The following is a 115,775-nucleotide window of genomic DNA, read 5'->3' as shown; positions in this document are numbered from 1 at the left end:
ATGTCCGTACTACAAATGGGATTTGAGCGTGAACTCGAGACATACTTAGCTAGAGCAAAAAAAATTATAAAGAAAACTTCTAAATCTACCTAAATAAATTAAAAAAAACTACCCACAGTCAGCGAAAATCGAATTTGAGACCAAAAGGTCTTAACGCATCAACATTAGCCATTGAACTAAGGGGTCATGGGCTATAACTCATCTCTTGACACGAGGCGTCATCAGGCTAATTCAGATTGATGGATTTGAACCTAAACCCAATAAAAATGACCCAACAACGTTGGGTTGGGAAAAGACCATTACTATACTATCTGGTTCAAAGGCCGAAACTCACCTAAATGGGTTTGGTCCATTGGGCCAACTAGCATTACAGATAAATAACAAACTTGCAATAGGTAGAGACCAATAATATTTTTCTTTAAAAAAAAACAGAGAGAGAACAAAAGAACCCAAAAAGATTCAACGGTTCCAAGTATCCAATCTACTCGATGGATCAGATGGTTAAAAAGGTTTTGAACATGAACTGGAAAAGACCATTCTAAGTTCCGGGTTCAGTAGATATGAACCCAGAACAGGATTCGATCACGTTTGGAACCAAGAACTTATCAATGCAGATACAGAGTTTTCTTCCAATCGCCTTCATAAATAATCATCAACCGAACATGATTATCACAAAAAGTTATATAGGATATCCCGAGTGCGGAATCAACTTCTAGTTATTCTAGTATATTCTGACGAATGGTTCCCACTGAGAACCATATATATTGAGTGCATCCAATATAATTTGTCCGTCACCTAGGTACACACATCAACCGTTACTCAGGGCATCATCTCCAAAGGTACAGATGATATGTTGCTCGGGGGCAACATCTCCTTCCACGTATTCAATCAATGTGTACCTTAACACACCAGTAACATTATAAATGGTAGCATGTGCATTATTTACCCCGCCACTAGAAATATAAACCAGCATGTTCTCCTGCTAAGTGAGTTTGGTTGACACATAATTCAGCACCTCTAGGTGTAAATTATAATGGTAACCTCTAGAATATAAGCTTTCAACATTAGCATCTGAGGTCACACTAATATAGAACATGTAACAGAAACAATCGTTTCATTTCCAAACTTTGCCTTTAACAGGAATAGCCGGATAAATACCCTACCTAAAATAACAATCTTTATTTACACAACATTAAAAAGTCAAGAAACGCACTTCAAATATCAAAAGTCAGAAACAGGTGAAAAAGGCATCATATCCATATCATAGCACGAACAATTACACATCAGATAGAGAGGGTGAGCGAGTATGTGTGTTCATCAAAACAACATTGGTTCATACATTATAGTAATTCAAATCTCGAATTAGTGCACTAAAAACCTCCATTACACACTGACTTGCATTCTGGAAATTAAACCCAAGCTAGCTCCTACATAGAATGCATCTATTACTCATTCATAACAGGTTTGTTTTCATTTGCTTTTGGCTTCTGTTCCCTTGGCTTCTGCTCTTCAGTTTTCCTGGGTTTACATTCACAAGTATTCAGTAAGATACAGGAAAAACAAGAAAAGTACCAATCTTCTACAACTGAAAATTTCAGAACGAGGAGTTTCAGCAGACGATATATTCGTACAAGAAGTTGAATATTGTCAAAAGAAACACCTCAATGACAAGCAAATGCCACAATGCATGGATAACAGACTAAAGTTGTATCCTGCCAAGTAAATAAAAAATAATGCAATCACAAAATCTCCATGAAAACTAACAGAGGATAAAAAGCTCCCAATCTTGTGAGCACACAAAATACCATATTTGGATTATTTTTTTGAAATAGTTTTCCCATCCATGGAAACAAAACAAAAAATTATCAATCTCATCTCATGTTTACCACTCCATCATCATCTTCATCCCTCTCAATCGAATTCTCATCACATCTAACATGTCACATTATCTCACTACATTCTCCATTTTTTTTTATGAGAAGCTCAAGTTTTTTCATTGCTGTTCAATAAAATCACTTTTTACAAAAGGGATCAGATATATTGGACTAGAATCTCAGCAATCAACACCCTCCCTATTCAACAATCCAAAAAGAAACAATTAATCATTCTAAAAGACCAAGTCTAGATGAAAATTAGAGACATAAATCTATAGTAACAAACATATTCATTAAAAAAAAGTTCATTAACGGAGCAATTTTCACTGAAAGAGTTTTCCTCAAAAGTTCAACAAATCACCAGAACAAAACGAAACCACTAAGAATCGTTTCAAGGTATTATATATATAACTCTTGACACCGGCGATCAAAAAAAATTCAAAATACCTCTTGTCGGAAGAGCCACCCTTCTGGCTGAGGAACGAACGGAAAAGAGGAGAAGTGACGTCGTAAATCATTTTACCCAGTCGCTTGCACGGCGGAGCTAACAATACGAACCCTAATTGGCACCAGATTAAATAAATTGCTAATTCTTTTGGTCCACCTGCCTTCTAAATAAATACAATTATACAGGCTTGGGTCAAATAAACCAGTCCCAAAGCCCAATAATAAAATAGGGCTCTTTTTTTTTTTCTTTTTTCTTTTTAATAAAAAAAAGGCTCTTAAAAAAACTAAAAAATAACTACAAATACGCGATAAATCAGGATTCAGGGCCCAACTCGCAAAACCCTCCAATGAGCTATAAATAGGCGATATGTCAGATCTCTCATTTACAAGAGGTTTCGTTTTATATGTTTTTTTTTTTTTTTCATGTGACGGTCTCACGAATTTTTATTAGTGAGATTGGTCAATATTTATAATAAAAAAATAATATTTTAAGATAAAAAATAATATTTTTTATTGATGACCCAAAAAAGAAACTTGTTTAACAAAATTGACCCGTAAAACCGTCTCATATAAGTTTTTATCTTTTATTTATTATCTTTTAACTTTGGATGTCATCGACTTGAACTTCTTAGGATTTTCGTTCGAACACTTTCCGAGTATCTAACGTTTTGTTTATGACAGATGTGGCGATAGACCTTCTCATTCTTTGTATCAATATTATTTGTCTTTAATATTTCAATTTTATTTATCTATACCGTTATGAGGATTTTTTTAAAAAAAATTCGTGTGACAGTGCACGGGACGTGAACTTCTTGACCTTTGAACACAACACTACCAAAATGGGCACAAATTCTTCTCACGCCACTTTTCAATGTTCAAATTTTGAAAGGGTCGGGGATCCGTAGTCAACCCAATAAAATTCAAAGTCAATCCATCAAAAGAAAATCAATACAAGTGTGAAATTTAGGGAGATTCATTTAAAACATAGGTGATTTCTACTTGTTTTTCGATGTGGTAGATGATCGCAACGTGTGTCTAGATTTTATCATTTTAAAAAAATCATGTTTTTAATATATTTCCATTATTCAGCTAACTAAAAAAAATTAAATATATGTTGTACTAATTATATCGGATTTAAAAATACTAGAGAGCATGGAACGAAGTGTTCTCAAGAGACGTTTGAATTATTTTAACAAAAATTCTTATGATAAATTCGGTCTCATGGATTAATTTTTTCGTGAAACATATTTATATTCTATTCGATCTATGAGAAAATGTGGGCTCGTCTGTGTCGTTTTGGAGAATTACTCTGGTATTTTTTTTAAAATGAGAAATATTATTTAGGTGGGAAAAAAAAAAAAAATGGACCCACAAAATAATTGGTTAGCGTGGCGATTAAATGGCGGTCGGCCTATCCAACCCCTTGTCGAATCATTGTATCGTCGGTATGGCTTCGTCTCTCTGCTGCCAACCTACCCCATCATAATGACATTATTATTATTATTATTATTAATTTGTTAATTTCTTTTTTTTTTAAAACGAGATTATTTATATTATAATATATGTAAAAAAATTCGGACATGTACATAATACGTGCACACGAGATTAATAATTAGTACTCGTTATTATTTTAGGATGGTTTGATAGAAAATAGGATGTTAAATAACTTGTTTTCATGAAAAAAATTAAACACGAATTAAACTATATTTTATAACACGAATTTAAAATATATATATATATATATATATATATATATATATATATATATATATATATAACGCTCTAGATATGTTTACACATATATACAAGCTGCATATCTGTTAGAGCCGTCAAATTGGGTTAGGTCCGTCGGGTCGGTCCGCCCCGCAACATAATTTAAGTGGGTTGGGTTAGGTTGGGTTGAAAAAATTGGATCCAGGTGGGCTAGGCCCATGACCCGCACAGGTTGGCCCACCGCGGGTCTGGGTTGGCCCGCGGGCTTGGAGAATTATTATTTTATTTTTATTTGTATTGTGATATATGTATTTTTTTAATAAAAGTTGTGAATTTGTTTTTTGTATTAATTACTTTATATAAAATTAAACATATGAAATCAATAATTTAAATTTTTATTAATATGTTTCTATTAATATTTATTTATGAAATAAAATTTATAATTAATTATAATGATTTTTATTAATTTTTTGTAGTGAGCCAACCCGCGGGTCGGCCCGCCTAACCCGCAACCTACCTTGGGTTGGGTTGGGTTGAGTTGAGGATTTTCAGCCCGCCGGGATGGTGGGCAGGCCAGCCATCGACCCGCCAAAAGATGGGTTTTTGGTGGGTTGGCCCGGCCCACCATAGATTGACCCGGCCCATAATGGGTTGATCTGTCTGAAAGCTTTAACATCGGCTATCGGTATTCGCTAATATATCGCTATGAATCTGTAAACTGATAATTTGAATTAATATTCTTTTTTATCTATAAATATGAAGTTATAGGATGTGCTATAAATGGTACTGTTCCTATCAGAAGCAATTGGTGAAAAATCGATGGAGTAGATTTTATATATCTGGTAAACACACAATTCATGTCTAGCTAGCGTAAAAAATTATCTCCCATATATAAACATATATATATAAGCATCCAAGAAAAAACTATTATATTGGAGGAGCAATTTTTTCCCGTTTTGTCGAAAGAGCAATTAAAACGTGATGTGCTTAAATGAATGTTCAATCTAAAAAGATGTAAGTTGTACTGCTACGACTAAATATAATTTCTAAGATACCGAAGAACATTTTATTTTAAGTAAACAAACATTCTTAACGAAAATATTAAGGATGTGGTCTTGTATTGTGATGTTTCATTAATTAAGTATGTAGGCCATTATTCTGCCGACTCGATCGGTTAAAACACTAGGAGGTGTCATGAAATTAAGCGATACTTAGTAAATAAATAAAAATTATTCAAAAAATAATGCTTTTATCCGATCGATAATATTTTGATGCTTTATTTTACACAGAAGTTTGCAATTGTTTCTGTTTTAAAGATTTATTTTTTAGTTGCATGCAATATATGAGTGAAGGAGTGATACATTTGTTTTAAGTTTTAACATCCTCTCGGTTAGTAGTGTAGTCTGATATAAATATTTACGACATGATTGCTTGTAAAACAGGCGAGAATGGTCGGAAAGTAGGCAAAGCACTAAAATATTGACACATATTTCTATCAAATTTCTATTTCGTTTGCACTGATTTGGTTATATTCCTTTTTTTTCGTAGGTACTTTAAATTTTAAAATTTCCGATTAAAAATAATCACTATTTATATATGTGCTGAGATAGAAAGATATTAAGTTCTCTTTAACTTAATTATTTTGATATTGTTATTTCGAAAAAGGGTTTACTAGGGGTGAGAACACCAGGTGCCCCTTGGATCAATAGGGTTCATATGAAAACATGTGAGACCCACATGATATCATGTGGGCCCTCCCTTGATCCAAGGGCTTAGCTCCACAGGTGTGCAGCACAGTTGGTGGAGCATAGTCTCACCCGTTTATTAGAACAAATATAATTAGTCAACTATCCAGTCATTTGTGTAAAAATATAGAGGAATTTTCTTAAGTTTATCCATTATATATATATATATATATATGTTAGCCCAATTCCATATAATTGCCTCAGTTGCACGTTTTCCTTTTTAAGAAAAAGAAAACAAATGGGATTTACGAATTGTCTATTTGTTAAAGATGATTTTGGAACATTTAGGTAGTGAAATCTTGATTGCTAGATTAGTAGATTACTCCTTCCGGGTGCATGAGACTTGGGTGTTGTTTGGATGGTAAATTTTATCAATATACGTGTTTCACGAGATAAATTTAGAATTAAATATATATATGTTTATTAATATCTAATACATATTAAAGATATTTGAGCAAATCAGATTTTGAATTTTTTGTCATGCGCACTTGGGCAATCTGAAAAGCGGATATCATACATAACTAAGTTGACCCCAGCATAAGCCATGAAAGTAGATTGGTGTGACGGCGTTCTGAGAGACTTTAAAGAATCTGGCCATGCCCTTAGCAATACCCATACTCGAGTTCTTTGCTTGTCTTAGGAGAAGTGGACGGCGCCCCCGATCTCTGCTGTGATTGGACGTTGATGCGGCATATAACGAGAATACTAGCAGCTTCGCCATTGGTGGAGTAGTTCGAAACCATGAAGGACAACCAGTTCTCGCTTTTGGCAGGAAGATCGAGAGGTCGCAGTCTATAGTATATGCATGAGCTAGCTGCAATTGAGGGAGGATTATATGTGCTCGAGAACATAATCTACAAATTCATTTTTTCACTTCGGATTCTCTACTTGTTGTGAAGCATGCAGTCACGATGCCAGAAGAAAATTTTAGCTACTCTGTAGCACTAGCTAATGTTATTAGAAATTTATTGTCGCAAGATAGTGCCACTTCTCTACGTCATGTTTCCAGGTCGGCAAATAGTGTTGCTCACTCGCTTGTTTCTTTTGCTAATTCTTCCCCCACTCTTTTTGTTTGAGAGCACAGGAGTTTTTCTTTTTGGTTGATTGATCTTGTAATTAAAAACTTGTTTACTTGCTGATTTTAATAATACGATATCTTTCATTCAAATATACTAGTCGCATTTGTACACGCGTTGCATGTGTGATTAAAATATAAATATTATTTATTGTATATATATATTGTATTTTTGTTTAAAATCAATTTAAATTTAAAAATAAAATCAAGACACACAAATAAAGAAAATTATGGACAAATGAAGTTTAAAATATAAATAGAGATAGAGATTGAGATAGAGATTTTGTTCTTTTTTAAGGGTATTTTAAATATTTCGTCTTGAGCTTTACCAAATTAATTTTAATTCGGTTAGTAAGTGGTGCTCTTCTTTAATAAGATAATAAGATATATATAAAAAAAAGTTATTTGATTGAAAATATTGGTAGATAATTTTTTCAAACCAAAATAGAAGGAATATAAAATCAGGAACTAAAGATATATATAAATAACAAATAAACATAAATATATAAAGGCATCAAACATAACTATAGAAGAATTTAGCTAACTTTAATTAATCCTTTTATATATATAAATATAAAAGGCATAAATGTGTGAACTAACCGTAATTATTTAATTTTCTGACTTAAATTAACTAATACAAAGCATAAATATATAAGAGTATTAATTACACATAAATATATAGTAGGGCTAAGGGCTCATAGTTGAATTTAATTAATTCATATAAGGCAATATATGTGTAAACTGATTGTATCTACTAACTTTAATTGATCAATATTTATGCTTATTTATGTTGGAAATGGGTTTTGAGCATCACTCGTACGATAAAATTAGAAATTAACTTGAAAACTAGAATCTTTAATAAAAAATTTTGGTATATTAATTTTCTTGGCACAATTGATGTGTTTTGGGTGAGATGAGACTTGTCCCCACATGGAAAGAATTACACGTTCTATTCATACGTACATATTGTTATGTATATTGATTAATTAAATAAAATTCAAGTCAAATCAAATGTAAGGGAGATGCAACGCAACGACCGATCCCGAGCGCCCACGACGCAAAGGAGTCATTGATGGTGTACTTTGCACTTCGCACATCCACATCCTCATGTTTTTTAAGTTGTTCAAAAATAGTGAAAGATGACGTAGCGGGTGGTGACGTGTCATGGAGTCAACGTGAGCGTGGATGTGACGTATGATTGGATGTCACTAATACACATGACATGGAGGCGGTTTTTCTTTATGCTACTCGAAAATGGTGAAAGATGGCATGGCGGGTGGTGACATGTCATGGAGTCCACATGAGTGTAGATGTGGCATATGATTGGATGCCAATAGGAGGCATGAAAAATGTGAATGGAGATTAAATGGAAAAGAGCTTGTCCCACATTGGAAGTAGTCCAATATGTTCTCTTCCTTATTAGTTTCAACTTTGGTTTATGGGATTGGGTCCTTAGGGTACCAGATGTTTTATAAAGAGGCAAGACGCTAGTCGATGAATAAACACGCGCGCGCGGCTTGACGCGGTGAGGTGAGGTCTTATGACTTTATTATTTTTTTTGGACAAAATTTAATTAAAATAATATTTATTGTTATTTATTAATTTTATTTTGCACCTCGATTGGTTCATTGCATCTGCTCGACCGGTTCAATGTGCGCCTTTTCGACTGGATGAGTCGCGTCTGTTCGACTCGTTGAGTTGTGTCTCTTGGTCGCAATCATTAGTCGCCTATATACTTTTCCTTGTCTGCAGTCGAATTAATTCTTTTTTATGCCATATTACGCTCCTGATTTCCTCACTATCAAAGTTTTGCCATATTTTTGTTCGCTGCTTTCAAGAGATTGTTGTGCTGATATCTCTTGTGTTGACGTTGTATCTTAAAGACGATTATTGCTGCCGTTAAATCACTTTAAATAGGGCAATTTCGTCTTGCGATTGTGAGTAAAGTATTTCGGATTCTGGAAACAGTAACAGGAGTAAGTCGAGGCGAGAGTATCTCACATGGAGGCAGTTGAAGAAGATGAATCTGGACCGTTACATCGGTGGTTGAGATCTGGTGTATCAAATATTACATCCAAGAGATGTGGTCATCCAAAAGAAATGTGATCTGGATCGTTGATCTGGAGATGGACACACAAGATTTAATCCTACAATAGGATGTCATCCAGTGGCATTAATGAACCAGACAAGTTCAAATCTAATGGATCAGATTGAATCTCATCTAATGGACATGTACACTTATATGCGAAAAGACCTCTTCAACCTTTGAATATCTATATATAGACACATATGTGTGAATGTAATAAGTTAACTCAGTTTGGAATTTCAAAAATACATTGATTTTCGTTCACTAATCATTTTACCGCATACATATTTTGTTTATCATTCCAGAAAGTTCAAAAAACATCATCAACGTTCGACGGATTTTGTAATTTGGTATGCTCCTACCACAAAACGCAAATCGTTGTATCTTGAAAGATGATTGTTGAGTTACAATAGTACCGTGTGTAGGAAAAATTCGTCTTAAGGAGATAGAGTCCAACTCTAGCCTCAACTTAAAAACATTTCGTTCGTGTCCTGTCTCATTACATGTTACAACATCTGTCAAGACATAAACTATACAATTTCATTTTGCACGATTACTCCGAACCCAACAATTTATTTATTAATTGAAGTTCACAAATTAACTACAGTTAGAAAAATGAAGTTGATTAAAATTACTTAACTCCTTGCACAAAATTTGAGAATTATGCATTATATCATCGAATAGGCATCCATACAAAAATCGAAGTACGAATGTTCGCACCTGAAAGAAGTGTATTAAAAATTGCTTTGCTATTAAGGGAGTGTTTGCAATAGATTGTGCTTTTTGTAGAAGTGATTAATTTATAGATTATAAAAAAGTTAAAGAAAAATCAAAAATTGGTAATGCTTGGAAACAAATGCGAAAATCTAAAAATCAAAGTTGGACAGTGTTTAATAAATAAGTGATTAGAGTGATTTTAACAATGACCTTCTTATTAGAATCATTTTTGGAGAATCATAATCACCACATGACTAGATTTTGAATTTCAATTAAGTTAATCATAAGCTAACACATAATCTAGGTTTAAGAAACACACAAAAATGATTTTTTAAAGTCAAAAGCTAACAATCACTTTTTTAAGTGATTGCAAACACTCCCTAAAATGGTATAACAAATTATTTATGGATTAAAACACGCAATATAATTAATGGACTAATAAAGAAGAAATAGTAATGAATAAGGGGTTTCATTAGCATACAAGTTGATTGATTAATTGAGGACTAACAAAGAAAAAAATGATTCCAGGGAACAAAATGCAGGAGGTCCTCGATGAAAAAACTTCAAAGCTGAACTCAATAGTTACTCCGAGGAGCTTTATCGAAAATGGAACGTGTTTATGCATAATGAGATCATAACTTGAAAACGAGAGAGTATTTACTATTTATACATATTTCCAGGAGGCTCAAGGGCTATGGACTCTTTATAAATAAAAAAAATCTTAGAAATTTTCAAGCGTTGCGGGTTCGATCCTCGTGTGGAGCATATTCTCTGTTGAAATATTGTGGGGTATGCTCTGGGTTGACCATGTTGCTCCCTCCCTCAGTTCCCTGCCGCTCGTGCACATCTCTCGATTTAACCTCCGTATGAGCCAATGTGTTTCTGATTGATGGGATTCCCTTCGGGATCAACTTTGGATTTTAATAATTAATTTTTTATGATTAAAATTGGGAAGGATAATTAAACTGATCTTGAACCTGAAAATAAATATCCAACTTTAAATGCATTGTTGGATATTAATCTAAACTCTAAAGATCCTCCAAGTTTGTATTAAAAAAAAAAAGAGCAAGGATAGATTGGTGACTTGGTGTGGCATCACGTCACCATTAAGGTTAAAAACAACGTTAATCAGTCTAAACTCTGCAAATGACTTTATAGTATATAGATAATAATTTGAAATACATAGATAATATTATAAAATTTAATTCCAAGGAGTGAGCCAAACACTATAAAGTTTACCATGCATACATATATATATAAATATATTCGAGCCAAATGATGGAAAAAAATATCATTATAATTCAACTAATTGAATTAAATTTGAATCTAAACATTGGGAAAAAAAACTTCCTTTTACATCAGTTTATTCATTTTTATTATCCTTAAAAAAATAACTAATACCTAACACAAAATTTTATTTTAGAAAAAAAAAAAAAAAAAGATCAATAGTCAAAATTTAGTAAATGATTTTTTTCACATGTAATTGATTATTACTTACTGCTAATATATGAGAAGAGAGGGCTAATAAACAAAAGGTGGTAGATGCATGAGTAAAACACCAACTACTCTCCCTATCTCTCTCTCTCTCTATACCTATTCTAACCAGTCACCACCTTTCCTTTGTAATCCAACCACGAAAACCTTGTCGCCTTGGTTTCTACGCTCAATCATCAGAGGATACTTTCAGGTATTGTTACTGCGGAAAACCTCGTCTCCTTTTGATGGGTTATTGTGATATTGGGTCTTTTTTTTGGTGAACAAAATGTTGATAGACTGCTGCCTCTGCATCGGTTGACTTTTAGTTTCTGTGCTAATTGGTTTTTTGCTTTGTGGGCTCTCCCAAAGTTGGCAAATTTGTGTGTTTCGAGAGGGTTGGCATGGGATTTTCGTCATTTTTCCTATCTCGGTCCTTGTTTGTTGGAGAAGTTTTGTACGGGTTTTGTCGGCACCGGTGGTTATTTGTGTTGGGACAGGGATTCCGCCGTTCCGCGGCGGCGGGAACTGGATACCTGTATTCATGATCGGAGTCTATGACTGAAGGGTTGCATGAGGCCCACGTGAGGATTGTAGACCCACCCGAGTATATATGGAGAATCAAATTCCAGTCTTCATATCGGATGAATTAAGATTAACGAAGAAAGACGGAGAGGATATTACAAAGTTTGATTACAAGATAATGGCAATTTTGGGGATCAAGTTCTTAAAACAGAAGAAAGCTGCTATCTTGACTGTGATTGTTACTTTGATTGAGCAAACCTCCAGCTTGACTTTAAAATACGATGCTAAATTTCTGAGGTTATGTGATTTATTAGTTGATGAAGAAAGGAAAGAGGATAATTAATTGAATCTTCTAAATGACGGGGAAACTGAGCGAGAATTTCACATTTTTATGACTTCTGGGAAGATGGTGGATGGTAGAATTGACTTGCGATTCTTAGTAAATACTAATAGATTTGGCATCAATGCAGGTCTTACTTTATTACGATTCTTTTGTATTGGTTATCCTTCTACCAGTTTTAGGTTTGCCTTGAACTTCAAGAATTCTGTACGATTCACAAATGCATAGGAGTTGAACTGTTGGTTTTAGATTATATAAAAATCATAGTTGCGGGAGAACAGGAATTGTGATGTCATCATGCATTTTTGGTCAGATGGAAAATGTGGTCTGAATGACATGGAAAATTATGTCTCTCCGTTTAGTTCAACCTACCTTAAGGGTATTACCCTAATAAGAGCTCTAACCAAGTTAAGGAAGCATAGAACTTTGTTTCTTGTTAACATTTGTTTAAGGAAAATTTGGACCATTATGTACTCAAATCCTCATTTTGTCAACGTTTTGTTTCTTTGTCATTTGTTTAAGGAAAATGTTGGTTTTAAGGAAAGTTTGGACCATCAGCAGTTGATGAGATGAACACTTCTTAATTTAATTGCAATTTGTTGATACTTGTGATTAACTAACTATGTTCTCCATTTTCACTGTCCCCAACAGAATAAGGTCCCATTAGCTAAGTTATTGCCGTGTCTTTTAGGAGGAAACCACACAGGCATGGTCAGCATCCGAAGACGGAGACTATTAGGATTGTCTTCTGGTATTTCATGCTATCTAATCCTCTTAAAATTTTAAAGTACCTATGGGCAGCCTATTCAAAACCTCTTTTACTTACTCGTTTCGTGACTCTCTAGGGAGGAATCCTGTCTTTGCTCCATTTCCCAGAGTTTTTGATCATGGACCTACTCCCGAAACTGGTGTGGAGAGTGCAAGACCAGGCAGTGTTCATCCTTTCCTTTCAATGAATAATGACATGCCAAAAGAAGTAAGAACACAGTTCAACATGCATCTTGCACTTCCATGTATGTGATTCCCAATATCTTCTTTGACATTATTAACACGAGTAGTCCGTTTTTTTTTTTGGTCATATTTGGTTTTTGATTGAATATTGAGTTATCTGGACATTCAAAGATTGGAGCTTTTTCTTTCGTAATTTCTGATTTTGTCTTGCTGCATTTGGCTAATTGTTTAACAATTAGTCTCAGCTGTTGCATAAGTTGTATTAGTTGAGTCAAGTTCGAATAGGTAGGAAGGGTTCAATTATCCATCCACAAATTTATATGCTGTGTGTCATTTCCAAGATGTTGCTGTGCTTTATATTTATAACTTTCACTTATTTGAAATGGAAATTCACTCACCGAGTTACAATTTCTCATTTGTCGCACCAACTAGGAATCTACCTTGGACAATGGGACTGGTTCTTCAAAGTCATCCTCCATTCTACAAGAAGACAACTTCTTTCGGCAATTCCCTGGTTTGTGTTCATTAAGTTGTGGTTTCTGTGTGTTGTCATGCAACAATTTTGACCATTTCTGCTCAAAAGTTTTTCCAAATAATATCATCAAGATTTGATGATAACTATGCGGGAGGTTTATATATGTTAGAATATTCTGATTCTGATTCAATCTTATATTATCAGTGTCAATCTTTTATGCTCACGTTGTCTGACGATCTAATAACCTAGTTTGGTGTCATTTTCATGCGATAATAACCTACAATTCCAGAGGTCAAACGCAGAAAGAGGCACAGGAGAAAGCATGTCGAGAATCAAGAACCATGTATCATGAGAGGTGTTTATTTAAAGAATGCTAAATGGCAAGCTGCTATTAAAGTTGACAAGAAACAAATACACTTGGGAACTGTTGGATCTCAAGAAGAGGCTGCTCGATTGTACGACAGGTATGTGATATCACGATCTACAACCCTCTGGAGCATTCAACAGTAACTAGAGTCCGGTCCCAAACCATAATATAATCTGAACAGTCCACTTAATTCTACTCTCAATAGCAACCATTGGGACCCTAGATGTATATAAGAATGCATCTTCGTGAACTTGAAGGGCTGCATTTATGTGTGGGAGGGAGCCAAACTTTGAACTCTCGGAGGAAGAAAAGCGGGAACTCAAGAAATTCAAGTGGGAAGAATTTTTAGCCATGACTCGTTCTGCAATTTCTCACAAGAGTAAGCCAAGCAGGCCTGTAGAATTTCTCAAATGATTCATCAGTGATACAATCTTGACAAATGGATTCTTTTTTAACTTTCAGAGGTTCAGAGACGAACTGGCCATGGTTCACAGAGAAAACACCAAAACATTGATTCAGAAGGCGAGCAAGAACGCAGTGTTTTTTCCACATCAGAAGATGAAGCATTGGTTCCTTGATTTATTTCTGTTTTTTTTCACTCCACGGCAAAGGTGGTACCTTACTCGCCTCTGGAATAATTAAATTCTTGCATACATATATTTTTGCATGCATCCTGCAGATCGTGTAGAAATTTGCTTGAAAAGGCAAATTGCTATGTTTGGTTTGGCAGCATAATTATTACATTATTGAGTTGTTCTCCATTGTTATATAATGATGATAGGCTATCATTTTTCAATTTCTTTATGTACAATAGTTTGAAGCAATTATTGTATCATATATAAACGAATAAAAGAGGCAAGAGTGGGTTCCAATGTTATGACAGCTGCAATGTCTTCATATTCCATATCCTAACAAAAACAAAAAAGCCCTTTTTAACTCCAAATAAATGAACGAAAATCATATATGAATTTGCATAGCTTAATTTATAATAATTCGAATTTATTATATATATATATATATATATATATATATATATATATATATATTTTAAAAAACGATGGAATATTTTTTTTTTTAAAGTATGACTAAAAAAAAGTAAAAAAATATAGTTTTGGTACACCGACTTCTCGATAAATAGATATATATCAAATTATGGAAATAACTTTCGTGGTCTTACATTTGGTGTTAAAAAAAAAATCCATTTGCTGTAGAATTAGGATAATACTTGTTAATATATTATATATAATGAATTCTGAATATAAGATAAGAAATGTTGTTTTCTCTTAATTTTATTTTATATCATAATTGTTTTAACAAAGTTGAATTCGTCAACTACCATTACTAAATAAAGAAATATGATGATTGTTCCTTTATCCTCGGGAGTTTCCTGCTAACCAACTTTGAGCCTCAAATATGATATTTTCAAAGTGACAATTAATCTATAAATAATGGAAAACCATGACATTTTCACAAAGATACTGTGAAACCCTAGACTCCAAACATAAGATTGATACTCGCCAACTAGCGATTTGGACAAAAACAGAGTGCAATTATAAGTTGAGACCAAAATTCTCTCCGCTGTCCATTAATCAAAGGTCCAAGAATCTGAAGTTAAATATTCTTCGATAAAATTATATCAATGGTATAATACACAGCATGGAAGAATAAAATCTCCAGTGTCTTCCCAAAACAATTCTTCCATATATGCATCATCTACGATGGTTTCCAGAAAGATATTGCACATTTCACTTCGAACCATTAAATCTGCGAATCAATACTGTAGCATGCCATGAAAGGCAACACATCAGTCCAGAGCAACAGTGAACTAAAAATCTCAAGATTTTGACTCAATTCACCAAAGACTTGATATGTTAAAGATTTTTCGCAACAATAAGAACAGTCAAGAATGTAACATAACCCAGTTTCAATGCCCCAATATAGAAGTCATAACAAATTAATCTAACATAGTAAGAGTTTTTGCAACAATAACAGTCAAAGAATGTAACGTAACCCAGTTTCAATGCCCCAATATAGAGGTCATAACAAATTAATCTAACATAGACATTCGCACCCAAAACAATTGTCTGAAGTATCTGTTGAACTTCTACAGCATCAAAATATATAGCTTGTTATTTCTGTAAAATTATATCCAACTCCTTTGAGGTTTGTCGAAAATTTAGAAATCTCTACTTCGTGAATAACAACTATCTCCCACCAGGCCACAAGGAAATTCAGTCCCATCATGACACCAAATGGCATTTGACATCGAATAATCCCTCCATTTATTTATTGGCATTGAGCAAACATTGTGAAGTAGACAATGGATTGCTCAAGGTGTTCGTTTTGCAATCAGCAGGATTTCTGCCATGGCGAAAATAATATGACAAAAATAAACTTCGGGATTTAACGTAACAGCCAGGATGCCAACTAAACTTAAAAATCTAATGATGCCATTTATTGGTTACCCAGGGCAGTGCGTGAATCTATCAGCAAGAGCAAGCCTGAAGGAATATAACTGAACAAGTACAATCACATACTGTGCTAAGTGGACCACCCCCACCCTGTAGCCCCAATGCAACTGAATAACAAGCAAGCACACACACACACACACACACACACACACAGAGAGAGAGAGAGAGAGAGAGAGAGAGAGAGACCTTAAGTACTGTTTGTGGCAGGAAGATATATTCTAATTACGTCTTTCATAGTGATTTTCCTCCTACAGGTAGGGCATTTACCCTGAGCAGCTATGGCAGCTTTGATGCATGCTTTGCAAAAAATGTGACCACACTTGGTGGATGTCTCCTCAACCAATGTGCCCATGCAGACTGGACAACTAAATGTAGGCTCCTTTGGTGGCGGTGGCGTCAATGACACTCTCTGTCCTCTGTTTCTCTGAAGTTCACAACCATAGCTAGTTAACGTAAGATATTGATTTCAACACCCAAACCTCCCGGCTCCCAGGAAGAGGAAACATTAGACAAGAATACCGAAGGAACTTAAAGGAGTCCAACTCAGCAAACAAGAAGTTTAAAATTACATTCATCTTAGCAAGACAAAATAATACCATGCAGAAAGCTAAACCTACAGTGCTTAACAGCAAAGACCTTCCAAACAAACATGATATGGTCCAGAGCAACAGGAACAGTCAGGTCATACATAAAAATACCAAACCGTACAGGCACTGGACACATGCCATGAGGACAAATCAATAGCTGGTCAAAAGCTAATTAGTCCAACATTCATTAGAGTTAATGGAAGTGTGCGATGAATTCAAAAAGAATACACACGACAGATAATCATCACATGAATAACTACAGCTGAGATATGTTAATACGGACAAACAAGAAAAAATAGACCATTAAAATTGGCAGATGCGGGTGCCCTGCATAGAAAAAAAATATGTTACCATGGAATTGGAATTGGAATTGCTACTGCCTTCTAGATTTATGTAGAAATCGCAAATTGTTTGGCTTGTAGGAAACCTTGCGCGCTTGTTGCGAGATGGTCTTTCTTCTGAAACAGTTGTTATGTCATTAGCACACAGTTTCCTCTCATTTGTAAATTGGAGACAGAAGAAGAAACCACAGGATCACTAAAGACAACAGTATAACATCAGAAATGCAAAGCATAAAATGGTGAACTAACTTCAGATACCAAATAATTGACCGAGAATAGACATCCTCCTTGAAGCATAGGGGGCAATATCAAAATTCAAAAAGCAACTAGTTCAGTTTCTGGTTAACATGTCTTGGCTTGCAATTTCTTTCAAACCATTGACATTATTATATTGCTTCAACTAGTCAGAGCAACAAAAAAAGCAAAACAAAGATCCAGCACTAATGTAAAAGCTACCACATGCAGTATTGCCTCAGAAAATCTAGAATGGACAATAACTAGAAAAGCTGGCATTTTCATCTCCAAATAAAGAAAAAGTTAATAAAGTGGCAAAGATAACAAATCTTTACACAGAATTCACAGACGCCACTTCTCCAAACCACGAAGTTATATAAGAGCACACTTGAACCACAAAGCATGGATTAGTTCTAAAGAATGCTTTGAAAAATCAAAAGAAAATCAATTTTTTTCTACTTATTTTGCTTGCACTAAAATTTTATAAAGGTTTCCAAATCTGAAGAATTCGAAAGGTTTTGAGCAACAAAACATCATTGATTTCCTCCACAAGGGATGAGCATGCAGAGGGCATCGGCAGCGAAACAAAGCTGGATTGAACCAGTTACTTAAGCATGAATTGCGTATAATCATTTATGATACGATTTATCAAAATTGACTGAATTCACTATATTACCAAGGCAATCCCTTGTTTTTATTAAAATAAAAAACAGTACAAAAAGGTAAAATAAGAAGTGGGGGAAGAGAATTTGAAAGGGTAATTTTCAACGTTGGCCAGGAAATGCCAAAACGTATGAAAAAATCATCACCGATCTTGAGAATGGTAAAACCACATGTTTATGTTATTAAAAAAATTGTTCGTGAAATGTGATCCTATTTCATATCCACTTCCTCAACGACTATCTTAACTGAATCATAACAGATTGAATTAATGATATGAAGTTCACATTCCAGCCCTAGATTGAAGTTGTTGAGAATAATATAAGCCATTGCCGAATCTATAATTTTATTCTAAATTCGAGGAAACATTCCATTATGTCTATCCTAGTACATAGAAAACATATTCAGGCTTCCCAAAAGAGTTCTCTACGGTATTCTCTTCATCCATGTTTCCCTTTTCCATAATTTATCTCAAATTCTCTACGTTTGCCATGGAAACAAACATTTATGCGATACACGTAGCAGGGATGCCCCAACATCATTCATATGTTTTTTGAGTCCATAATTTTTGAGTCCATAATTAACAGAATCATCATTACGGAATGGGGTATTCGGAAACAACATTATGCTTCATGTCAAAAGAGAATGTTTATTCAGAAATTTGCGACTCAACCTAGCGCCCTTGCAAGATCTCCAAATTGGAACGAGATAGGCCATAAATAAAGATGAAAACACAGAAAGTAAAATTTACCAGATTCAAGATCAACCACAACAGTACGTCCATGATTCCTTCTAGAATTGTTTTTAGCCTGTGTAAAAAACTCACACAATTACTGCATGATTATACTAATGCATGCAAGAAAAAACTCAACTAAAAACTAGAAGAGCGATGAAGACAACAATGACAAAGAAGAAGGATAAGAAATTGTATGTAGTAAAAGATATGCTATACTTCTGCAAAAGCCCTCGGGGAAGATATGATAACATCATCATCATCATATGCATCCAGGTCGATTGCAGCAGTCAGTGGTGTGTTTCCCTGGTCCTGAGAACTTGCTTGATTTGAAGTCCCCTCCTGACCACATGGCATTTGGGGCACAAGATTAAGATCAACATCTAACATTGGCTTCCTCCGTCTACCCCTCGTATACCTCCTGACTCGATCCTGGCTGCTCATGTTATACGTAATCCAAGCACTCGAATCTCCTAAAAGTCATCCACGTCACCAACTTAAATCAAATTATTGAAGTATCCACAGAATGTTGCGATAAGAAAGATTAAAAATGTAATAGATTATAGATAATAATTGATAATTAATGAATCAGAAAATGGTATATATTGCAAAGTAAATCTTATGCCAGCTCGGTTAAAAATATTCAAGCACAAAATATTTCTAACAAAACTTTCAATTTCAAATACAAACATGAAGAAGTCTAGCATAAAAAGGAACTTCCAACTTCTGTATTTTAAAATATGTATCTCATTTGTATGATTTGATCTCGCATTACTTCTCAAGTAAAGGTTGACTCAAGTCGCGAGGAAAGAAAAAGAGAAGAGACTTAATTTCAAAGATGATAAAGCCAAGAGCATCTAGCATCCAAATCCCATTGAATAAATAGAGACCTGTGGATTCCAAGGGCTCATAGGTCCATGCATTTCAAGTCAGATTACAGTATTGAAGGAGACGAAAAGGCCTTCTAAGCATGCATCAAAACTAAATGTGCCTGTGTCACAATGTCTCTTGCGGATTCAATCATTGTTTTCGCACATGATCGAGGTAGACCATGATATACAAAGACAAACAGCAACTTAACAGCTAACAACTCCAAATTATACCCAGCTAAATTCATCAGCCTCATCTCCTTCAGACTTAATGTTTATACACAAGTCGTCACGTTTTCAACTTGACACAACATCATCTTCAAACAATTTCATTATAGTTTCAACTCATACAAATTAAAAGGATGCAACCTTAACCAAATCTAAATTTATCTATTTTAACACACGCACAAATCACAAGTTACACAAAAAATGAGCACTGACACAAAATTTGTCTTGTCTAATCTTTCACCAAAAAAACATTAAAAAATTGTTAAATCGTCGTCAAAAAATTCCATTCTCTTAAAAATAATGGTCGCAGCCAGAGCGAGCCTTTCCTAAAAAACAGGAGCTCTATTTTATCAAACCACAAAGGGATTTATCCGAATTTGCTAAAATTTCGTGTCTAACCCAAAAACCAAAAGGACAACAAAAAAAAGGGCTAATTAAGCCGACATTTTTTTTAAAAAAAAAACCCTAAATTGGGAAACTAATTGGAAAAAAAAAAAATTGGAAATTGACGGGTTCGACAAAAACTCATCTTTGGTACCCATTGCAGACAATTACACCGAAAAAAAAAACACAATCGGTGAAGAAATCACAACTTACAACGATGAACTTAAAAATTCAACATTCATCCGATCAAAAGCACACGTAAAGCGACTCCGAATGAACAACAAAAGGAGAAGAATTTTTTCACTGATTAAATCGAAATGTAGCGAGAATCGGAAATCTAACCTGATTTTACGGAAGTTTTAAATGAGACTGAAGAAAGATGGAACCGATTTGTGCCACAATAACACTTACAGGCTCAACTCAAAGTTCAAACTCACGAACCCCAACCCACCTTATATTACAAGTTTACAACGAACCGCCACCCCCGCTGGCGTCATGGCTGACGGTATCCGCACCAGCACTCGGCCGGGTCCGGTCTAAACTGATATATAAATTTTAGCTATAATATTGTCAATTATCCAGTTAATTTCAACAAATTATTAATAATTAATCTAATTGGTGTCAGCTAACTTGACACTATATATACAAGTGAGACTAGGTCTGTCAATTCGGGCCAGCCTGTCCCACCCTCACCTCGGTCCATCATCAGGCGGTTCGGCCCGAATGGGTCGGGTTTAGCATCAAACCCGCCCCTAGACCCGCTTAAACGGGTCCACAAGCGGGTCTGGAGCATGACTCGAGTTTGGTCAAACCCGCCCGGATCCGTCCCACCAAAGTATATATGTATATATAAATTTAAAATATACATGTATATATATAAATATAAAAATATATATATAATATAGAATTATATTTTTTTGCTAAATAATTAATATATTATCCATAATTTGAATGTATAATATTATTGGATTGAAATGAATTTATTTTATTATGATAGGTTTAGTATAAAAATGTATCATTATAATGTTTTTTGGCTAATAATTATTAATTAATTACAAATTGATAAATTAACTTGTGAGAATATATTTTTTTTGTCTTAATAATTATCAATATATATTTAAAATTAAATTTAATGATTTTTATTAATTTTTAAACTTTTAAATTTTTAAATTTAATAATTTTAAAATTATTTAATTTCTGACGGATCCAATAGGTCTAATCCGAATTGGACCCGCCAGGTTTGCAGAATGGGGCGGGTCCAAAGGTAACCCAAGACCCACCCCGTTGCCATCCCTCCGAATATCCCAGCTCCACTTGCCAAAAATTAAAAAATATGAATTTTTGAAAAAAAAAATCATACTTAAATAATTATAAATGATATACAAATTTAAAAATTCATTAAAAATAAATAAATCATTATAAATAATATAAAATTTTAAAATTAATCAATCAAACATAAATTATAATAAATCGAATAAATCATTTTAGAGCTTATAATCATTTATAAAACATTTCAAATAATATAAATTGTTCAAAATTTATCAATACAATATAAATATTCAAAATATTAATTATAATATAATTTTAAAAAATGTAAAAAAAAATTTTGATGGGTCAGCCCACCCCGACATGTGGTCCGAACGGGCTATAACCCGTTTCGGACAGCCTCTTAACGGGCCGCCAAAATCATGACCCAACTCATCATTTTTTAATGGCGGAGCGGGTTGTTTCGACGGACCGAACTCGAATTGACGGGTCTATGTGAGACCATAAATTTTATGAAACAAATATTTTTTACGATGATAAAATATTATTTTTATTGTAAATAAAGGTACAATCATGAACTATATTATTGTGCTTACCCTCAAAAAAATATTTATATTGGTGTGCTTGATTATTATATATTATAAATAATTTTAAGCAATAAATTCGATAATAACAACAATAAATATATATTATTTCACCCCGCGTTAAACAAAAAACCAACTTGAATTTTGATAAATTCAAATTCAAATAAAAATTTATTCAAGTCGATTTAATTTGCGTGCAACCTAAAATCGATAATTTTGAGATTACTGATTAAATACCAATGCAATTTATTATTAAAATGTTAATGGCTTTTTTGTAAGTTAAGCTTTTCAACACTTGGCATGAGCTCAAACTCGAACAAATACTCTTTCGATGAAAGGCAAACGAGAACTTTGCTTGATCAGGCATTATCTAAGCGAGACTGTAATAAGTATATATGTGTGTATGCGCTCGCGTGTGTCGATAGATGCCATCGACCAAGAACAGAAGCACCATCTGAGTGAAGGTGGCACTCGATAAGTGTAAAGCAAATGATGTTACAATCATGACATAATGATATTAAAAGACTGAATGATGAACAAGTTAAATTAATCTTAAAAAAGCATTTGTTCAAGTACACAACAGACATCTATCTATGAATAACAGAATCGTAGTAGAAAGAAAAATAAAACCACAAATAGATTTGAGAAAGCTCATCACAGAAGGTTTTTTGTCAACCGAATCATGAATGGATTTATTGCACCTGCCTCCAAAACTATCCAGGATGACTCAAATAGCTCATGAAAATACTCAGCTCCAGTCTCCTCGGCAGCACTTCTGAAAGCAATTCCGAACGCATTTCCTTGAACTGCTCCTAGCCGAGGCTTTCCACAGATACCAACGATTAAGACCTTGTGGTCTTGCGTGCAGCAAATACATATCAAAGGTTTCATTCTCGCTCCCTTCTCACGTAAAGCATCCATCAGAAAGTAGCCAAATTTAGTTAAGGATTGAGGGAAACACAGGAGCTTTGTATCTGCAGAGTCCTCGAGCTTCACCCACCGGAATTTACTTCCACTTCTTATCGAACCTTTCTTTGTTATGGCTGTGCTCCCAAGCCTAAGAACCGCCCTTTGCACCTTAATAGCCTGTCGCATTCCTGTTTCAAGCTTGTCAAGATTGCTTAAGGACAAGGAATCATAAGCTACCCCAAATTGCTTGGAACCGGAGGAGCCATCTGCTTCTACTGATGACTCTAAAAGAGCTGTCACCCCATACACAACATCTGCAGCTGATACTTTCGAGCTATACCCATGAAACAGTAAGAAACCTCGGAAATAAAAATCAGTGAGCCCAAACTCTGGTAAATATTGTTCAAACATATCCTTCATTCTGTGTTTTATCTCTACGCTCATGTACTGAAACTGCTGTTTGCACTCATCCCGTGCAAATCCCATCCGAGCTAAAAGAAGCTGCATCTTTTTCAATCCATTGTCACTCCAAGTTTTCAACTTAGTAGCTATGTAGGAAGAGCATAGCATTGAATCAAATAAGTTCCATTCTTGTAATAACATCAGCCTTGGCTCATCCTCATAAGCAATTCTAGAAGAATCAGGCGCAGCAACCTTTGTGCCATCCTTGAGAGTGATTGATGTAACAGCATTCAAATTTCCTGAGCTGTTTATGTGTTGCTCAAGCTCCATCACCCCGGCCTGGTATCTTTCATCTGTTAACCTCTCGTGTACAAATTGGTCAGTCAAAGCCACACAGGCCAACCAAAGCAACTCATTTTTGTTCTTTCGCAGTGAGTGTGAGAGATCGTACATCAAACACCCTGATGGCTTCCCATGGAAAGTTCCCATAAAATAGTACTCTTTCTTCAACTTCCTAAAAAGCTTAACTGGGTCGTCTATGTTTTCTTGTGAAACTCTCCTTTTCTTTCTGTTCCGTGCCCCACCCTCTTCCTCACTGTCACTCTCATTATCATCTTCGCTATCCAAATCATCCTCAACTTCGTCGTCACTATCCAATTCGCTAGCATTAGCCAGAGCCGATACATCAAATTCATAAGCTAAATCAGCTTGTAGCTCATCATCTTTCGTGTAAAGCACCACCACGGAATCATTTTGATCGCTTAAATTGTGCAAATGTATAGGCCTATGACTGTCTACAACAAAAACACGAGCTAACGGTCCAAGTTCTAGAACCCTTCTAAGATCCCTATGGCAACCCCAGTTTATCAACAAAATGGTCATGCGATCATCTGACGAAGAACTCAAATTAGGTCCCGCATAATCGTGAATTTCCTTGAAACTCGAAACTGGGTAACACGCATACCTAATCGAATCCGATTCGAGAACATGACACATGATTTTCAAAGAACACAGTGAATCTACATCTGAAGTCGAGGGGAAAATCAGCAAAGGCGCGGAGGAAGCAGATGCTAATGCTGATTCCTTTAATCTCGTATAAAATGACTCGATGCTTTGCTCCCTCACCATGCTTTTCCCAGCCCAAATCCCACCAAAAATCAAATCTTTTTCCGGGGAAAACAAAAAGGATTTTGTTCAAACACCAAAATTTCGCATCGGCATTGAGTTAACTACTCAGATCCAATCAGAACGGAGAGTAGAAACAAACAACACAGCAATAACTCATGTTTATTTTGCGGAAGACTACGAAGAACATAATAGAGATTGATTCACGGGAAGTACCTGAAAAGCAGATTTAGAATTTAGATGAGGATTCATTCATCCATGGCAGATGCTCTCCAATTGCATAGGCGGGCAAGAGAAAGATTTGAATTGGTTTAAATCTCGTCCACAATTTTCGTCTCAAGTTTCAAATTTGAGAGAATTTTCGGAATTTTGAACGGCCGCCAAATTTTGGCGGTGCTGTGGGGGAAAGACGAAAAACGCCCCTAAAATAATTTCACGTAACTTTCCCATTTTGGCATTTTATTTTATGAATGAATTGATTGTTTTTTGTATTTTTGTTTTGTATTATTGTAAAAAAATAAAAATAAAACATTGCAGAGATTAAAAAATATGAGTTTGTTTTTACTTCTGCTAATAAAAAATCATTTTTATTGAACGTTAATATCAGATATTCTATTTTATTTTATATATAAAATATCAACTTTGAAGCACCCAAAAGTTATATATCCAAACAAGTCTCTACCGCCTCTACACACTGGGGTGGTTTAGGTGGGCTTTATAAAGAAATGATATTTTTAGAGCTTAAATTAGGGATGTATACGAGCCGAGCCGAGCCGAGCCGAGTCGAGTCGAGCCGAACTTTTGAATGTTCAAGCTCGGTTCATTTATAACCGAGCCGAGCCCGAGCTTATTTAACGAATATATTCATGGCTCACGAGCTTATTCGAGTTTTTATCGAGCCTAAACGAGCTTAATATATTTAAACTATAAATTTAAATTTCATTAAATTAATTAAAAACTAAATTATATATTTGAAAAAAATATAATATTATTATTAAAATTTGTAATTTTATTCTAATAAATTAATTTTTATAGATTTTTCAATATTTTTCATAAGTAAAGTGTAAATTTATAAATTAAATATCAATACTATTATTTTTTCGTCTAAGAGATGACTTACAAGCTTGTTAACGAGCCTGTTCACGAGTTAACGAGCTAACGAGCCGAATATTGTAAAGCTCGAGTTTGGTTCGTTTGCCTTAACGAGCCTCATTAAACGAGATCGAACGAGCTTTTAACGAGCCGAACCCCGAACAACTCGCGAACTGTTCGGCTCATTTACATCCCTAGCTTAAATTAGGTTTTTTTTTTTCCTTTTATACTTGAATATAATAATAATAAAATATTAATATGCTAAATTAAAGTTTTAGCTCAATAAATAAAATTTAATGGTTGTTTGGATTTTAATCTGTAATTTACTAATTTATATTTATATATACAAAATATCAGTTAAAGTTCTTCCACAATTTTTTAGAATCAAATCAAATATTCAAAATTGTAGAACATTTTATGTTCTATTAAACAACTTTAGCTGCTTCTTTGTGGTTTAAAATGCTTTCAATCGGCAGAAGTGATACATATATCAATAAAATTCATAATAAGTTGAGATGAACTTTAAATTTTTGAAAACATTTAAAATCAAATTCAAATCAAACTCTCTCCTCCAACGAAATCAAATCTATCAATCTACACGCAACATTAACAATTGATACGTTAAAAATATCAAACGGAGAAACTACCATTGTTCGATGAACAAACATCATTGATAACTGTGAAAAAACATGTACTTGGATTAAGTACTGGTAGAGCTCAAACAAAAATATATTTAAATTTGAATGATCGTGGATGCATCTACAACTCAAGTGACAGTAATGCAAGTTCATAAAGTAAAACCAGACTTGGTGAAGATTCACCATAGTTTGTCAAAGCAAACAAATTGAAAATTGGATGAAAGAATCTACCTACTAACAGTTGATATCTCTCTTTTCAGCTAGAGTAGTACACAAGGGGAGAAGAGCGGAGTACACGTAATCACCAGAGATGACGAAAAAGAAGATGAAGATGAAATCATGAAGATGCGATCTACAAAGACCAAGGGTTTATTGTCCACAAGAAGCACACTAGTTGTAACTGAAATAATACGACCATGTTTGCATCATAATAGCCTTTCCGAGCTAATTTACACCATAGAATACCGTGAACTCTTGCAGCAGAAAACAATGAAATATCTAATTTTACCACCAAGGGCAGCAGCATCTCTGCATTGAAGACAGCTGAATCAGTACTTGGAAACATTCAAGAGCGCCAATAGAATGTCATGTGTTAAATGATGCTGGATAACTAACCTTTGGTTGATTGGATGGTTGACCGCGCGTCGGATAAGAGGAATGTCTAGGTGTGGTCGACACGTTTCCAGGCCCTGCATTCCTTTCCTCCCGAACTTTCTGGAATATGTCCGTAAAATTTTCTGCAGACTGAGGATCATTCTCCCATTCACCAAATCTAGGAACTGCTGCGCCTTTATCAGGCTGCCAATTGCAATGTACACAATGAGAAAGACCCATCAAATAAAATTGTTTGGTAAACATAATTTGGCAGTAGCCAGAGCATAAGAACCACAGGCCTTTCACACAATGAGAGTTCCATCATCTATGTGATGGTAAAGTGAAAGAAGAGAATGGTTCTTGAAAGGTAATAAACTAAAAATAATCTTCATAGTTTCCCGCTTCACTCCAAGTATATACTTATTAGTTCTAGCAATATATATTGAATACAAAACAGCTCACGACAACTTAGCAACTTACACTGTCATCTCCAAGATTAGCTTGTCTCATACGTGATTTTCCAGCGGTGCCTTGACTACCCTCATAATTCTTTCCTTCCCAGCCTTGAGGTCCGCCGACTCTTCCCCCTACTTTTGCCTGCTGATGAAGTGGTGACCGTTCAAAGCTTTGATCGGATCCTGCACTAGGCAGTTGGGACCGAGCTTGCTTCGGTCTATGGGTACCATAATTTGAGTCACCAGCAGCTTTCTGATTCGTATTTTCATACCGAGCAGGAGGATTGCCAGACTGCCTGAAATCTCCGTCCTCCCTGGCTACACCATGTTGGGGCGAAGGCTTAACTGCTCCCTTCACAATAGGCTCCTCAGGTCGAGTTCTCGGTCTTGATGGAGGAACATGAGCATTAGCAGGAGCAAGAGGCGAAGAGTCCGCGTTTTCGAACATCTCAGGATTCTCCTGGGGATCGTTTGGGTTGATCATCTTTCCACCTTTAGTTTTTCTTGCTTTGTCAAAGTAAACGGTGTAAGGAACACTGTCTTCACTTTCCCAGTTGCCGAATTTTGGCACATTGGCACGCTAATTTCACAACAGTAAAAGGGTCATGCCATTATCTTTTACTAACTGCAGAAAATAACTTCTTACACGAATAACTCGAGAGACATGTTTCCAGGCAACAAAGAAAAGAAACCATTGTAGTACATTACTACATTGGCAGAAAAATAGAATACTTATAAAAAAGAAAACACACGTGTGTTGATTTACTAATGCAATTTGGGCAGATATCCCGGTATCCATATATTTTTAAGGATAATATACCATTATGAAATCTATATTTCATGTTTTAAGAGGGATAAACCCGAGAAAAGCACACCCACACATAACGCGAAAGAGGCACAATGAAGTTTTTATTTAACTTATAAACAATGAAACACTAGCTTTTCTAGAACTAAATACTATCCATTATCCCTCAAATTTGACAGAACTGTTGCTCAAGACTTTAAGCCCGAGAAATGTTGCAAATGATGTCCCTTGTTTTAAAGGCTTCGATAATTTTTTTTTTTCAAAGTTATGTTAAAACAGTGGACTAAGTTAAGCCCCAACATCCCGCAAGAACAATCATAGAAGCATAATTATAAATTTTTGACCACCATGCTACTACTTCGGCTAAAAAATTGAATCATAATGATATTAACTTCGCGAAACAAATATCAAGAAAAGCACGGTGTCATGTGGAAGTGGAAGTATGCATTCAAGTCCAGTGGAATGATGTAAAAACCAAGCTAGGTTTAAGTTGATTATTTATCTCAACCAACTAAAATGGATTAAAATTCTTAAAATTTCTCTCAACGTTTGAAGTTTCAACAACCAATTAATCTGTAAACCAATCCTGCCGCAGCAAAATCAACATGAATCAGGATCCTTTCTGCAAATCATTATTCAATTTCACCTCCATTAAATTTTCTGCACTCAGTTTCACTGTTTACATTCTGCACTAGATCTATTGACTACACGACTTTCGTGTTCAAATTACAATTCAATGAAAGCAACCAACCAGGATTTACATGTGCAAAAAAAAAAACATAAACAGAAAGAAGCAGACTGAAAAAACAAGAAACAAAAAACCAATCAAGTGCAACAGAAAGAAAGGACAAGCTGCAGGACCAATCAAGCTACTTTTTTTCCCTAACAAATATTCAATTCAAGTACTTATCATAAGCTAATAATTCAAGATTCAAGCTGATTTCCAAAATCATCGACCAATCAGCATCATAAGACCAGCAACAAGAAGAAAAGATTGAAACTTTACATCCAAAAACACGACCAGAAAGCAACCATGTACAAGAAATGTAGACTTACAGACATCTTTCTTCAGCAAGACTTCTGCGGTAAAACCCAGAAACAACACGAAACAAGTAAGCAAACAGCACAAAGATCAAAACACCAAGCTCCCCGAGAAAATGAAAATGTGAAGCCAAACAAAATCAAAGGGAAAATTGGAGGATGGGGGGAGAGAGAGTGACAGAGAGAGAGAGAGAGAGCAGATGCAAAGATTGAAATTAATGATGATGAGGGAGAAGAGAAAAAGAAAGAGGTGTGTTTTATGATAGAATGATTGACCGGAGCCACCGGTTACAGTTGACTGTTGGAATGCTTTTATTTCTATATGAACCAAGTCTTTCTTTCACTCGTCTAACTTTTGAACTCGTCTGGCTCGTCTATGAACAGTCAAGCAGACACGCCCCCAAACCGAAACCGGTGATGAAGAAGAAGTCTTGATTCAATGTTCCACGTTTTATTAATCAATTCATTCATTTCATCCAATTTAATAATTGGCTATTGATTTAATTTTATAAATAATTGATTTATTTTGTGGAAAAAAAAATTTATCGGGTCATAGATCTAATATCTTATGATTGAGATGTCAACAATATATCATTAATTACGTTCATGTGTAAAGATATGAACTATTTGATACATGATTTGGATATTATAGGATAAGTGGAGAATTTTGTTAACCCTTCAGATTATAGGATGTAATTTTTGAGTGTTTTTTTTCCTAAGGAACAATCCATCCAAATATTATATTTCACTAGTAACATTTTACATCTTTTTTTGTGTCATTTGATCCACTGTGAGGTAATATCTCAAAAGCATGATTGAATAAGTCATTTGACTCATTTCATTGTGTACGAGAGTGTGAGACATCATAATGGTGCATGCAATATAGTACACGACTTGAGATTTGAATATACGTGATTTAGGTGTAAAATAGATTTTGCCTGATTTTTCTTGTTTTTTGTGTGTATTTTGAAATCTTGATTTGAGATGGAACGTATTTCGAAGGTGAGTTCAAAATTGTGTTAAGACGTTTGATAAATCACAAATGTTACTCCTCATTTTTTATTTTTTATTTTGACTGGGTGCTTAAATTAAAGCAATCATGAACTTGAATTTTAAAATGAAAAAATAAAAATAAAGAAAGTGCTGTTAAGACTTTCAAGCGCAGTTGAACTTTCAAATTCAATCAAGTTGGTAGGTTCAACTTGTTCTTTGGCATGGTGAGATAATGTGGGAATTGATTAAAATAATACTTTAAATTTCATAAAATAAAAGCAACAAAATATATTTATTTGATTTTTTTTATGACGTGAAAATCCGTTATTATTATCTATATTGCGTATTTGGCAAATCTTTGGGCTAACATAATAGTTTACAAATCACGCAAATTGGGTAAACTGCATTGGGTTAGCGTTAAAACTTGAACATACGACTAACTATCCAGATAAAATGTTGACAAAGGGAATCAAACTCCTAACCATTTATAACTTACATACTTCATCAACTCGGAAACTCAATAATGAGCTAATTTCTTCGAGTTCTTATGCGCACGCATTAGAGAGACATTTGCTTGACTTAACCTTCTCAAGTTCAATTAATTATATGCTAATTAAATTATACAAAATAATAGTTATTATAATATTAAATTCATAAATTCATGCACACTTGTTTACTTTGTACTAAGCACGTTCAATCTGTTCACACTTCACACCCACACAAATACCTCTGTCATGTAATTCATTCTATCTTGAAGTATTCAAATGTCTCAATAAACCTTATTTAATCGTTTCGCTCATTGGTGGATCAAGACAATTGAGAAAAATAATATTAAACAAATTAAAATGAACTTTAATGTTTTTCCAAAAAGGCAAACACTTGTATGCAACCGTTGCCCGGGTCATATTCGTGTGACGGGTCTCTTATATGGGTTATCCATTAAAAAGTATTACATTTTATGTCAAAAGTATTACTTATTATTATAAATATGGATAGGGTTGACCCGTCTCACGAATGAGACCGTTGCACAGGAGTGTTACTCTTCCAAAAATTGGGTTTTTGTGTGTGTGCGTGTGCGTGTGTGTGTGTGTGATTAAATGTGACCATTGAATAATTTTTCGTTTTAATAATTTTTCGTTTTAATATCTAGAATATGATTAAATAGATCCATTATTTATATATTCCAAATATTGATAGATTTTTGTGAGATGGTTCCATAAATTTTATATCCATGACAAGTCGACCTTCCTTATATTTACAATAAAATATAATATTTTTAATATAAATTTAAATAATAATATATTTCATGAATCGAGTTGTATAAGAAATTCATTTCACGAATTTACTCATCAGACCGTCATATTAGAGTTTGTGCTCAAAAATATTGACTCGAAATAAAATATTTTTGGTTCGATAGATTTTAGGTTTTGTTATTTGTGGTAATTAAATTATTGATTATTAGTTACACTGGCACATTAATCATTAAAATCACTTAATTATATTGATACATATAATCAACTTTTAGTTTGGTTCAATTTCATATGAAACATACTTTTCTAGCCAGCTATTAGAGTAGTTAAAATATTTTAAAAGTCATTCAATTGAATGTCAAACAAAGTGGTACATGAGAGCGATGAAAAATTATTTAAAAAAAGTTATTTTACACGTATTATGAAATTTGTACATCAATTTGTACAATATAAAAAATTCAATACAAAATTTCATTTATCAAAAAAAATTTTTGTTAAATTGAATGCAAAATATCATGATATAATAGCAAAACCTCACGATATATTTATTATAAATATCGATCAATATTTTTCGTACCTCTAACCTTATTCATTTAAAAAATTATAAAGCATAGGCTCGAGCAAATTGCCATATTTTCATTTCGTGGAATTCAATTTGGCGGGCCCCTGATTTTATGTATGTTTATATATTTTTATTGGGGAATTGCAAATTTGGTTCGAGAATTTTGTAAAGTGGTTTTGGTATTATATATTTTCAGATTTCAATTTTTATCTTGCATATTTCAATTTTTTTTAATTTTAGTCAACTTTCATAAAAAAAAATTGTGTGTGTGATTATACACTAGGAATGACAATTTTCTTACGAACTCGATTGAGAATCCGATATCCGACCCGAATTAAGGAGGATATGGAGATATTTTTTGGATTCGATTAAATAAATAGATAATTGGATATGGGGCTTTCAGATTTAGGGAGGGAGGATGATGCAGTAATATCCTATCCATTTTCGATCCGAATAACCGATTAAATATAAATATATATGTATATATTTATTTATGTATATATTATATTAAAGAAATGTTGACTCTAATTTATTTTTGTTCAATTATGATAGTTGGACGGAACATAAAAATTTATTAGCATAAAAATAACGCTATTTTGTAGAATAATGATGTTTAGATAAATTATATTTTTATTTCTTATATTATGTTTAGTTTGCTAATTTTTTTTTACCTTTCGTCTTTTTCTTAAAAATACAATTGTATGTAGTAACGGAATATTTAGGTAGGATATGAGTATTCATCCTCCGATGGTATTAGGTGTGTCAAAACTCAATTCAATCCGTCAATACGACACGAGTCAACCAAAAAAATATCGGATTAGGGTTGGGGTTTTTGGGTTCGATCGGGTCGAATTGAGTTGACCCAAAAGCTAACATGAAAAAATTAATCGGGTTCGGTTTGGGTTCAGGGCAACCCGAGATGACCCGAAGATTTTTATTATTATTATTTTTAGATAAAAGTAAGAAATATTTGCTATATTTTTATATATTGTGTGTTTGAAAAAAATTCATTGTGTATTAATATAATATATTTTCATCATTTAATGTTTATTTTTTATAATTTTTATTTTTTTGTAGTAAGTATACTTAAAATTTCTACAACTAAACTTTCAAATTTAAATTATATATAAGCTTAGATTTTGTTATTGTATGATTAAATTAAATATTACAATTATTTTTTTGTGTTTGATATTTTATTTAATTAATTTGTTAAAAAAATAAAAAAATCGGGTTGGTTTGGGTTGAAAATTTTTAAAAAAATATTTTCGCCGACCCGACACGAACCCATCCGAATTGACACGCCCTAATGGTGTGAGGTTGAAGAAGGAAGTTGAATATCCGATGCAATGGGAATGTGTATGAAGATGAATATAATAAATGGAGATGTGGATAAGATGTATGAAATCCTACCCAAATCCAATCCATTGTTGTCCTTACTATACTCGTCAGCTTCACATCAACACTGTATTGGTGCTACATCAACGTCACATCGAAAAATGACTAAAATTTACAAAAACCAAGATAACATATAAAATCTGAAGTTTGACAATATAAAAGTTCGAAATTGCAAAATGACAAACATGACATATGAAAATTTTTGTTCTCATTTTTTAAGTATTCAAATAGAACAAATCTGTTGAAAAAACTACAAAATATTTTAGAATACAATCCAAAATTTATTTTTTTTAATCGAGAAGAATTATTTTTTAAATTATTACTATATATTTTTTTAAAAAACAGAATTTGTATATAATAAAAAAATTAAAAATTTATTTTATTTTAAATTTATGGGGCAGATTGACTCGAACCAGATCTTCACCAAAGCCGAACCGATTTGCCTACAATATAATGCGATGGGTTCGAGGCGACGGGCAACTGGTGCCCCCGGTAAAATATGGGGGGCATATTTTGCGTAATAATTATAATAATCGATTATTTTTATTTTATAAAAATAATAACAAAATTGCATGTTATGCAGGAGTACTGTGAATTTAGATTCCTTCTTAGCTAGCAAATAGCTGGCTGCCCCATATTTATGTGAAATTAATTATAATTGCCCGTTGACCATTCAACATTGTCAACGTCTGACCGACGACCAAGACCCCAACAATTCCAAATAAATCAGCTTCCTCCTCGGAATCTCGGATCGTTCTTAATTTTTTTTTTCTATATATCGTTTCAAAATAATTTTAATATATTATATATAACTGAGTTCAAAAAAAAAAATATTATATATAATTAATTTTCAAAATCTTAAAATAATTTCAGTTTCTCCAGGGATAAAAAAATAAAAAATGACATCAACTTGCACAAGATTCTAGAATAATATTTGTGTACGCAATCATACCATATGGTTAATTTTAATGACATTTTGGAATACATAGATATATTAGACTGGAGAGTAAGTTTGAAAAATAGTAATACTTGAGGAACACAGTAAATTTCAAATCTTTTGTCCCCATTTTAAGTTAAAATACCTGATATGAGGATTTGAAATTAAATTCACCCAATCAATCGTTCAATTCAAACACAACCTAATATTACATTTGGATTGACGAATTTGAGGTCATGACTTATTTAAATTTTAAACATATTATATATCATAATATCAAGTTATATAATTTTTACGTAAGTAATATTTGCCGTGGATTTCAAATGCATTTGCCTCTATATCAAATTCATTAATCCAACCTTAACCTTATAGATTAATCAATTTTGGTGTGGACCATGTAGCTTTTCTTTTTTGTTATACATAAAACATCTTAGGTTAGGTTCGGATTTGAGGAGTATTTGAAGTTTTCTTCTAAATACATAAAACCTAGTTAGGTTGTGTTTGGATAAGAGAATTTGAAGTTAATAGTTATTTGAAGCAAACATTTGAAATGACTTCATATATTTGTTTTTGAAATTGAAATGACTCCATATTTGGATGAATTTAAAATGCACTCCGATGAATAAAAAAAATAGTTAATTGAGATTTGAACACGATGAAGTAGAATTTGATCTATGTCAAATAAAACCAATAAAATATGTTATATTTTGATTGTACGGGGCATATGCAAAACTACTTCTAAGTGGGTGTTTAACTGAGCTTATAAGCTCCACAAATTTGTTTAGTAAAAACATTTAAAAACAGCTTATAAATTGTCAAAATAAGTTGTTTGGTCGCTTATAAGCTGTTTTTTAAAAAATTAAATGGGATAATACTTTAACAAAAAAATTTTATTTTAATAATTCTTTTATGCAAAACATCCCTCTATATTTTCATTAATTATCGTCTTATCTTCCATAGAATTTATAAATCTAGCAAGTCTCTCTCTACGTCGCGACTTCCTTTCTTAACAAAGTTTTTGTTCTAATTTTTTCTATCTTTTTTTTTAGGATTTTTTTTTAAAAGTGTCTGACGTATTATTGACTGGTATCTAACTAAAGTTTTTATTTGAAATATTAATGATACATTAAATTTTTAATTTATTTTTTCAGTCTTTCTAATTTTATATATAAAATTAGATTTAAATATATATATATATATATATATATATAAGTTTAACATTTCGTTTGTTTATATATCTATCCCTATACACAGTGGCGTACCTACATGGTCCCAAAAAGGTGCGATCGCCCCCCTGAAATTTTAAAAATATTTAGTACTATATACATGATCTCTCTTTTAAATACAAATTTAATTGAGAAACCACCTCCTTGAATTTTTTTTTAAAAATAACTTAGTATTATGTATATAATATATCTATAAAATATTAATTTACTTATTCATTGATTAAGATGATATCTGTTGAATAAGATAAGAATAAATTTATATTTTATCTTAGGCTAAATAGATTTGACATTATGTTTTGTATTGTCATATATATATATATATTTAAAAAGAAAACGAAAAGCCTTTTGGCTTAAATGTGTTAAACAAAAATTGCTTCAGTTTGCTCGATTTTATCTACCTGATTTATCTATAATAGAGTTAACACATCTTAAAACTAATTTGATAACTTTATTTTTGGCATGCGAAATAGCAATTAGTCGTTTAAAGTTGTAGGAATTAGATAGTTTGCTTGTAAAATAATGATTTAATCAAATAAATATCAATTATATCATTTGATATATAAATATAATTTTAAATTTAGCATTATTAATATCCTTTATAAATGTAGAAAGAGTATTTTCAGTAATGAAAATCTTAAAAATCAATTCGTAATAGGTTGGGAGATGATATATTGTAAAATGATTGTTTGATACCACCTATTGATCGATGTGCATTTAAGACAGTTGATAACGAGCTATTATTTAACATTTTCAAATTGTGAAATATCGATATGTGTTAGTAAAAACATATGAAGTTAATATATAGTATTTATTATACGTCGTGTTGTATATATTAATTTTTTAAATTTTTTAAATTCGCCCCTCCTGATTGAAAATCTTGGGTACGCCACTGTCTGTACATAAAAAATCTCTCCCTTAAATACCATCATTTCAATTGTTTAAATTGTCTTTATGTGATATAAATATTATACTTTTATTTTATTTGCTTTTTTTAAATTTTTTTTTATATTTCAAATTTTCTCAACTAAACATTATAGATAAGATAAATTGATAAATAAAAATGTAAAACTACTTCTTTTGTTTATATATCTCTCCCTATATATAAAAAATCTCCCCGTAAATATCATCTTTTTAATTATCGAAATTGTCCTATGTGATATAAATATTACATTTTTTTTATTTGTTTTTTTTTTGAAATTTTGATATTTCAAATTTTCTCAACTAAATATTATAGATAAGATAAATTGATAAATAAATTTTTAATTTATTTTATATTATTTTATAAATGAAAAAAATTTAAATATTATCAAAAAAATAATATTTATATATAACATACAATATTAAATATATTATATGAGATTATGCTAGTATATATAACTATTCTATTACATTAATAACATTATACCCTTTTTTGGTAATTTTGTTAATAAAAAGATCTTAAAATACCAAACACATCAACATTTTTAAGTTATTTAAAATAAATTTATTCAAATATTTTAACAACTTATTTTTAATATAAACTCTTAAAACAACTTATAATTTCTAGTAGCTTATAAGTTGTTTTTAATAAGTTCAGATATCCTCTAAGGTAGTGTTTGCAAACACTACCTAAATGATAAGAACCCATTATAAGTACAATTCCAAATCCCCATATGCCATAGAACAACTACATTATCAAAGTCTAATCCACAATGGACAGAACAAGTTAGGTAGACAACATGCAATTTGCTTCAGTTTTGCCAAAACGAAAGTGACAAACCAATTACCCATTAGCATCACAAATATTCAAACACAAACTCATCTTTCTTTCATTTATATTTTGTGACTCTATGAACGCATCGTTATCGGTTGATAATAATTAATATGCTAATAACACGAGGGTAATATGTTCACACTATGTCAAAGAGTTCTATTTCATTTTGGTACTTTGTGTTTAATATATTTTTTATGGATATCCCATGTTCAAATCAATTGTGAGCAATTATATTTAACATAAGATATATATCTATGTGCTAGTTTGAACTCAAACATGTCACATAAAAGTAGTTATTTAGCCATAATTATTATCCAAAAAATCCAAAATTTCCCAACAATTTTGTCACTATCAAAGATCGAAATATTCAAAACCAAATACTGAGTAAATGAGAAAATTGTTTTTTGATCCTATATATTTGTCACTTTGCGATTTTGGTCATTTATATTTTTTGATTTCATTTTTAGTCTGCTATCTTTATTTATTGCAATTTTAGTTTTTTTTTTCTTTTGATGTGGCGCTGATGTAGTGCTGATGCGAAGTTGACGTGTATAATGACACGTAAGCATTTTCGAATAAAAATGACGAAAATTACCAAAAATTAAAACATACCGGACGAAAACAGAAATATAAAAACATATCAGAGCGAAATCGCAAAATAACAAATATAAAATACCAAAATTACAGTTTTCTACTTCGTAAATTTTCCAAGGAAGTCCACGTGGAAGTGAGGGGAAATTGCCAGGTCCCTGCGACACGGTCTTGACTCTTGAGTCTCTTGACCCTATGAGGGGATGCGGGATACCTTCGTGCTACGTAATTTATTTATTTATTTTTTATTTTCATGTAATGCAAAATATATATATATATATATATATATATATATATATATATAAATAAAATACACACATATGTATATAGAAAACACATACACAGTCATTTTATTGTCAATTGATTATATTAAAATATGTGTAATTTAATGATTATAAAAATAATAGAAGTCATACTGCAATTAAAATTTGTGAGAGTCAAACGATAAATATCAAAACATCAACACACGTTGTGTGCTTGTATATCAAATTTTCAAAATAATTTGATTTGTATTAAAAACAAGGTTAATTTAATAATTATAAAAAATAATTAGGAGTCATACTAAAAATAGGGGTAATTTCAGAATTAATAAATTAATTATGGATCATACTGCAATTACAATTGGTACGAGTCAGATGATAAATATCAAAATGACGACATACGCATTGTGTACTTGTATATGTTTTTTTAAAAATAATTTATATTAAAATAAAATTAATTTCATAATCATAAAAAAAATTAAGGGTCATGCCGCAATTAAAATTATCAAAGATAAATGATAAATATCGAAACAAATAAGAATGAGTGCAAATAAGAAACAACCATACAACATACCATTATTGTCTTTATTCTTCCCATCTTTAAAATATAGTATAGATTACTCTAGAATATAAGGGTGTTTGGATGAGCTCATAAGCTGTTCAAATCGGTTTGATACAAATTTTTTCAAACAATTTTTTTTAAAAAAGTAAGACCACTCTTATTTTTTTATTTAGAAAAGGTATTTTTTTATATTTATTTATTCATATTATCCTTATATATTTTATTAAATACCTACCATGCCCCCTACCTATTATTTTACACAATTTAACAATTTTTTTAAAATTAAAATGTAAAATTTTATTTTTGTAATATATTTTTAAAATTTATGATAAAATTTTAAAACTATTATATACACATATACATAACCATTTACATTACTCTCATAGTATTATATCATTTTTGATAATTTTGACAATAAAAAATTTTATAATACCAAAATCAACATCTTTAAGTTATTAAAAATAAGTTTATCCAAACACTTTAATAAATCATTTTTAAAATAAAATCTGACTACTTATAAGCTCCTAAAATATTAAGCTCTAAAAACTTATAAACTGTTTTTAATAAACTATAGTCAAACACTAAACTCAACAAATTAATATATAAAAATATAAGCAGGCCCAAAATTTCCATTCCAATTTCTAGCCCATTGTGGCCTATTTTACGGGCTTATTCGGTCTCCTGATGGAGAAGACGAGCGAGAAAACGGCCCAAAATTCTTTGTAGTTTGAAGAGTCCGGTAGTCTCAAATTATCCATAAAGAATCCAATCTCGTCGTTCTAAATAAATTCATATAAAATACACACATATGTATACGTAAATGAATTAATTTTGAAAGCAGTAAAATTGTTAGAGAAATTCAGTTAAATTAATAATTTTTCTTTGGACACAAAAAATACACTATTTATCTTATCGAGTAACACTCTTGTTAGCGGTTTCATCCGTGAGACGAGTCAACCCTATTCATATTTATAATATAAGTAATACTTTTAGCATAAAATATAATACTTTATAATGTATAACTCATATAAGACATCCGTATAAAAAAATGACCGTTGAATCCGTCTTATTCGAGTTTTTGTCTTTTGTCTTTTTAACAGAATACTACCACACTAAAATAAAATGCTGTTATATTTGGTGTTCATCTTTGAAGATAATAAAATAAAACGAGCTAATATGTTGGAAGATAGAAAATTTGGGACAAATCATACATGCCACCTTCCAAATTTATTCACCTGTGTCCGAATGGCTGTACTGGTTTGTGTTATATATCTGCCTTGACTTCGACTTCATTCAGGCACATAACAAGTACTCTCTCTCTCTCAACCTTTTTGACTGCTATCACGCGCCCTTTTTCTACTTTTTTTCGTGCTAATCCTCTATCCTCTGTAAAGCATAATCATCCCACTAATCCCAAAACACCTCGCCATTAATTAGGCTTCAGCGAGTAAGAGAGGGTTTAGGGGGGAAAAAGGATGAATGGGATTTGGTTAAACAAGTTCTTGTTTCTTTAGCAGCTAATTTTTACAGATCTGCGGTCTCGACCCCTCACATTCTGCTCAAACCGCAGTTTGAGAAACGGGTTTCTTGATTTCTACCAAAAATCAGGCGGTATTCTCTTGTTAGAAGGGGTTATAGAGCATCAAAGATTCTTTCTTTTCAAAAGCTTCTGCACTTTGTTTTCCAAGATTCAGTCTTTACTAAACTGTAGCTCGAATTTGGTTGTGTGCTTCTTTCTAAAACAAAAGAGCTTCTTGAGAAAATTTAATTTTTTATTGCCTTTTTTATTCATTTCTCGAAGATATCTGAAAATATGAAATGGGATTTATTTTGTGTATGATCTCCGGTTTGAGAAAATCTGAACTTACTTAGTTTCTGAAGAAAAAAGGTGTATTCTTCTCGTAGCAAAATGATTCCCTTGTTCTTTCTGGTTGTATGTTTGGAGGGTTTTGTGGCATTCCTTTTGATGGTGAAGATTGGGCCACTTAGGGAACTGGCGATGAAGGGTTTGGATCAAGTGAAAACTAGAAGGACCACTGTTTTAACCATTGCTGGTACTATATTTGTCATACTCTTATCAAACTTATTTAGCATAATCAAGATTCAGAACAAGGGGGTGAAGCATGGAACAATGACACCAATGGATCAAGTACTTTGGAGGACCAACTTGTTAGAGGCTACTCTTATGGGTATGATCATTATTTTTTTGGTGAAAGATGCCCAATATGGTTACATACTGTGATTCTTGATTTTTGAGTATGTGCAAGCAGATTGTTTTACTTCATTTCCCCTAAAATGTTGTCTATTTGAAGTTAGATATACGGATGCTATGCCCCTTAAATCCAAATGCACGTGCTTCTGATTTCTAGGTATTGATATTGTTTCCTGAAATGTTCTGCTGAATGCTTATTGCTCTATCTTTTCTGGTGCAATTTATAGCAACTTGTGGTTGTGTAATTAGGTGTTCTTTGATGCTTTGATTTCAGTGAATAGCAGATTAATCTTCATACAAAATTTGTTTAATTTGATAGACTTTCTGTTGAAGGATGGATACGAGGAAAACTTTTTATGTTCTTATTCTGTGTATAATAATTGTATGTTCTTTTTATCAGTTGTGTAATGTTAAGTATGTCAAAGCTGTTTTCATATTTTGCATTTCCCGTGCATCATCTATAGGGTAAATTGTATCATGACACCCTTTTCCAAAAGGCTAAAACTCTCTTAGGACAGATCAATGAGCTAAGATCCGTCTCTATTTTTATATTGATAGCTTTAATCTCCTATCAACAATTTTTTTGGTGGTATGTTTCCTTTTTCTAGTCATGTAATTTGCGAATTGCATAACTTGTAGAAGTGACATAACAACCACTGCATAATCATTGTTGACAGAGTTTTGAAATGAACGAAAGAAGAAACATTAGCTGCTGCAGTGCATTGTTCATGCTTATTTCTCTTTGCTCCTTTCTATTGAGCATTTGCGTTCAATAGCTGGATACTCGTAGGAGAACACAATCTGTTTTGTGATTACCCGAAAATTTACTTTGCAGCTGTCGTCGGAACAAACTTGATTTGACATTAATTTTGAGACAGAATGTACCGCCAAGTATATCCTTGGCAGCTGATGGATTCTGCTAGAGATTGTTTCACATCTGTCTCTGTTTTACTAAAATTAGTAACTCAAGTTAATGGAAGAATCCTTTGCGTAAACTCATATAATCCTTCCACATATTGAAGAGGGACACAGTTATTACGCTAGTAGATGATGAAAGGGGTCGAGGAAGGGGTGTGTACCAACACTTCCTCAATTACCATGCTTAATCTCTTCTTAGTAGGATATAGTAGGGATCGAATTTAATGCAAGAAATAGGTCATCTTACTTCGTTTTCACTTGAAGCGTTTCAAAGTTCAGCCATGCCTTTCGGTTACGAGCCTCATATCAATCATCTGGGCTGCATCAACTGCACTACTTTTTCTTTTTCTTCTTTTTTTTAAAAAAAATTTAAACCTTCGTCCCTCGTGTAGAATAGCGATTTACATTCATTGATCTAACTGTATTTTGTTTAATTTCCATGGCTACAACACGAGTTCCTGAGGTCAAGAAGCATTCGTTTATTCTGCGAAGTGAAATATTAGTGCACATATCATTTATTTCTCTCACAGCTCCATTTTTTGAATCCCTCGTAGTAGAATAACGATCGACATCCATTGATCTAACTGTATTTTGTTTGACTTCCATGGCTATGACTCCAGTTCCTGAGGTCGAGAATCATTCCTTTATTCTGCGAAGTGAAATATTAGTGCACATATCTTTTATGTCTCTTACAGTTCCATTTTTTGAAGAAGGCTTAGAACTAGTCTGTAAGACATTTTGGCATATAATTTACTGATTATACCAAGTCTCATAACTTTTATATATATGCAATTTCTAAACTTTAAGTATTTTATTGGATTAGAGATCATATCTATTAGTTGGAACTAGAATTTAACTCTCGTACAGGTATGATCTCCAGAGACACTAGCTTGTCCATTTTCATGTACTTCTCTTTCCCTTCTCATTACCATCCTTTAAATTTGTGTCGTTTCAATTCGGTGCTCATCTCTCAGGGTTTTCTCTCTTCCTCGGATTTTTAATCGACCGCATGCATCATTACATGCGAAAATTGATCAAGCTAAGGGGCACAACGGGAGTTTCAAAACAAGAAGCCGAGAGACTCGAAAAAGAAAAATTACAGCTCAAGGAAAAAGAAGAGAAAGCTGCCGGTGAAGTGAAGCGTCTGCAGAAAGAAGTGTCTAGCTTGACCGAAAATCTGAAGAAGCTTAAGCTGGAGTCTACGGAAAAAGATAAGAAAGTGGAAACGGCAGAAAGTCATGTTACTGCCCTTCAGAAACAAGCTGCTGATTTACTCCTAGAATATGATCGTCTTTTGGAAGATAACCAAAATCTTCAGAATCAAGCTCTTGGCTACCGGAATTGACAAAAATCATAATAATAAGTTGAAATTATATATTTAGATCGACGGGCTTTTTCTGGTTGAAAGAGGGATATCCAATGTGGGCTTCCATTTATTAAATTTGGGCCACCAAAGATATTTTTCATTTGTCTTGGTTTTTTCGGTTGAAAGAGAATGTGGGCTTCCATTTGCCTTCGTTTTTACCAATTTAACAGAGAGACAAGATAGAAGGCAAGATGAATTGAAATATTTATTGTCTAGCACCTCTTATTATTCTTATTTTTTTTATTTTTTATTTTTTGTATTACCTAGTAATTTATACGCTCATCTTCTGGGCCTGATTAGATCAAGAAATGCTTAGACAGTTGCTAAGTCGCCTAAGTTAAGCATGTTACATTTTATTTTAATAAAAATAATGAGTAAATATATTTTTCAGCACCTGCTAGGCATTTAAATTTAAAGTTTGATGCACCGATGTCTCGTATTTGTAGTAATTCGAATCCAGAATAAGTAATTAATTGACGATTAATAGAGTGATCATGTTAAAATTGTGTAAAACTTGATTAATTAAGGAATCTTCAATTGAGATTAAGGAGATGAAAATGGGATCCAAGAAGTCCGAAAATGATCTGGAGGGTTTCAAGTGATCGGGCGGATCGGATGATCCAAACCCTAGGATCGGATCATTCGAACATGTGGAGTTTGAAGGCATTGAAAAAGTTCTGATGATGGGCAAGATCGGACGATCCGATCTAACTTTTATGTATCTAATATTCCTCCATTAATTGCAATATCATCTCATAAATTTTTTTTAATGGTTTTAATTTTTATGAGGAGAAAAATTAGTTAAATTTTTTTAATTTCAACTTTTATATATATGATATGTGTGTGTTGGTGTGTTTTTTATTTATTATTTTAGATTAAAATTTGACTATACTTGAATTGATTTATTTCAACACGAGTGTTTAATTTAATTAACACACACACACACACACACACACACATATATATATATATATATATATATATTAATAACTTTTACAAATTTAATATTTTTTATATTTAAATATGAATTCATGATATAATTATTTACCTCAGTAGCACTTTATGTACACAAGTTAAAATATATAAGATTTTTTTAAAAAAATATATGTTTATTCAATCTAAAAAAATAATAATCAAGTATCGTATTTCAATCTTTTAACAAACTGACTAATATTTAATTAAAATATTTTTGGAATTTTTTTAAAAATATTTGTGGAAAAAATATATTCTACAAAAAATAAAAAAACAAAATATTTGGGTATTTTAATTTTTTTAAAAACTGAATACTTATCTAATATGTACACACTTTGTCAATTTCGACCAAATCATAATAATCGATTTTACATATAATAAAAATATTGATTTACATTTATGTCCTAATTAAAATTTTGTTTTTACTTTTATAACCATATATATTTTTATATGGTTTTGCTTATAGTATAAATAAAAGGAGAAAATTGTTATTTCACGATTATATATATATATATATATATATATATTATACCTATTTAAAAATATGAATAAAATATCAAAGTTTTACAACTGTGAAATATTAACAACTTAACAACTTTTTCCTTTTATTTGCAATATAAATATATATATATAGGTATAGATATAAGTATAGGTATAGATATAGATTAAAAATATACTTATACTCATCAGTTTCTAAAATTATAATAGGATTATGATTAAAAAAACGTAATATGATTTATTTAGTCAAGATATATATATATATATATATATATATATATTCCTAATAATATTATATTAAATCCTATTGAAAAAATCGTAACATGATTTATTTTAGTCAAGATATATTTCTAAAATTAAAGCCAATTGTGTGATTTTTTTTTTAAAATTATAGCGTGAGATTATAACTATGAGCCCGTTTGGATTTTGTAGACATTTTTTAAAATAAGTGCTTTTAAAAGCTATAATTTTTGGATTTTAAAAAGGCTCTAATTTTGACTTAAAAAGTGTTTATTTAAGGACTTTTTTGGTCAACCAAACACCTTGTTAACTGAAAAGCACTTAAAAAAGTGATTTATTGGCCTGGCTTTTGAAACCAAACGGGGCCTATATCTCGGGATCAGAGAATCTAAAATAGGCAAATTTTAACAATCCCATGTATAATAATGAAAATAAAATAAAATAAAATTCACAAATAATCCTCATTAATATTTGTTATTTATGCATTCTTACCTAACGTAAATCCCATACTATTGGAAATAAAATATTACAAGATATTTACATGAAAAAAAGAATATTACATTATATTTAAAATGTATTCATTGACCCAAAATAATTGTTTCATCAACCTCACGCCTATTTAAAGTCAAATCAAATATCTTGCGATACTCAATTACAGAAAGCTATATTATTAGAGAAAAAATGTCGAGGAAAAATATTACTTTGCTCCTTGTTTCAATTTTTCTCACACTACTCCTTGCCTCGAAATGTCATGCACAAGAACGAGCAAGTAGTAAATATCCGAAATATCCGACGGTGATTCCTGAATTTAAATTAATTTTATTATATGATTTCGATAAATTCAGCTTAATATCCGAAAAACATGATTAAAATCCTGTGATTTTTAATTTTTTGCTCATGAACAGAATTTTGTGATTTTAATTATAACTCTTTTTCCTAGTCACACATTATATATTATATTTAATGACAAATTTTTATTGCAGCCATTCATATGGTGCATTGCAAGCCCCACCGCTCGCTACGCTCCATTGCTACAATTTCTACGGTTTGCCTGTTCAATAGTAAATTGCGACCCGATTAAACGGACGGGCACATGCTATAAGCCCAACAACCTGCACGACCATGCAAATTATGTTCTCAATTCCTACTTTATTTCCACAGGCGTATGTTGGCCAAAACTTGGTTTAATAGCTGGGACAGATCCATGTATGTTTTTGCTATTATTATTATTATTATTATTTGAAATCATGTGTGTTTTCGTTATTTTATTCATTATTTATGTATGTAAGTAATAGTAGATTTTAAAATAATTCTAATATTCCACACATTATATTTCACAATTTAAAATATTCTCACGTAACTAAATTTGAATAATTATTGAACTCGTATAACTTTATGTTCACATTCTTGATGGTTTATAATTTGTTCATGTAAGAAATTTTGAATAATTCCTGACTCAAATTACTTTATATTCATATTCTTAATAGTTTAAATTAAATTCTTTTTAAGTATTAAAGATAATCTAATTTTTTTTATGTTGATGTTTTGCAGCTTATGGTACATGTTATTTACAACCGACGAAGCAATAGTGCGTCTGAATGAGATAAATGGTCAAACAACCAAATAAATATTACTATGTTTGTATGTCATTTCAAAGTAATAAATGAAATATTATTACTTTGATTTCAAAATCATACCCACCCAATTCTCCTTTACCTGCTGGCTTCAGACCAATTAAGGTTATAATTTTGGTCAAAGATAAGATGATGTAAAGTAAAGTCGTGGAAGTAAGATGACACTATAAACTTCGTGAAGTTCGTGTTAGACACTAAAAAAAAAAAATCATTGATTTAGTCACGGTTTTGAAAATAAACTTCGTGAAATTTGAGTTAGATCATTGCCATTTTTCTCGTTTTTAAGATGCATTAAAAGTTTTAAAATTTAATTTTGATATTCAAAATTTCTGGAATATTCGTATGGTACTTTAATCAACATACATTAGGTGTTGCATAATTTATACCTTTGTGAAAAATTAATTTACTTGGCGCCAATTATTCTGAAATTAGCGTAAATAGCTTGTTGTAACTATGTAGGAAAAAATAAACTTTAATACTCATTTCTTCAATCTTCGTCCACGACACTAGAGAGAGATAGTAGTCGAATTCTTACACATAATCTTTGAAAGTGAATATTCGAAAATCATATACATATTATGTATTTTCTTATTGAAGAAGTTTGTGTGTTAAAATAATACTATATCAATCAATGTAATAAAACATGATTAAATGATAACAATCTTAATTAACCAACCAGGTATTTAATTGTATAAAAAATGTTAGGCTTGAGAACGATCGAAGTGTTCGGAACTTCCAAAGATTATAATAAATTTAAAGGATTCGGCACTCGGCAACACCACCGCCGCCTAAGCCTCCGAAACCGCCAAAGGGGTTACCGTTAATTTGGTGAAATTAAGTTGCGCAATATGGGTTTACCATGATCCTTCATTTAATTTTTGAGTATATTCATATATTGTACGTGCATGATTTCACAAATTATATCAATAACTAAAACTACATTATTAAAATAAATCTAGTTAATTTGTATTAATGAAAAGATTGTCATGTATACATCATAAAATTTTAGAAACACAAATACTACATTTAATCATCTCTACATCACCCTAGCATGCACACCAAATGTAGAGTTTCCAAAACATTACACACAACAATACGAATAAAATCAAAACACTGAAAATAAGAAAAACTACAGCGCCGGCTCGGTTTCCCATCTCCTGCCCCGCAGCTGCCGGAACTACAACTAGCATTACTGAAGGATAGATGCAAGAACCGTAGCTCGGATCCAAATAGACAATAGTACCTATACCTCCAGAGATGCATGCGGTTTCAGACCCATTTCTTTCAAACATGCTGCTGAGCATGTACAAAGTGTGGCTCAAATACGTGTTTGGCTCGTAACATGCTCCCCCGGGCTGAATCGACGAGCAATCAGCCTATCCCGAGGAGGAGCATCCTCTGTCAAGAGCTTCTTGACATAGTTTGATGTCCCGGCATGATCGAGCCACGCACCACGCTCGGATGGCACGTGAACCTCTAAAAGTAGAGAGAAACAATAAACAAAAAACAACAAATACTCTGATGATGGCCATGCACGGGAAGGGAACACGTACGCTCTGCAAATTGAATGGAGTACTGAGCAAAGCCCCGATCGGCTTGAAGCCTTACGAACTTCTTCGGATAGGAATTAAAAGCAAAGCTTAAATGCTTCGTAAAATCGCACCACCCCCAAAATAATTAAATGCGACTCTTGTGATAAACAAAACAAGATTTCTGTGTATATATTCTTCTCTCTGTCGACCTCCTCGGTCCTATTTAAAAGCCAATTACGAAAACAGATAACACGCGTAATTCATTTCTACTACACTTTATCCTTAAATACTAATCTCAATTTTCTTCAGAAACCTACTTGATAAAAGAAATATTCTTGTCGATAGGTTTAAACACTTTGGGTCGTGTTCTGAGAACAAAAAAAACATGATTTATATTTGTTCAAATTTTCACTTCTAAGTTTGTTATGATATGATTATCCATATATTTTAGGTTTATTATGTATTAATACGATCGACTTTTTTTTAAAATCAACGTACAATTTTATTTTTTTTAAAAAGAAAAATTTATGATTAGCCCATAGCTAGCTAGATGTAAAATCCTGGTTAGGCACCTTTTTTACAGTGCACGGGGAAGTCACTACCAGTTCCTATATATATATATTATATAATATGGGGCAAAAGGGAAGAACATTTTCCAACCTTGTCTTTATTTGGGGAAAAAAACATCACATGCAAAAAGAATGAATAGTAAAGATTGATCGGGACAACCTGCATTAATTTTTGAGTTCATGTTAGTAATTATATTATAGGATAAATCATATCACGATTTTACAAATCATTTTACTCATAAGTTTGCAATACAATTTATTATTATTATTTTATTATAATGTATTAGTATGACTTATTTATTAGCAGAGTTTTATATATAAATTTGTAGGTTACCATTACTAATAACAATAACAATTACTATTTTTATACCCACCGTAAAAAAAAAAGTTACCATTTATCCCCATTATCATTTAGAATTTTATCATTTATAGTAGTTGTACCCAAGGGCCAAGAATATAAAAACATTGATTAAAACAAAAGTGCTTGTTGAGAAAATCTAAATTTTATATGAATTTAATATTCATTTTTCGAATATATCTGAAAATATGAAATGATATTTATTTATGATATCTGGTTTGGAAAATTAAACTAATTTAGTGCTGAAGAAAAATGTGTATTCTAAAAGGTTTTTTTTCCCTTTATTTGTAATAAAATTGAACATGATTATTTTTCACCTTTATTTGTAACATAATTCAACGTGGTTCTTTTTTCACCTTAATTCATCTATAACATAATTGAACTTGGTCCTCATTTTTCAATTTTAGATTTTGGAAACACAAATTGGCATCACCATTGTGGTCCCCATTTTTCAACACTTTTGATATCCTTAACTCACTTTTCCATCTCAAAAGTAAAAAAACCAAGAGATGAAATCAATATTCAATGTGATTCTGATCACTTTTCCACCTCGATACGGCTCTCTGTTTTTTCCATCCTTTTCCATTTCTTTAATTGACGGAAATCAATTCGTTATTGATTTGGACTAATTATTATTATTATTTCCGTGTACACAAAATAATATTTTTTTTGTTTATTTTATCATAAAATTCTTAATTCATGTTATGGATTAAAATCCCATTCTTCAAACATTTTTTTTTTATCTTGACTCCCTACACCTATTTTTCTTTTTCATTTTTTTCACTCTCTAGTGGTCCAAAATTTGAATATAAGTAAGCAATTAGTAACTAATCCTTTGACATTGTTTTACCTATCCAATCAGTCCAGACCATGAAGAACTATTAGTCGCGCAAGATTTCCTGTCGATATACTCTGGATTGAGCAATGCTACGAATGTACAACGAATTTTGTAAAACAAATCTTACAACAAAACACAAAAATTAAATATATTAAAATCTCACATATCTTTCCGTAAGACGGGTCAAACTATTCCATATTTACAATTTATACTTTTACTTTTGACTTGAAAAGTAATACATCATCATGTATGACCTAATTAAGAAATTTTTCTCACAAAATTTATAAATAAAATCGTCTTATATAAGTTTTTGTGTAAAAAATAAATTTCACGGCTAAAATGATTTTAGTACTGGTTCTAAAATTATCATAGGATTATGATTAAAAATCGTAATATGATTTATTTTAGTCAATATATATTCCTAATATTAAAGCCAATTGAAAAAATCGTATGACATCGTTTAGTTTGAGTGATGATATAAGTAATATATAGATAATTAATATAATATAATAAAAAAATAAATAAAATGATAATTAAAATAGTATTGAATTTGATTGATAAATTATAGTTTATTTGATTTGATTGATTAAATTTAATATAAAAATGTTAAATAATTATTTTGTCCTTTTAACAATAAATAAATAAAAATTATATTATTTATAAGGGATAATATAATAATTTAACTTCAATGATTTAATTGATGTACTCATCATATCCCATTATGTTCTGCGAGATTTTAAACTAACAGTCAATACCTCGGTATTAATATAAATAATTAATGATTTGATTGATGAAAAATAAATAGTTAATATATGGATAAATAATATAATGAGAAGAACGTGAGATGAGATATGATTAGTTATACATATATTAGTAATATGGTGAACATAACCGTGCCTAATATGATTATTTTAGTCAAGATTGTTAAGATAATTCGATTTCAATCGTATTCAAGAATATCTCAATTATTTTAGAGACGAATCACGCAAACGAAGATCGAAACAAAATAGAAGCAATCATCAAGAATAAGAACACAGCTTCTTTATAGTGGTTCGGCAATAGATTGCCTACGTCCACTCCCAGAACTCCGAACAAGTTTATTAGAATTAAGCAAGAAGGAATTACAGAGAGTTTTTCCAAAGAAGAAGATACAAGCATTCTCACACCTGGATCGTATATATCCTTTCTTATTTATCCATGTTTACAGATGTTAAGATACAACAAACTAAGTGGGCCTATCTCTCTAATATGCTTGGGCCGGTTCTTGATCCAATTAATAAGAGTCCAATAGCCACTTGGACTTGTTGACTTCTTTCCAGCGTAAACATCAGACCATATCTCATTCCTCTTGTTTATAATTCTTGCATATATCAAGTGATCTATATTTAACAAATCTCCACCTGATCACCTGATCTATGCACCTTGTTCTTCATAGTTCCAGGTCCCTCATGTCCTTCAAGGTGGTTTCCCCACTTTAATTAATGACAAACAATGTTTGAGCTTTTCTCCAGACACTACTTTTGTAAGCATATCAGCTGGGTTGTCCTCGGTTGCCACCTTCTTGACTTGAAGTTTTCCTTGAGACACTATGTCTCTCACAAAATGAAGCCTCACATCTATATGCTTGGTTCTCTCATGGTGAACTGGATTCTTTACCAGTTGGATAGCTCCTTGACTGTCACAGAACACGACTGTGTTCATTGTTTTCCCTTCTAGTTCCTCAACTAATCCTTTAATCCAGATAGCTTCTTTGAAGGTCTCGGTGACAGCAATATATTCGGCTTCCGTTGTAGTGCTACTATAGATTGAAGTGTTGCTTTCCAACTGATTGTGTTTCCATATAGTGTGAATACGTACCCTGTTTGTGATCTCCTCTTGTCTCTATCCCCAGCAAAATCTGAGTCTACGAAGCCCACAATCTGTTCTGGTAAGTTACAACTGTTATCATAGTTCAAACCAGTTCCTTGTGTTCCTTTGAGGTATCTCAACACCCACTTTACAGCCTGCCAATGTTCAACACCTGGATTTGTCATAAATCTACTTACTAAGCTGGACGCATAAGCTATATCAGGTCTAGTGCAGATCATCCCGTACATTATGCTACCAGTAGCACTTGAGTAAGGTGTTTTAGCCATTTCCTTTGCTTCTTGTTCTGTTTTAGGACTTTGATCAGAAGATAATTTGAAATGTGCTCCAATGGGAGTTATCACATGCTTGGCACCTTCCATATTGAATCTTTCCAGAACCTTCCTAACATATGCTTGTTGTGACACATGTAACTGCCCATTTGTTCTGTTTCTGTATATGTCCATGCCAAGGATTCTTGAAGCTTGTCCCATTTCTTTCATTCAAATTCCTTTGCCAACAACCCCTTTAACTTGTTTATTTCATCTATCTTGTTGCTTGCTATAAGCATATCATCCACATAGAGTATCAAGTACAAGATGTTGTCATGTCCTTCTCTTTTGTAGTAGAAACAACTATCATATTTGCTTCTTAGATATCCATTCTTGGTTACAAAGTCATCAAACCTCATATACCATTGTCTTGGTGATTGTTTCAATCCATAAAGTGATTTGGTCAGGAGGCAAACTTTGTTTTCATCTCCACTCTTCACATATCCCTCTGGTTGAGACATGTAAATGGTTTCATCCAGCTGTCCATGTAAGAAGGCTGTCTTCACGTCCATTTGCTCTAATTCAAGATCGTATCTGGTTACCAATGATAGTAAAATTCTTATAGATATTTGCTTAACAACCGGTGAAAAAATTTCATTGAAATCAATCCCTTCTCTTTGTGAATATCCTTTCGCTACAAGACGGGCTTTATACTTCTGTTTATCGACTCCAGAAATCCCTTCCTTTACTTTGTATACCCACTTACATCCAATAATTCTCTGTTTTTCTGGTTTAGGAACAAGGATCCATGTTTTATTCTTATGTAGAGATTTCATTTCTTCATCCATGGCTTGTTTCCATAAATGATTTGTACCACTGCTCATAGCCATCCTGAAGTTCTTTGGTTCATCACCAGATCCTTCAGCTACTGTCAGTGCATAAGAGATAACATCAGCATATCCTAGTCTGTTTGGAGGCTTAATTTCCCTTCTTACCCTATCTCTTGCTAGCTGATATTGACTCAGATCCTCTTCTTCCTCAAATTCTGTTTCCTCTACTGTAGTTTGATCATCACCAGAACTTATTTCATGTTTTAGTTCTGTTATCAAATGAGGTTGTTTAATACTAGATGTTTCTGGGATCTGCTGAACTTGTTCACTTACAACTTTCTGTTCAGAATTGGGTTTTACCATTTCAAGCTCATTGAACACCACATCTCTGCTGCAGATAAGTTTGGATTTGTTCCCATCTTTAAGCCAACATCTATATCCTTTCACTCCATCCGAATACCCCAGAAATGTACATTTCTTAGATCTTGGTTCTAACTTTCCCTCATTGAAATGTACATATGCTGGACATCCAAAGATTTTTAAGTTTGAGTAATCTGCCTTTCTTCCAGACCAAACTTCCTCTGGAGTTTTAAAATCTAAAGGAGTTGAAGGTGATCTATTTATGATGTGCACAGCTGTGGATATAGCCTCCCCCCAGAAATGTTTATCCAGGTTTGCAAAGTTTAACATGCATCTTACTCTTTCTAAGATGGTCCTATTCATTCTCTCCGCAACACCGTTTTGTTGCGGGGTATATCGCACTGTTTTATGCCTGGCTATTCCTTGATCTTTACAATATTCTGTAAAGTCTTTGTCTAAATATTCCAGGCCATTGTCAGTTCTAAGCCTTTTAATTCTTTTATCCGTCTGATTTTCAACCAAGGCTTTCCACTGCTTGAATGTTTTAAATGCCTCACTTTTATGCTTTAACATATATACCCATACCTTCCGTGAATAGTCGTCTATGAATGTTATGAAGTAAGCTGCTCCACCTAGAGTCCTAACCTTTGCTGGTCCCCAAATATCAGAATGAATGTAATCCAAAGTCCCTTTCGTACTGTGTTTACCACTACTGAATTTTACTCGTTTTTGTTTTCCTATCAGACAGTGCTCACAAAATTCCATTGTATGTACATGATCTTTACCAAAGGCACCTTGTTTCTTCAATTCATCAATACCTCGCTGGCTAATATGTCCTAGTCTTAAGTGCCATATTCTAGTCATATCTGAATCTAGTTCTGAAATTAGACTTGAAGTTGGAAGATTAGTGTTGCCTTGCAGAACATATAAGCCATTCCTTTTTAGGCCTTTCATTACCACTAATGATCCAGATTGCACTTTAAGAACTCCAGCTTCTGCCTTATATGTGTATCCTTTATTATCAAGTGTCCCAAGTGAAATCAGATTCCTTTTAAGACCTGGGACATATCTCACTTCAGAAATAACTTTGGTAGTTCCATCATTCAATTTTAGTCTTATTGTACCGATTCCCTTAACATGACACTCTGCATCATTTCCCATGATGACTTTTCCTCCATCATAATCTTTGAAGGTTTCAAACCAATCTCTGTTGGGAGTCATATGATAGGTGCAACCCGAATCTAGAATCCATTCATCCCCACCATGACTTGTTGACACAGCAAGTACCTCAGAACTATCATATCCATCAGTGATCATGGCCTGCTCTAATGACTGATTTTCTTTCTGTTTATCCTTTTTTCTTTTATCAGGACAGTCCCGTTTGAAGTGTCCTTCTTTGTGACAGATAAAACACTTGAATCTTGACCTTGATTTTGATCTACTTCTTCCTCTCCTTTTGTCACTGAAATATTTTTTTTCAGGTCTGCCCCTTGCCATGAGCCCTTGTCCATTGGTTTCTTCTACAATTGTCATCTCTTGGGATTCTTTGGATTTAAGTGCTGTTAGAACTTCATCAAGCGTCAAGGTTTCCTTTGAAAACTTGATTGTATCCACAAAGATTGTATATGATTTCGGCAGAGAGTTCAAGATCAAAATTGCTTTATCTTCGTCCTCAATTTCAATACTGAGGTTCTCGAGACCAATAATAATCTTATTAAACTCATCCAAGTTTTCTTCAATAGATTTCTCTTCTGACATTTTAAACCCAAATAATTTCCCCTTCAGATGAACTCGATTGTACAGAGTGTTAGTCATGTACAATTGTTCCAATTTTAGCCATACGCCAGCAACTGTCGTTTCTTTATCGGTTTCCCTCAAAACCCGATCGCTCAAATGCAAGATTATTGTACTGTACACCTGTTCAAGCATTTCCGACTTCTGTTCAGCGGTTAGCGTTGATGATAACTTCCCTTCTCCTTCAAGAGCTTTAGCCACTTTCATTTGCACCAAAATGGCTCTCATCCTCTTTCTCCAGATTGAAAAATCTGTCTTCCCGTCGAATCTTTCAATCTCTACTTTTGTGATCCCCATTCTTGATTTCGTCGATTCCCAGGATCGAACCAGGCTCTGATACCAGTTTGTTAAGATAATTCGATTTCAATCGTATTCAAGAATATCTCAATTATTTTAGAGACGAATCACGCAAACGAAGATCGAAACAAAATAGAAGCAATCATCAAGAATAAGAACACAGCTTCTTTATAGTGGTTCGGCAATAGATTGCCTACGTCCACTCCCAGAACTCCGAACAAGTTTATTAGAATTAAGCAAGAAGGAATTACAGAGAGTTTTTCCAAAGAAGAAGATACAAGCATTCTCACACCTGGATCGTATATATCCTTTCTTATTTATCCATGTTTACAGATGTAAAGATACAACAAACTAAGTGGGCCTATCTCTCTAATATGCTTGGGCCGGTTCTTGATCCAATTAATAAGAGTCCAATAGCCACTTGGACTTGTTGACTTCTTTCCAGCGTAAACATCAGACCATATCTCATTCCTCTTGTTTATAATTCTTGCATATATCAAGTGATCTATATTTAACAAAGATATATTCCTAATATTAAAGCCTATGGAAAAAATCGTAATATGATTTATTTTAGTCAAGATATATTTCTAAAATTAAAGCCAATTTTGTGATTTTTTTTGAAGTATAGCGTGAGATCATAACTATATCTCGGGATCAGAGAATCTAAAACAGGCAAAATTTAACAATCCCATATATACTAATGAAAATAGAATAAATAAAATTCACAAATAATCCTCATTAATATTTGCTAGGGATGAATTCTTACATAAAGTAAATCCCACACTATTGGAAATATAATATTGCATGATATTACTCGAAAAAAGAATATTACATGATATTTAAAATGTATTAATTAATTGACCCAAAATAATTGTTTCATTAATCTCACGCCTATTTAAGAGTCAAATATCTTGCGGTACTCATGTAATACATTAGATAAGAAAAAATGTCGAGGAAAAATATTACTTTGCTTCTTGTTTCAATTTTTCTCGCACTCGTTGCCTTGAAATGTCACGCACAAAGAGGAGTAAGTAGTAATATTTGACGGTTATTCATGAATTTAAATTAATTTTATTATATGATTTTGTTAAATTCAGCTTATTATCCGAAAAAACATGATTAAAATCCCGTGATTTTATTTTTTATTTTTTTTGCATCATGAACTTAATTTTGTGATTTTAATTATAACTACTTTTCCTAGTCACACATTATATATCATATTTTAATGATAAATATTTATTGCAGCCAAATGCATGGTGCATTACGGACCCCACTGCTCTCTACACTCCCTTGCAAAATTTTTTGCGATTCGCGTGTACGATAGTAAATTGTGACGCGATTAAGCCGAAGGGAATGTGCTATATGCCCAACAACTTGCATGACCATGCAAATTATGTTCTCAATTCCTACTTTAGTTTCACAGGAGAATGTTTGCCCGGACTTGGTAAAGTAGCTCTGACGGATCCATGTATGTTTTCGTTATTGTATTCATTATTTATGTATGTACGTAATAGTAGACTATAAAATAATTCTAATATTCCACACATTATATTTCACAATTTATAATATTCTCATGTAACTAAATTTGAATAATATTCCACACATTTATAATATTCACATTATTGATAGTTTAAATTGAATTCTTTTAAGTATTAAGATAATCTAATTTTTTTCTATGTTGATGTTTTGCAGCTTATGGTACATGTCATTTGAAACCGTCGAAATCATGGCAGTAGTGCGTCTGAATGAGATAAATGGTCAAATTACCAAATAAATATTACTATGTTTGTATGTCGTTTCAAAGTCATAAATGAAATACTCTTTGATTTCAAAATCATTCACACCAATTCTCCTTTACCTGGCTTCATACGAAGGTTATTTTGGCCAAAGAAACGATGTAAAGTAAAGTCGTGTAAGTAATATGTCACAAGAAATTTCATGGAAGTTCGTGTTGGAGCACCGTTTTTCTAGTTTTCAATATACAACAAAAGTTTTAAATTTTAATTTTGAGGTTTGATAGAAACTGGCTCACATGTTTTGCAATGGACGGATGATTTCCCTTGAATCTAGGCTAGTGTTCATTTCCTTTTTCAAATTGAATCACAAAATGGTACTCGTGAATACCATTAGACTCACTTTTTCATCTTAATGGACGGATACGTTACTTCTTCGAAATAGATTGAAAACATACTCCCCTTGTTCTTTCTATTTAATTTGTATGTTTGGAGGGCTTTGTGGCATTCCTTTTGATGGTGAAGATTCGGCCACATAGGGAACTGGCAAATGAGCAAAGATTCTTGGTAGGACCATATTTTCCCATAGTTGATTTCCACGTCCATTTGAAGAATTATAATACTTAAATCTTAATTGACTCAAGAAATCAGAAACAGATAATTGTAGATGAAACAAGATAAAATAAATCTGGTGAGTAGAGACAGCAGCAAAGGATGCTCAATGGGTCACCAAGACAGATAAAACCAGCAAGTATGAAATAAAAAGTAATTTTCTTTTTTCCAACGCTCAAAAAAAAATTTTCTCCTTATTTCTTTGTAACATAATTGAACAATGTTGTCCTCATGTAGTCTGCATTTAGCCATGTTTGACAAGAAGAAAGTCCGAAGAATGCCCACAAACCAAATCCAAAATGATAATAAAATAATTAATTGAAAACCACCCAAATAATAATTAAGATTTGTCAAAAGTGTTGTACAAACAAAGTACATAAAAGTGAAGGATAAACTCAAGACAATATGTTTACCACGCACATTTAGCTGCAAACAAACATGGATACCAAGTATAAGAACAAAAAAAGGGTGAGAAAAAACAAAAATCATTACCAATACCCTCTAAGGAGCGAATATAACCAGAAAAAAATTTAACCCTGAGCTCATTGATCTCGTTAAAAAAAATTAAATGATGAAAAATAAATAATTAAAATTTAAAAACAATATAACATTAATTTATAATCAATAAACACTTGCAAAATGTTTAATGATAACTATAAAATTACAAACTGACATAAAAATATAAACATTTAAGATATACGTTTCACATACGGTGACTTCGAAAAATCTCGATAATTGTAAAAAAAATATAAGTTTTTCACATAATATATAAATTTTCTCCTTATGTAGTTAAACCAATATCTTTACAATGACAAAAAAAAGTATATATATGTTTCAAGTAATAAAACAAAAACCATAAAAAAATTTACACGCGGGTCACTAAAAAAACACCTCATTTATTATAAAATAAGTGAATGAACTTTAAAATGCAAAACTTTCTATTTCTATTTTATAAATGAAACAAGTAATATTTATAAACCATACAAGTAAATTACTCAAAAACACATATTATTTACATTTTTCAATAAAAAAAATGCAAAATTTTCATAGAAAATTATAGAAACCAAACAAAATAATTTAAAAAATTATTAGAAAGTCACTTCATACTTCTTTTTAAGAAACCGACAAGTGCACACATAAATGAATTCAAGCAGTTAAAAAAATATAATTTAAAGATCAATCACTCAAATCCAATTAAAAATTGAAATTTTGGAGGAAACAAGAAGTAACATGAATATAAAAATTACGTGAAGAGATGTGCTTCATTTGCTTTTATTTTCTTTCAGAATATAAGCTGGACTAAATCTAAATAAATACATTTTGGACTGAATAAAAATGTAATCTGGCTATGATCATTTTTGGGCCTAAACCATTACATATATATTACTACTCATATCCAAAAAAATAATTTAAGATCGGGCTATGGCTCCGCCCATGCCTCTAAGGAGCTCCATCCACTTCAAATCCGAGGCCTACTTTTATGTCATTGCTTGACATACAACCAAAATGCAAGGAACCACAACAACATTAGCATATATTCAAGAAACTGGATCAATTTGCATGAAAACAACAAGATACAACAGCCTCATTCTCTTTAGTAATTTAGTATTTAGTATTTACTAACCAACTTTTTGCATTTAATAGACATCAGAAGACTTTGATAAAAAAGAGTCGGATGCATTGATCCCTTTGGCAGCAAAGGAATTCCGAGAGCTATCAAGTTTATAACACAAATAGAAATTAAAATCAGAAACAGAAAGAGATGCAGCAGGCACAAAACCGGAGAAAACGTCGACTTTTACAAAATAAAGGATGAAGTAACTTTAGCAACAAACTCAGAGAACGAAAAATACAAGATGCAATAAATAACGCGGTAAACTTAAATGTAGACATAACCAACAAGATCTTAGAACTGCAAACACAATAATCCAAAATTACCAATAACTTTTTTCCCAGGGCTTTCCACCAAAAATGCCCACCACACAATTGAGGAACAAAAAATCAATTGAAAGACGCATTGAATCAATATTATATATATTTAAAGCGTGAAAAAACACAAAAATTTTGATGACTCAAATGAATACAATAACAGCCTACAACCTTATTTTCAATTTTTCAAAGCAAGAAATGATGCCATATAGAATATATTTCGACTTCTTGATCGAGAGATCATATGACGCATCCAATATATATTATAGCCCAAAACTCAAGGTCTAACTTGACCAAAACTTGTTCCATTGCCGTCAAGTTACCGAATCAAACAAGCACTAGCAGTATGCAACAATGAATAATGACGACTCGAAACAAGTTAAAGAAATGGAAATACCATGATTGTCATGTTTAGAACAATGAAGATAAAAAAAAACATGCACTTGTAACACAAGAAAGTCAAAATCTGCTATGTTAATAAATGAGATCAGGAGGGAAATTAAGCCATTACACTGAACTTAATTCATATAATTCAATTCAATGGACAGGAGGGAAATTAAGCCATTACACTGAACTTAATTCATATAATTCAATTCAATGGACATTATACAAAAAAAAAATAAAATAAAATTAGTAAGAATAGACAAAGGAAATTGTGGTTAACCTTTAATGGAAATTGTTAAATAAAATTAGTGTATGTCATGTACAATATTTTTTTAAAAAAAAGAATATATCTATATATATATTCTAACTAATAAATTAAATCAATTGACCATACACGTTTTCCTGCTCAAATAAAATGAATTAATCGATCTTGTTTAACTGGAAATAGTGAAACAAGTTGATCGCACCACTTGGGCTAATGAGATGCATGGTAAATTTGATCTGATCAAAACAATTAGTAGATGCCACACTTGTGTTCGATATGATGTATACAATTATGCACTTGTGTAATATCATGTGATATATACATACATGACATGGTTAACTTGAGCGAGAATTAATATATTCTCTCTTGAACCAAAATTCAATTTCATAGTCATGTGTCACTGTATATGACTGATCATTTTTAACTTTATCAAAAGTTATTAAATATGATATTAAATTTTAATTGTCTCCCTATAATGTCAAAATTATTTTTGAAATTCTGAAATGGGGGAGAATTATGTACGTCCTGCATATATATATATTACATTTTGAAAATGTCCGTCATCCGCTTCTCATTTCTCGTAACTATGTATATGCTCGCATTATAAGATTATTATTTGAATAATGCTAAATGTATTGGGGGTGTAATAACTGGTCATCCTAATAATTGAAAAGTAGTGTTAATTTGGGCTATTACGTACAATTAAAAGATTTAAATTGTTTAATTAACTGAAGTTATAACTTTTGATAAAATTAAAAACGATCGGTCCTACACATGCAGTGGTTATGAAATTGAATTTTGGTTCAAGAGAATTAATTTTCGCTCAAGTTAACAAAGTCAATTGTCATGTATATATATATATATCAAACGATATTACACAAGTGCGTAACCATCTTATTAATCCAAGTGGTGCGATCAACTTGTTTCACTATTTCTACTTGAACAATACCAATTAATTAATTTTATTTGAGCAGGAAAACGTGTATAGTCAATTAATTTTATTAGTTAGAATCAAAATTATATAATATAATTAAATCGTTTTCTTTAGTTTTTTTTTTTTTTTTTGTTATACACAAGTGAAGATATTCTATGGTCCCAAAATTAACTAATAATTCTGATATCCTAGAAAATTGATATCGTATCTTCAACTTCAACGTTTACAAAAGTCAGTCTTTCGTTTTCTTTTAAACTTTAATGTATGGAACCAACTGAGCATGCCAAGATTACAAAATAATTTATGGTTTTTAACAGTTTTAGATAGAAGAAAGGTTAGCAAATTAGTTGAAAGCCCAAAACTGAACAAAAATAAAATGGAGCAATTAAAAGTGGTCAACCTCCATTAATTTTACTTACCACGTTAAATGCATGTGGATAATATTTCATAAATAAAAAATAATTTAGTTTTAGGTAAATAAAACAAGGTCGTGATCTCTCAATTTGTGGTCTTTTTTTTTTTTTTTTTTTGGTGACAGGGGGATCGCAGCCGATATTTTCGGTACACACCGAGTAAACCTCCGGACTAACGCAATGACCTGCAAACTACGTTAACCGGGTAAACCATATTAAGCAAGCCCTGTATGACAGACTAGTCCAAAAAAGTGTTGCTAGCGGGAATCGAACTTTTGACCTCTGGCCAAAAGTTCATCTACTCCACCAACTTGGACACCAATTTGTGATCAATTTATTTTGTTCATTTATATCTGTAAATGCATGCCCTTTAATTTGTTTCTTAGTTTTTGGGGGCATTCAAAGCTAACTTTATTGCATCTATTTCTACCTTGAGTACGTGTGTCTGTATTATATTTTTGGTACTATTCCATTTTCTCTAAGAGGGTCTAGAATTAAGCTTTGCAATTTCTTCGAAGCGGCCCCACTTCTCTCTCACAGAGGTGATTCTATGTTGAATTTCATCAGAATCATTAAAAAGCTATAAGTTTATCCTCAACATTCACTGTTTGTAATATAAATAGAATAGGGATAACCCCCACAGTGATCTACCAAACCAGTGCGATTAAGTTGTTCCATTGAACCTAGATCTTGGGATCTCCAGTCAACATAGGTTGGGTTTTTCTTCGCACCAATTTATTCCATAGGCTTCAGTCCCATTTTTTTTTGAAGATTTTTCAACTAACTCTCTGTTTAACCCTTTGGTTAACGGATCCGCTATATTATCCTTTGATTTTACATAATCAATAGAGATAACTCCAGTTGAGAGTAGTTGTACGTCTAATGGTATTGTGTCTATGACGTATATGTCTTGACTTTCCATTATACATCTTGCATTGTGCCCTTCCAATCGCAGATTGGCTATCACAATGAATGCAAATAGCCCGTACAGGTTTCACCCATCCTGGAACATCTTCTAAGAATAGACGCAACCATTCAGCCTCTTCAGCACACTTATCAAGTGCTATAAATTCAGATTCCATCATGGATCTGACTATTACAGTTTGTTTAGAAGATTTTCCAAGCAATTGCTGCATCTCCAAAAATGAATACAAATCCACTTGTAGATTTTGAATTTTTCATATAAGATATCCAGTTTGCATAACTGTATACACTAAAAAAAAACACTTATTAACAACACTTAAACAACAACAATTTTATCTAAAAACTGTTGTATTTTACCCTATAACAACAATTTTAATTTAAACTGTTGTCTGTGGGCGTTTTTCTAATTAAAAAGACAACAATTTTTGAAAAAAATGTTGTATTTTGGTGATATATGTTGTCTATGAGCTGGTTTTGAAGAGATACGACAATAGTTTTAACAACATTGCTTTAAAAAATATTGTCTTTTAATCTTTATTGTTTTTTTTTTTAAAAAATTACTATACACACGTTTTGTGAAAGATTTTAAAAAAAATTACTACATACACGTTTTGTGAAAGGAAAGGAAAAGAGGAGAAACACTTTCCCCAACACCCAACTTTCATTCTCGCCTCTCTCAAACCCTAATCTTTGAATGTTAATGTCTCCTCCGTCCGCCACCGGAATTTCGAAGGGTTCGAGGGGTTTTGTTTATGAGCTCAGTAGCTTCGATTTGAACCATAAGTCACCATTTTTTATGCTCATTTATGCCAGAACCGATCCCTATCCAGACTTGCTATTGTGCGCATCTTCACCGGCTATTTTCAGCGTCGATTTCTAGACGATTATCAGCTTTCTAGGTTCGGTTCAAAGCTTAAGTTCGTATTTGAGTCATTACCATTAATTTCTTCTCCTTTCAGCCGCGATTTCAGTTTCTCTGGCTAGCTGCTGCCACTCAAACACAGTGGAATAGGTGCTATTCGCCTTTCACTCTGGTCTAGCTCCGATTCTTGAAGGTTTTAGGCCAGTTACAGATCGGTTCCAGCCTCTGTTCTCGACTATAGTAGGCTGCCTGTAAGTAAGAAAATGGTCACTCAATTAATTTTGAATTTGTCGCTTTTATCTAGCTATATTGATTATTGGATTGTTGTAGGTTCAATCTCTGGACGAGTTCAAGGTATATTTGTTATTGAAATTCCAATTGATTGTTTACGTGCGCATCTTGTTTTTAGCTTGATTCTAAAGATTTTAAATCTCCATTATAGCCTGTTTTGGAGCCCCTAAGCTTGAGATTTATTACAAAGTATGAAATGAATTGTATTGAATTGAACGATGAATCAGTTTCATCTAAAGAGTTTTATACAAGAGCTTTTAATTACTTATTTAACCAACTAACTACTCAACTTATTCTAAGTATGATTATAACTAAAAATATGAATTTGAGTTTTAATAAGATTACAGTAATGATACCGATATTTGTCCTGCTGCCAAATTCCCTATAGTGTAAGTTTTGAGTTCTTTGGGTGTGATCTATTTTTGTATGGAGAACACAAACATTTTAGTTTTGGTTTGGTTCACCAGCTTCTCTGTTCTCCAACATTTTTTTTGTATCCATAAGGACTTGGAAAGTTTTCTGCAACCATTTCAAGTTTCAAATAGTTACCTCTTTGGCTCTTTAATGAACACTAAACGGTTTATTGGGGATGGGAATAACGGAGTTTTGAAGCTGGCTAGGATAAACACCGGCGCTTTAGTTCCAAGTGGGTGGACTTGTACCTGTTCATGTTTCTTTGTTTATTCATGATATTGATGGGATGCCTTAGATTTTCATTTCTTTGTTTATATGTTTATTTATGTATTTTTGTATTTTATCTTGATGCGTGGAAACTGGAAAGGCACTGTAAGTTAAAAATTTCAGTGTATTATACTATCGTTAACGTGTTGCGTACTTGGAACATGGCACATGGCTTTCCTTTGCAGGAACTATTGTCTAGGCACAAGTCAGTAGTTGCTGAATTTCTTGCTAAAAATTATGATTGGGTAAGTGATGTACTCGGTAAACTCCACGTCGTCAATAAGCATACTGAGCAATGTCTTCATTATGTGTTAGATTTTACCTGTGACTACGATAATATAGAACTCATCCTCTTTCTAAAATGGCCATAGAAAATTCTAAATTTTTCTGGTAGAGATCTGTAATTCATTAATTCACATGTGTTACCATCAAGTTACTGTATTCTAGCTCTGCAAATTAATCTATTTTGTTTCCCTTGTGTGCTCAACTTTTTAATCTGCTAGATATGCCTGTCTGTAGTTCTTTGCAGAGTATAATAGTGAGCTGCTCGAGTCTTCCAACTATATCACTAGAAGTCAACCAATCAAGGTATTGCTCAATCATTCTTTACTTTATGTTACATAGTTTTGGATTGCTCTGATATGCACATGTCCTGCTAACATCCCTTCCTTAAAGGACAAAAATAGAACAATAGTCAATTTTGCGGACTCATGATGTTAGCGCGTGTCTTCCTGTTGAACTGTGATCTTTGTGATGTCATTTTCAGCTGCTGGGAGATTTCTTGCTAGATCGTTCAAATTTTGCTGTGATTCTGCGGCTTCAAGCTTTTAAGTAAGTTTTATGTGTTTTCATATTTCATGTAGAAATTTGGTAGCTATGGATTCAACGGCAGAATTATTAATCGAACAAATTGATTTGCTAGTTGTGTAAATATTATTAGAGAACTAATGAATTAGACGTGACTTGCATGAACATTTAAAGCCATTAATTAAGTTTATGCTGAATTGAAGAAAATGAGAACTGAAATGCCTGGGTGTGGATCAATGAATATTTGATTGAGAATAAAACCTGAAGTGGTTTAACACTATGGAAATTATGATTTTAAGATTAATTTCCATTCGAGCTAAATGCCACAATGATTGACAGTATTATAACTAACTTGGTAATCAAGGTTTGAGTTAATTAATTGAGTTTGACTAATGAAGTTGACGTGAATTGGAAAGATTGATTAGTGGAATAAATTAATAAATTTCAATACATTGCTATAGCTAGATTTTAACTGGCTTCGAGTTTTATAGACTTGATTTGTCAAAGAGTAGGATGTCCGCATGAATTTTTATTGATTTGAGTTTTCAGATTTGGTTTGGGATTTTCGAAAATTCCAGCTTGTTTGCCACAATGAATTTTTGTTGATTTGAGTCACTGTCTGTGGCATACTGACAAAAATTTCAGCATTTTCGAATAAAAAAGACTAAAATTGTCAAAAATTGAAACATGCAGGACGCAAATTAAAATATAAAAACATGTAAGACCGAAATCGCAAAGTGACGAAGATAAAAGACCAAAATTATTGTTTTTCCCTCGGTAAATTTTCCAAGGAAGTCCACGTGGAAGTGAGGGGAAATTGCCAAGTCCTTGCGACTCGGTCTTGACTCCGGAGTCTCTTGACCCTATGAGGGGATACGGGATACCTTCGTGCTACCTAATTTATTTTTTTATTTTTTTATTTTCATGGAATGCAATATGTGTTTCTATATACTAGGTAGGGCCACCTCAATGAATTGAGGTGTTTACCCAGATTTACAGTACTATAATATTAAGGAAATCAAAGAAAAATTAATAAAACAAAGATATGTCCATAAAACTTCCAATTTATAAACGTCAGAGATTCATGTATTGTGGCACATTAGTATGTATAATTTCTCTCTTTGTTTCTGAAAATATAAACAAAACCAAATTCCAATAAGCAAAACTTCAACAAAAGCAATATCCATGCAAGAATTTGAAGATTGGCCAGTACATTTTAACACTTACATTACAAGCCAAAATGAAACCAACAGCCAACTGGAGCTGATCCTGCAAGGTCACAGCATTACTTGTACATCATACTCGTGGGATATCGCAAGAGGAATTTCCTTTGAAACAGGCCTGTGTTTAGATCAGAGCTCTAAGTTAACGGTTCTTGTCCCCCAAAGGACTAGACATATGTGTACTTGGTGTATGTCGAACTGGTTTCGCAGTTCCATGCCAAGACATTTATCAACAAGTATCCATTCGACTAAGGAAAACAAATGACCAAGGTAGCCTTGGGTATAATGAAATATCAAAAAAAATTTGGAAGGAATAAATCAATATTGTTTCAGACCATGTTTGATTCACTTTGATTTTTAGGCATGCTGCAGTGCTGCTGTTGTATCTTGATTAGAATGGAGGAAAATATATATAAGAGCAGATAGAATCTTACCATTTGGCTGGAAATCGCGTTCAAAGAACTGCTCACCGGTTTATGGCCAGATTTCGTAGTTCGACCGATCAATGGCAATGAATGAAACGTATGATTCGGTGGGGTGTGGGAAATTGTAAGTTTGATGCAACTGCAAGCACACAAGCCTGAGAACAGAAAAAACATGCTATTTATAAATGCTCAAAGATGAATTATGCAATGAAAAAATAATAGTAGTGAAGGAGGAAAAAAAAAGGAAATATGCTACTTATTCATTATAGTAGAGAAACCTGAGAACAGAAAAACATGCCACTTTTTCATTAAGTAGTGATGGAGAAGAAACAAGAAAATATGTGGTGATTCTTTACCCGATCATGAAAAATATTAAGGGACAAAATTAAATATTACAATACTAAATTGAGTGTTATCGAATGGAAATTGGGCTACTCAAGTTATTGTTCAAGTGTGGCTCAAGCCCGAGCTTTGAGCACGCGTTGTTTACAACTGACAGCTAATTTTGAGACCAAACTGTGTAGTGAACTTCTATTTCCTAACTACTGTTGAGCTTCTGTTTCTAGAGCTCAAGTTTCTTTTTAAATGCATGGAAAAAACTTGAATTTGAATACCCAGATAAATAATAGATTTAGCCAAGAACATAAGACTGATTCAACTCGAACTGTACATGCATTCTAACACCCAACTAATATTAGCAGCAACGATGTAGGTGACCATGACACATGAAAAAATGGGGTACTTTCATGAGATATGGCTGAAAGTTCATTAAGAAAGCTGATTTCTATGGTCAATTTTGTGGAAAACGACAAAAATTTCCCATAAAGAGTTGACAAAACTTTACGCTTGGGCGACCGACTTTGAAAATGCTCCAGAACCAGTATCAACGTTCCGAGCCACAATGGTAGAATTGATTCCAAAAATTTTTGGTTCGTCTTTCAGAAAATAAATTTGTCGTTCGAGAATCAGTCCACCTACAATATCATCTTCTAAGCTTAGTTTCTCAGATTCTCTAGGCTGCTCCAGTTCCTGTATGTGGAACAAGAATGTCATTATATGACAGGTAAAACGTCAAATTTTTTCTCGTAGTTGTGACAGAATATTCTTCATATCAATCAGCATATCTGTACACCAAGCCAGTATATTCTTCATACCCATTAATTTCAACTCGATTATATAGCCATTGAAATTCTGTGAGAAAACAAGTCTAAATATAGTATTTAGTACACAAATATTAGCAAGTTGAAATCAAATAAAACTACAATCCTACCACGCTACCATGAACAATACTTCAATAGATACGCAGGTTATAGGCATTAGTTTACCTGAAGTAAGGTGTTCCATGAAAATAATTCTACTGCCAACCCATGGTATGATCTATCAGAAAATTGAGTATTTAGTTTAGTCGTATGATTCTCAATTTGGGTGCAAGAGGTCTTCAGTTCAAATCTCGGAATGCCTTAGCTCAACGTAGAATGCACAAATTAACTTTCAAATAAGATGATCAGCTTGTATTTTCATAATCTTCAAGATACTATATTTTCAGCTATGGTAGATATTTACATTAATCTGTTGCACACCCAGGCTTATGGTATCTGTTTGATTTTAAATTTACTAATTTCCATAAATTTATAGATTTTTTTGTCTCTCAAGATTCTTTTTATCATTGACCAAGTAATGCACTGCTGTGATGGCACTTGGTCAATGTCAACGGAATCTAATTAGTTATTACCCAAGGGAAAATTTCCAAATATCGTTGATCTTTCATTCTTTGTACTATACATATAGTAGTACTAAAATAAGGAGAGTTAATAACTTGAATTACTTCAACCCAAATAAGAAAATGTCTTGAATATTTGGATTACTATAAAGTTAAAAATTATATTTACTTGTAATTTAGGTTAGAATATTATGACATTAGTAGTTTGTTTCTTATTAATCATATTGGTAATCAATTAAGGAATATTTTTTGGTGACACTTGAGGTTTTTTTTGGGTGATATTCTTTATCTAATCCAGTTAGGTAGCGATCATAATAAATATATATTTCAGAAGTAATAGTTAGAAACAAACATAAATATTTTTAAAATAGTAAGAATTAATTTTAAAAGCTGTACAATGACATAATAAAGGTTTTCTATTACCATAAATTTAACTCCTCAGCTGGTTGTATTGGAGAATCAAATAGAATTATACTATTTGGTATCGTTCTCCCGATGGACAACCCTATAATAATATGTTTTTTATGAGAAAAGTTGCATATATTAAAATATAATAATATCATTCAATTTATGTTCAGTTTCCTTTACATAATAAAGAAAGAAGGAAAAATATTTGACCGTAGAAAGTATTAACTGAAAGTTTTGTTCCTAAAATTACAGGCATGTTATAAACATTTTCGGTCAAATAAGGCATACCTTACTTTGTAGGAATTCTTCCCATAATGTAAATATCAAAAGCCTACACCTGTATCCACATAAAAATTCGATATAATTGGAGAGACTTTGGAGTGTATAACAAAATAGTATGTTCTGCAATAAAATGGCTTACTTTTCATTGACAATCACGAAATCTTGCAAATTTCTTTTAGTTTTTTCAACAAATCATGGTGGGAACACGCATAACAGCACAGAGCAAATCTGGAGGAAAAATAAAGCTCAGGAATAAAATAAACAACAACGGTACATATTTTAATTACAAAGAGATAAGAAGATTTGGAGAAGAGCTTGGCTTATTTATATATTTGTCATATCTGCCAAGTGTGGAAACTATTTAACAGGATCTTAAATATAAAAGTATAATAAATGGAAAGAGAATAAGACAAGGATTTACCTGTATTAATGAGCACTCGCAGCTTTCAGAACGTCGTGATATACAACATTCTTTGTATAGTTAGTACTTTGGATTAATGGTGTTGATGGTCTAATAAGAACTTTTAATTGATCTATACTTTTCGCTCTTGACAATGTAACATAAAGTTGGCCATGTGAGAAAACAGGTTCTTTCAAATAGACACCAACAAAATCTAAAGTTTGTCCTTGTGCTTTGTTAATTGTCATTGCATAACATAACCGTACTGGAAATTGTTTTCTTTTAAATGGAATAGATGAGAAATTATCATGTGGAGATTCTAATGTTATACGAGGAATAAATACAGGTTTTCTTGCATGGACGCCAACTGAAATTTCAGCGTAAATAATATTCGCATTAAAACCTTTGCAAAGTAGCCGTGTACCATTAAAAAGTCCTTCAGTAGGATTAATGTTTCTTAGTAATATGATTGGTGCATTTATTTTCAAAGTTAGTTTATGAGGAGGAAGTCCTTGAGGAGTTAAAGAATGAAACAATTCTTCTTGATCTGGTACAACACAACTACTTGTGTTTTCATCACAACTAAAATATGTGGTCTTTTCGCCAGGAAATCGATTAATTAGGAACATTGTTTATTTCGTGAACAAACTCATTTCTTGTGGTAAGTATGGCTCGATTAACAAATAAAGAGAAATCCAAACTGCAATCGTCAATATTTGGAAATACCATGTCTACTAATGTATTCAAAGATGTTATATCATCTGTAAATGGAATGTTTGCTATAGCAGGTATTTGAATTTCATCTTTTTTATTAGTATCTTCAACTCCATCACCAATTTTCAGCAAGTAAGTGGAGAAATTCTGATCGAGTATTGCTCGCATATTTTGCTTAAGGTTTATTTTATCAAATTGGTTCCATAAAGGTGACATGACAATCGAAGAATCAATAATATCATCTTTAGTACCTTTGAGAATTACTGGTAAAGTTTGACGAAAATCTCCACCAAATACAATAATTTTACCACCAAATATTATGTTCGAATTCATTATATCTCTCAACGTTTCGTCCAATTTTTCAATAATACTACGTTTAGCCATTGTAGCTTCATCCCAAATAATTAATTTTGCGAGCTTAATTAGATGAGCTAATGTGCTTTGTTTACTGATGCTACAAGGTTTGGAATCATGTTTATCTAAAGGAATTTTAAATCTTGAATGAGAAGTACGTCCTCCTGGAAGTAAAGATGCTACCACTCCTGAAGTGGCTGTAGCAAGTGCTATATGACCGGCTGAGCGAATTGTAGCAAGAAATGCTTTATATAAAAATGTTTTGCCAGTACCTCTAGGACAATTGACAAAGAATACATTTGGCAAATTATTGTTGACATGATATAATATTCGATTGTAAGCAAATTTTTGTTCTTCATTTAATTGATTGACGGCCAAAAGATCTTCATCAGGTATAATTATATCCCGTTCAGTTTGTAATTCTTTTGTTAAATTATGATGAGAACTTATAATCACATCATCGTTCACAAAGAAAAATTCCTCCAATCTTTTTCCCATCGAGTAAAGATAATAAGCAAGAATTTTTAAAACTTTATGTTTAATTATACAAGGAATAAGAGTTGTGTCCTGCTCAAAATCTTGCGATAAGAAAGATTCAAACTTCGACCACAATTGTTTTGGATTTTTAGGATTACAGTAAACAAGGACTGTTGCAAATAATTGTCGTAAAGCAGCAGGCATCAGATAAGCAGCGGCTTCTTGGATACACAACTCAGCAGTACTATCATTTTCCATTAATCCTAACATTTGTGCAGCTTCTCTAAATGTAGTAAATGATTTCTCATTGATTGTTCGCAATTCTCTGAAGGAAGTTGGTTTTCTAATGTGCATTAGCAACAATTTGAGATAAAACTTCTCACCGTCTGATGGGTGGTAACTAAAAATTCGACCTATGACTTCATGTTTTTTACGTGGTTCCCATTCTTTTGATTCATTGTGCCAGGTAAAGTGTTCAGGAAATTCGATATATAAGCAATTCATTTTTTTTTGCATATTCATTGTATTTGTTCATGTAGAAAAAATGTGTTAGCATCGTTTTTCTAATTGTAGGGTTGTTAGCAATGTTGCATAGTGATTGATTAGCATGGAAAGTTACTAATTGCTCATTCTCTAAATGAATTGGTAAACATATTACAGATGGATGCACAAAATTGAGATCAAATTTGAAAATTCGCCAAATTGCTTCAAGTGGTGAAATCCATCTTGCACTTTGGAAATTTTTTATTTCATCAAGTATGAAGTCTCCTTTATCTGCAACTAATGTATATAAAATCTTGTCATGTCCTTTATAAATATATTTATATATATTTTTTATAGCTTGAATTGTTGAACATATTTCAACATTAATGTGACAATTAAATTTAGCCAAAAGATATCGATTATAAGGCACAATCCACCGATTATCAAGCTGAAAACCCCTAATGGTAACAACATGATTATTGTTTTGACGCCGATATATTGGATATGAGTTTGTTCCATATTTAGTATTTTCTGAGAATTCTTTAGGGTAATTGAATTTACAGGAACCTTTTTTTATACAAGGACATGTAGGATTAAGTAAACCACAAGGTCCATGCATCATATGTTTAATTACCAACGAAAATAAGTATGGATCAGTATGTGGATTAGGTAATTCTGCACAAACAATTCTATCAAATGCTTCAGGGTGAAACATTTTTGATGCATGGTTTAAAATAAGCAAGAAATGAGAATGTGGTAAACCTCTTTTTTGGAATTCTATTACATAAGTGTAAGCAATAACATGGCCGAAAATGTCATTCTTGAACAATTCATTTTTTAAGACTTGAAGCTTCGCACAAAATATCCTTGCAATTAAATCAGGTCTATTTTGTATTTCATCAGAAGGTAAACACAAAGCTTTCATTTCTGACCAATTTGGATTTGAAGTTATTGTTAAAAAAATATCAGGCTTTCCATAACGTTGAACTAAAGTTATAGCATCCATATACCTTTTACGCATATCTCTAGGTCCTCCGATAAATGATGAAGGTAATATTATGCGTTTTCCAACATCAATACCCATTTGACACCCTTGTGTAATACCATCCATTAAACCTTTGTATACTTCGTTTCGCAACCGATTTTGCATGTCCTTAGTTTTGAAAAAGTCTAATCTCGATGTTTCAATTTTTATGTATATATCTACTATATATTGTTGCAAAAGCCTACCAATATGCAGTAAGAAAGATTTATCATTCTCTCTTATTTGTAGCTTATAACAATAATACTCACGACATGACACCGTTGACCTTTTGTTTTTATTCTTCTCGAAATCTTCAGTGTGTGAGAAGTAATTTTCATTTGCGGGATTTCGGATGTCATAGATAGTTTGACCACCACATGTTGGTGTAGGAATCATTGTTTTTTGTCTTTGATTTAATTTTTCAATTTGTCGATGCCAACCAGGTTCTCCATTTGAAAATATAAGAGGATATTGCATAGGATCATAACAAGCAAAGTAATGTTTAATTATCTGAGGATGACTGTCTTTTGGATAAACTTGTATTTGTTGACTTGTATATTGCTCGTTTTCGTTAGATTCTAGCCATATTCCAGCAATTTGAGACACAGTGGGCTTATTAAAGACACGCTGGTCAATGTTAGGATCAGCTTGTAAAACAATTTTATATTCGTGTAGGTTTTGAATACTATTGAGACTCCGGAAGAAATTTGCATATGGATTTATTGTTAAAATATGAGTTAATTTATCTACAAGAGTTTCCTTGAATTTTGAACTAATACTCATTCGATTGAAGATCTCATGTTCGGTATCAAAAAAATACATTTGAAGATTTTTAGGCTTTTCGTTATTTGATGGTCTTAATTGATCCATGAAATGATAAACTTGACCTTGTACACGAAAAGTATAAATTCCAGCATTTCTTGTAGCTAAAGATTGTCACAATGTACACCGATTGATGTAAATGCAAACATGTTATTGTAACTACGAACACAATTATTAAATTCTTTAGCATCTTCACCATTCCCAAGATACAACTGTACTAACTCAACAGGCATTTCTGTGGGTAAAAGATTTATTTCTCCTAGTGAACAACAAAACATTGGTGGTTCTAGATAAATACGTTTTGCTCCACAAAATTCACAGTTTTGTACATTAGGTAATGAATCTGGGCAGCTAACTATATAGCTTAATGGGTCAACCTCAACATTTTCATTGTCAATGGTATTTAGGATTGCTATTTGCCTTTGTTCTTTTCGTCGCATATTTTTTGCCAATCTACGGTTTTTTAAGCAAGCATATTTCCTTTTCTGAGATTTCATTAGTTTATTAGCGTCTAAGACATGCCCTTCTCCACTTTCTGACATTATCACCAATTTCAAGTATGAAACTAAACAAGGTAAAATAGCAAAGCCTAAATATTCGCAAGTTTAATCTTGGTGAAAAAAGCTGAATAAAACACACTATGGTATAGAAATAAGTGTAGTAGTTGAGTACTTGTTAAAGGTAAAGAAAAAGGTAAAGGATAAAACAGTGTACCTAAATATTCGTCAGTTTAATCTTCTTCGAAGCTACACATCAGCACTTTAAATCTGTTATTTTAATAGAAAGGCAAAAGTAAAAATCACAAGTGTAATTCGTGGGTCCATGAAGCAAAAATGAACATACTGATATGATGCCTCATGTTTTTAATTTATAATTTTAAAATTTTAACATAATTTTTTTTTGTATATATTTGTTCGGGAAGTTATAAATCAAATTCTTATTCGCATTAATGATACATTATTTTTAAAAATTTTCAATGGGTTGCTATAAATATTTATCGCATATTGAATATTCTTTGAGGATTGCTAACATATACATTATACACTAATAGTATTTGGAAATTATCTATTTCATATATAACCAACATTTTGAAAAAAATTCCGTTGATTGTTGGGGTTAATGGAGAACATAGAGGAGACAAATGAATCAAAAGCATAAACGTAACAAATTAACTCAATACCCAAGCTTTATATTTATTACAGAACATATCTAAGTTCACAAAACTATAAAGACAATCTTAAAACCTCCATTCAAAAATCATATGAATCAGCAAAAACCACATGAAAAAAATTCTTATTATAACCAAAAATATTGATTTTTTCTTTCATCTCTCGGCTAAAAAAAGTCATTCTATTTTCCAATCTTCATCTCTGACTATTCATTTTCTTTTCCAGTGTAAGTCAAAGAAAACATTAATCTAAGAAAATAGATCGTAACAAACAGCAAACAATTCACTGGATGCTATTCGAAAGATTCCAAGCTAAAGAAATTGTAAACAATTAAAGAAATTGCAAAAGATGAGAAAATGTGAAAACAGATACAGAATAAGTTAATTACCTGTCTTATAAGTTGATCACCTATCTTATGAGCCGCTTCCTTTTTTACGAGTTTTTTCTCTTGCAGCTGTGGAAAAATTAGACGTTATATAATTTGAAAACAAACAAGAAGAAGAACACGTTTGCTAGTTAGAACAGAAACCGATGCATCTTCAAACAGGGAAAAAGGCTACAAGAACAAACCCGTATGAAAAGTTAGAAGTCCAAACCAGATACCACAAAACAAAAAAATATCGCATGATACAGGACGTTGAACACCTGGTTAATGCTAAACACCTGTTAAAAAAAACACACATCTTAAATCAGTAAAAATATTTATGTATAACATTGTCTTTGTAAGCATAAGATCTTTTCTAGGAAAAAAAAAACGCATCTTTAAAAACCAAAAAACAACACATCTATGTGAAAATATTTATGTAAAACATCCTCCAAGTGTTTGATATTTTTCGAACAGACAAAATCTCAGATCTCGAAAAAAAAACGCGTATGAAAATAGACAAATAAATAAGAAGACGACGCAATAAAAACTTAGATGTAGAAAAAAAATTACAGATCTATATGTAAAAGCAATACTGAGAGATTTATGTCATTTGGGTAAAAAAAAATCGATGAGAACAAACCTACAAGAAGATTTGCAATCCCAAGCAGAAAGTAAAAGCTGTATACGTGAGCAGAGAAAGATGAAAGAATGATAGATGATTTACGAAAGAAAAGGCAACGAAATGCGACAACCGGAAGAAACGGTAATCACCGTTTCCCTCTACCACTCTTCCTTCGACGTGTTTGTTCCGTTGGCGGTGGCTATCGAAAATCATAGACGCGTGTTTTTGTTTTAACCTGCCAAGGGCAAGTAACTGGCCCATTTTGAGTTATTCGTGCTTTTAGAATAGTATATATATATATCCTTTTATTGTCAATTGATTAATATGGTGTAGCTCTAACCTATGAGTAGCAAGGAAACACCCTCAATTATGTTCGTCTTTATTATACTACTAATGCTTCGACGTATATGTTGCGTGGTTGTATATTTTTAAAATTAATTTAATTTATATTAAAATATGTGTAATTTAATGATTATAAAAATAATTAGAAGTCATATTGCAATTAAAATTGGTGAGAGTCAAACCGTAAATATCGAAACAACGACACACTTTGTGAGCTTGTACATCAATTTTTAAAAATTATTTTATTTGTATTAAAACAGGATTAATTTAATAATTATAAAAAATGATTAGGAATCATATTGAAAATAGGGGTAATTTCATAATTAATAAATTAATTAGGGGTCATATTACAATTACAATTGATACGAGTCAAAAGATAAATATCAAAATAATGACACACGCATTGCGTACTTGTATATGTTTTTTTTTAAAAATAATTTATATTAAAATAAGATTTATTTCATAATCATAAAAAAAATTAGGGGTAATGCTGCAATTAAAATTGTCAAAGATAAATAATAAATATCAAAACAAATAAGAATGACGTGCAAATAAGAAACAACCATACAACATACCATTATTGACTTTATTCTCCCCATCTTTAAAAAATAGTATAGATTACTCTAGATTAAGAGAGTGTTTGGATGAGCTCATAAGGTCTTCAAATCTGTTTGATAAATTTTTTTCAAACAAGCTATTTTTAAAATAAGTAAGGTCCCTCTTATTTTTTTTTGAAAATATTTTTTTATATTTAATTTTTTATATTATCCTTATATATATTCTATATATATTATAAAAGATGAGTATGTCAGAGTAACTATCTTGTTTACACCAAAATAATTTATTTCAAAATTACCCTTTTCTAACAATTATATTACTAAAAACTTTCCACTAACTCCATGATTTGCTTTAAAAAAAACTTTTCTTTTACACACACAAATTTGTGCATTTTTTACTAGTATTTTATTAAATATCCACCATGCCCCTACCCATCATTTTACACACAATTTAACAATTTTTTTAAAATTAAAATGTAAAATATTTTTATATTTTAATATATGTTTAAAATTTATAATAAAATTCTAAAACTATTATATATACATATGCATAACTATTTACATACTTTCATAATATTGTATCATTTTTTTAAATTTTATTTTAACAATAAAAAATCTTATAATACCAAACAAAATCAACATCTTTAAGTTGTTAAAAATAAGTTCATCCAAACAATTTAACATCTTATTTTTAAAATAAAATCTGACAGTTTATAAGTTCCTAAAACATTAAGCTATAGAAACTTATAAATTGTTTTTAATAAACTATAGTCAAACACATAGCATAACAAATTAATATATAAAAATATAAACATGCCCAAAATTTCCATTCCAATTTCTAGCCCATTATGGCCTATTTTACGGGCTTATTCGGTCTCCTGATGGAGATGACGAGAAAACAGCCCAAAATTCTTTGTAGTTGGAGGAGTCCTGCAGTCTCAATATAGTGATCCTGCATGGAATCACCTACTAACTTGCAACTAATAGCATGCATTAAACTTAATACAGCAAAATACTTAACAGAGTAAAAACATGCGGAACATAACCATAATTTACATATCAGCTTAGTAAATAATCCAAGCTTAATAATGTAGTGATACAACCAAATCGAAAACTTAAATAGTAAACATTATACAGCTATATCGAAATTCTGCTGTATAATAAAATCCTCAAGGCTCCTGCTCCCTAGTCCTGCCTTGAACTACCAGCTCCGTCCATCCTGCGACCTGCCCCATGGAATAGGGTGTCCAAGATAACAACTAGGACGTGAGCGCTAACGCCCAGTACATAGACATGAGCAAACATATGTATATAATGCATGCAACATGATAACTGGTACAGGGTCATCTGAAAAAGTCATGCTCAGTACCGGCGCCACATGAGTGCTGCCACCGCACGGATCAATCTTTGGGTGCAACCACACTCGTCTAGTACACCAGAGTAGACAGACATAAATGCCCTCGCCGTCGCGGTACTCTCAGTGACAGACTATCGAGTATAGAGCTGAGCGGCTCTATAGTTAGGTATAACAAGGTATAGGCTCAACGTGTATATGCACATGACATATGAGTATAGAAAGCGATAAATCATACATCATGCCATATAATAATGCCAAATAAATGCAACATATAAACATGTATACTCGCTGGCAATCTCAGTCGATGTGTACGTACCTCTAGGCTAGTTCAAGTATAATAGGATCCTAGGTTCCAAGCCTATATTCAAAAGTTCACCGTATCACTACATAAATTCTATAAGCCTTAACTAAGCTAATAAGTACTCCCAAAACTTAAATAGATTCCCGGACCATACCTTCGTCCGTCGATAGCCCTTTGAAGTCGCTAGTATCGGATGACTATAACCACACCTTGGTTATTCCAGAACCTCTATTATAACCGATAGGGCCCTCAAGTGTATATCTCACACTATATAACTGAAGAAAGAAACTTGGGAATTCGTATTTCAAAATGAAATTGAACGAGACCTATTTATAGGCAAAATTCCCGGTCAGGATCGGAACTTCCGATTTCAGGATCGGAGCTTCCGATCCAGCTCATTGCGTGCATGCAGGACACGCCAGGATCGGAACTTCCGATCCAACGATCGGAGCTTCCGATCTGCTCTATGTTCAACACTTGTCAAAACTCGCGGCTGAGTCATCGAGCATTGCTGGCAGCTGGAGATCGGAACTTCCGTTCCTGGATCGGAGCTTCCGATCTCGGTGCTTTCGATGAGCTTACGAAGTGGCTGGGATCGGAGCTTTCGATCTGGGTTCGGAGCTTCCGATCCGGCCCAAAGTCAAAAGCCCAAATTTTCTTCCGAAGTCCAATAATACTCCGAAATTGATTAATTACCAACCCTTAATCATGTTTACCATATTATTATCTTAAAATGGTCTCTGGGTTACTACATTCTCCCCACCTTTAGATATTTCGTCCGCGAAATAACATCTAAAGACAAATTAAGATAACAATATGAAACATCAAACCATGTTTTATTACAACAACTGTAATTACATCTTACATGGTAAATCAAAAGTACAAAGCAAACAACTCAGGATATTCCGCTTGCATACGACTTTCAGTTTCCCAAGTTGCTTCTTCAACGCCTCGGCGCTGCCACTGTACCATCACAAGTGGTATAGTTTTGTTTCGAAGAACTTTCTCCTTCCTGTCTAGGATACAGATTGGTCGTTCAACAAAAGACAGATCTGGCTCTAGCTGAATATCAGTAGACTGAATCACATGAGATTCATCAGCTATATACTGTTGAAGTAACGACACATGAAAAATATTATGTATACTGGAAAGATTTGGCGGTAAAGCCAAACGATATGCAACATCTCCGATCTTCTCCAGTATCTGGAAAGGCCCAATAAAACGAGGAGACAACTTGCCTTTCACGTCGAATCTCATCACCTTCCTGAAAAGTGATACTCGAAGAAATACATATTCACCAGGCTCAAACTGAAGTGGCTTGCGGCGAATATTAGCATAACTGGCTTGTCTATCTTGAGCAATTTTGATCCTATGCTTGATCAAATCTACCTTATCTACAATCTGCTGCACCAATTCAGGACCCTTGACTTGTCGTTCCCCGACTTCATCCAAAATAACGGAGTACGACACCGTCGACCGTACAATGTCTCGAAAGGTGCCATATCAATACTACGATGATAACTGTTATTGTAGGCAAATTCGATCAAAGGTAACTGATCCTGCCAAGATAAGCCAAAATCCATGACAGAAGAACATAGCATATCCTCCAGCGTACGAATAGTCCACTCTGACTGCCCGTCAGTCTCCGGATGATATGCAGTGCTCAAACTCAGAGTGGCACCCAACGCCTCCTGAAAACTACCCCAAAAACGTGAGGTAAATCGCGGGTCTCTATCACTGACTATGCTCACTGGAATCCCATGTAATCGCACTATCTCCTGAATGTATAAACGTGCCATGCGATCATAAGAATACTCCCGGTTATAAGGAATAAAGTGTGCTGTTTTCGTCAAACGGTCAACAACAACCCAGATAGCATCACACTGACTTGACGTCATAGGCAAGTGGGTAACAAAGTCCATAGTCACGTGCTCCTACTTCCATTCGGGAATCTCAAGATTCTGCAGTAATCCACCTGGTCGTCGATGTTCAGCCTTGACCTGTTGACAAACCAAACATCTCGAAACAAATTGATACACACTCCTCTTCATCCCTTTCCACCAGAATCTAGTTCGCAAATCCTTATACATTTTTATGCTTCCAGGATGAACTGATAAGCGACTCCTGTGAGCTTGAGAAAGAATATCGTTCCTGAGCTCCGCATCATTAGGTACAACCACTCGATTAGATAGGCACAATAAACCATCTGCCTAAAAATGGAATCCAGATGTATTAACTCCATTGGTTAGACGTGCCAATCGCTGAGTCTTAACATCAGATATCTGAGCATCTCTGATCCGAGAATACAATGCTGGCTCAGATAGAATAGTATACAAACAAATCTCATTCCTCCCTTTCTTGTGATTGAGCGTAAAACTCAATGAACAGCATTCTTGAATTATATGAGATACTTCACTAGTCTGAAGTGTAGAAAGTCTCACCTGCCGACTCAAGGCATCAGCAGTAAGATTAACAGAACCTGGATGATATTTGATTTCACAATCATAATCCTTCAGGAGATCCATCCAGCGTCTCTGTCGCATATTCAACTCAGCCTGAGTGAATAAATACTTCAAACTCTTGTGATCTGTGAATATCTCAAATTTCTCGCCATAAAGATAATGCCTCCAAATCTTGAGCGCAAATACAATGGCGGCTAACTCGAGATCATGCACTAGATAGTTAGTTTTATGCGTCTTCAACTGTCGAGAAGCATAAGCAATAACATGTCCATGCTGTGTTAGAACACATCCTAACCCCTGACCAGAGGCATCAGTATAGACAACATAACCTCCTGATCCAGAAGGTAGAGCTAGCACAGGTGCAGTAGTAAGACGTCTACGCAGATCATGAAATGACTCCTCACAATCCGAGGACCAAATGAAGGTAACATCTTTTCGTGTAAGCTGTGTCAAAGGTCTGGCCAACTGTGAAAAATTCTCGATGAACCGACGGTAATATCCAGCTAGACCCAAGAAACTACGAATCTCAGCAACCGTCATCGATCGAGTCCAGTTCAGCACTGCCTCTATCTTACTTGGATCAACAGATATTCCTTCACTAGAAATTACATGACCGAGAAACACTACCCGATCAAGCCAGAATTTACACTTGCTCAATTTCGCATATAGCTGCTTATCTCGTAACGTCTGTAAAACAATCCTTAGATGCTGTGCATGCTCATCCTTGTCATGAGAATAGACAAGAATATCATCAATGAAGATGATGACAAATCTATCCAGATACTCTCAAAATATCTGATTCATCAGATTCATAAAGACTGCCGGTGCATTCGTCAAACCGAATGGCATCACCAGAAATTCATAATGCCCGTATCTGGTCCTGAAAGCAGTCGTAGATATATCTGAGTCTCGTACCTGCATCTGATGGTATCCAGATCTCAGATCTATCTTAGAATAAACAGAAGTACCCTGTAGTTGGTCGAACAGATCATCAATCCGCGGCAAAGGATACTTATTCTTGATGGTGACACGATTCAACTACCTGTAGTCAATACATAGTCGCATCGATCCATCCTTCTTCTTGATAAACAAAACAGGTGCTCCCCACGAAGAAACACTCGGACAAATATATCCCTTATCAATCAGATCCTGTAACTGCTGTTTCAATTCCCTCATCTCTGACGGTGCCAGACGATAAGACGCTCGGGATATAGGCGTAGTTCCTAGTACTAAATCAATACCAAATTCAACCTCTCGCACTGGAGGAAAACCAGGAATCTCATCAGGGAATACATCAGGAAACTCGCTGACAACTGGTAACTGATCAATACCCGTACTACTCGTGGACATATCAACTGCATAGATAAGGTAGCACTCCCCACCTGACTCCAAGACATGACATGCCTTCATAGCCGAAACAAGTGGCATCGGAGGTCGCGCACCCCCACCATAAAAATACCAGCTATCACCCTCATCTGGATGAAATTGTACCAGATGCTGATAACAATCCACAGTAGCATGATACAAAGTCAGCATATCTATTCTTAAGATACAGTCAAAATCTGCCATCGCTAATATCATCAAATTAGCTATTAACACATTACCTTCAAACTCCAAAAGGCAACCCATCACTAGACGCTTAGTTACTATCTATTGCTCCAATGGAGTAGATACAACTAAATCCATATCTAATGATACATAAGGTAATCTATGTCTCTTAGAAAAGCGACTAGAAATAAAGGAATGCGATGCTCCAGTATCAATTAATACAAGTGCAGGAATACCACATAACAGAAAGGTACCTGCCAACATGCGATCGCTTCCCTCAATAGCCTGCTCCTGAGACAGAGCAAACACCTGCCCTTGAGTCTGTGGACGATAACCGGAAGAACTCTGTGGTGCTGGCTACTGACGTGGAACAATAGAAGCCTGAGATCCAACCTGTGATCCTGATCCACTAGCAGAACCCATGCGCTGAGGACAATCTCTCCGCAGATGTCCCTGCTGACCGCAAATATAACAAGCACCAGTAGCTCTCCGACATGAAGCTGCAGGATGCTTCCCTCCACAATGGCTACAAAATTCCTCCTTCTTCTTCTTCTTTCCGCAACGGAACATACCTCGTGAACCACGAGATCCAGATGAAGTAGTAGGAGTAGAAGAAGATGTAGGTCCAGATTGCACAACAGATTGAGCTCGAGGCTCAAAAGTTCCACTAGGCTGTGCTGGCTTTATCAGCTGTGCCCGCCTGTTGCTAGTCTCCACAAGACGGCAACGGTTCACCAAAGTCTCAAAAGATACCGGGTCATCACAGACGACAACCTGAGAGTATATATCTTGTTTCAAACCTTGTAGAAACATATCATACTTCGACGCATCACTCTCATTGATATGAGGACTGAAAGGTAGCATATCAAGGAATCGTTGCTGATATTGATCAATAGTCATTGATCCTTGCCTCAAAGTAAGCAACTCCATAGATCGTGCTTGGCGAACAGCCGGAGGAAAATACAATTTCTGAAACTCCCGACAAAAATCCTCCCAAGTCACCTGTCCTCTCTCAGTACGTGCCTGAGCAGCCTTGGCATCCCACCAAAAACGTGCTCGATCCTCTAGAACAAATTCTAGAACTTCCAGCTTCTGATCCTCAGAACAATCGAAAGCACGAAAAGTACTCTCGAGTTTAGACATCCAACTCCTCGCCTGTTCAGGATTCTCGCCTCCCACCAAAGGTTTTGGTCCTACTTGCATGAACTTATTAATAGAGTAGCGACGTCTACCCTCATGATGACGATGTTGATCATCATGATGGCGGCGATGATGATGACCACCTCCCTGGCCAACACTACCGTGACTCTCGTCAGTCATATCCTGAAAAGAATTGCACATTAAAATCCCAAATGCGCAAGAATTACTCAAGACTAGACTAAATCCCAAGTACTAATCCCAAAATCTAAGCATGCTCTGATACAAAAAATTTAGTGACCCTGCATGGAATCACATACTAACTGGCAACTAATAGCATGCATTAAACTTAATACAGCAAAATACTTAACAGAGTAAAAACATGCGGAAACATAATCATAATTTACATATCAGCTTAGTAAATAATCCAGGCTTAATACTGTAGTGATACAACCAAATCGAAAACTTAAATAGTAAACATTATACAGCTATATCGAAATTCTGCTGTATAATAAAATCCTCAAGGCTCCTGCTCCCTAGTCCTGCCTTGAACTACCAGCTCCGTCCATCCTGCGACCTGCCCCATGGAATAGGGTGTCCAAGATAACAACTAGGACGTGAGCGCTAACGCCCAGTACATAGACATGAGTAAACATATGTATATAATGCATGCAACATGATAACTGGTACAGGGTCATCTGAAAAAGTCATGCTCAGTACCGGCGCCACATGAGTGCTGCCACCGTACGAATCAACCTCTGGGTGCAACCACACTCGTCTAGTACACCAGAGTAGACAGACATAAATGCCCCCGCCGTCGCGGTACTCTCAGTGACAGACTATCGAGTATAGAGCTTAGCGGCTCTATAGTCAGGTATAACAAGGTATATGTTCAACGTGTATATGCACATGACATATGAGTATAGAAAGCGATAAATCATACATCATGCCATATAATAATGCCAAATAAATGCAACATATAAACATGTATACTCGCTGGCAATCTCAGTCGATGTGTACGTACCTCTAGGCTAGTTCAAGTATAATAGGATCCTAGGTTCCAAGCCTATATTCAAAAGTTCACCGTATCACTACATAAATTCTATAAGCCTTAACTAAGCTAATAAGTACTCCCAAAACTTAAATAGATTCCCGGACTATACCTTCGTCCGTCGATAGCCCTTTGAAGTCGCTAGTCCCGGATGACTATAATCACAACTTGGTTATTCCAGAACCTCTATTATAACCGATAGAGCCCTCAAGTGTATATCTCACACTATATAACTGAAGAAAGAAACTCGGAAATTCGTATTTCAAAATGAAATCGAACGAGACCTATTTATAGGCAAAATTCTCGGTCAGGATCGGAACTTCCGATTTCGGGATCGGAGCTTCCGATCCAGCTCATTGCGTGCATGCAGGACACGCCAGGATCGGAACTTCCGATCCGACGATCGGAGCTTCCGATCTGCTCTATGTTCAACACTTGTCAAAACTCGCGGCTGAGTCATCGAGCATTGCTGGCAGCTGGAGATCGAAACTTCCGTTCCTGGATCGGAGCATCCGATCTCGGTGCTTCCGATGAGCTTCCGAAGTGGCTGGGATCGGAGCTTCTGATCTGGGTTCGGAGCTTCCGATCCGGCCCAAAGTCAAAAGCCCAAATTTTCTTCCGAAGTCCAATAATACTCCGAAATTGATTAATTACCAACCCTTAATCATGTTTACCATATTATTATCTTAAAATGGTCTCTGGGTTACTACACTCAAACTATCCATAAAGAATCCAGTCTCAAACTATTTTACGGTCCGGGTCGAACCCGCCGGGTCCGGGTTTGCATTTAGCCAACCCTTAACCGGCCCGCCAATGGCCGGTTCCGGTCCGGGTCGGTGAACCGGCGGTTCCGGTCCGGTTAACCGCCGGTTCAGGGTCTGGGCTAAACCGTGCCATTTTTTTAAAAAAATAAAAAATTCCAGCGCCCCAGCACTGCATTGGCAGCGCTAAATTCGAAGGTTCAGCGCCCCAACTCTGAATTTACATTCGAAGGTGCAGAGCCCCAGCGCTTAATTTGCAGCGCTGGGGCGCTAAACCTTCGAATTTAATTCGAAGGGGAAGCGCCCCAGCGTTGCCAATTCAGTGCTGGGGCGCTGCACCTTCGAAATTTAATTTTTTTTAAATTTTTAAACAAATTTTTAATAAGACATATTCTTTAAAGAATCTCAATCAAATATTTCATATCTCCATAATGAAAATCTATTACATTTATTAAATAAACAATATATTAGAATTTCAACATCTTAATATTTTATGACTTAATATTACAAATCTATTACATTTTATTCTACTTCACTCGCATTTCCTCCCGTCGTAGTTTCGGATGTTCCTTCGGTATCATCTTGGTCTTCTTCATCACTTTGAATATGTTGTGTTCAAGTAGTGGCTTTTGATCAATCATTGAGCAAACATTGGGAGTGAGCAAAGCTACCGATCGGGTAAAGCAAGCACCGGCTTCCTTGAAGCCCTGTGACCTTCTTCGGATAGGAAAAACCAAAGCTTGAACGCTTCGTAAAACCGCACCGATCTACGAGAGGAGCTGATAGATGACCCCCAAAATAAATGCGATTAAAAATCTGTCGACCTCGGGCGTATTTGAAAGCCAACGAAAAGATCGACGTGTAATTCTACTACACTTTATTTCCTTAAATACTCTCAATTTTTATCGGTGTGGATTCTGTACATCTTCAGAAACCTTCTTGATAAAAGAAATATTCTTGTTGATACGTTTAATTTATTATATAACTCGTTTTATATAGATATTAGATTGGGGTTACACTTTGGTTCGTGTTCTGAGAAAAAAACATGATTTATATTTGTTAAAAAAAATTCACTTCTAAGTTTGTTATGATATGATATATTATCCATATATTTTAGGTTTATTATGTATTTTGACGATCGTTTTTTTTTTTAAAAGAAAAATTTATGATTAGCCCATAGCTAGCTTAGATGTAAAATCCTGCTTAGGCACCTTGTTTTACAATTCACGGGACGTCACCAGTTCCTATATATAATATGCTGCAAAAGGGAAGAACAGTTTTCTAACCTTGTCTTTATTAGGAAAAAAACAATATCACATGCAAAAAGAAGGAATATTAAAGATTGATCGGGACAACCTGCATTAATTTTTGAGTGGTCAGTAATTATATTATAGGATAAATCATATCACGATTTTACAAATCATTTTACTCATGAAGTTTTCAATACAATTTATGATTATTATTTTATTATAATGTATTAGTATGACTATTATTTATTAACAGAGTCTTATAAATTTGTAGGTTACCATTACTAATAACAATAACAATTACTATTTTTATACCCACCGTAAAAAAAAAAAGTTGCTATTTATCCCCATTATCATATAGAATTTTATCATTTATAGTGTTGTACCCAAGAATATAGATAGAGTTTTTTTTAGGTAGTGAGACGGATCAATACAACGGATTTATGTAATCTGGCGAGAGCCACAACCCATCATAGCTCGCCATTAGGTTGGCCATAACGACACACATTTTATGAGGGTGATTATAAAATTTTAAAATATTATTAAGGAAAAATAATTTTTTTGTTCCATTAACTTGTCTATGTTTTGGTTTTGGTCCATTAACTTTTTCAATGTGAGTTTTGGTACACTAACTTTGCATTTTCAGTGTTTTTTGGTCCAACTGCATACATGTCAACTTCTGATTGGTCTAAAATGATGATGTGGACCAATCAGAAGCTGTCACGTATGCAGTTGGACTAAAAAACACTGAAAATGCAAAGTTAGTGTACCAAAACCCTCATCGAAAAAATTAATGAACCAAAACCCAAAGTGGGTAAAGTTACTGGACCAAAAAACTTATTTTCCCTCTTATCAATCTACAATAGTTGTGAAGTTTTCAAAGTTCCTATGATCCCAATATTTTATTAGGTTTCCTAATATCAATATTTTAAAAACCAGACTGTATCGTTTGATTCGATCAGTTCGACTATGAATCGATCATTTTTTCGGTTCACCTATTCAGAACCGATCAAAAAGAGATTGGACCGACCTTGAACTGGCAAACAAATATATCTTATTTCCCATAAAAATATTATTTTCCTATATTAAAATGTAAACCTTTTTTTGGGGGTTACGTATACATTTTTATTTTGTTTTAAGATTTTTAAAAATAGTATTTATATATTGTAGTTACTTTGGTAAGTATATATGTTATTATATATATTTAAGAATTTTAAAATTTGAGTATATATGAATATTTTGTATTATTATTTTCCGAATGGTTGAAACGTTTTTCTTGTGAATTTTATAAGTCTGATTATAAAAACATTGATTAAAACAAAAGCACTAGTTGAGAAAATTTAAATTTTTTATGAATTTAATATTTATTTTTCGAATATATCTGAAAATATGAAATGAGATTTATGTATGATCTCTGGTTTGAAAAATGAAACTAATTTAGTGCTGAAGAAAAATGTGTATTCTAAAAGGTTTTTTTTTCCCTTTATTTGTAACAAAATTGAACGTGGTTATTTTTCACCTTTATTTGTAACATAATTGAACGTGGTTCTTTTTTCCCTTCAATTCATCTGTAACATAATTGAACTTGGTCCTCATTTTTCAATTTTAGATTTTGAAAACACAAATTGACATCACCATTGTGGTCCTCATTTTTCAACGCTTTTGGCATCACCGTTAGCGACATATTCTTATGGATTAAGACTTTGGTTCTTTTGGGAGATCTGTAGGGATAAAAGTGGAGGCTGGCTTTTCTATGGCTAACTTAATTTCAGGCAATTTCTTATGTCGCACGTTATATTTCAATGACTAGATATTTATTTTCATTTTTTTAAATTCCATTAAGTTTAATTTTATTGAGACAAATTATGTTAATTCTTTAATTTCAAGCATGAATTTTCTGAGCTTATCAATTAGAATGTTGGGAGACTTAAGTTCAAGTTAGTGATTACTCAAGAAATAATAGTCAAGATTAGAGCGTTATAGTGCAAAAAAAAGTGTGTACGTATAATAATGAGGTAACTTTAGCTATTTATAAATGTTCGGAGAGTTTTACGGGCTTGAGCCTCTTATGAGTTTTTGTGGAAATCAGGGTCTGCTTAAATTAAATATATAGCATGGGCCTCAAAAATATCTGGAGTGAACCTTCATGATTAGGCTCAGGCCCAGTTATATTTTTAGGCGTAACCCATCAATCGTCTTTTGGAAGATAACCAAAATCTTCAGAATCAAGCTCTTGGCTACTGAAATTGACAAAAACCATAAATAATGAGTTGAAATATTTGATGACATGAAATTTAGATTGACTGACTTTTTCTGGTTGGAAAAGGGATATCGAATGTAGGATCTATTTATCAAACCTCGGCACGAGAGAAAATTTTTCATTTGTTTTGGTTTTTTCGGTTTCAAGAAAGAGATAGAAACTGGCTCACATATTTTGCAATGGATGGATGATTTTCCTTGAATCTAGGCTAGTGTTCATTTCCTTTTTCAAATTGAATCGCAAAATGGTACTCGTGAATACCATTAGACTCACTTTTTCATCTTAATGGACGGATACGTTACTTCTTCGAAAAAGATTGAAAACATACTCCCCATTGTTCTTTCTATTTAATTTGTATGTTTGGAGGGCTTTGTGGCATTCCTTTTGATGGTGAAGATTCGGCCACGTAGAGAACTGGCAATGAAGGGTTTGTATCAAGTCAAGTCTTTTAAACTTATATTTATTTGCCACATGCAAATGAGCAAAGATTCTTGGTAGGACCATATTTGTAACAAAATTAAACATAGTTATTTTTCACCTTTATTTGTAACATAATTGAACTTGGTCCTCATTTTTCAATTATAGATTTGGAAACACAAATTGATATCACCATTGTGGTCCTCATATTTCAACGCTTTTGACATCACCATTAGCGACATATTCTTATGGATTAAGACTTTGGTTCTTTTGGGAGATCTGTAGGGATATCGGTAAATAAAAGTGGAGGCTGACTTTTTTATGGCTAGCTTAATTTCAGGCAATTTCTTATGTCGCACGTTATATTTCAATGACTAGATATTTATTTTCATTTTTTTTAAATTTCATTATGTTTAATTTTATTGAGACAAATTATGTTAATTCTTTAATTTCAAGCATGAATTTTCTCCGCTTCTCATTTCTCGTAACTATATATATATGCTCGCATTATAAGATTATTATTTGAATAATGCTAAATGTATTGGGGGTGTAATAACTGGTCATCCTAATAATTGAAAAGTAGTGTTAATTTGGGCTATACCGTACAATTTAAAAGATTTAAATTGTCTAATTACCAAAAGTTATAACTTTTGATAAAAACAATCGGTCCTATACAGTGACATGTATATCAGTATACGTAGATATCACACGATATTACACAAGTGCGTAGCCATCTCATTAGTCAAAGTGGTGCGATCAACTTGTTTCACTATTTCTACTTGAACATTACCAATTAATTAATTTTATTTGAGCAGGAAAACGTGTATAGTCAATTAATTTTATTAGTTAGAATCAAAATTATATAATATAATTAAACCGTTTTCTTTAGTCTTTTTTTTTCATTTTTTGGTTATACACAAGTGAAGATATTCTATGTTCCCAAAATTAACTAAAAATTCTGATATCCTAGAAAATTAATGTATGGACGCAACTGAGCATGCCAAGATTACAAAATAATTTATGGTTTTTAACAGTTTTAGATAGAAGAAAGGTTAGCAAATTAGTTGAAAGCCCAAAACTGTACAAAAATAAAATGGAGCAATTAAAAATAGTCAGCATCCATTAATTTTACTTACCACATTAAATGCATGTGGATAATATTTCATAAATAAAAAATAAAAAATAATTTAATTTTAGGTACTAAATAAAACCCAAACAAGGTCGTGATCTCTCAATTTGTGGTCAATTTTTTTTTGTGACGTGAAAACCCGCAGCCGCTATATTCGGTGTGCACTGGGTAAACCCTCGGACTAACGCTATGACCTGCAAACTATGTTAACCAGGTAAACCACATTAGACAAGCCATGTGTGACAGACTAGTCCAAGAACACACTAGGCAAGCCTTGCGTGACAGACTAGTCCAAGAAGGTGTTGATAGGAGAAATCGAACTTCTGACATCTGGCCAAGAGTTTTGCTATTCCACCAACTTGGACACAATTTGTGGTCAATTTATTTTGTTCATTTACACCTGTAAATGCATGCCCTTTAATTTGTTTCTTAGTTTGGGGGCATTCAAAGCTAACTTTATTGCATCTATTTCTTCCTTGAGTACGTAGGTGTGTCTGTATTATATTTTTGGCACTGTTCCATTTTCTCCACCTTAGAAACTGAAACACGTTTCATACTGGAAGCTGCAAAATCAACAATAAATGGAATGCTTTAAAAAAAAATAAAATTTTAAGTTTATATCTATTTACTTTTATTCCAAGAGAAACTTGACAAGCAAAGCAAATAGCTGGCTCCATTTGCATTACAATATTATAAAGACCGAAAATAAGAATATATTTACAGTGCGTTTGGTTCCAGAAGTTTTCTATATAAAAAAAATGCTTTTTAAGTTGATTTTTAAAAATATTTTTTTAAATAAGAGTTGTAGTATTTTTGTGTTTGGATAAATAAATGAAAAACACTTATTTAATTTAATAAACAAAAATAGAAATCAGAGAAGCACTTAAAAGCCACATTTTTGGGCTTTTGAAAAAAGCACCAGTTTAGCTTAATTAAGTGCTTTTTAAAGCTCTTAGAAGCCCAACCAAACACAAATAAAATTACAAAAGTGCTTATTTTTTTTTTAAAAAAAAAAAATTCTTTTCCTAATCTGACATTTATTCCCAATGAGTTTTCAAATTAATTTGAAAGCCCTTAATAAATATATATTTAGGTACTCCAAAAAAAAAATATTTAGGTGATCGCCAGCTACGTTTGCTTATTAGAAGAAAATTTAACTTCATCTTTCCTTCTATCTTCTCTAGTAATAGGGGAAAATGAGGCCACAATTCTCTACTCTAACTCCACTAATATGATATACTCAGTGTTTTAAAAAGTTTGATTAAGCTTTGCTTAATCTCGTTTAAGCTTGAAACTTTTTCAAAATGTTTCGCTTCGGTCAAAAGCGATAAAAAAAACGGTCAGACATAGGTTGACCATGTTAAGTGTCGTTAAATATGTTTAAATGTGACTTTTATAAAAACAAAAATTGATTAATATAACAAAAATATATCATAAATTAACGATTTTATTAGTGAGTGATTGTTATCAATGTTAAAAATTTACAATATTTTATGGTTAAGTGTAGTGATGATGTGAATGCAGTACATATTGAGGGATTTTACAGCTAATGTTTTAAATTAGACCAATTAATTTAGTTTATATATGTTCGATGACACGAGATATAAAATGAATGATGAAATACATTGAATTTTATGTCACAAAGAATTAATGCATTACACTTAACTTATTATATTTATTCATAATTTATTCTGTTAATTTGTTTGAGATGAATAAAATTATAGTTTAAATTTAAAATATTTTTTTATGCTTAAGCGTACGCTGAAACTCGTAGCAATCACGCTTAAACTTAAAAAGCTTAAAGCTTGGCTCCCAAGCTTCGACACGCTTTTTAGAACCTAGCTACACTACATGCTGCACCAATTGGTGGAGTGACGTGTATTTTTGACTTGCTAAATTTTATTTATCAAAATGTATTAGATATCTTTCCTAATTAAATAAGCTCTCATATATCAACAAAATCATTTCAAAAAACAAAATTATCTTTATATATAAAATTTGGAACAATTCCCCACGAATAAAAAAAATAAAAACTAAGAATTAACACAAAGATACTAAAAAATTAATTAATCCGAATTTTTTTTCTTTATGTAATTTATTTATATAATTATATATCATAATAAAAATAAATAAAAATATTATAAAAAATTCTCAGGATTGAATATTTTTTAGGTATATTTTTTATACCTTTTCTATTATAGTTATTTTTTTGAAAAAAAAATGTAGTTACCCGTTTTTTATTATGTGATATTTATGTTAATGAAAAGTGGAATTTTTTGATAAATTTAAATTTTTTTAGTATCTCCTAAAAAAAGAGGATTGACCTCGAAGGTAATCCTCCACGTGAGTTAGAGGTTCATTGGCTCATGCAGAATTTAAATCGAAAAATGTGCATGAGTAAACAGAGATCCAAGAGAGCGGACAACATGACCCAACCCAACCTCTAATGGTTAAGTAGCTCTGTTGATATTTTTTTACCATTTATATATCTTACCTATTGGACATTGGTTCACCCCTCGATCAGGTTTTTTTCTATTTTTTCATTTTGTGTTTTTAAATGTTTTATTGTTATGATGATATATATAATTATATAAAAAAATAAAATCATTCGGATAAATAAATTTTTTAGTCTCTTTGTGCTAATCATTAATTTTATTATTTTTTGAATACATTAAATTTTTTTTTAAAAAAATATTTTTATGTTCGTGTGGAATTATTTCAAGATTTATATATAAGGAAAATTCTATTTTTGGAATGATTTTGTTCATATAAAAAAGGTTGTTTAGGAAAGATATCTAATAGGTTTTGTTTATAGTAATTAACAAGTCAATGACCGAAAAATTAAAAATAAAATACACATGTCATTCGATTTATTGGTGGAACATGGAGCGTAGCATGTTAGGTGAACATGCAAAAAGAAAGAAATATTAATTGAGTTTTGGGTTTGGCCTATTATATACAATTTAAAAGATTTAAATTGTTTAATTACCCGTGATGATATTTTTTGATAAAGTTAAAAACGATCGATCATGTACAATAATATATATGACTATGACATTGAATTTCGGTTCTCACCCAAGTTAACCATGTCATGTATGTATATCACATGATATTACACAAGTGCATAATTTTATACATCATATCGAACACAAGTGTGGCATCTACTAATTGTTTTGATCAGATCAAATTTACCATGCATCTCATTAGCCCAAGTGGTGCGATCAACTTGTTTCACTATTTCCAGTTAAACAAGATCGATTAATTAATTGATTTTATTAGTTAGAATCAAAATTATATAATATAAACCGTTTGTTTTAGCCTTTTTCTTGTAATATTAATTATACACAACTACACAAGTGAAGATATTCCATGGTCCCGAAATTAATTTTAACTTATAATAGTTCTGATATATCCTAGAAAATTGATATCGTATCTTCAACTTCAACGTTACAAAAGTCATAGTCTTTCGTTTTCTTTCACACTTAATGTATGAAAGCAACCGAGCATACCAATATTACAAAATAATTTATGGTTTTTAACATTTTTAGATACAAACGTTTTCATGAAGAAAGGTTAGCAAAGTAGTTCAAAGCCAATTAAAACTGTACAAAATTAAAATGGAGCAATTAAAAGTGGTCCAACCTCCATCAATTTTACTTACCTTAAAAAGCATGGATATATATATATATATATATATATATATATATATAAATAATAATTAATTCAATTTTAGGTAATAAAATTAACCCAAACAGCATCGTGACCACTCATTTTGTCGTCAATTTATCTTGCTTCATTTATACCTGTAAATTGTCGTTTATATTTTGGCCAAATTTTGAAATTTGATTTGGATCCGAGCGAGTCTCATATAGTCATATTTCCAGCCTTAGGTTTATTGGATTCAAAAGTTATTGTTTTTAAAATCTAAATGGATCTGTAATTTAACGCAACATTTTAAAATCACACTAACAATTAGGGTGAGTTTTTCGGTATATCGTATAAAAAATATCGGTATGAAAAAAATTCATAGCTGTACCGATACTGAAATTCCGAAATTTTGATATTGAAAAAATCCATATTGATATCATGTAGATACCGAAAAAAAATTTCGTATAACGAAAAAATGTCAGTATGTCGAAACAATTTCGGTAAGATATCCCGAAAATTTGGTATTTTAGGTTCGATAAGATAAATTAGGAAGAAATCCACTCTTCTATTTCGTACTATATATATTTCTATATGCACAAATATATATTACAATATATATATACACGCATACACTATTAATTAAAATTAAATTCATATACATTTTCTTAATAAATCGTTTTTGATTGAAACTAAACTCTAATCACGCGTATGTTTATGTATATATACATATGTGATATTAAATTATTAATACATTAATTGTAGCATAGATCTCATTCCAATAATAAAAAAAAAGGACTGTGTCGCAAACTTCAAGGCTAAAATGATGTTAGTAATGGTTTCTAAATTCTTAATATGTTGTGATTAAAAAAATCTGAATGTGATTTATTTTATAATATAATTTCTAAAGTTTTAATATGAATTCAATCTAACTTATTTTATATAGCTATTTTTGTAAATGTGATAGTAAAAGAGTGTGTCTATTATTCAAATACCGAGAATCGTTATGAGTTCACACGGTATTATAATTTCAAAAAAGAAAAAAAAATCACAGATAATCGGCTTTAATATTAGGAATATATTCTTGGCTAAGGTAAATCTCATACTATTGGAACCAGAGTGTTACGTTACATGATTCATTTAAAAAGGATTAATTAATTTGAGATTTATGACAATATCACGCCTAGCTATTTAAATTCGAATAACTTTAATTTCTACTCTGATTTACAACAAACAAGACGACGACTTAAGAAGAGGACTATTGAGCAACTTGAAAAGTACTGAAATAGTAAGAGGCTTGTAAATTGTTTCAGTAATAAAAAACGTGTGAAGCCCTCTTTAATTCTATATATTTATTTGCCTCGTTAGCTCGAGTCCAACGTTCAAAACTTTGCAACATTAATCTTTTTTGACCTCTTACGCAAAAGCAAGTATCTAATCTTTTCTTGAACGATCATTTATAACTCATAATTAGTGTCGTGAAAAATTTTGTTACCGCCATTAATTTATAATTAATTACTTGTGTTACTTGCATGTTTGTTTAAGACGTCTCTGTACAGCTTTGGTTATAATTGCAGAACTCTGGCTTGCTTTGGAATTCTAAATGTTGGATGATATATGATAATAATTATTACGATCCCAAAATTAGTTGGGTGTCATTTTCTTGCGTAATAATTCATTGCAACTGGGGTGGGAATATATGCTTTCATGGAGTAAGCATGCATGCCAGATTTATCCAAAACAACTATTGTTTTCATTTCTTTTTTTGAATATCATACACCTCATCTGATGATAATTAGCTTTTTGTCAAATATGAAAATAAATTTTGCTAAGTTCATCTTTTTTTACCACTTACGCAAAAACAACTTTATTCTCTTATCTTTCCTCAATATTATTAATATACATCTCATTCCAATAAAATAATCATTATCATTATTATTTCGCGAGCTTCAGGCAAAATGATTTTAATAAAGATCTAGTCTCTAAATTAATCATAATATGATTTATCATATACTATAATTTATCAAATTGTAAAATTATTTAATTTAATTCAATATATTTTATATAGTAATTTTTGTAAATGTGATTGTTAAATTTTGTCTATTAGATTCTCTAATCCTGAGATATATAGAATTAAGATATCACACTATATTCTAAAAAAAAAAGGTGTATTGGTTCTAGATTTTTAATGACTTTTGTGAAGTTTAAAAATCTAGAGGTATTCGATCTAAACTTTTATATACTCCAAAAAATTTAGTGATATTCAAGATGAACATTTGTAGAGTTTTAAAAAAATCATGTGTTATTCAATTTGACTTTTAAAAACTCTACAAAAGTCTAGAGATATTCAAAATGTCAATAGACTTTTAAAGACTCCATGAAATTTTATTAAGTACAATAGTTAAAGCCTAAGGTACAACAATAAAATGTCAATAATTGTATTTGGTTCAATTTAAAGATTTGAATGAACATTTAATTCAAACTCACATACTTTTTTTTCCATTTATATTAAAATAGTCTCTATAGTAACACTAGCCTCAAATATACTAGTCATATTAAAAATAATATATATACAAACATATTTTTTCAATTAATAAAATAATTTTTTTTATCATTTATAATTTTTCTAATTTTAATTACAAAACCTCACGAGATTTAAAATCATATTGATTAAAGTTTTTAATAAAAACTTATTATACTACACGACAAAAAATTATAATATTTTATTGATCATAAATTTAAATTAATAATAATAATATTATTATTATTATTATTTTTATTGTTATATATTGACATGCATATTTTTAAAAATTTATTAACACGAATGTATATTTATATATTATATAAATAAGGATACTATATAAAATTGAATATATTCAAATTTTATAGAGTTATATTAATTTAAAAATTGTAATAAATTTAATACTAATCTATTTTTGCAAATCAAATCGATAAATAAAAATTATTTACTTTGATATATAAAAATATTTTAAAGAAATAGATCTTTAAAAGTTTGTGAGATTGTGTAAATCTGTAAAAATCTATCAACTCTACAAAATTATGTCATTTAAAAAATGTCAATAAATCTCTGCAACAGATACATAATTATTTAAGGAAAAAATACTTTTTGTGTCATGTATATTTGTCTTTTTATTTTGGTAATGTACATAATAAAATTTCAGTTTTGGTCATGCATCTTTCAAATTTTGGAAATGTAAGTTCTTTTTCTGATGTAGCGATGATTTGACACCACACGTATTAGCGTCACATCAACACTATAGCGATATTATATCATCGCCATGTCAGAAGAAAACGCTAAAATTTCTAGAAAAAAAGATAATTGATTAAACTGAAACTTGAAAACCTAAAATACCAAAAATCAAATCTCCCCTTAATTTAAATATCAAGATGTACTATTTGTAAATAATTCGAATAGATTTCGTGTTATCTTTGTCATCACGAGGACACTTTTGCCTCTTTTCACCTTGATCGACGTTAACCACTAAAAAATCAATACATGACGTCCCGGTTAACCTATATCTATCTTTCCTTCTTTTTGCATGTGCACCTTTTTTCCACTGATAGAGACACAAGATATAAGACGATGAATTGAAATTTTTTGACTACTCCATGTTCAAATGAACAAAATTCACTAATGTAGCTCGAATTTGTTTGTACACAGATTTTGTTTTACTTGTTGAGAAAATCTAAATTTTTTTATGAATTTAATGCTCATTTCTCGAAGATATCTGAAAATATAAAATTAGATTTAGGAGAAATTGCATATATTACTTTTGTGAAATCCCGGATTTGCTGATAACCCCTTATGAAAATTTTTTAGCTGATAATACCCTGAGATTTTAGATATGTAGCAAGCAAACTATTAAAACTAAAAAATGACGAAAATACTCCTACTTAAAAAATGATTAAATTAATTTTTTAAAAATTTTATATTTAATTGAATAAACTAATCAAATTTTAGTTAAATAACTATGAAAATTATATATAATTATTTTATATTAATATTATCATTTTTTTAAGCAGGGGTATTTTCGTCATTTTTTCGTTATTTTTAGTTGAAAAGGTGTGCATGATACATATCTAGAATCACAGGGGGTTGTGAGCTTAAAAAACTTTAATAAGAGGTTATCAGCAAACTCAAGATTTCACAAAAGTAATTTTATGCAATTTTCCCTTATATTTATTTCATCGACCCCGTCCGTGAGATGTTTAATCGAGTATAGCAACCCATAGTATCTCCCCATTCAACTAAAGTGTTCTCACACATAGAGGCATGGAGAAAGATACTTCTCATCCGTTACACGATGTGTGTAGGAAACCATTAAATGATATCAAATGAATGAGAAATCATCCAGTTTGGGAAATTTAAACTCAATAATTGTTCCACCTCAAGTGCTTGGCTCTCACTTTTTTGCCTCCATCCTTTTAACTTTTTCTTTTTGCGAAGTTCTAAATGAAAAATTGAAGGAAATATTATGCTTTTGAAGAATTGATTAAATTTATAAATTATAAAAATGTTAAGAAAAACCAAAAGTTGGTAATATTTGAAAACAAATGTGAAAATCTAAAAATCAAATTTTGGGTAGTGTTTGTTAAATAAGTGATTAGAATATTGATTTTAACATCGACCTTTCTATTAGAATCACTTAGAGAATTAACTTTTGAATTTCAATTAAGTTAAATATAAAATAACATGTAACCTGAGTTTAAGAAACACACAAAAGTGATTTTTTAAAGTCAAATCTAACAAATTTTTTTTTAATGATTGTAAAAACTTGCCAAGTATCTGGAACGTTAATTCAGTAGAACAATTGCTTTATCTGATTTCATGTACAATATGTCAGATAACTTGCTTTATGTGATTATGATGTCACATAATATATCTCATTTATAAGTCGTTTTTACCTTATTTAATGAGTGATACTAAACCATTAATTGCGTGTTATTATTTCTAGTATAAAACAAATAATTAATAAGCTAAAGCTAGTCTATTTTTTGGTAGAGATACTTGTAATTAATGAGAATTAACGAGCCGTTTTAATTCAGATGTTGGTCACGGAGGCTTGCAAATAGAGTTTCTTTTTATTGAGTTAAGAGTTTTTCTATTCTGGGTTGAATTATTTAATCATTTTTATGGACTATTTTGCGTCCGAGTTTTCGAAAAGAGAAAAAAAATCAAAGGTAATTAATAGTAAGAATTTTGATCAGAAACTTGAAAATGCCATGAGGATGCATGTGATCCAATAATTGGGTGCTTATTTAATAAAACATTTTGTTGTATTAATTTTGTAAAATTACCAATAATGATCATTTGTTGACCTAACTGGGCTTTTAATTTGAAAATGACATTGGGAAACGCAACTACATTAGTACATATCATATATCCGAGACTTCATAAAAGCTCATCCATCATATATCCACTGATTCTGAGAAGCTAGCTAGCATATATTTGAAAGTTCCAACTCACCTACAAATTCATCCATGCCTTCTAATTTCAGCATTTGCTTCAAAATGTTTTTGAGAATATATATATCCAAGTTCAAGTTCTCATTACACATTAATTCAACAAGTTCTGATCATAAAGCTGGAGAAGGATCTCTTCCAAAAGAACCATCTCCCGACACCCAAACAAGGTACATTTTTTGTTCAAAAACTTCTGGTCTCCTTGGAAAATTTAACTCCGAAGGTTGTATAAAAAGCCTGCTTATTTCATTTGCCTCATCCAATTCCATATTTGTCCTTTCAATGAATCAAACACCTCACTAGTAATTAAGGAAGTGGGAAAAATTTTGAGTTTCAGTGCCTAATTCACCACCTAGACTTTGCAAGCAACTCACTTCTAACTTTAAGGCCTAAAAATTAAGGATGATTCTGCTAATTCCAAACTTTCTCTAAGTCGATTATTTTCCTCACCAGCAATTGCCAATGTCTCCCTGTGGCCATGCTTTTATTTGCTGTTTGTTATAATTTCCTCTCTTGGTAATGACTTGGCAACACTACAAGAAAATATGGCATTCAACCATTTGTTTTTGAATCCGCGTAATGAATTAATCTGAGGTAATTCAACCATATATGAATGGACGATGAGGTGTTGTAAGGGATAACGTGCTATGATCTTAATACATGTAGAAAATTTAATCACATAAATTCCAATGTGTGATAATTAAAAAGCCTATTAATTAGTCATTTAGTTAATTAAATTCTACTACTCTTCATTTTACTATAGATTCAACATATATATCTACATTGAAGGTGCATTTAAAAGGTCTCTTGAGCCTCTAGAATGCACCAAGCTAGGCTCGTGCTACATAGCCAAATTAAAGATGTGCTTTACCGAAGGGTTGTGCCTTGAGCTTGGTGCATGCCTTTTGGGTTTTGATAACTATGGCTAATCCTTGCGATACATGTAAATAATTTTGCTTGTGAATGTTTCAGCGACACGTTAATAAAACAAGCTGCTTGTGGAAACACAGTGGCTGAAATATTCAAAATATATGAACCTCCTCAAAACCTGCAATGTGTAATAGAAAACTATCATGAACTATAATGAAAAAGATAATAAATATGTGTACTTCAGTCTACCCTATCAGCATTGATATTAATCGGTGTCCATTGCAATCATCAAAAGACAGAGCAATCCTTTTTAAAAAATAACCTTATTTAACATCAATGTCGATATTAATGAAAATTTGATAAACTTATGATGATCAAATAATGGTTTTGATAAGACATGAATTTGTGTATTCACACATCTAATTAATCATGCATTGTCACTAAAACCTACACTAATTTAAGATAATGGGTTAAGTTTGCATTAAATCATAAATAATAAGTCAAGTCAAATGCTTAACCACTTCACAGTTTTCAAACAAATATCAACCTTAGATATGACTGTGCAACGAAAGATGTTCCAGTAACACTTTCATAAATATTAATCAATGAAAAGAATCATTTTTTTCATTTCACTATGCCACGGAATTAGCAATCTGACATTGCTAAATAATTATAAAGTGATCAAAATTATAGATTCTTAATTGAAAGTGGTGGAATTAGAAGTAGTTTACTTCAGTCATTACGAATGAGGAATTTGCATATTACTTCAGACTGTATTCCAATATATTATACATGGTCACACCATTAAAGGAATATATAATTTTATTCCATTACTAAAATTAAGTGAATGTCTACAAAATTGTTAAACTTAAGAAACAATGAAAATGTATGCTTCGCTATGTTGATTGCAGAAGATTATAATCAGTTCCACAAATTAAAGCATGATTTTTAAAGCTGAAAACTTTAGCACTTTAATTAATTTTTACAGTTAAACTCTCAATAAAAAAGTTTCATTTTCTTTTTTCGTACGAAAAAATCATAAGTCCAACCAGTTCGGCACTATAAGCCCATTAACTTGGCAACGAAGACAAGTCATTAACTTGGCAATGACGACAAGTCTATTAACTGGAAAAAAATCACAAGCCCGACCAGCTCGGCACCATGTAGGCCAACACAAATGTGGCATGCGAAAAATCAGTTAAGACATCGTAGAATTTACTAAGCCATTTCACGATTTTTAAATTTATATGTTTGCATGAAGCCCAGTGCTGGAGAACCTATTCTCTGACTAGGGCATAAATATGTGTTCGTACTTTCCACATGCTCGAATTTTCGTCTGTTCGGATTTTTTAACATGTGCTTGAATTTTTTATGGTTGATTTTTTCTCCACACAACATTTATGTTTTCGGAAGCATCAGTTCAGACTTCTCAAATTCACTTGTTCTCTCGCTTTCGTTACACTCTCCATCTTCTGAGCACTGAATTAAGCATCGGAGGGGTCACACCGAACACATCTACGGTGCCCCTAACTTTGGTTCTGTTTATGCAGAGCAACGTCGTGCCCGACCCGACCCGTAGCGAGAGAGATTTGAAAATTCGCTCTACCAAACCATACCCGAGATAAAATTTTGGTTATATCACAATTCATTTTATGTAGAATCCAGTGGATATAATATATTCAAAGCAGGGACATATTAACCAGTAAACACCGTAATTCACTCATATTTAGTGTTCTAAAAGGCAGCACCTAGGTGCTAGGCGGTTGCCCACCGCCCCGATTTTAGACATTTGAAGTTTCTAGAAGTTATTACATTAATTGGCCGTCTAGGCCATCTAATCGCCGCCTAGACACCTCAAATCTGCCTACGCAACCGCCTAGATTAACATATAATATTTTATATTTATTTAATTTTAATTTTTAAAAAATTATTATTTGTCATATTTTTCTATCAATTTGTATCAGATGAAAACGAGAAATATGTCATGTATTTCTAGTTGAATTTGAAAAAAAATGAGAAATATTAATATGGACAAAAATAATTAGATATTTATACTTGAAAAAACATCACTTAGGCATGTAATTAGATAAATATTAAGGTGGATAGCATTAAATAATTAGATATTTAGGCTAAAAAAAAAAAAGGCCAGGCCTCGCGTAGGCTGCTGCCTAAGTGTCTAGGCGGTAAGCAGTGGATTCGTATAGGTAATAACACCTATACCTCCAGAGGTGCATGCGGTTTTAGACCCATTTTTTTCGAGGATACTACTGAGCATGTACGAAGTGTGGCTCCAATACGTGTTTGCCTCAGAACATGCTCTCCCGGGCTGAATCAAAGAGCAATCAGCCTGTCCGGAGGAGCATCCTTTGTCAAGCGCTTCTTGACATAGATTGTTGTATAGGCATGATCGAGTCATGCACCACACTCGAATCGCATGAGAACCTTTAAAAGTACAAAGAAAAAATAAACAACAAACGAGAAGTACTTTGATGGCCTTGAGAAATTTGACTGGTGAATTCTGGAATAAGAATTGTTGTAGGGTATGAGGAGTTAGTAAAAGAGAGACATTACTGACTTGAAACTCTGACTTTCGTTGTGAAACTAATGTTTTGAAGTTTCTTCAAAGGAAAACTGACTTCTTGAAAGTTTAACAAACTCAATTGACGTGGGTGGGCTGGGTAGTGCATAAATTGAGTTTAGTTTTAAAATTTTGTTCGACCCAAAATATACAAAAACTCGACACAAAGTAATGAAAAACTCTAGTGAAATTTTAGGAATGAAAAATCGTCCCACTTTCAACTTACCACAGACAATCAATAAATAATTGTTGTAATATTAATAATAAATTTTATTTAAATATGAGTAGTAGTTACTATTTACTTGTAAATGATCATAATAATTATTATAATAAATAATTACCATTTTTACCCTTCAATTACCATCTTTTACTATTTTAGTAAGTGTGTATAATATTTATTATCCACACTGAATTGGATTAGCATTGATAACTTGTATTTGAGTTTGATCTTCACACTGCATGACTGAACCTTGGTGTTTTTCGGTTTCTCAATTTTCGGTCTTCCAAGCATATGTCAATTAAGTTTGTTAAACTTTCAAGAAGCCAGTTTTCTTCAGAAGAAACTTCAAAACATTAGTTTCACAGCCGAGGTCAGAGCTTCAAGTCAGTAATGTCTCTTTAGCGCCCCAAATCCTACTACAATTCTTATTTGAAAAAAGAAGGATACACTGTATCATTAACTTTCATTTTCATCTGTCAACTTTTTCATGACCATTAGAGCACTTCTCGTTTGTTGTTTATTGCTTCTTTGTACATTTAGAGGTTCTCGTGTGATTCGAGCGTGGTGCATGACTCGATCATGACTAGAAAACAATCTATGTCAAGAAGCGCTTGACAGAGGATGCTCCTCTGGACAGGCTGATTGCTTTTTGATTCAGTCCAAGGGAGCATGTTTCAAGCCAGACGCGTATTGAAGCCACACTTCGTACTTGCTCAGCAAAATCTTCGAAAAAATGGATCTAAAACTGCATGAACCTCTGGAGGTATATGTGTGATTACTTATACAAATCCGAGTTTCGGTTCTTGCATTTTTCCTTCAAAAACGCAATTTGAATCTCCTGCAGATGCTGGGAGGGATAAAGTAAATGGAGCTAGCGCTGTTGTTTTTCTTGTTTTCAGTATCTTGATTTAAAGCATAATGTTGTGTTTAATGTTGTGCCAAATGTACATTCGGTGTGCTAGGATGATGTAGAGATGATAAAACATAATGTTTGTAATGTTTAAACTTTATGCCAGAGATTTTTAATTTTACCAAAAAAATTGAATTAATGTGTGTAGACTCTAGTGTAATAGTATTTATGGTTAAATTAATAATAATAAATGACCATGGTTATTGGTTAGGAGAAGACGAAAACAAAAAAGTGGGAAAATAGTAAAAATGAGGAAAGAGAAACAAAAAAAACAAAAAAAAACAAATAAAATAATAAGTTGGGACACGTGTCAGTTATTGGAATAGGAGGAGTAAAGCTCCTCATGGAGCATAGAAAAAAACAAATAAAATAACAAGTTGGTTCACGTGTAAGTCCCCCTATTCCAAAAATTGACACGTGTCACAACTTATTATTTTATTTGTTTTTATTTTCGATTTTCTTTTGTTACTCTTTCCTCATTTATTATTATTTTTCCCACTTCTTTGTTTCCGTATCCTCCTAACCAATAACCATGGTCATTTATTCTTATTAATTTAACCATAAATATTATTATACTAGAGTCTACACACATTAATTCAATTTTTTTGGTAAAATTAAAAATCTATGGCATAAAGTTTTAACATTACAAACATTATGTTTTATCATCTCTACGTCATCCTACCACACCGAATGTACACTTGCAACAACATTAAACACAACATTATGCTTTAAATCAAGATACTGAAAATAAGGAAAACAAAAGCGCTAGCTCCATTTACTTTATCCCGCCCAGCATCTGCAGGAGATTCAAATTGCGTTTTTGAAGGAAAAATGCAAGAACCGAAACTCGGATTCGTATAAGTAATAACACATATACCTCCAGAGGTTCATGCAGTTTTAGACCCATTTTTTCGAGGATTTTGCTGAGCAAGTACGAAGTGTAACTTAATACGTGTCTGGCTCGAAACATGCTCCCTTGGACTGAATCAAAAAGCAATCAGCCTGTCCAGAGGAGCATCCTCTGTCAAGCGCTTCTTGACATAGATTGTTTTCTAGTCATGATCGAGTCATGCACCACGCTCGAATCACACGAGAACCTCTAAATGTACAAAGAAACAATAAACAACAAACGAGAAGTGCTCTGATGGTAATGAGAAAGTTGACAGATGAAAATGAAAGAAAATGCTATGGTGTATTCTTCTTTTCTGGAATAAGAATTGTAGTAGGGTATGGGGCGCTAAAGAGACATTACTGACTTGAAGCTCTGACCTCGGCTGTGAAACTAATGTTTTGAAGTTTCTTCCAATGAAAACTGGATAATTGAAAGTTTAACAAATTCAATTGACATATGCATAGAAGACAGAAAACTGAGAAGCCGAAAAACACCAAGGTTCAGTCATGCAGTGTGAAGATCAAACTCAAATACAAGTCATCTAATCCAATTCAGTGTGGATAATAAATATTATACACACTTATTAAAATAGTAAAAGATGGTAATTGAAGGCTATAAATGGTAATTATTTATTATAATAATAATTATTATAATCTACAAGTAAATAGTAACTACGTTCTACTCATATTTAAATAAAATTTATTATTACTATGATAACAATTATTTATTGATTGTCTGTGGTAAGTTGAAAGTGGGATGATTTTTCATTCCTAAAATTTCACTACAGTTTTTCACTACTTTGTGTCAAGTTTTTGTATATTTTAGGTCGAACAAAATTTTAAAACTAAACCCAATTTATGCACTACCCAGCCCACCCACGTCAATTGAGTTTGTTAAACTTTCAAGAAGTCAGTTTTCCTCGAAAGAAACTTCAAAACATTAGTTTCACAACGGAGGTTAGAGTTTCAAGTCAGTAATGTATCTTTTTTACTAACGCCTCATACCCTACAACAATTCTTATTCCATAATTCACCAGTCAAATTTCTCAAGGCCATCAGAGTACTTCTCGTTTGTTGTTTATTTTTTCTTTGTACTTTTAAAGGTTCTCATGCGATTCGAGCGTGGTGCATGACTCGATCATTCCTAGACAACAATCTATGTCAAGAAGCGCTTGACAGAGGATGCTTCTCCGGACAGGCTGATTGCTCTTTGATTCAGCCCTGGAGAGCATGTTCTAAGCAGACACGTATTGAAGCCACACTTCGTACATGCTCAGCAATATCCTCGAAAAAAATGGGTCTAAAACTGCAAGCACCTCTGGAGGTATAGGTGTTATTACCTATACGAATCCGAGCTTTGGTTCTTGCAGTTTCCCTTAAAAAAATGCTATTCAAATCTCCGGAAGCTGCGGGACAGGAGAAGGAAATGGAGTTGGCGCTGTTGTTTTCCTTGTTTTCAGTATATATTGTTTTATGTGTACTGTTGTGGGTAATGTTGTGGCAAATCTACATTCGGTGTGCTAGGGGTGACGTGGAGATGATTCGTTTGACACCGCTCATGATCATTAAATATTATGTAATATGAGCAATTTTCTGATGCGAAGATCATAAAATGATATCCTGGGTGGTGGGTATGACCCCAGACTATAAATCATTGAGCATTTTTGTCTTTTCGAGAAGGAAAATTACACATCAAAAAACAAGAAAGCTCGTTAGTGGGACGCCGGAGAGTGGGCTTATGAGATTGAGAAATTTAGCGTGTGTATGAAGACATAAAGATCATAAGAAGACGTGAAGAACGTACCGTAGTAAGGCTCGGGAGCCTGATATTTATAGGAATTCAAGAGAAACTTTAATGATTGTATGGTATGGGTTTTTGACAGCTTTAAATGTGACAAGATGTTTCCCGTAATTTCTAGATAATGCCCATACCTATTCATCACTATTTTCTGTCACTCTCAGATGGTGCCCACGATGTGGGACCCGTGTTCTAATTCTGCCCGGGAAGGGCTCTCTAGCCCGGGAAAGGTTCTTTGGAAAAGGAAGACCTTTATGCCCGAGAAGGGCTCTCTGGAAAGGGAAGACCTTTGGGCAAATCAAGGCAAGGCGAGACACCTCTTGGCAAGGCAAGACACCTCTTGGCAAGGCAAAGGACATCGTGGCAAGGCAAGGGAAGACACCTCTTCTTGGCAAGGGGAGACACCTCTTGGCAAGGCAAGGGACCTCTTGGAAAGGCAAAGGAAGACATCTTTTCCTTATTTCTCTTGGGTTCTACTTCTTCTCGGCCTTCTTTTACCCATCAATCTGGGAACCATTCTGTACCGGGCTTTTTGACAACCACTCGGGTTTGGTGATAACCCGGGATATGTTACCGGGGTATCATCTTCCAACCACTTGAAGGCTTTGTGCGTAGCCCAATGGGGCCTGCCAGATTCTACCTAGCATATTCTACTAGACTAGGCGTGTGCCACTCCTGTCGATTGATTCTCTGTTCGCCTCGGTGGTAAATGTTTTATCCCCGACACTTACCAAAGTCATGCAACAAGGTGCCGGTTTTATCACCACTACCGACCCCAGCTTCGGGGAGTACGAGCTTTCTTCCGGCTGACTCTCTAGTACGGACGATTTCCCTACCAGAAAAAGGGTTCTCGTTATGGTTTATGTACTCATTGGAGTCGTTTTGTTGTTTCTATGTTTACTGGTGGTGGGATCAAAATTTTATTCTTGATATCGTCGTCCTGGTGGTGCTGTGGCGGAGAAATAGAAACCGTGTTGGTGCTGTGGCGGTGAAATTTATCTAGTTTTTATTATGGTTATTATTAGTATTTTGTTTGAGTTTATCTTGTAATCATTAGCTTCATTTATTCAAATACGTATAATTTAATTCTAGTCTTTGTCCGAATGGTTTGATTTTGTTTTATATTTTATTATGGTTTGATTCGGACAAAGACTATAATTAAATTATATGTATTTGACTAAATGAAGCTAATGATTACAAGATAAACTCAAACAAAATAGTAATAATAACCATAATAAAAACTAGATAAATTTCACCGTCACAGAACCAGCACGGTTTCTATTTCGCCGCCACAGCACCACTAGAACGACGGTATCAAGAATAAAATTTTGATCCCTCCACCAGTAAACATAGAAACAACAAAACGACTCCAATTAGTACATAAACCATAACCAGAACCCTTTTTCTGGTAGGGAAATCGTCGGTAATAGAGAGTCAGCCAGAAGAAAGCTCGCACTCCCCGAAGCTGGGGTCGGTTGTGGTGATAAAACCCGAACCTTGTTTCATGACTGTGGTAAGTGTCAGGGATAAAGCATTTACCACCGGGGCGAATAGAGAAGCAGTCAACAGTAGTGGCGCATGCCTCGTCTAGCAGAATCTGCAATGTAGAATCTGCCAAACCCCACTGGGCTACGCACCAAGCCTACAAGTGGTTGGAAGATGATACCCCGGAAAAATATCTCGGGTTATCACCAAACCCGAGTGGTTGTCAAAAAGCCTGGTGCAGAATTGTTCCCAGATTGATGGGTAAAAGAAGACCGGAAAGAAGTAGAACCCAAGAGAAATAAGGAAGATGTGTCTTCCTTTGCCTTGCCAATGGTGTCTCCCCTTGCCAAGAAGAGGTGTCTTCCCTTGCCTTGCCAAGTGGTCCCTTTCCTTGGCCAGATGTGTCTTGCCTTGCCTTGCCTTGCCTTGGCAAGAGGTGTCTCGCCTTGCCTTGTCTTGCCAAAAGGTTTTCCCTTTCCAGAGAGCCCTTCCCAGGCACAAAGGTCTTCCATTTCCAGAGAACCTTTCCCAGACTAGAGAGCCCTTCCCGGCAGAATCAAAACATGGGTCCCACAGCATGGGCACAATCTGAGAGTAACATAAAATAGTGATGAATAGGTATGGGTTTTATCCAGAAATTATGGGAAACATCTTGTCACATTTAAAGCTGTCAAAAACCCATACCATACAATCATTAGATTTTCTCATGAATTCCTATAAATATCAGGCTCCTGGGCCTGGCTACGGTACGTTCTTCACGTATTCTTATGATTTTTATGTCTTCATAGACACATTCAATTTCTCAATCTCATAAGCCCCACTCCATACATTTTAACCTGACTTAAGCATCGAAGTGGCGAAGTCGGAAAACCCTTCGGCGCCCCACTGGCGAGTATTCTTGTTTTTTGATGTGGAATTTTCCTTCTCGAGAAGACAAGAAGGCTTAATGATTTATAGTCTGGGGCCATATCCACACATCCACACCCGGGATATCATTTTATGATCTTCGCATCAGAAGAAAATGTATTTTGAAAAAACAAAAAAATGAGCACCAAATAAATTTGAAAGTAAGACATGATTCACACAAGTATTTAGACAAGTAGTGACAACCTTATATAAAGACATGGATCAAGGGCGGAGGCAGCCAGTAGCAAGCAAGCCTGCAAGGGCGGAGGCATGTGCCCGGGGACGGGGATGGGGAAGGGGAAGACATCCCCGTCCCCGACCCGCCCCATTTTCATTTTTAATAAGAGCATGTTCAATGGTGAGATGATGTTGGTGAGATAAAGTTGGTAACTTTATTGCATGATGATGTCAACGATGAAGAATTCATTGTTTGGTTCGGCGAAGGTGAGATGGTGTTGTAAAAAGGATGTTGAAATATTAATTTTTTATTCAATTAAATATATTTTTATTGAAACACAAAATAAATTTGCACAATTAAAAAAAATTAAAATTACACATAATTAAAATTTAAATATTACAAAATTTTTAGAAATGCACAAATAAATTTTTATTTCATTAAATATATGGATAATTCAACACAATAAAATTTATTATTTAAAATTTTATATTACACATAATTAAAATTTAAAATCTTACACATAAATTTAAAAACATAATTTTAAAAATCACACACATAATTAAGAAAAAAAATATTATGAATTATTCATCTCCATGAAAACTCCAGATATTGAATGCTAAAATAATATTGACCATTGATCTACAACGGTCAAATCATCTCATCCACTATTTTATATTTAGTTTAAAATTATATTATTATAAATTGTATTTTAAAAATATTTTTAAATTATTTTAATAATTTTAAACCGCCAAATTAATCTGGACGGTTGGATCTCCAACGACCAGATTAATCTGACCATGCAATTTAAAAAAAATAATAAAAAATTTAAAAAAATAAGAAAAACGCTTGATAAATATTTACAAAAAATTTTAAAAAATAAAAGAAAGGGCATCAGGTCTCCGCGCGGGGCCCAATTCTTTCTCGCACGCGGATAACATTCTTGCCCTTTGAAGGAGGCGAGAGATAATGTGGGCCGAGGATGTGGGCTTCATCGCTCCACATCCTCGGCCAATGTACATGGTCTAAACAAGTAGTATTTCACGTGTGTGTTTTGACTTTTGGCGTCACATGTATGAACTAACATGCAGTCACTTTCAATTTCACTTTCGTAATCTACCGACTTTTATTTATATTTAAAATTTACTTTTTAGTATATTATATATCTGTTTTCAAAATTAACTTTTACTAATAACAAATTTGATAAAATAGAGGTCCAAAAAACTTCACACTACTAAAAAACTTAATAATTTATCTTGGTAATATAAGCTAAGAGAGATATGAGGGTCACGCGTTTTGAGGTTTGAACAAATTTGGCCCAAAATTCAAACAGAAGTGGGGAAATTGAGCATGGTAAAAAAAACCAAAAAATAATAGATTACCAGAGTTGAAAATGCAAATAAATTCCTCTGAACAGTGTGGAGTGCAAACTCAATAATATGTTTACCTTAAAGCTTTACTAGTAATAACCCGGGCATAAATACACTACCCTTGCGAACAAGAAAAATGGGCTTTATCTTCTATTTATAGTAGTAAAGATTTATAATTGTTTTCAAATTTATTCAAATCGATCCATTATTTATAATTTTTATTTTATTTTATTTTATACAACATATATATGATTTAGCAATTTTTTTTCCAATTCAGTTTAAATTTTTTTAAAAAAAATTACTAGTAGCTATTACGTGATGGTTCAATTTGGGGTTTTTAAATAATTATTATAAATTTTAAAATCATTTAAACAAAATATAACAAATATAAATATAAATTTTTAAAAAATGTATAACAAACAAGGGGTACTAGACCCCGTTTTATAAAGGGCAACTTGGAAATAGGTATTCAAACCAAACAAAAGTTTGAGTTTAGTACCTAGAGTTGCATTTTCCAAAAATGCCCTTGTCGTTATTTTAATCATTTTTATTTCTTGAATTATCAAATGTGGAATCAGATTCAAAATCTGATTCACTTGATTCATCAAGATAATAAATATTTTCATCGTCGGATGAAAATTAAAATGTTTCTACTAGATAATATATATTTCTTCAAGAAGTTTAACTTTATTTTTCTTTTCGTTTCGTTTTGGACATTCATTCGCATAATGTCCTTCTTCGTTGCACAACCAACATGTGCAATTCTTTCCTTTACCCTTTGGGCAAGGTGGTTTTTTGTTATCAATTTTTTTATAAAATTTTCTTTTATAAGGTTTTCTGAAGAAATTTCTTTTAAATTTCTTTTTCTTATAGGGAATAAATTTTTTATTAAAAGATTTATAAGGTTTATTAAATTTATTCTGTTTCTGTCGTTTTAAATGTTTGTGTGACATGTTTGTTTTGCAACCGTATTCTTTTACTGTGAATTCCATTTTGTCACAACAAAGGTTATTGTTTTGTTTGTAAGATCTGGATATTCTTTTATTTAATGTTACTTCATGACATTTTTTTGTTATAACATCTTTAATGAATTTAATAGCTCCTCCTAATGTTTTGGCAGAAGCGCTAGTTAAGAATTCATCTTTACTATTTATTGGTATATTAGGTATTTTATTAAAAATACTTAATTTATAATGTTCTTTTTTATCAGCATCTATTAACTGATAATAGTTTGTTTCATAATCACATATAAATTCTTCTAGATAACATAAATTGCATAGTTTAATATTATCTAGAATAAAAATTGCTCTATTTTGTTCTATGTTCTTAGCTACCAGATTAGCATCATTATTAGTAGTAATTACTAGGTTTTCAGCCCAAGTTCTTACTGCTCCTACCAGTGTCATTTTTATCATCCCATGAGTTAAAACTTGAATATTCTCACTTTTGTCTAATAATGGTGTTAATTAAATTTGTACTGATAGTTCATTTTCCCAATGATCTATCTTTGATTTTCTTTCTTTGGCTGTTGAACAACCTAAATCTAAGATATTTTGTTTCACAAATCCTGATGTTTTTGATTCTCTAAGAATATCTCTAACATATTTATAAAATCCATAGTATTGGTCTCTGTTATATTTAAATTCTTCATCATCTCTTCCACCACTACCTTCTACATTCGTTCGTAGATTTAATCGTGATCTAGAATCATCTTCAGATTCTGATTGTGAAATATCCATATCTCTGTATTGTTCTAATTCCTGATGTAAATGATATAATTCTTCTGTATTTACTCCTATTTGTTCAAAATCAGATGAGTCTGTTTCACTAAACATCTCCATACTTATATTTGACATAACTAAGGGGATTTCTATACCATGATTCAATTTTGAATGGTGGTTCTTCTTCCATTTTCCTTTTTTCTTTATCTATTGGAAGAACTTTTTTAAGATAGTTTAATATTTCATTACTATGTCTTTCATGTTTAATTATTAATCTAGTCGTTGCTAAATCAATATATTCTTTGAAATTCTTCTCTAATTCTTGTATTGATAGATTGATCTTATTGATATTATTTTCTAAATCTCCTAGATCTTTTTCTAATTTTATTAAGGACGTCATTGCGATGAGGTTGATTCATTAACAATAGCTTGTTTAATTTTAAGAATATTTTGATTCATGGTTCCAATCTTTTCAAGAATATCTTCATCATTTCTAACAAATGATAATGATCTTCTTGGTACAGACTGTTTTGTGATTTGGAGGTCATCTGAACTCCATCTTTTATAGGGATTTATTTCTTCAATAAATGCTTTTCGAGGGTGTTCAATTCTTGTAATATTTTCAAACATTCTTTCAACAGAAATAGTTGGTTTTGTTGAAATTATTCCTGTTTGAGAATTATTACTTATTGTTAAACCGACAACATAGTTTATATTGATCGGATGGTTTCCTGTTAACATAAGATTATTTCTATAAAAGTAATAATCTAATGTTAAAATGTCATTTATGTTTTTATCAAAAAGAGATATATTGTATTGTGGATAAATACAAAATTTCATTTTTTTGTAAGATAAGTTTCCTTCAATTTTTCCAAGGATAGAATCCTCAAAATTACGTATCCTTTTGTCACGAACTGTGATTTCAATTGATGTATCTATTCCTTCTCGATAGTGAGCTGATACTATTATTTCGATTCCTCCAATGTGAACATATTTCAGTTCAGATCGTTCTTTTTCACTGGATTTTGCCATGATGGTATCAATATCTTGAGTTGTTAATAACTTCAGAGTATTAGACCTTGATTCGTTATTTATTTTACAAGATCGTTCTTTTGTACGAATCGAATAATAAATTAAATTTTTTCTGGGATTAATAAAATTTGAAATCTTGCTTAATATTCATGGTTGGTCTATTAGATTTGTTTTTGAATTAGAAAACTCTGTTTTCTGTATCTCAACAAACTTATTCTGATTAAATATAATATTCAAATTATACTTTTGGTTCTCTTCAGATTCATCAATCTGACTATTTTGATTTGGAATTGTTTCTTCTGTCATTTTAACAGATGATAGAACTTCTTAATTTTCTTAAGGCTATTAAAAGCCTTTTTGTTGAATCTATCTGTTTTAATAAATTCTGAAAATCTTCGAAACTATCAATTGAAGATTGACAATTTTTAAGATGTTTCAAATTGTTTTCACAATTTTCTATATCAAAATTTATATTTTGAGAATATAAATTAAAGATATTCATTTTTGTATTTTCATACATTTTTCATTTAGTAAAAATTGTTACTTTTATTATTTTGTTTTTGTTGATCGAATTTCGATAACAAAGTTTGTTCTTATTCATAACATATTGTTATGTCTTCAATTTCATCCTTTTCAGAAATTTGAATTATCATTTCCAGTTGCTTGAAAAATGTTCTTTTTTATGATTTTTGAAATAAAAGGTTTGGAGATCTTTTATTTTATTCCATAATTGATCTATTTGACGTAAATCTTTTATTAAGATTATTTTATCAAATAAATTTTTAATCTAAATATCTAAAGTTAATCCAGGCATTAATAATCTGCTTTATTTAACCGCTCTGATACCAGGTTGCGGAATTCTTCAAATTCTTATGAATTTTCTCATTCATGGCTTTACAGATCTGATTCATTTATAACAGATAAATGTTTTCAGATTAGTTTGGTTCCATTCATAGGTTATAATTACAAATTTTAGTTGATAAATTGATTCGAATATGGTTAAATCAGAAGTATTTAAACGATATTCATGAAATGTATCATATTCATGATCATCTTCTATTTCAAACCAGTTTTTTATTATCAATCTTCCATTTCTTATGAAGGATGATGACATGATTAACGTATTTTGAATATTTCTTTGAATTAAGGGCTGCAGGAGATTTAGGAAGATTACCTTGTTTGAATGAATCTTGGTTTTGAGCAGAGGCCAAATCCTTGCTTTCCCTTAACGATCACTTGATCAACTGGTACTTGCTCTATGGATCTCTAGATTTACTCTAACCATGAATCTTCAATGGTTGGTTTTCAACCTTATCCTCCTTACGCCCTACTTGTTTAGTTATTAGCCATAAGGCTTATTTTTGTTTCTGATTTTATGTTTCTTAGTTTCTGATAGTTTTCATACGTCTTGTATGAAACAGATTGTAAGAAACTTAAGAAGAGAGAGATACTTAAACTTCACTTATTCATTTACAACACAAAACATCACCTTTTATAGGCGTGGAGAAACGCATACATAATAAAAAAAAAGAGGGGGACCACCCGATACTACATAATGGAAAACAGCTCATTTTACATCTGAGTGGATGCCTTTAACATGTGGTGTGGTCCACGATTTCATTTATTTTTACATTGTGTCACTTTCTGAATCACTGGTACATTCAGACCATTTCTTTATTGGTTTGTCTTCTTTGACAGCTGCTTCTTCTGTCTGAATGGGTTGGCAATGTCCACATTTTTGAGTGGAAATCATTGTTCTTAGTCTTTGACATAGCATTTGTTGGGTTTCTTGGGTCATGTCAACTCTTGCTTCATAGATTGGAGCTTCGAATTGAGCTAACATGACTTGTTCTTTCTTTTGGATTGTCTCCTTGTGTCCAGTGGTTAATAAAATTTTACTGGTTGCAAAATTTATTTTAACCTTTGAGTTTCCATCAATCTTTCCTGTCTTTGAGATAATGTCAATCAATGTCTTTATTCTTATCTCAGAAAGTGTTGAGATATCCATTAGTGGTTTCTCTTCATTTGATCATTCGAATAAGAACTTGTCTTTTTGTTTTCGACATTTGAATATATACCATTGGTTGATAGAATTTGTTATTATCCCAATCTGGAAGGGTTGAGTGAATACTCAATGTTAATACTGGATCGTCCTTAAAGACTGCTTTCTTGAACTGAATGATACTATTTCTCAACTGATATGGAAATAGTTCTATTTCTTGATTGTTGGGACTAACTTCCAATCCACTTAATAATCCATTTGAAAAGAATCTTGCGACTTCATGCGCTGGAGTACCTTGCAGTGTTCTTGCTCTTGATATGCTCTGTGTGTCACAAGTTTGTAGCCAAGATTCTGCAGATGGTTTGGCTATTCTTAAATAGTTTAGTGTTTCAAAGAATTCAGTCTTGAGTTTTTCTGGAAAAATTGTTTTTTCAAAAATTGATTTTTGTGGTCGCAGATTGACCATCTTTCTTTCTCTTGCTTCAAGGGCACTTTTAAACGTCATTTCTTTTTTTTATTTTTTT

The 115,775-nt window shown here is 32.6% G+C and overlaps 6 protein-coding genes and 4 long non-coding RNA genes across 30 annotated transcripts; 5 read left to right on the top strand and 5 right to left on the bottom strand.

The window, feature by feature from the left end:
* Positions 1–1,192: 1,192 nt before the first annotated feature.
* Positions 1,193–2,477, bottom strand: LOC140884550 (wound-induced basic protein). Its single transcript, XM_073291338.1, has 2 exons — positions 2,322–2,477; positions 1,193–1,518 (listed from the first exon to the last, which is right to left on the bottom strand). Exons 1-2 carry the CDS (start codon positions 2,390–2,392, stop codon positions 1,446–1,448), a joined length of 144 nt encoding a protein of 47 aa, XP_073147439.1. The 5' UTR covers positions 2,393–2,477; the 3' UTR covers positions 1,193–1,445.
* An 8,734-nt stretch (positions 2,478–11,211) lies between these two features.
* Positions 11,212–14,584, top strand: LOC140882993 (ethylene-responsive transcription factor-like protein At4g13040). Of its 2 annotated transcripts, none has more exons than XM_073289274.1 (7): positions 11,212–11,344; positions 12,647–12,746; positions 12,841–12,971; positions 13,379–13,460; positions 13,711–13,885; positions 14,046–14,167; positions 14,251–14,584. In XM_073289274.1, exons 2-7 carry the CDS (start codon positions 12,704–12,706, stop codon positions 14,364–14,366), a joined length of 669 nt encoding a protein of 222 aa, XP_073145375.1. In that variant the 5' UTR covers positions 11,212–11,344; positions 12,647–12,703; the 3' UTR covers positions 14,367–14,584. The 2 variants fall into 2 exon arrangements, with proteins under 2 accessions (XP_073145375.1, XP_073145376.1); XM_073289275.1 differs by having other exon boundaries at positions 11,214–11,344; positions 12,687–12,746.
* Positions 14,585–15,279: 695 nt separating this feature from the next.
* On the bottom strand, positions 15,280–20,790 carry LOC140881401 (uncharacterized). 2 transcript variants are annotated; one of them, XM_073286685.1, is made up of 6 exons: positions 20,638–20,790; positions 19,034–19,287; positions 18,833–18,890; positions 17,198–17,304; positions 16,446–16,683; positions 15,280–15,565 (listed from the first exon to the last, which is right to left on the bottom strand). In XM_073286685.1, exons 2-5 carry the CDS (start codon positions 19,256–19,258, stop codon positions 16,447–16,449), a joined length of 627 nt encoding a protein of 208 aa, XP_073142786.1. In that variant the 5' UTR covers positions 19,259–19,287; positions 20,638–20,790; the 3' UTR covers positions 15,280–15,565; position 16,446. The 2 variants fall into 2 exon arrangements, with proteins under 2 accessions (XP_073142786.1, XP_073142788.1); XM_073286687.1 differs by lacking the exon at positions 20,638–20,790 and adding an exon at positions 20,509–20,621.
* Positions 20,791–22,750: 1,960 nt separating this feature from the next.
* On the bottom strand, positions 22,751–24,994 carry LOC140884289 (uncharacterized). The gene has a single exon (XM_073291003.1). The coding sequence runs from the start codon at positions 24,582–24,584 to the stop codon at positions 22,800–22,802; it is 1,785 nt and encodes a 594-aa protein (XP_073147104.1). The 5' UTR covers positions 24,585–24,994; the 3' UTR covers positions 22,751–22,799.
* A 1,390-nt stretch (positions 24,995–26,384) lies between these two features.
* Positions 26,385–29,445, bottom strand: LOC140880003 (RPM1-interacting protein 4). Of its 2 annotated transcripts, none has more exons than XM_073284035.1 (4): positions 29,222–29,445; positions 27,386–27,985; positions 26,927–27,109; positions 26,385–26,839 (listed from the first exon to the last, which is right to left on the bottom strand). In XM_073284035.1, the coding sequence occupies exons 2-4, from the start codon at positions 27,842–27,844 to the stop codon at positions 26,816–26,818; spliced, it is 666 nt and encodes a 221-aa protein (XP_073140136.1). In that variant the 5' UTR covers positions 27,845–27,985; positions 29,222–29,445; the 3' UTR covers positions 26,385–26,815. The 2 variants fall into 2 exon arrangements, with proteins under 2 accessions (XP_073140136.1, XP_073140135.1); XM_073284034.1 differs by having other exon boundaries at positions 27,386–27,940; positions 29,222–29,444.
* Positions 29,446–40,025: 10,580 nt separating this feature from the next.
* Positions 40,026–43,474, top strand: LOC140881235 (uncharacterized). Its single transcript, XM_073286380.1, has 2 exons — positions 40,026–40,924; positions 42,840–43,474. The coding sequence occupies exons 1-2, from the start codon at positions 40,645–40,647 to the stop codon at positions 43,208–43,210; spliced, it is 651 nt and encodes a 216-aa protein (XP_073142481.1). The 5' UTR covers positions 40,026–40,644; the 3' UTR covers positions 43,211–43,474.
* Positions 43,475–45,606: 2,132 nt separating this feature from the next.
* LOC140879489 (uncharacterized) lies at positions 45,607–46,594 on the top strand. The gene is made up of 3 exons (XR_012149440.1): positions 45,607–45,736; positions 45,925–46,147; positions 46,493–46,594. It is a non-coding gene; the product is annotated as an uncharacterized lncRNA (long non-coding RNA).
* Positions 46,595–56,211: 9,617 nt separating this feature from the next.
* Positions 56,212–57,078, top strand: LOC140879703 (uncharacterized). The gene is made up of 3 exons (XR_012149493.1): positions 56,212–56,297; positions 56,516–56,738; positions 56,963–57,078. It is a non-coding gene; the product is annotated as an uncharacterized lncRNA (long non-coding RNA).
* A 6,011-nt stretch (positions 57,079–63,089) lies between these two features.
* Positions 63,090–66,141, top strand: LOC140885382 (uncharacterized). The gene is made up of 4 exons (XR_012150916.1): positions 63,090–64,543; positions 64,818–64,886; positions 65,065–65,129; positions 65,799–66,141. It is a non-coding gene; the product is annotated as an uncharacterized lncRNA (long non-coding RNA).
* Positions 66,142–66,144: 3 nt separating this feature from the next.
* Positions 66,145–75,833, bottom strand: LOC140885380 (uncharacterized). Of its 18 annotated transcripts, XR_012150913.1 has the most exons (12): positions 75,614–75,833; positions 75,177–75,269; positions 74,995–75,060; positions 74,152–74,204; positions 69,303–69,391; positions 69,170–69,218; positions 68,897–68,978; positions 68,079–68,130; positions 67,908–67,960; positions 67,732–67,782; positions 66,763–66,908; positions 66,333–66,576 (listed from the first exon to the last, which is right to left on the bottom strand). It is a non-coding gene; the product is annotated as an uncharacterized lncRNA (long non-coding RNA). The 18 variants fall into 18 exon arrangements; XR_012150910.1 differs by having other exon boundaries at positions 67,908–68,130; XR_012150908.1 differs by having other exon boundaries at positions 66,763–67,782.
* Positions 75,834–115,775: the final 39,942 nt, after the last annotated feature.

Source organism: Henckelia pumila, chromosome 2 (genome assembly GCF_033568475.1).
Source record: "Henckelia pumila isolate YLH828 chromosome 2, ASM3356847v2, whole genome shotgun sequence".
Taxonomy (NCBI): domain Eukaryota; kingdom Viridiplantae; phylum Streptophyta; class Magnoliopsida; order Lamiales; family Gesneriaceae; genus Henckelia; species Henckelia pumila.
The sequence above is the reverse complement of the archived record's forward strand: the minus strand, read 5'-3'. Positions and strand labels throughout refer to the sequence as shown.

Coding starts and splice junctions, on each gene's coding strand:
- LOC140880003 (XM_073284034.1), bottom strand. Junction 27,110..27,385: donor CTAATCTTGGAGATGACAGT/GTAAGTTGCTAA, acceptor TGCAATTGGCAG/CCTGATAAAGGCGCAGCAGT. Junction 26,840..26,926: donor AACCATCCAATCAACCAAAG/GTTAGTTATCCA, acceptor TCTTCAATGCAG/AGATGCTGCTGCCCTTGGTG.
- LOC140884550 (XM_073291338.1), bottom strand. CDS start 2,392: ATGATTTACGACGTCACTTCTCCTCTTTTCCGTTCGTTCCTCAGCCAG. Junction 1,519..2,321: donor GGTGGCTCTTCCGACAAGAG/GTATTTTGAATT, acceptor ATGTAAACCCAG/GAAAACTGAAGAGCAGAAGC.
- LOC140882993 (XM_073289274.1), top strand. CDS start 12,704: ATGGTCAGCATCCGAAGACGGAGACTATTAGGATTGTCTTCTG. Junction 12,747..12,840: donor ACTATTAGGATTGTCTTCTG/GTATTTCATGCT, acceptor GTGACTCTCTAG/GGAGGAATCCTGTCTTTGCT. Junction 13,461..13,710: donor CTTCTTTCGGCAATTCCCTG/GTTTGTGTTCAT, acceptor CTACAATTCCAG/AGGTCAAACGCAGAAAGAGG.
- LOC140881401 (XM_073286685.1), bottom strand. CDS start 19,258: ATGAGCAGCCAGGATCGAGTCAGGAGGTATACGAGGGGTAGACGGAGG. Junction 17,305..18,832: donor TGTGGTTGATCTTGAATCTG/GTAAATTTTACT, acceptor CAACTGTTTCAG/AAGAAAGACCATCTCGCAAC. Junction 16,684..17,197: donor ATTCCAATTCCAATTCCATG/GTAACATATTTT, acceptor TGTGAACTTCAG/AGAAACAGAGGACAGAGAGT.
- LOC140884289 (XM_073291003.1), bottom strand. CDS start 24,584: ATGGTGAGGGAGCAAAGCATCGAGTCATTTTATACGAGATTAAAGGAA.
- LOC140881235 (XM_073286380.1), top strand. CDS start 40,645: ATGATTCCCTTGTTCTTTCTGGTTGTATGTTTGGAGGGTTTTGTGGCA. Junction 40,925..42,839: donor GTTAGAGGCTACTCTTATGG/GTATGATCATTA, acceptor CTCATCTCTCAG/GGTTTTCTCTCTTCCTCGGA.